This window comes from Lithobates pipiens, unplaced genomic scaffold, assembly GCF_037356315.1.
Source record: "Lithobates pipiens isolate NorthernLeopardFrog02 unplaced genomic scaffold, aLitPip1_a1.2 Scaffold_22, whole genome shotgun sequence".
NCBI classification, from domain to species: Eukaryota; Metazoa; Chordata; class Amphibia; order Anura; family Ranidae; genus Lithobates; species Lithobates pipiens.
This window is the reverse complement of record NW_027507784.1, coordinates 326,524,824-326,661,194: the sequence shown is the minus strand read 5'-3', so window position 1 is coordinate 326,661,194 and position 136,371 is coordinate 326,524,824. Positions and strand designations below refer to the sequence as shown.

The window sequence follows — 136,371 nt, the reverse complement described above, 5'->3', positions numbered from 1 at the left end:
GGTCCCCAGCCGGTGCTCCAGGCCCCTCTTCGGTGAGTGCCGCAGGGAAATTGCGCAAATAGCCGTGTTCCAAAAGATACAAAGGGAAGAGGGGGCTTTATCTTTTAAAATCATTTATTCAAACCAATAAAGCGTAAATAAATCTACTCACAGATGTCCTGATTAGCAAAGCATATCAAATGGTAGCAATCGATTTGTCCATTCCACTCGCTCCAGAGGGGTGGGAGGACATCGCTCAAAACCGGAAATACGCATATGTAATGTTTCAAGGTAACCTGACAAAAAAAAAAGAAACTTAATTTTCCTTTCATTCCCCCCCCCCCCTTTCATTTTTTTATTTTTATTTATATTTTTTTTTTTTAAGTCCTAAACATAACAACAAGAAAATGTACCTGTAGCACCTGGAGCAGATGCTGTGTATGGGGGTTTCCTGGTTCCTAAAAAAGTCAATACCCCTCCCACTGCCTCACCGAAAGTTGGAAGAAAATATGTTTATCTACCTGCAATGCAAATAATAAAATCCGACGCGTGGTATCTATACCAGATTTTCCCGGACCGCACTGCGCATGCGCCTGCCGGAAATCCGGCGCATGCGCACTAGATACCCGATTTCCCGGACCGCACTGCGCATGCGTCGGCTGGAAATCTGGCGCATGTGCACTAGATACCTGCATTTCCCGGACCGCACTGCGCATGCGCCGGCCGAAAAAATCCGGCGCATGCGCACTAGATGCCCAATTTTGCCGGACCGCACTGCACATGCGCCGGCCATAAATCCGGCGCATGTGCACTAGATGCCCAATTTTGCCAGACCGCACTGCGCATGCGCCGGCCGAAAATCCGGCGCATGCGCACTAGATGCCCAATTTTGCCGGACCGCACTGCGCAGGGCACCCATGGCAGAGCACGCAGCGCAGGGCACCCATGGCAGAGCACGCAGAGCAAGACATAATAATAAAGTGTCCGGTGAATATATTTATATATTGGATGGGATTAAACTTGTAAGAGTGCCTATATGTGTGGGGGGGGGGGGGGAATCATTCTTTCCCCTATAAGAAGTGTCGGCACACACACTGCTGAGCTCATGCTGCTTTATTGCACCTAGGGGCAGAAATAAAAAGAAAAACAAACCAGCAGAAGAATGGCGTGAAAAGATAATTTTTCTCCTTCAGCGTTGTCCTGATAACAAATTGGAATGTCTGATTTTGCCGTCACACTGGAGCCGGTGACAAGTTATAGAATGCTGTGTCACCATCACATCCTCACTAACTTCTATACTTGTATAGGCTCCCCCCTCATCACCCCCCCCCCCCCCTTCCTCTTGGCCAAAGAAAAAATTGAACTTTGCCGTCTGTCTTCATCTTTGGTTCACGCTGATGCGTTGCGCGATTCCTGTGCATTTCCCACACCGCATAGCAATCACATTGTGCTCATGCAATCTGCTGCAGGTGGTAATTATAAGTTAAGGACAGCCCAAAAGCAGGTTGCAAAATGCTGAATCTGATCGCATTGGGTCCAGAAAAAAAAGAAAGAAAAGCTGCCTTTTTCATTGGGATGTGGTATGATCAAAATAAATGGGCTCAAACTGCATGTGAATCGCATGTGATTTGCACAGGACTGCGGTGTTAATCACATGCGGTGTGCAATGTGAAACGGGGCTAAGTCACTTTGAATGTCATTTTCTCATTTCAGAACACAGCACACAAATGCAAAATGGAATTCTTCCTTTATCGAAATAGCCAGCAGGAACAAGCTCTGTACTAACACGGTTTGCGCATGCACAAAGAGAAAGAGATGTGCTTGGTGCAAAATGCGTTGGGCGGAACCTGTTCCTCCGGACTAGTTTAATTAAAAAAAAAAAAAAAAGTAGTGTTATTTGCAGCTCCAGGTCAGATTAGACATCACACTTCAAAGTAACATTCCAGGTGCTGGCTCAACATCACTCTTCTGTACTGACACTAGGCACAGAGCTCAAAGAGAAAGCACTATGCCTATGGTGAAATGTGCCAGTCCAGAACTTCTTATTGCTGGTTATTTTACTGAAAAGTATTCCTGCTGCTGGTGGTATAAATCACATCTCAGGTGCTGGTTCAGCCACCTAAAAAGAAATAACTATGGAGTGTGGACAGGTGAAAGTAAAGTTGGAGCTTCTGACCTGCATACTTGTCCCAATACAATGCAGAACGTACAGCATTATTGGATCAACCGAACAGCCAGGGAATGCTGAACATCGCATATGCTGCTTCAGGCAGATTAGACTCCACACTATGTAGTTACAACGCATGTTGGCTCGGCTCGTGTCTGACGCATTCGGTGCTAGCCATGTCACTTTCTGAAATAGAAAGCACTATACCTAGTGTGAAACGCGTCAGTACAGCACTTATTCTTGCTAGCTTTTAAATAAAGAATATAATTTTGCATCTTGGAGTCTGTTGTCAATATAATTGATTTTTTTCAGTGGAGATGAGGCAAGCCAGCTCCTGAGCTGTAACTGTGGTGTGTGGAAGAGTCAAGTTGGAGCCTCTGACCTGTATACTTGTCCCAAGGCAATGCAGAAACGACACAGTCACTGGATCAACATAACAGCCCGGAAATGCTGAACACGAGCCACGGCACATGTGGCTCCAGGTGAGATTAGACGCCACACTCCATAGTTACAGTGCCTTGCGAAAGTATTCGGCCCCCTTGAACTTTTCAACCTTTTGCCACATTTTAGGCTTCAAACATAAAGATATAAAATTTTAATTTTTTGTGAAGAATCACCAACAAGTGGGACACAATTGTGAAGTGGAACGAAATTTATTGGATATTTTAAACTTTTTTAGCAAATAAAAAACTGAAAAGTGGTGCGTGCAAAATTATTCGGCCCCTTTACTTTCAGTGCAGCAAACTCACTCCAGAAGTTCAGCGAGGATCTCTGAATGATCCAATGTTGTCCTAAATGACTGATGGTGATAAATAGAATCCACCTGTGTGTAATCAAGTCTCTGTATAAATGCACCTGCTCTGTGATAGTCTCAGGGTTCTGTTGAAAGCGCAGAGAGCATCATGAAGACCAAGGAACACACCAGGCAGGTCCGTAATACTGTTGTGGAGAAGTTAAAGCCGGATTTGGATACAAAAATATTTCCCAAGCTTTAAACATCCCAAGGAGCACTGTGCAAGCGATCATTTTGAAATGGAAGGAGTATCAGACCACTGCAAATCTACCAAGACCTGGCCGTCCCTCTAAACTTTCAGCTCAGACAAGGAGAAGACTGATCAGAGATGCAGCCAAGAGGCCCATGATCACTCTGGATGAACTGCAGAGAACTACAGCTGAGGTGGGAGAGTCTGTCCATAGGACAACAATCAGTCGTACACTGCACAAATTTGCCCTTTATGGAAGAGTGGCAAGAAGAAAGCCATTTCTCAAAGATATCCATAAAAAGTCTCGTCTAAAGTTTGCCACAAGGCACCTGGGAGACACACCAAACATGTGGAAGAAGGTGCTCTGGTCAGATGAAACCAAAATCGAACTTTTTGCCCACAATGCAAAACAATATGTTTGGCGTAAAAGCAACACAGCTCATCACCCTCAACACACCATCCCCACTGTCACACATGGTGGTGGCAGCATCATGGTTTGGGCCTGCTTTTCTTCAGCAGGGACAGGGAAGATGGTTAAAATTGAGGGGAAGATGGATGCAGCCAAATACAGGACCATTCTGGATGAAAACCCGTTGGAGTCTGCAAAAGACCTGAAACTGGGACGGAGATTTATCTTCCAACAAGACAATGATCCCAAACATACAGCAAAATCTACAAAGGAATGGTTCACAAATAAACGTATCCAGGTGTTAGAATGGCCAAGTCAAAGTCCAGACCTCAATCCAATCGAGAATCTGTGGAAAGAGCTGAAAACTGCTGTTCACAAACGCTCTCCATCCAACCTCACTGAGCTCGAGCTGTTTTGCAAGGAAGAATGGGCAAGAATTTCAGTCTCTCGATGTGCAAAACTGATAGAGACACCCCAAGCGACTTGCAGCTGTAATCGCAGCAAAAGGTGGCTCTACAAAGTATTAACGCAAGGGGGCCGAATAATTTTGCACGCCCCACTTTTCATTTTTTTATTAGTTAAAAAAGTTTCAAAAATCCAATAGATTTCGTTCCACTTCACAATTGTGTCCCACTTGTTGGTGATTCTTCACAAAAAATAAAAATTTTATATCTTTATGTTTGAAGCCTGAAATGTGGCAAAAGGTTGAAAAGTTCAAGGGGGCCGAATACTTTCGCAAGGCACTGTACATCTCCAGTGCTGATCAGAGAAGAGAAGAGCACAAAACACAAAGTAAGGCCCCTTTCACACTGGGGCGGGAGCGGCTACAGCGGTAAAGCGGCGTTATTTTTAGCGCCTCTTTACCGTTGTTTTAGCGGCGTTATTCGGCTGCTAGCGGGGGTTAAAACCCCCCGTTAGCGGCTGAATACCATCGCTAAAACGACAGTAAAGGTTCAATCCCTGACTCCAATCATGTCTTCTGAATTGCTACCATCACTACCCAATTCTTACCAATCTCTGCTTCAATCCTCAACTCTGATCCGAACTTCCATATTTTTTTACCAACCTCTGCTATAATTATTGGCTCTGATATGGTCGCTGCTCTGTGTGTTCATTCAGGCACGGAGCCGTGGTTCGGCCCCGTCCCCCTCTCCTCATTGGCTCTCTGACTTTGATTGACAGCAGCGGGAGCTAATGGCGCCTGCCGCTGTGTCTCTTGTGCAACATCGCTGGATCGAAATGGGGCTCAGGTATTAAGGGGGGCTACTGCACACAGAAAGTTTTATTATCTTAATACATAGAATGCATTATGATAAAAAAAACAAAAACATCTGCCTTTATTACCACTTTAACTCCAATCCTGTCTTCTGAATTGATACCTTCAGTACCCAACTGTTACCAACCTTGACTTCAGTCCTTGACTCCCAGCTGGTACCAACCTTGACTTCGGTCCTCGACCCCCAGCTGGTACCAACCTTGACTTCGGTCCTCGACCCCCAGCTGGTACCAACCTTGACTTCGGTCCTCGACCCCCAGCTGGTACCAACCTTGACTTCGGGCCTCGACCCCCAGCTGGTACCAACCTTGACTTCAGTCCTCGACTCCCAGCTGGTACCAACCTTGACTTCGGTCCTCGACTCCCAGCTGGTACCAACCTTGACTTCGGTCCTCGACTCCCAGCTGGTAACAACCTTGACTTCGGTCCTGACTCCCAGCTGGTACCAACCTTGACTTCGGTCCTCGACTCCCAGCTGGTAACAACCTTGACTTCGGTCCTCGACTCCCAGCTGGTACCAACCTTGACCTCAGTCCTCGACTCCCAGCTGGTAACAACCTTGACTTCAGTCCTCGACTCCCAGCTGGTACCAACCTTGACTTCGGTCCTCGACCCCCAGCTGGTACCAACCTTGACTTCGGTCCTCGACTCCCAGCTGGTACCAACCTTGACTTCGGTCCTCGACTCCCAGCTGGTAACAACCTTGACTTCGGTCCTCGACTCCCAGCTGGTACCAACCTTGACTTCAGTCCTCGACTCCCAGCTGGTAACAACCTTGACTTCAGTCCTCGACTCCCAGCTGGTACCAACCTTGACTTCTATCCTCGACCCCCAGCTGGTACCAACCTTGACTTCGGTCCTCGACCCCCAGCTGGTACCAACCTTGACTTCGGTCCTCGACCCCCAGCTGGTACCAACCTTGACTTCGGTCCTCGACCCCCAGCTGGTACCAACCTTGACTTCAGTCCTTGACTCCCAGCTGGTACCAACCTTGACTTCGGTCCTCGACTCCCAGCTGGTACCAACCTTGACTTCGGTCCTCGACTCCCAGCTGGTACCAACCTTGACTTCAGTCCTCGACTCCCAGCTGGTAACAACCTTGACTTCAGTCCTCGACTCCCAGCTGGTACCAACCTTGACTTCGATCCTCGACCCCCAGCTGGTACCAACCTTGACTTTGGTCCTTGACTCCCAGCTGGTACCAACCTTGACTTCAGTCCTCGACTCCCAGCTGGTACCAACCTTGACTTCAGTCCTCCACTCCCAGCTGGTAACAACCTTGACTTCAGTCCTCGACTCCCAGCTGGTAACAACCTTGACTTCAGTCCTCGACTCCCAGCTGGTACCAACCTTGACTTCGGTCCTCGACTCCCAGCTGGTAACAACCTTGACTTCGGTCCTCGACTCCCAGCTGGTACCAACCTTGACTTCGGACCTCATCTCCCAGCTGGTACCAACCTTGACTTCGATCCTCGACCCCCAGCTGGTACCAACCTTGACTTCGGTCCTCGACTCCCAGCTGGTACCATCCTTGACTTCGGTCCTCGACTCCCAGCTGGTACCAACCTTGACTTCAGTCCTCGACTCCCAGCTGGTACCAACCTTGACTTCAGTCCTCGACCCCCAGCTGGTACCAACCTTGACTTCGGTCCTCGACTCCCAGCTGGTACCATCCTTGACTTCGGTCCTCGACTCCCAGCTGGTAACAACCTTGACTTCGGTCCTCGACTCCGAACTGGTACCAACCTTGACTTCAGTCTTCGATCCCCAGCTGGTACCAACCTTGACTTCGGTCCTCGACTCCCAGCTGGTACCATCCTTGACTTCGGTCCTCGACTCCCAGCTGGTACCAACCTTGACTTCAGTCCTCGACCCCCAGCTGGTACCAACCTTGACTTCAGTCCTCGACTCCCAGCTGGTACCAACCTTAACTTCAGTCCTCGACTCCCAGCTGGTACCAACCTTGACTTCGGTCCTCGACCCCCAGCTGGTACCAACCTTGGCTTTGGTCCTCGACCCCCAGCTGGTACCAACCTTGACATCGGTCCTCGACTCCCAGCTGGTACCAACCTTGACTTCGGTCCTCGACTCCCAGCTGGTACCAACCTTGACTTCAGTCCTCGACCCCCAGCTGGTACCAACCTTGACTTCGGTCCTCGACTCCCAGCTGGTACCAACCTTGACTTCAGACCTTAACTCTGATTCTGTTTAATCGAATTGGTACTGTTAGGTGCGATTCTTAAGTTAATCGCTCTCCTCTTTTTACTGCTGATTTCAGATCTTATACTCTTATAGAAATGAGACACAGAAGACTTCTCTGTAGTTCAGTTCTGAGCATGTGCACCTCGTTACACTGCCGATGCTACAGAAAAACTTTATTCTTGCAAAAGCTTTTACACAATACGGAAAAGATGACGCAAAAGCTTCTGTGTTTAACAAATTACCAAAAAAAGATAAAACATCTTTCTGTCACGGGATGATTAAGAAATACATCTTTCAGTCACTGATAATTAAGAAATATAGGAAAGCTGAACCCATACAGTTTCTATTACAACATCTCCTAGTTTTTACTGAAACATGAAAACAAGTAAAGTGGAACTCTGACTCTGATCTTATCAGGTGCAACCCTAATATTATATATATATATATATATATATATATCTATATATATATATCTATATATATATATATATATATATAGATATATATATATATAATCTCATAATCTCATACAGAACATCTTTAATATTAGAGCTAAATAAATAAAGTTAACTAGTATTTACAGAGCTCAATATTTCACCACCCTGCTTCACAGTATGGGGGGAGATTTACTAAAACTGGTGCGCACAGAATCTGGTGCAGCTTCTAACTTCACCTTATTCAATTAAGCTTTGACAATAAAAACCTGGAAGCTGATTGGTTTCTATGCACAGCTGCACCAGATTCTGCGTTCACCAGTTTTAGTAAATCCCCCTCTATCAATCCTGAGAAATGACACTTAGGAGTGTATCTATAAAGCAATGAATCTGAAATTGGACAAACATTCTTTGCGTGTGTATCTTCAGGCTGCCTATGATTTAAATGACAGTGATTGGTTCTCCACCATAGAATTTTTGGTGAAAGTCACATTCACTGCTTGAGTCCTGGTTCACATTGGTGTGTTTTGACATGTGATTTGACATGTCACATCGGTGGAATTTGCCTGCAATGGCACCATCCTAATCGGTGTGACACTGCATTTGCGGTGCTGCACCGCATTTAAAAAGTGTTTTTTGTTTTACTTTTTACAATTTCGGGATGCGATTTCCATTGACATCTGTGCAGAATCCCATAGATGTCTGTGAAAACGCCACCGAAATCAGGACTGCCACACGGGAGTGAAATCGTGCGAGTTCAGCTTCATTCCCGCAGATCAGTGTGAACCTGGGCTTATAGATAGATCTAAAGCCCAACTAGATGACATTAGTTTACTAAAGCATTGTGTCTAATAACAATTGTCATTTTTTTTTTTTTACTGTTTTAACCTTTCTTCATCCTTTTTGCATACCTCCCAACTTTTGGAGATGGGAATGAGGGACACCTATCAGCAAAAGTATGCAGGCATAGGACACACCCCTTAACACGCCCCCTTAAAGGAGAATTGTATAAAAAAAAAAAAAACAAGATTGGTACCGACACATGCTTTTTTTTTTACTACTACTATTCCTCTATAGTACTTTTTATTTACCACTACTATTCTTTTATATTGGCTTCTGTAATATACAAATGCAGCAATTTAGAAATCAGATGAAAAGTTTAGCGCTGGAAAACACTTTTTGATAGATACAAAATGCGAGCAGCTTCCTAGTCCGTGCCTATGAGAGTGCGTGACAAGCTGACAACACAGGCGTACAATTGGGAGACGGGGACAGAGCGTTGTCACCCTGTAACAGGAAGTGCCTGAACAAGGAACCTCATGGCAGGTATTATTTTTAATAAAAGCTGCAGATATATATATAAAAAAAAAAAAAAATGCAAAATAACTTTTGAAATGAAGATAACATGAAGTTTTAGTGATTTGATTTTAGATCTGCATCATTCTTATAATATAAATACCTGTACAAGTCAGTTGAAGTTTGCATCCCCGAAAAACAGGATTGCAGTCACCCACAGCCACAGACTACCCTGTCGCTCTCCTCCGGTCCCTCTTTTTTTGTTGATGAACACAGCTCTTGGCGTTCATTAGTAATCTCTGAATCCGATCGCCTTTAACCCCCCCCGTTTGCTGGAGAGCCAGATCCCCCCCCTTAGATCTTCACGCTGCAGCTCCCAAACCTTTACCGCAGCTGGGCGCTTTTTTATTTTTTTAGCACAGGGACATGAAATTGAATTTCAGCATCTGATCCTTAGCAGGCAGAGGACTCTGAAAATTGTAGACCTGAGACATCCAGGCGCTGCTCCCGTCTACATCCTCTTCCTCCTCTATTGATGAAAGGACGCAGCAAAGTAAACTCAAGCTCAGAATTCAGCTTGTGTGCGGATGATGCTGCCTGCTCTTTGCCTGCTCTTTGAATGAATGTGGTGGTCCCTCCAATCACAGGAAGGACTGAGCACACCAGGGAGAATCTCAGTTATCCTGTGCGGTGGGAGAGCCAGGCAGCCAATGAGGGCGCACAGCCCTGCAGCCACTCGGGGGGGAAAAAAACGAAAAAGCTCCTCACACGCACTCCCCGCGTATCGCTACCGAGTGACGGACGTCGCTGATGCAGCAGTGTGCTGGTGGGTGCATGATATGATTGCCCAGCCGAGAAGAAAGGCATCGTTATTTAACCACCTCGATACCGGGCACTTTCTCCCCCTTCCTGCCCAAGGTAGTTTTCCAGCTTTCGGCGCTGTCACGCTTTGAATGACAATTGCGCGGTCGTGCAACACTGAACCCATGTGAAATTGTTATCATTTTCTTCACACAAATAGAGCTTTCTTTTGGTGGTATTTAATCATTTTTTCCCAAAAAAAGACCAAAATTTTTGAATAAAAAAAAAAGTTTTTCTTAGTTTCTGTCAGTAAATTTTGTAAATAAGTAATTTTTCTCCTTCACTGATGGGCGCTGATGAGGAGGCACGAATATGCTGCACTTGTGAGCACTGATATGTGGCACTGATGGGTGGCACTGGGCACAGATAGGCAGCACTGGTGGGCACAGATAGGCAGAACTGGTGGGCACTGATGAGGTGGCACTAATATGCCGCACTTATGGGCACTGATATGTGGCACTGATGGGTGGCACTGGGCACAGATAGGCAGCACTGGTGGGTACAGATAGGCAGCAGTGATGGGCACAGATAGCAGAACTGGTGGGCACTGATGAAGTGGCACTTATGGGACTGATTAGGTGGCACTAATATGCTGCACTTATGGGCACTGATATGTGGTACTGGTGAGCACTTATATGCGGCACTGGTGGGCACTGGGCATAGATAGGCAGCACTGGTGGGCACAGATAGGTGGCACTGGTGGGTGGCATTGATGGGCAGCACTGATGGGCACTGATGGGCAGCACTGATAGCCAACACTGACTGGCATCACTAATGGCCGCTGATTGCTGGCACTTGTGGGCACTAATTTCTGGCACTTGTGGGCACAGACTGGTGGCAATTGTGGGCACTGATTGGCACTGATTGTTGGCAGTGGTGGGTAATCATTGCTACGGTAGCTCTGGTGGGCACTTAATTGTAATCAGGGCACTGATGATCAGTGCCCTGATTACATTCCTAGCTGTTCCCTGTGAGAAAATGCCGCTGATCGGCTCTCCTCTCCTCACACTCTGTCAGTGTGAGGCGAGGAGCGCCGATTACCGGCATCTCCGTGTTTACATATGACCGGCTGTGATTGGACACAGCCGATCGAATGGTTAAAGAGCCGCGGTCGGGGCTCTTTGCACCGATCGGGGTCGTGCCATGTCCTAGCAACAGGGCACGGCCGCGATCTCCGTGTGAGAGCGGTCGTTCTGGGAAGCTGTCATATGACGTCCACCCAAAACAAGAGCCACACCGCCCAGCCATTATTTGACGGTGGGCGGGCGGCAAGTGCACCGCCCAGGCATTATTTGAAGGTGGGCGGGCGGCAAGTGGTTAAAGAGTATCTAAACCCAAGAACTGAATTGCAAGATATTACAGCTTACCAGTCCTTAGATAAGGTGTCTGCATTCGTTTTCTTTTTTCAGGCAATTTCACACTTTTTTCAGTTTCTTCACACTGGGTGCGTTAAGCTGCATTGATCAATGATAAGCATTGATCACTACAGGCTCAATGCAAGGGTACATAGAGAACAATTATTTTATATGGGCCCTGTGTTGAGCCTAACAGTGAATTTCTATTATTTGCCCTATTTTAGTCTGTTAAAGTGGTTGTAAACCCTCAGATACAAGTTAAAGCGGAGGTCCACCCTAAAGTGGACCTTCCGCTCATCGGAACCCTCCCCCCCTCCGACGCCACAATTGGCACCTTTCAGGGGGGAGGGGGGTGCAGATACCTGTACAGTAAAGGTGTCTGCATCCACTTGCGGGATAGCTCTCTGTGGAAAGGGACGTAGATTACGCCCCTTTCCGAAAGTCCCCCGCTGCCTGCTGGGAAACGCACAGATCCCAGAGGCAGCGGGTCCATCCTTATTGCACAGCGTGACTCGCGCATGCGCAGTAGGGAACCGGGAAATGAAGCCGAAAGGCTCCACTTCCTGATTCCCATACCCAAGATGGCGGCGGCAGCACCCGAGAGACGATCAAGAGATCGGCTTCGGGTGCCGACATCGCGGGCGCGCTGGACAGGTAAGTGTCACTATTTTAAAAGTCAGCAGCTGCAGTATTTGTTTTGTTTTGCTTTAAGCTTATCAGATACTACATAACACAGGCAGCTGATCGCTGCCTGTGAAAGTGCACTTACTTGTGTAGTTATGATATAAATCATCTTTTTAATGTTCATGACGTCATGCGCAATTGCGCAGTATGCACTTTCAACGGCGGCATTTATATAATGCCATTTGTTTCTTTCCTGCTTGCCTAGAATTTACTGTGCGTGAGATTCTCCTCTGAATGGCACAGAGGAGAAGTCTCGCGATGCTGTAATTATTCTGGTCTTCCTGATATTCCCCCTTGTGACTGAACAATGCTCTGTTGCTGTAGTAACGGCAATTGAGAACGAGGCTTGGTTACGATGCTACAGCGCATGCGCGAGATTTCGGCAGGGATATGAACTAAGGGCGGACGTGACGTCCGCATCGGCTTCTTAAAACAGCACAAAGAATGGCGCGGACGATACCCGGAAGATACAAAAAAATAAAACTACTAAAAAAGGTACTTCCAGCGCTCGTTTTGGAGTTATTAATATATCTTTTGCTTGGATATGTTAATAAACATAGAAATATTTTAAAAATAGCATTTTTTTGGTGGGGTTTACTTCCTCTTTAAATATACACTTGAAAGTGTTTTGTTATATCGGTTTGATAAGTGCAAAAAATATTAGTTGATCCTGTCTATGGTGAACAGGCGACATAGAATTTTTTTTTTTTTTTTTTACATACAGTACATGTGCATTGATTTGGGTTGCATACAAATGCAGCATATCTACATTTGTATGCAGCACAGTGCAAGTCACTGCATGAGTTGAATGAAATGTCATTATGTGACATTTCAATAAAGTAAAAAAAAAAAAAAAAAAGTAGAATATGATGCGTTGTAGCAATGGATCTCACCGCTAGGGTTGCCACCTTTTCTTCAAATCAAACCCGAACACTTTAGTGGCGCACAGCAATTTTTTTTTGGAGTATAAACTATACATATATTTTGCTATTAAATAACATTTCTAATCATATGAAATGAATAACAAGAGTCCCCCTTTACATCAGAGTCCCCCTTTACATCAGAGTCCCCCTTTACATCAGAGTCCCCCTTTACATCAGAGTCCACAGTGTCCCCCTTTACATCAGAGTCCACAGAGGGGTAGGGGCGGGAGGAAAGAGGTGCAGATCGAGCCCTCTCTCCTCTCCCATCTGTGTGTGTGTTTGGGGGAGGGTTGTTAGTGTTGGCTTTGGGAAGTGTGAAAGACAGTGTAACAGACACTCTCAGCTTAGACAACTGCAACCAGCAACCCTGCTGGGAAGCCATAGTCCAGTCTAAATAATGTGTCCGGGTTTCAGGCAGTCTGATACCCGGACGCATGATGTCAAAACCAAACTGTCTGGGTGAATCCCGGACAGGTGGCAACCCTACTCACTGCCCATACACAACACGCACCAGTGAGTGTTTGTTATTCAGTTAGTAACGCATGACCACTGAAGTGAATGTGCCCTCCTTGTTGTAGGGTGACAGCGCCCACTCAGTCTCTATTTTAGGGCAACAGAAAAAGATAGGACTAGGTAACCCCACACTTCTCTTAGACCCGGCACACCCTGTGCGCAAGCCTATGTATGTAGCCTACATACTGTAGATAGCCAAGACCAATGTAACCGATGAGGGGGGATTATGGTGTGGGGTTGTTGTTCAGGGGTTGGGCTTGGCCCCTTAGTTAAAATGAAGGGCACGCTTAAAGAGGAAGTAAACCCTGATGAGTTTACTTCCTCTTTCATTCCCTGCAAAGGCAAAGCATAATGGACTACTATGCATCACATAGTAGCCCATTATGTGTCACTTACCTGACACAGGAGCCAGCGAAGTTACCGCTGTCCCCTGTAGTCTGGCCCATCAATCTTCTCGGTGGGGTCTCGCTGCTCCGCCGCTGTCATTCGGCGAAGCCGCGATGACGTCACTCCCGCGCATGCGTATGGGAGCCGACACACGGGAGCCTGTGCGCCGCTGTCTACCTGTCCTGTTCCAACATGGCTGCACACCAGTACACAAAGCAAGGTGTATAGTGCACTAAAGGTCCAAGGTGCCCTGAAAAACAACCCCACACCATAATCCCCCCTCCACCAAATGATTTGGATGAGTGCACAAAGCAAGGTCCATAAAGACATGAATGAGCGAGTTTGGGGTGGAGGAACCAGACTGACCTGCACAGAGTCCTGAACTCAACCCGATAGAACACCTTTGGGATGAATTAGAGTGGAGACTGCGAGCCAGGCTTTCTCGTCCCTGTGCTCACACCTATGGTCATTAGTACAGTAACAGTGCATATTATTTATTGGTGTCACTGGTCCCCAAAAAAGTGCTACTTAGTGTCCAATTTGTCCACGGCAATGTCACAGTCCTGCTATAAGTCACTATTTACCGCTATTACTAGTAAGAATAATAAATAAATAAAAATTTGGTAAATTTATCCCATAGTTTGTAGACGCTATAACTTTTGTTTTGTTTTTTACCAAAAATATGTAGCAGAATACATATTGGCCTAAATTTTATGAGGAAATTCGATATTTTTCTTGGATATGTATTATAGCAGACAGTAAAAAAAAACAAAAAAAAAAACAAAAAACTTTTTTTTTCTAAATTGTCCTTTTTTGTTTATAGCGCAAAAACTAAAAATCACAGAGGTGATCAAATACCACCAAATACCACCAAAAGAAAACTCTATTTGTGGGAAAAAAGGGATATCAATTTTATTTGTGTACAGCGTTGCACGACCGCGCAATTGTCAGCTAAAACAACGCAGTGCCGTATCGCAAACAAAAAGGGCCTTGTCATGAAGGGGGGTAAACCTTCCTGGGGCTGAAGAGGTTAATTACATTGTTTAAATTGATTTCTGTTGCGTGCTGTGAAGGAAAACATCATGGCTGCGATATGTGTGCAACCCTGAACAGCTGCATGCCCAAGTTTAGGTAGGCAGTTGGGGGGGGGGGGGGGGGGGTAAAACCATGGCTCAACCAACTGCTTTTTTTCCACTGTATGAATGTTGTTGTGTATTTTTTGTACATTTTCATGCATCTCGCACAAGGCAGCCCTGCCTCTGACAAATGCGACAAAGAAGTTCCCGCACTTTTTCAGGTGTAGATTTTTTTTTCACTGTGTTTGTGGCATATTTGTTGCGTGTTGTGCTTCATACAAACATATGGATCCTAATGCCCTGTACACAAGGTCGGATTTTCCGAGGGAAAATGTGCGATCGGATCATGTTGTCGGAAAATCCGACCGTGTGTGGGCTCCATCTGACTTTTTCTGTCGGAATTTTCCCACACACAAAATTTGGGAGCAGGATCTAAAATTTATCCACAACAAAATCCGATCGCATAAATTCCGATTGTGTGTAGACACAGGGCCGGCGCTAGCAATAGGCGGGTCAGGCGGCTGCCTAGGGCACCAGGGTAAGGGGGGGGTGGCAAAATACGGATCCCCAGCCACTCGCTATGATTCGGATTATTAAAATATCTCCAGGATTGTAATTTTTTTAAAACATGCTGCCTCTTGGCGCCAGCCGCCAGGCTAGAGGGCAATTGCGCCTGTGAAGACATCCCGGACCGCTCTGTCCCCAGCCTGCAGTGCCGCCCTAGCAGCGGCAGTGAGAAGATGAGCCGGCCGGTCCGGAAGTGCAGCATGATCAGTGGAACTGGCTGGGGCGGACGAGATGGCATGTAACTCTGGGCTTGCCGATATCCGCTCCCCCTCCTCCTGGCCGCTCGGGCATCTATTATGGAAGAACAGGCAGGCAGCAGCGCCACTCTCCTGGAGTAAAGCCATCACCGCCGCTGGCTCAGGTATAGTGGAAGCTCAGGCAGCATGCTTAGTGCTGCAGCCTGCAATCACATGAAATAAAAAATGTACTCTGTCAAGTTTATAATGTATTTCACTGTGTGTGTGTGTGTGTGTGTGTGTGTAGGGGGTTAGGAACAGACGTGCAGGGGGGTACGTAGGGGGAACAGAGGTGTGTGTGGGGGGGTACATAGGGGGAACAGAGGTGTGTGTGTGTGGGGGGGGGGGTACGTAGGGGGAACAGGTGTGTGTTTGTGTATGTGGGGGGGGGTACAGAGGGGGAACAGATGTGTGTGTGTGTGTGTGTGTGTGTGGAGGGGGGGACAGACAGACGTGCGGGGGGGTACATAGGAGGAAGAGATGTGTGGGGGGGGAGAGGAACAGACGTGCAGGGAGGTACAGAGGGGGAACAGATGTGTGAGGACAGGGGACAGATGTGCAGGGGGGTACAGAGGGTTAACAGGTGTGTGGGGGGGGGAAACAGGCGTGCAGGGGGGGGTTACAGAGGGGTAACAGATTGTTTGTGTCTGGGGGGGGAGAGACGTGCAGGGGGCTACAGAGGGATAACAGGTGTGTGTGTGTGTGCGCGCGCGTGGGGGAGGAGGGGGGAGATAGACGTTAAGGGGGTACAGAGGGGTAACAGGTGTGTGTGTGGGTGGGGGGGAAGACATGCAGGGGGGTACAGAGGGGTAACAGGTGTGTGTGTGTGTGTGTGTGTGTGTGTGTGTGTGTGTGTGTGTGTGTGTGTGTGTGGGGGGGGGTTTGAGGGGAACAGAGATGCAGAGGAGGGGTGCAGAGGGGAACAAGCATTCAGGGTGATAAAGTGATAGAGTTATCTGACGTGTGAAGATGGAAGAATTGTGGTGATCTGAAATTTGAAAATAAAGAAATTGGGGTGATTTGAGGTGTGGAGGTTCAAGTCCACCTTTGTAAAAAAATTAAGAAATGAAGATCTTTTTGCATACAAAAAGGTACAAAAATGTGCAGTATACAGACAGTTAGCCTGTCTGTATACTGCCCTAGCTTGTGGACAACAGCTGGCTTGATTAAGCAAGCCGGTGCCATCCACTATTTGTTTTCGGGCCAGGTCCAGAGGCACAGGTACAGGCCTGTGGACCACGGCTGAAGAAATGGGTGAAGAGGCGCCGCAAAAGTCTCAGTGAGGGGCGGAGCCAATGGGGGCGGCAAAATTAGGTTTAGCCTAGGGTGCCAAAAATCCTTGCACCAGCCCTGTGTAGACAATTCCGACGAACAAAGTGCCATGCATGCTCAGAATGAACTAAAAGATGAAAGCTATTGGCCCGACGTACGTGTTTGACGTCACCTTGTTCAGAAGGATCGTAAATTCCGTCAACTTTGTGCGACCGTGTGGATGCAAGACAAGTTTGGGCCAAAATCCGTCGGAAAAAAATGCAACGGATTTTGTGGTAGGAATGTCCAACCGTGTGTACAGGGCATTATTTGTGGCGTGTCAAGTGCGTTTTTCACACGTATTTTGCGTGTTCTGGGCACCTTCAGGAAAAGCACGGTGTGAATGCAACTGAAAAGTCTTTTCTTTACATATACTTTTATTTTTATCTTCCATTTTATATTATTATCCACAAAACGTTCCCTCGTCTAGCGGGTTTTATTTATTCGTTTTCTCCTCCGGTTACTATATGTGAGTGTGTGGAGCTCGGGGGAGTCACTCTGAGTGGCGGGAAGTCCTGCCTGCCCCTCTTGATTGGCTGTCACTGCTGCCGATCTCGGCGCTCGGCTATCATTCCTGGGAGTACCGCGGACTCGGTGACCGGGATGAGGAGAGGACGGGCCGGTATAGAGGTGGGGAATCGGCATAAGTATAATACTGTGTACAAGTAGGAGTACGGGCCGCTGTGCTTTGCGCTCAGTAGGCCGCTGCAGGCCCCAGCGAATCCGCACCACAGAACGGGACACCATTGTGAGGTAAGACCCATCCCCCCCCCCCCCCCATAGAAATCCTCCCATTGACTATACTGGTTATGAGGGGGAAGCAATGTCGTCTATTCCTGAGACTCTGTACCCTACCCTGGGGAAGGGGGGTATTTATTAACGTTGTGGGGTATTTATACTAAGGGGGTGCACTGGGGAGGGGTAAATTTATTATTTTTTTGGGGAGAGGTCTGTACTAAGGGACCTGCTGGGGGTGGGAAGATCTTTGCTAAAGGAGGTGGGTGTCAGTGTTGAGGGAGGGGGGGGTGTCAGTGTTGAGGGAAGGGGGGTGTCAGTGTTGAGGGAAGGGGGGTGTCAGTGTTGGGGGAAGGGGGTGTCAGTGTTGAGGGAGGGGGGGTGTCAGTGTTGAGGGAGGGGGGGGTGTCAGTGTTGAGGGAGGGGGGGGAGTCAGTGTTGAGGGAGGGGGGGGGAGTCAGTGTTGAGGGAGGGGGGGGGAGTCAGTGTTGAGGGAGGGGGGGGGTGTCAGTGTTGAGGGAGGGGGGGGGTGTCAGTGTTGAGGGAGGGGGGGGGGGTGTCAGTGTTGAGGGAGGGGGGGGGGGTGTCAGTGTTGAGGGAGGGGGGGGTGTCAGTGTTGAGGGAGGGGGGGTGTCAGTGTTGAGGGAGGGGGGGTGTCAGTGTTGAGGGAGGGGGTGTCAGTGTTGAGGGAGGGGGGGGTGTCAGTGTTGAGGGAGGGGGGGGGTGTCAGTGTTGGGGGAGGGATTATGTACTAAGATTAGGGTCGCCACCTCATCCCTTTAACTTCAATACCGGGCACTTACACCCCCTTCCTGCCCAGGCCAATTTTCAGCTTTCAGCGCTGCCGCTGTTTACATGACAATTGCGCGATCATGCTACACTGTAGCCAAACAGAATTTTTATTTTGTTCCATTCCGCGAGCGGGCGCAGTTTTGAAGCGTGACATGTTGGGTATCGATTTACTCAGTGTAACATTATCTTTCACATTATAAAACAAATTGGTCTAATTTTACTGTTGTCTTATTTTTTTTTTTATGCAAAAAAGTGAATTTTTTTCCCCAAAAAAAAGTGCGCTTGTAAGACAATTAGCTGTGGTGTGAATATAAATATTGCAATGACATTGTATTGCCATTTTATTCTCTAGGGTTTTAGAACAAAAACAATATATGTTTGGGGGTTCTAAGTAATTTTCTAGCAAAAAAAAAAAAAACTGTTTTAAACATGTAAACACCAAAATATCCAAACGAGGCTGGTCTTTAACCACTTTCAGACCGGACCATTTTGCTGGTCAAAGACCAGACCACTTTTTGCGATTCGGCACTGCGTCGCTTTAACTGACAATTGCGCGGTCGTGCGACGTGACTCCCAAACAAAATTGACGTCCTTTTTTTCCCACAAATAGAGCTTTCTTTTGGTGGTATTTGATCACCCCTGCGGTTTTTATTTTTTGCGCTATAAACAAAAATAGAGCGACAATTTTGAAAAAAACGCATTATTTTTTTACTTTTTGTTATAATAAATATCCCCCAAAAATATATAAAAAAAATTTTTTTCCCTCAGTTTAGGCTGATACGTATTCTTCATATTTTTGGTAAGCGTCTACAAAATAGGGGATAGTTTTATGGCATTTTTATTAATAATTTTTTTTTTTTTTTTTTTTTTTACTAGTAATGGCGGCGATCAGCGTTTTTTTTTTTTTTTTTTTTTTTTTTATTGTGACTGCGACATTATGGCGGACACACCGGACATTTTTGGGACCATTGTCATTTATACAGTAATCACTGCTATATAAATGCAGTGATTCCTGTGTAAATGACACTGGCAGTGAAGGGGTTAACCAGTGGGTGGCAGTGTAGGGGTTAAGTGTTCCTAGGGGTGTGTTACTAACTGTGGGGGGGCTGGGCTTTCATTTAGTGAACACTGATCTCTGCTCCAATCACATGGAGCAGAGATCAGCGTCACTAGTTGCTAGGCAGAATGGAGAAATGTTGTTTACAACGGCACTTCTCCATTCGGCTGCTCCGTGAGACGATTGTGGGGATGCCCGCGGCGATCTAGTCTGCGGGTCCCGCTACCGGACTCGCGGAGGTCCCGACCAGCGCGGGAGCGCGGCGGCGCGCTCCCGATGGCAGGGAGGCAAATTTAAAGGGACGTACATGTACGCCCATTTGCCTGCCCGTGCCATTCTGTCGACGTACATCGTCATGCGCTGGTCGGCAAGTGGTTAAGAAACAAGTGTCAGAAAAAGATCTAGACATTAAGTGGTTAAACTTCCTGCATTTACAGGCTGACTGCCTGGATTTTTTTCTTTACACACAGAAGTTTATCCCTTTGATCTAAGAAGGAAGCGTGGTTACAATGTTTCATTTTAAAAACTTGGCAGACTGCAAGAATGTTTTCCTTTGACAGCTGAGTGAGCAGATGAGTCTCTTCAGTTGTTATATGAAAGAATCGGAAAATTCTGCAATAGAGATCCTCAGAGGGGTTTAATCGAGATCACGATTTTTTAACAATTTATTGTGCGGCACTGATATGTGGCACTGATATGTGGCACTGATATGTGGCACTGATATGTGGCACTGATATGTGGCACTGATATGTGGCACTGATATGTGGCACTGATAGCCATCACTGATGGCACTGGCAGGCATTGGGGATGGGCACTGATTGGCATTTCCCTGGTGGTCCAGTGTGGTAGCAATCCCTGGTGGTCCTCGGTGGACATCCGAGGGGGTGCTACACTGATAAACAATCAGCACAGACCCCCCACCCCCCCATCAAGAGAGCAGCTGATCGTCTCTCCTCTACTTGAGTCTGTCAGACGCGACTGAAGAAAAGCCGGTCACTGGCTTTTCCTGTTTACATCGCAATCAGCTGTAATTGGACACGGCTGATCACATGATAAAGAGCCTCCGTCAGAAGCACTTTACCGAGACCGGTGTAATCGGTGTGTCGGACTGACCCACCGATTGCCGCGATGTGCACCCCCACGTGCATGTGAGAGCGGTCGCTCGTGAGCAAGAGCCACACCAGCCAGCCGTCATTTGACAGTGGGCAGGCAGCAAGTGGTTAACCACTTCAGTCCCGGAAGGTTTTACCCCCTTAATGGCCAGAGCATTTTTTGCAGTCGTGCGATGTTGTACCCAAGCAAAATTTACGTCCTTTTTTCCCCCACAAATAGAGCTTTCTTTTGGTGGTATTTGAGCACCTCTGCGGTTTTTATTTTTTGCACTATAAACAGAAAAACAGCAACAATTTTGGAAACAAAAATAAAAAAAATATTTTTACTTTCTGCTATTATACATATCCCAAATAAATCTAAAAAAAAAATGTGTTCATCAGTTTAGGGCCGATATATATTCTTCTACATATTTTTTGTAATAGGCGTATATTGATTGGTTTGCGCAAAAGTTATTGCGTCTACAATCTATGGGATAGATTTAGGGACTTTTATTTATTTTTACTGGTAATGGTGGCAATCTGCAATTTTTAGCGGGACTGTGACATTGTGGCGGACAAATCCGAGCTCAAATTACAGTTTTTGGGGGCCAGTGACATTATTGCATTGATCAGTGCTATAAAAATGCACTGATCAATGTAAAAATGACACTGGCAGGGAAGGGGTTAACACTAGGGGGGCGATCAAGAACTAGCTATTATATACTGTGAATTGATCTAGGTTCTATGTACAGGGTCTAGGTTCTGTGACTTGTTCTGGGTTCTGTAGATTACAAAGGTTGGTTCTGATATTTTGCTCATATAAAAAGCCATAAGCAATTACAAGACCTACCCCCCAATTGTGTGGGATTTTACGGGCAAAAACACATCAATATAAATAGTATCAACAAAAGTTTTATTTATTCCAATGTATAAAAAAATAGGGGTGCACCGAATGGAAGTTTTGGTACCGAAAATGCTGGAAACACTTTGCCGAAAAACTAAAATTACAGTTTTTAAAAAATATTTATATTTTTATATATAATTGTATTTGATTTTTTTTTTTTTTTTAGATTAATATCATCAATTTAAATTAATATGAATTTATTGTTAGCCATTATTGGCATCTTTAGTACAAGAAAAGCTCAAGAAAAATGAAGTCTCTAACCATCTCTTGTATCATGTCTGCAATCTCTTAAAACTATTAGCAGTGTGTTTAAGTTTAACAAATTTTCCATTTGGTGTACCTCTAGCAGACATGATACAGGAGATGGTCAGAGACGGCAGACATGATACAGGAGATGGTCAGAGACGGCAGACATGATACAGGAGATGGTCAGAGACTGCAGACATGACACAGGAGATGGTCAGAGACTGCAGACATGACACAGGAGATGGTCAGAGACTGCAGACATGACACAGGAGATGGTCAGAGACTGCAGACATGACACAGGAGATGGTCAGAGACTGCAGACATGACACAGGAGATGGTCAGAGACTGCAGACATGACACAGGAGATGGTCAGAGACTGCAGACATGACACAGGAGATGGTCAGAGACTGCAGACATGACACAGGAGATGGTCAGAGACTGCAGACATGACACAGGAGATGGTCAGAGACTGCAGACATGACACAGGAGATGGTCAGAGACTGCAGACATGACACAGGAGATGGTCAGAGACTGCAGACATGACACAGGAGATGGTCAGAGACTGCAGACATGACACAGGAGATGGTCAGAGACTGCAGACATGACACAGGAGATGGTCAGAGACTGCAGACATGACACAGGAGATGGTCAGAGACTGCAGACATGACACAGGAGATGGTCAGAGACTGCAGACATGACACAGGAGATGGTCAGAGACTGCAGACATGACACAGGAGATGGTCAGAGACTGCAGACATGACACAGGAGATGGTCAGAGACTGCAGACATGACACAGGAGATGGTCAGAGACTGCAGACATGACACAGGAGATGGTCAGAGACTGCAGACATGACACAGGAGATGGTCAGAGACTGCAGACATGACACAGGAGATGGTCAGAGACTGCAGACATGACACAGGAGATGGTCAGAGACTGCAGACATGACACAGGAGATGGTCAGAGACTGCAGACATGACACAGGAGATGGTCAGAGACTGCAGACATGACACAGGAGATGGTCAGAGACTGCAGACATGACACAGGAGATGGTCAGAGACTGCAGACATGACACAGGAGATGGTCAGAGACTGCAGACATGACACAGGAGATGGTCAGAGACTGCAGACATGACACAGGAGATGGTCAGAGACGGCAGACATGACACAGGAGATGGTCAGAGACGGCAGACATGACACAGGAGATGGTCAGAGACGGCAGACATGACACAGGAGATGGTCAGAGACGGCAGACATGACACAGGAGATGGTCAGAGACGGCAGACATGACACAGGAGATGGTCAGAGACGGCAGACATGACACAGGAGATGGTCAGAGACGGCAGACATGACACAGGAGATGGTCAGAGACGGCAGACATGACACAGGAGATGGTCAGAGACGGCAGACATGACACAGGAGATGGTCAGAGACGGCAGACATGACACAGGAGATGGTCAGAGACGGCAGACATGATACAGGAGATGGTCAGAGAAGGCAGACATGCCACAGGAGATGGTCAGAGACGGCAGACATGATACAGGAGATGGTCAGAGACGGCAGACATGACACAGGAGATGGTCAGAGACGGCAGACAGGACACAAGTGATCAATCCAGCCTCACCAGTGTCCATCAAATTCAGCCTTGCAAGTAGAGATCAAACGATTATCGGTACGGCCGTTATTCACTTTTTTAAAAGTATACGTAAAAAACTGACCGATCTTACTGATGCTGCTTGAGGGGGTTTTACCTGCAGCTGCAGGCATCCCCCCAGTACTGTTCTTTAGATTGGACAGTCAGCTTTATTGTAATAACAACCAATGGGGCTCAGCAGCCACTCGGCTGTTATTGGAAGGGGGATGTCCCCTCCCGCCACTCGTCCGCTGGCTGGCTGAAGAACCCGAACAAAGCCAATGCTTCGCCCGGGTCCTGTATCTAGTAATCCAGAAGCAATGTCATGACTTCACTTCCCGGATTCCTACCATCCTTAACCACTTTCAGACCGGACCATTTTGCTGGTAAATGACCAGAGGTCTTTTTACAATTTGGCACTGCGCTGCTTTAACTGGTAATTGCGCGGTCATGCAATGTTGTACCCAAACAAAATTTGCGTCCTTTTCTTCCCACAAATAGAGCTTTCTTTTGATGGTATTTGATTGCCTCTGCGATTTTTATTTTTTGCGATATAAACGTAAAAAGACCGCAAATTTTGAAAAAAAAATATTTTCTAATTTTTGTTATTAGAAAAATCCAATAAACTCAATTTTAGTCATACATTTAGGCCAAAATGTATTCAGCCACATGTCTTTGGTAAAAAAAAGTCAATAACTGTATATTTATTGGTTTGCGCAAAAGTTGTCACATCTATAAACTAAGGTACGTTTTCTGGAATTTACGCAGCTTTTAGTTTACGACTGCCTATCTCATTTCTTGAGGTGCTAAAATGGCAGGGCAGTACAAAACCCCCCCAAATGACCCCATTTTGGAAAGTAGACCCCCTAAGGAAATTGATAAGTGGCATGTTGAGCCCATTGAATATTTTATTTTTTTGCCTCAAGCGATTGAATAATGACAAAAAAAAATTTTTTATTTTTTTTTTACACAAAGTTGTCACTAAATGATATATTGCTCACACATGCTATGGGCATATGTGAAATGACACCCCAAAATAAATTCTGCTGCTTCTCCTGAGTACGGGGATACCACATATGTGGGACTTTTTGGGAGCCTAGCCGCGTACGGGGCCCCGAAAACCAAGCACCGCCTTCAGGCTTTCTAAGGGCGTTACAGTTTTGAAGGCCATAAAATGCCAAGATGGCACAAACCCCCCCCCAAATGACCCCATTTTGGAAAGTAGACACCCCTAAATTTAGGGGTACACTAGTGAGACTAGGTAATAAATGGCGGGTGCCCTGAAACTATAAAAAAAATAACTATCCAACCAGCATCACCTGTAACAGTTATATGGTGATCACTGGTGAAAGGGTTAACTAGGGGGCAATCAGGGGGCTTTATGCGGTAGTATATGGGGGTCCCTGGCGCTATAAAAAGCTGCGGCGAACCTAAATACCTACCTGCCTAACTAGCGTCACCTGTGACACTAATACAGCGATCAGAAAAACGATCGCTTATTAGGCTGGGTTCACACTGGAGCGATGCGGGAACGCCACGAATCCGCGGCGGGTTCCCGCATTGCATGCCTCTCGGCGGCAGTTCACACTGCCCTATGCGAACTGCTGGGAGTGTCAGTGAAATGTTAATGACACCCCCAGATCAGTTCGCATATCGCAGTGCGATCTGCAAACTCGGATCGCATGGTGTGAACACCCATGCGATCCGATTCTGCTGCGGGCCAAAAAAAGGGTCCCGTGCGAATTTGCGGCGGGTGCGATGCGAATTCAGCCATACTATCTGTATGGCTGAACTCGTATCGCACAGAGATCGGATGTGATTTGCACTGCAGTGCGGTGCGAATCACATTCGTTCTCATAAACCGCTGCAATGTGAACCCAGCCTTAGTGACACTGGCGACGGGGGGTGATCACGGGGTTAAACCTTTATTGGGGGGGTTAGGGGGGTACATTAGAACTAAAGGGGGCTAACCCTAACTGCCCTAATAGTTATTACAGTCACAAATGACACCAATGCAATAAAAAATGACATTGGTGTCACTGTGACTGGGGGGCAGGGGTAATTGGGGGGGTGATCGGGGGGGTGTGAGTGTGCCTGGCATGTTCTACTGTGTAGTGTCGTGTTGGTGCAACTCACCGATCCTCTCTCCTCGGTGTCGGAACGAAAAATACCGACACGGAGGAGAGATTACATCACTTCCTCTCCTGTGTTTACATTACAGGAGAGGAAGTGATGTGACGAAGGATTTCTATTCGTCGGGAGCGATCGCGAGGGGGTGGCCATGAATGAATGGCCGCCACCTCATCCCGGATCGCTCCCGAACGAATACCGACCGCTGCAGGCACCGGGCGGGGGCCCGGTCGGGCACCCGACCCGCGGGAATGCAAGGACGTACATGTAAGCCCTTATGCCTGCCCGTGCCATTCTGTCGACGTACATCGTCGTGCGGCGGTCGGGAAGTGGTTAAAGGAACCCGTTTAAAAAAAATAAAGTATTCAAAAAGGCCAATCTTGACGTTTTGAATACTTTGAAGTACAGAGGAGGGGTTTGGGGTCTTGTGGACCCCTTTAATCTCTCCATAAGATTAAATGTCACATGCCTATTACTGTCACAAGGGATGTTTACATCCCTTGTGCCAGCAATAACAGTGATAAAATTTTTTCAAATTACAGTGTAAAAATACATTTTTTTAAAATGTACAAAATATCGGCAAAAAATATTGGCAGGTGAGGTGGCCGAAATATTAGTATCGTATCAGCACCAAAAAAACTATATGGGTCGATCCCTACTAGCCAGTGCCTGTCAGATGCAGCCTTGTCAGTGCCTGGATCAGATCGGTGATCTCCCGCTGTGTCACGGAGATGGATTTGACTTTCCCAACCGCAGTAACAATGTCCCACCTCCTGTGGTACGTCACACTGATTAAGTGCCCCGGCATTGGATCAATGTGCCGTTTCTCACAGGAGGCGGGACATTGTTACTACGGCCGCCCGGACAATTCAGCTCCGTGACACAGGGAGATCACCGCTCTGCAAGGAGAGGAGGGAGGAAAGGACAGGACCTTGGGCCTCCAGGATGACATCCTGCAATAGGTGGCACCCGGCGGGGTGGACCACGTCCCCTTTTCGGCGCCATTATTGCCACTTTTTTCTTCTTTCAGCCGATGCCGGAAACAGTTTTCGGCCGATATGTTTCGACAGCCGAATTTTCAGTGCACCACTATATAAAAGGTTTGCATATAAAAACACCATATCATACAGGCTGTTTGTTTATTCCCGCTGACATCCCATACTAAAGTTACAGGGTTTGTAGCCGAACACTGAACTGTTTCAGGATCGATTGACTCCTTCCTCAGGGATAGCTCTGCAAAAAAGCAGTGATGCAATCTACATGTGCATTTGTTTAGTAGAGCATGCAAAATACAATCAGAATAAAAACCATACATATTATGTGTATGAGTCCATAATACTCACTCTCAGTACAATGAAACAAAATGAACATCAAACGTGTGTTAAGGACATAGAACTTGCTGCCACTCCATGGCCACAAGTCTCATGGGTACCGGCCCACCAGGGCCCCTCGTGGAGACACTGAAGCCTCCCCTGGACAAAATATTTGAAAAATCTGTTTTTGATGCATGAGATATTATAGAGTGCATCCGGAAAGTATTCACAGCGCGTCACTTTTTCCACATTTTATGTTACAGCTTCATTCCAAAATGCATTAAATTCATTATTTTCCTCAAATTTCTACAAACAATACCCCATAATGACAGCGTGAAAGAAGTTTGTTTGAAATCTTTTGCAAATTTATTAAAAATAAAAAACAAAAAAAATCTTGTAGACATAAATATTCACAGCTTTTGCTTAAAGCGGAAGTCCACCCCAAAGTGGAACTTCCGCTCATTGGAACCCTCCCCCCCTCCGGCGCCACAATTGGCACCTTTCAGGGCAGAGGGGGGTGCAGATACCTGTACAGGTATTTGCACCCGCTTCCGGCATAGATATTCGCAGAATCTGCGGATATTTACACCACTTCCTGCGGGTCCCCCGCTGTCTGCTGGGAAACACACGGATCCCAGAGACAGCGGGGACCATTCTTATTGCGCAGCGCGACTCGCGCATGCGCAGTAGGGAACCGGGAAATTAAGCCGAAAGGCTCCACTTCCTGATTCCTATTCCTGATTTGATTGCGGCGGCATCCGAGAGAAGATGATCGAGAGATCGGCTTTGGGTGCCGACATCGCGGGCGCGCTGAGCAGGTGAGTGTCCTTATTTTAAGTCAGCAGCTGCAGTATTTGTAGCTGCTGACTTTTTTTTTTTTTTTTTAAACGGCGGAACTCCCGCTTTAATACATTGTTGAAGCAGCTTTGGCACCAATTTCAGCCTCAAGTCTTTGAGTATGATGCTACAAGGCTGGCACACCTATTTTTAGGCAGTCTCTCCCATTCTTCTTTGCAGGACCTCTCAAGCTCCATCAGGTTGGATGGGGTGCGCTGGTGCACAGCCATTTTCAGATCTCTCCAGAGACGGGGTGGTGTTTTGTAGAATTTTAAGGAAAATAATGAGTTTAATCCATTTTGGAATACAGCTGCAACATAACAAAATTTGGAAAAAGTGAAGCTTTTGGATGGTTTAGGTTACGTCCTCAAATCATTCAGCTCTCTCCACACAAAGTCAAGGACGTCATATGACGCCCTAAGGTATTGAAGTGGTTAAAGCGGCCGCCGTATAGCTACGGCGATTTTCGCAGGGGGGCCAACCTGCCACTGCATAACAATGCCGGCTGGTAGGCAAGTAGATAAATACCACCAAAAGAAAGCTCTATTTGTGTGAAAAAAAATATATAAAAATGTCATTTGGGTACAATGTTGCATGACCTCGCAATTGCCATTCAAAATGTGACAGCGCTGAAAGCTGAAAATTGGCCTGGTCAGGAAGGGGGTAAAAGTGCTGGGTAGGCAAGTGGTTAAATCTGTGCAGCCTGGCACCTCCTGATTCCTTAAAGAGCGTGGAAAACATAGATTGGGCACTCGGCCCCTGGAATGTCCATGGCACACATCCCTGAAGGCAGTTTTTCAGTGGGATGGTTTTGATCTCATGCATGCGCAGGCACACAGCAGACTACTGTATGGACATTGCACAGTGGCACTTCTATTGGCCTGTATTTTGATATGCATGTGTGGACTGGACTCTGGACAGTTCCACTTCTCTTGTCTTGTATGCTGGGTGTAATTCTCACTATCAGTTCTTATTCTGTATGTATGGACTGCACAGTACCACTTCTCTTTTCCTGTATGTTGAGTTTAATTCTCAGTATCTGTTCTTAGTAGGTATGCATGGACTATGCAAATTAGCCCTCCTCTTATCGTGTATGCGTGCATTAATTCTCCATATCTGAGTCTCTACACAGTCCCACTTCTCTTGTTCTCTATGCTGAAACTCGTTCCTTTTTGTTTTATCTGATCCTTAGAATTGGCATTGTACGTTCTGATATAGGAGTGTGCCTAGGCAGATCCGGAATGATATTTGGTGATGTCATTAGTGTGCAGTTTGAAGATAAATTTGCATTGCATGCATCTCCCTGACTCTGTTTCATTCATTATTTCTGCAGATCTGTGCTGCATCAACCTCTCCTGCTGCCTGTTGAATGTTCCCGTACCAGACATCAAATCTCCAGTCATCAATAGGGGCAGCTCTGACATGAGGAAGAAAAGACCTGCCTCTACCAAGATGGCCGCCTCCACGCAGAGACGGTGTAGAGCAAGGTATGGTGAGTACTTAATGGGGAAACTATGAGCTGCAGGGGGACCACAGGCAATACTGTTGCTTAGTTTTCTGTTCTCTTCCTAACTTTTTTGGGCACAGCTGCTAAAAATACATCTCTTAAGCTTATATGGAGGTATGAATTTTATTGCATAGTTACATTGGTCTGTCTTGGACCAATGTAAATATACGATTCTTGCCCTGGAACATTCCCTGTGGAAGCAGAGAATCGCTGTGGTGGTGCCAATTAGAAATTATGATGTAATGGCCCCACCTCTCCACCTCATCCAATAAGGGAAGGCTTTTTATGCCATGATAAAAACAAAACAAGGTGTTCTGTGAATGGAGACAGTTCCAAGTGAGACACCCCCATGGTTATGTCTCAGATGGGCCACTAGCTTATCAACACTGGACTGGGAAGACTGCTGCTATCACTGGAGTAATAATGACTTCTACTGTGATATTCAGCGTCCACACCTTACTGCATAGGCTAGGTATATATTGGGATGATTGTCACTTATTTGTACAAATCGTTGACTAGATTTTGCATGGGGCATATTAGATGCATTCAAATGCCATTTTGTGTTCTTGCTGGCCATCCATTGTGTCCCTGTGCCTTTAAGGAGGAGTGGGCTCCCTCCAGGCAAACCTGCCTTTAATTTATCCATTGCTCTATATGCTTGGAGACTCTCAAAACTATAGTTGGCCATAGGGGGGCCTGACAGGCTGCTGTACACTCACAGGCTTCTGCATGGGTTCTGTCACGATCGCCCTAACGTCTCGACTAGACATAGAAACCTTACCCGTCGGAACCTGTCGTGGAGAGTCCGTCGTTTCCCGTCAACGCGCGTCAAAGCTAACGAACGCACTCGCGTCGACACGAACGCGCACACGTAGGTCACGAACGGGTGCACGTCTACGTACGAGGGCGCGCTGACCCGTCGTACGTTCGCTTGGCGCCCTGAAGCCTTCTTTAGTCATTGGCTCCCTTCCATCTGTGCTGTCCAGTCTACAGCGTGTCCGTGATCCGTACTGTTTGTATCCGAACCTGTTATCTGATTCCTGACATCTGGCTTGTTCCTTGACTCTGATCGATTGCTGCCTGCCTACGACCTCTGCCTGTTTGACCACGTTTTCTGCCTCATCCCTTTGTACCTTGCTGATCGTCTCCTGCTGACCCGGCCTGTATCTACTCCGCTGTTCCTGCTACCTACCTGAGTTCCTGCATTACGGAACATCTGCTCACCAGCCAGTTCCCGCACTTGTGCCTGCCAGCGACAGTCAAGCACCATCCGCTACACCAGCCTGTTATCTGTGCCCAGCTGACCTCCCGGACCAATACCGTCTACCAGGCACTTGTGCCCTCTGGACTGTTGAATACCTGTCTCCACCTTCAGGGGTTCAATAGCCAGGGAATACGAGGGGCCGCTCCCTGCATTCCAGGCTCAACCACCAGGTACGTGACAGTACTGGACAGCCATGTCCGAGCCTGCGCAGGGAGCCTCCCCCATGGACGAACTCTGCCACCATCTGGCCGGCCTTACACAGGCAGTTAAGAACCTACAAGAGGGCTACGGCAGACTGGAGGAACAAATCCAGGCGCTATCCGCCTCTGCACCAGCGGCTCCTGGGGCCCATGCCCCGCCGTCAGTCGTGATGCTGCCACCTGAACCCAGGGTCCCAACCCCGGAACGGTTCACAGGGGACCGGGGCAAGTTCAGGGCATTCCGCAACTCCTGCGAACTCTACTTCGCCCTACAGCCCAGAACTTTCTCCCTTGAGGCAACGAAGGTGGGGTTCGTCATCTCCCTGTTAAGCAATGAACCCCAGGCCTGGGCACACCGACTGTTGGAACAGAAGGATCCGTCCCTAGACTCCATGGACACTTTCTTCCGGGCAATGTCCAGGCTTTATGAGGATCCCCAGCTAGCCGCCACTGCCGAAGCAGCCCTACATGCCCTACAACAAGGTCGCAGACCCGTAGAAGACTACGTCTCTGAATTCCGACGTTGGAGTGCAGACACGGACTGGAACAATGCGGCCCTGCGGTACCAGTTCCGCATGGGGCTTTCCGAGGCCCTGAAAGACGAGCTGGCACGAGTGGGTGTTCCTGAAACCCTGGAGGCCCTGATTGACATTGCTATCCAGATTGACAGGCGTTTGAGGGAGCGCCGCCAAGAACGATCCACCACAACTCCCCGTCCGGTTTGGATGTTACCACGGGTGCCTAGTCACCCACCTCCGCCTGTTCCAGTTGCATCCACATCGGACGCTCCGGAGCCTATGCAGCTGGGGCTACTACGCCCATCCCTGACCCCGGAAGAACGCCAGCGTCGTCGGGTTAATAACCTATGCCTATACTGCGGGGAACCAGGGCACTTTGTTCGTTCCTGCCCGGCGAAGATGCGTAAGTGCCTCCGTGTTCCACCTGTCTCGTCTCCTATGTTGCCAGATAACATCTCCCATCTAGCTGTTCCTGTTCTCTTGCAGCTCCCAGGAAGGACTATCTCAACCCACGCGGTAATTGATTCCGGGGCATGCAGTGGCTTTATTGACTCGTCTTTCGCCCGAATGAACAGGATTCCTCTTAGACCACGAGGGAAGGGGCTCTCGGTATACCTGGCGGATGGGTCTACCTTGGAATCAGGACCCGTAATTCAGGAGACCAGTCCTCTACCCGCCATCATTGCCGGGTCTCACCAAGAACTCCTTTGCCTAGATGTCATCCAGTCTCCCCTGTTCCCCATCATTCTGGGCATGCCTTGGCTGAAGGCACACAATCCACACATCAACTGGGCCACCGGAGTAATCAAGTTCCCCTCTGACTACTGCCACCAGCATTGTTGTCCGACTCCCAATGGGGACTCGTCAGTCCTTCTCTGTCTGGATGCGGATGAAGAAACCCGACAAGCTGTACCTGAGCAATACCATGCGTTTCTCGATGTTTTCAGCAAGAAGGGCGCAGAAACTCTCCCTCCTCATAGGCCTTATGATTGCCCTATTGAACTGCTCCCGGGGGCAGAAATTTAGTTCGGAAGGATCTTCCCACTGTCCGAATCCGAACTGAGTACTCTAAAGACCTACCTGGACGATAATCTTAAAAAAGGGTTCATCCGACCTTCCACCTCCCCAGCCGGCGCTGGGATCTTCTTTGTAGAGAAGAAGGACCAATCCTTACGTCCGTGTGTGGACTATCGGGCACTAAATAAAATCACAGTTAAAAATCGCTACCCTCTGCCATTAGTACCTGAACTTTTCCAGAGACTGGGTTCCGCTAAACTATTTACAAAGCTGGATCTTCGGGGGGCTTACAACCTCGTCCGTATCAGAAAAGGCGATGAGTGGAAAACAGCTTTTCGTACCCGCTTCGGACACTATGAATATTTAGTGATGCCTTTCGGGTTATGTAACGCCCCGGCTACGTTCCAGCATTTTGTGAACGACATTTTCAGAGACTATTTAGATTTGTTTGTTATCATTTATTTGGATGATATACTAATCTTTTCCTCCACTTTAGCCACCCACAGAGAACATGTCAAGAAGGTACTGACTCGCCTCCGCTCTCACGGCTTGTATGCCAAGCCTGAAAAATGCGTTTTCGAGAAGGAGAGTATCCAGTTCCTTGGTCTGATTATCTCGATTCGAGGGGTCGAGATGGATCCCCAGAAGATAACTGCAATCCAGGACTGGCCTGCCCCATCCGATAGAAAAGGAGTTCAGCGGTTTGTGGGCTTTGCGAATTTCTATCGCAAATTTATAAAGGGATTCTCCTCCATCATCGCCCCCATTACCGGGCTAACCAAGCTGGGCACCAAGTTCCGCTGGACACCTGAGGCACAAGAGGCCTTCGAAACCCTGAAAAAGCTATTCGTTTCAGCTTCAATTCTGAAACATCCTGATCCTACCCTGCCATACACTCTTGAGGTTGACGCTTCGGAGGTGGCAGTCGGAGCTGTGCTGTCCCAGAGGCAGGGACCTAAGTCCGTACTCCACCCAGTTGCGTTCTTCTCCCGCAAACTATCCGAAGCCGAGAGAAACTACGACGTGGGCGACCGTGAGCTACTGGCAATTAAGTCGGCACTGGAGGAGTGGCGCTATCTGCTAGAAGGGGCTATCCACCCAATCCTGATTTATACAGATCACAAAAACCTCGAATATCTGAAGACAGCTAAAAGGTTGAAGCCTCGTCAAGCCAGGTGGGCACTCTTTTTCTCAAGGTTCGTATTCCACATAACCTTCCGCCCCGGATCCAAGAACACGAAGCCAGATGCTTTATCTCGTATGTTTAGCCAGCCGGAAGATCCACCTCTCAGTGACACCATCCTTTCTGCTGGAAACTTCCTCTTACTCCAAGGAGATGTGGTCTCTCAAGTTAAACAGGCTTCCAGAGGCGCCTCACCTCCATCCGGTATCCCGCTGTCCTCCAGCGATGATCTTATGTGGCATGGGAACAGGATCTTCGTCCCCCAGACAGTTCGGACCTTGGTTCTGGCTTCCTGTCATGACCATCCCATGGCCGGCCACTTTGGAACATTCAAAACATTAGAATTACTCAGGCGTAACTTCTGGTGGCCGCGGATGAAGAACGACTGCAAGAGTTACGTACAGGCCTGCACGACCTGCATTCGGAATAAGGGCAACAAGTCCAGAGCCTGGGGCTTACTAAGACCTCTACCTGTTCCTGATAGACCATGGAGAATGATCTCCATGGATTTTATCGTCGAACTCCCCCCTTCGGAGAACCATACAGCGATCTTCGTCGTAGTCGACAGGCTCACGAAGATGGCTCATTTCTTGCCCATGAAGGGCACTCCCTCTGCCGCGGAGACAGCTAACGTCTTCATAAAGGAAGTTATAAGACTTCATGGCATCCCCGCCAATATCACGTCTGACAGGGGGGTGCAGTTCACATCTAGATTTTGGAAGGCACTCTGTGCAACTCTGAAGATCGACCTCTGCATGTCCTCAGCCTACCATCCGCAGACCAACGGTCAGACCGAGAGGACGAATCAGACCTTAGAGCAGTACCTGCGTTGCTTCTCGTCCTTCTCACAAGACGATTGGGTCTCCCTGCTACCTATGGCCGAGTTCGCCTACAATAATTCAGCCCATTCAGCCACCAAACAGTCCCCTTTTTATGCAAATTTCGGGTACCATCCGTTGTTCCTGTCTGGCGATCTTCCTGAATGTCCGGTACCAGCGCTTCAGAAGAGACTTGCTTTCTTTGAAGAGAATAATAAACTCTTACAGGAAACCTTGACTAAGTCGCAGGAACATAATAAGAAAGTCTTCGACAGAAGAAGAAGAGGAGAGCTGGATCTCAAGACCGGGGATAGGGTCTGGCTGTCCACCTTAAATCTCAAGTTATCCTGTCCCTCCAAGAAATTGGGTCCAAAATTCCTGGGTCCCTTCCCGATCAAAAGGAAACTAAATGACGTGGCATTTGAGTTGGAACTCCCTGAGTCTTTCCGAATTCACCCGGTGTTCCACGTATCGCTCCTCAAGCCTGCAGTTGAGGATCCTTTCTCTGACAGGACCTCCTGCCCTCCGGAACCTGTGTTGGTCGATGGAGAGATTGAGTTCGAAGTTGAGGCCATCCTGGACTGTAGGAAAAGAGGAAACCAGGTCCAATTCTTAGTTAAGTGGAAGGGCTACGGACCCGAGGAGAATTCCTGGGAGCCAGAGGCTAATATTCATGCCAAGAGACTTATCCGCGCCTTCAAGAATTCTCACCCGAACAAGTGGGCTCGGTTGGGCATCCGGGGGCTGCCCCTTGGGGGGGGGGGCAATGTCACGATCGCCCTAACGTCTCGACTAGACATAGAAACCTTACCCGTCGGAACCTGTCGTGGAGAGTCCGTCGTTTCCCGTCAACGCGCGTCAAAGCTAACGAACGCACTCGCGTCGACACGAACGCGCACACGTAGGTCACGAACGGGTGCACGTCTACGTACGAGGGCGCGCTGACCCGTCGTACGTTCGCTTGGCGCCCTGAAGCCTTCTTTAGTCATTGGCTCCCTTCCATCTGTGCTGTCCAGTCTACAGCGTGTCCGTGATCCGTACTGTTTGTATCCGAACCTGTTATCTGATTCCTGACATCCGGCTTGTTCCTTGACTCTGATCGATTACTGCCTGCCTACGACCTCTGCCTGTTTGACCACGTTTTCTGCCTCATCCCTTTGTACCTTGCTGATCGTCTCCTGCTGACCCGGCCTGTATCTACTCCGCTGTTCCTGCTACCTACCTGAGTTCCTGCATTACGGAACATCTGCTCACCAGCCAGTTCCCGCACTTGTGCCTGCCAGCGACAGTCAAGCACCATCCGCTACACCAGCCTGTTATCTGTGCCCAGCTGACCTCCCGGACCAATACCGTCTACCAGGCACTTGTGCCCTCTGGACTGTTGAATACCTGTCTCCACCTTCAGGGGTTCAATAGCCAGGGAATACGAGGGGCCGCTCCCTGCATTCCAGGCTCAACCACCAGGTACGTGACAGGTTCTCTGTGCTCTCGCAGCTGATCTGTGTGAGAGCAGAGCGTACCGATGTTTACATCCAATTCCCATTGCATACCATGTGGTTGCTGTGATTGGACACAGCAAATTACATGGTACAAGACCACATGATCACCCAAACACAGTGGTAATGTGATCTGCTGTGTCCGGGGAACACTTGGATAACTGGGTGCACGTTCCGTGAGCCGCGCAGGAGCACCCGATGTACAGGTATGGTAATCCGCATTGGTACTGCTGTCTGTCTGCGTTCTATAGGCTATGGGCGGACGAGAAGCAGTTAAAGTTGATCTAAGCTGAAAAACAGAACTGTAATACATTGGGAAGTTGCAATCTTTAGATGTGGGGGCTGCATTCCTTTCCTTTTTAAGCACATTATCACCAAATACAGAAAATAGATGTTGATCTTGTCATAAATCCAGTGTCTGTGTAATTATGTATGCACTGAACTCCAATTGTAAACAGTGTTACAAAACCAGGCTCCAGCTATGTTGTGTGGACTACAAAACATGTGCCCCCATCCTTTGTTAAGGAGGAGAGGGGAAGGTGTTTGTAGTTCTTTCCAAGGGTGGCAATGCTGCTCTTTAATAGATTTAGTACAAGGAGTGAATACTGTCACCTTAGGATAGGAAGTGTGTTACTGGCAGGGTCACCAGGTGAAAATGAAGAAAAAAAGAAAACAAATGCAGCGACCACATCGAAGTACTGGTGAGCTTCAATATATATAATCTCAGCTCTGTATACTGGGTTCCAGGTTCTTCGTCCTGGTCAAGATACTTTGTTCTGGGTTCTGTGTACTGAGTTCTGTCTCTCTGAATTGGGTTCTAGATGTACAAACCAATAACTGGTGATATGTGTATATATGGTGGACTATGCCACTGACTACACCACACAGGTAATCGCAAAGACTCATCCTTGCTTCTTGGCTCTCTGAACTAGATGGTGAATCTTAGTTCTAGGTGTGCAGATCCATAGCTGTGATCTTTAGTCTCAGTACACAGTTCCATCAACAGAACTGCGCAGGCAATGCAGGGGCCAGATGCCGGGTTTGTCAAGTTACAACCAAAAATATAAGTGTATTTTGGGGATTTTATGTGATAGACCAACACAAAGTGGCACATAATTGTGAAGCGAAAGGAAAATGATAAATGATTTTTAATTTTTTTTTTTTTTTTTACAAATAAATATGTGAAAAGTGTGGTGTGTATTTATATTCAGCCCTCCGGAGTCAATACTTTGTAGAACCGCCTTTCACTGCAATTACAGCTGCAAGTCTTTTTGGGGATGTCTCTACCAGCTTTGCACATCTAGAAAGTGACATTTTTGCCCATTCTTCTTTGCAAAAAAATAGCTCAAGCTCTGTCAGATTGGATGGAGAGCGTCTGTGAACAGCAATTTTCAAGTCTTGCCACAGATTCTCAATTGGATTTAGGTCTGGACTTTGGGCCATTCTAACACCTGATCATACATGAATATGCTTTGATCCAAACCATTCCATTGTAGCTTTGGCTGTATGTTTCGGGTTGTTGTCCTGCTGGAAGGTGAACCTCCGCCCCAGTCTAATGCTGCGTACACATGACCGGACAATCTGATGGACTTTGCAGCTGAGGTCTGCCGGACTTTCAATCGAACTGACTTGGCCACAGACGCTCACTCCAAAAATCAGACGGATTCGAATGTGATGACGTAGAATAAGGAAGTTCATAGCCAGTAGCCAATATCTGCCCTAGTGTCGGTTTTAGTCTGTCGGACTAGCACACAAACGGATTGTCTGCTAAAAGCCGAGTCCAGCGGACAAATTTAAAGCCAGTCTTATTTGTAGGTCTGCCGGACTTTTCGGAAGAAAAGGGAAGAAAAAGTCCGCTGGAGCCCACACACGATCGCATTGCCGCCGGAAAGTCCGATCATGTGTACGTGGCATAACAGGTTTTCTTCTAAGATTGCCCTGTATTTTGGGTCCATCCATCTTCCCATCAACTCCCATCAGCTTCCCTATCCCTGCTGAATAAAAGCATCCCCACAACATGATGCCGACACCACCATGTTTCACGGTGGGGATGGTGTGTTCAGGGTGATGTGCAGTGTTAGTTTTCTGCCACACAGCATTTTGCTTTTAGGCCAAAAAGTTCTATTTTGGTCTCATCTGACCAGAGCACCTTCTTCCACATGTTTGCTGTGTCCTCCACATGGCTTCTTGCAAACTGAAAATGGGACTTCATATGGCTTTCTTTCCACAATGTCTTTCTTTTTGCCACTCTTCCATAAACATCAGATTTGTGGAGAGCACGACTAATAGTTGTCCTGTGGACAGATTCTCCCACCTGAGCCGTGGATCTCTGCAGCTCCTCCAGAGTTACCATGGACCTCTTAGCTGCTTCTCTGAGTAATGTTCTCCTTGCCTGGCCTGTCGGTTTAGGTCAACAGCCATGTCTTGGTAGGTTTGCAGCTGTGCCGTACTCTTTCCATTGTCGGATGATGGATTGAACAGTGCTCCGTGAGATGTTCAAAGCAGTATGAGATAAATTACACATAGGTAAAATCTATTTACTAATTAGGTGATTTCTGAAGGAAATTGGTTCCACTAGATTTTAGTTAGGCTGCTTTCACACTGGGGTGGTATTCAGGCGTTACAGAGCTAAAAATAGCGCCTGTGTAGCGCCTGAAAAAAACTGGCCCCTTTCACTCCAGTGTGAAAGCCGGAGGGCTTTCACACTGGAGCGGTGCGGTGGCAAGACGGTGAAAAAAGTCCTGCTAGCCGCATCTTTGGAGCGGTGAAGGAGCGGTTTATTCACCGCTCCTACCCATTGAAATCAGTGGGACAGCGCGGCAATACCGCCGGCAAAGCGCCGCTGCAGCGGCGCTTTATGGGCGGGTTTAACCCTTTTTCGGCCGCTAGCGGGGGTTAAAACCACCCCGCTAGCGCCCGCAGACCACCGCTAAAACGACGGTAAAGCGCCGCTAAAAATAGCGGTGCTTTACCGCCGACGCCCGCACCGCCCCAGTGTGAAAGCAGCCTTAGGGATATCGGAGTAAAGCGGGCTGAATACGAATGTACGCCACACTTTTCACATTTATTTGTAAAATATTTTGAAAACTGTTTTTCATTTTTCTTCCACTTCACAATTATGTGACACTTTGTGTTGGTCGATCATATAAAATCCCCCAAAAAATACATTTACGTTTTTGGTTGCAACATGACAAAATGTGTGTGTGTGTGTGTGTGTGTGTATATAACACACACACACACAGTTTCCTTCTCAGCATCTTGACTCGGAGGCTTCAGTGATGTTTTTGGTATTCTGGAGAGGAATGAATCCTGCAGGGCAGTGTTTATCAATTTCAGTCCTCATGGCCCACTAACAGGTCATGTTTTCAGGCTTGCCATTATTTTGCACAGGTGATTTGATCAGTTTCACTGCCTTAGTAATTACCCCAGCTGTTTCATCTGAAGGAAATCCTGAAAACCTGACCTGTTAGTGGGCCATGAGGACTGGAATTGAGAAACACTGCTGCCGGGGAACAGAAGGGATTTTAGGAATGACGTGAGCAGCGCGGTGGTGACTCAGCCCCAGCATGAAATCCTCCTTTCCCATTATCATCGGCCCCCATTTTAAGAGGAGACCTAAAGTCATCCGTCGGCGCCTATTTTAAGGCAGCTATTAAGCTCTGTATGTTTGTCAAGTGACAAGTTCCAATGACGCCAGGGCTTCTATGTGCTGATTGGTGCCAGAATTCTTCAAGGACAATGTGTGTTCTGAAGTGTTACTAAAGACACAGCTCCAGTCTCTATCCAGGGAAGGGAAGGATCCTGGGGTCACCGCAGAGTTTGCTTCCCAAGAAGACTGTATTATGAGGCTGTAAGGAAATTGTTTTCTGGCCATTATATAACTCTATTCTTCAGAAACGACTGCAGGTCCATCTGTATTCATAGCCGTATTTATTTTTTTAATCTAAGCATTCAAGCAATTGACCTCCCCGGGAAGATTTACCCCCCCCCCCCCCACCAGGCCATTTTTCCCGATACGGCACTGCATTATTTTAAGTGACAATTCCACAGAAGTGCGACCCTGTACCAAAATAAAATGTATATATTTATTTTCCCCACAAACAGAGGGTTCTTTTGTTGCTATTTGATCAACACTGCGTGGTTTATTTGTTTCGCTATAAACAACAACAAAAAAGGCCGATAATTTTGAAAAATAAAATAAAATTGACTGCTATAAAACATCCAATAAAAAAAAAAAAAAAAAATCAAGAAATCAAATGTCTTCATCAATTTAGGCCAATATGTATTTTGCTACATATTTTTGCCAAAAAAATAAAAAATCCCAATAGGCGCCTATTGATTGGGTTGTGTAAAAGTTATAGCTAGTTGATATTTTTATTTATTTTACTAGTAATGGCGACAATCAGTGACTTATAGCATGACTGCGATATTGTGGTGGACATTAATTGACACTTTTGACTCTTTTTTTTGAGGACCAGTGACACTAATACAGTGATCAGTGCTAAGAAAAAATATGCACACTCCCTGTAAAAATGACACTGACTGGGAAGGGGCTAACTGTGTGCCTAGCCAGTGTTCCTGTGTACTATGTGAGGAGCTTTTACTAAGGGAAGACGCGCATCCTAGTCCCTGCTTTGCCTCCATGTCTTCCTTTCCGTCAGAATGGGTATTTGCCTTGTTTACATAGCCTGACAGCCTCTCTGCTCGATGATCGGTGGGTGCCGGGGGACATCGAGCCTATTGCTGGGCTCCTGCTGTGTGTGATCACTGGTGTAGAAAGCTGCTGGAGGTGTGCATGTGCACCCCCTAATCCAGAAGAGTTGGATGACATTTATATACGTAACCCGGCGCAGAGGTACCACCCTGTGGCAGTAAAACGGTTATACAGTGAACCTTAAAGCGGAGCTCCATCGAAAAGAGGAAGCTCTGCTTATCTGACACTTCCGGCTCACTTCTCAGTGGCTATTCAAGAGTCGTCTGGGGTGAGGACACCGCTGGAGGACTGGACAGGTAAGTGCCCTAGAGATGTAAAAGTTCACCACTCCAGGATAATTACCTCTCCCAAAATCAGCTGTCTCCACAGTTAAGCGAGGTGCTGGCTCTGTTTGCAACAGAAATGACGTGAAAAAAATAGCTGGATAGCCGCACTCCAAAAAAAATAAAAAATAAAATAAATGGTGGGGGCGGAGCTCCGCTTTAAGCGTTGATTACTTATCAGCCTCAACTTATGGGTCTATTTAGGTAAAAACAAAACAAACAAAAAACCAATCACATAGCTATTCATCTGGTGAAACTATTGTGTACATTATTTGGGTTGGTTCACACTTGTGTGATGTGGGAACCCTGCGAATCCACTGAGGGTTCGCGCATCGCATGTCTCCCAGCGGAAGTTCACACTGCCCTGTGCAAACTGCTGGGAGTGTCCGTTCAAAGTTAATGACACACCCAAATCAGTTTGCACATCGCAATGCGATCTGCAAACTCGGACAGGAAACAGATCGATGGGATCTGATTCTGCTGCGGACCAAAAAAAGGGTCCTGTGCGAGTTTGGTCCCAATGCGATGCGAATTCAGCCATACTATCTGTATGGCTGAGTTGGCCTCACACACACATCGCATGCGATTTCCACTGCAGTGCGGTGCGAATCACATGCGATCTCGCACCACGCAGCAGTGAGAACCGGCCCTTTTTGTGCAAAAGGTGCAAAATCAAATGCTCTTCGGTATTTCTTCTATGGCCTGGGTTCACGCTGATGCGAATTTACAGCAGGTTTGATGCGTTTAGGAACACGCGGGGCATGTAAAAAGCATAGTATTCCATGGCTTTGGATCACATATATGCGTTGCGAATTTGGTGCGAGGAAAAAAAAAAGGGGGGGGGGTCCTGTGGGTGTTGACTGCGGGTGCGATGCAAGTTCCTATGGTGCAGTGCAAATTTCATCTTCATAGCCTTCAATTGAACTTGCAAGCTGCGAATTGTTCACTGTCTGCCTTCTGAAATTCACTGTGAGGCTAGGTTCACACTGCTGCGATGTCCATGATCGGATGTGATTCGCACCTCACTGCAGTGCTAATCACATGCGATCTCTGTGCGATGCGATTTTAGCCATACAGATAGTATGGCTGAATTTGCGTCGCATCCGGCCCAAATTCGTACAGGAACCTTTTTTTGATCCGCAGCAGAATCGGATCGCATGGGTGTTCACACCATGCGATCCGATTCCTGTCCGATTTTGCAGATCGCACTGCGATATGCGAACTGATTTGGAGGTGTCATTAACTTTTAACTGACACTCCCAGCAGTTCGCATAGGGCTGTGTGAACTGCCACTGGGAGACATGCGATGCGGGAACCCGCAGTGGATTCGCAGCGTTCCCGCATCGCAGCAGTATGAAATTGAGATAAATTCGCTCCTGTCTACCTCAAAATGCAGGGAAAATTCGAACCTCACACAGGACAAAAAAAACGATCAAATTCGCAGTACATCAAACGGATCAAATTCGCAGTACATCGCATCGCAGTAGTGTGAACCTCGGCACAAGGTGAATTCTTCTCCTTCATAAAAAAAAATAAAATAATGCATTATGGCCACTAGATGGCGATGATAATATGACATAAGTGCTACCAGGCTTAGTACAGCGCTTTAATGAATCCCGACATGTAAATATGGTAAAGCATCTTTGAAACGTGCTGATTACATTTTAGGCAGGGATCCCACTGCTGCGATGTCCGAGATCGGGTGTGATTCACACCGCACTGCAGTGCAAATCACATGCGATTTCTGTGCGATGCATTTTCTGCCATACAGATAGTATGGCTGAATTCGCATTTGGAGCAAACTCGTACAAGACCCTTTTTTTTTTTTTTTTTTGGTCTGCAGCAGAACCGGATTGCATGGGTGTTCACACCATGCGATCCGATTCCTGTCGGAGTTTGCAGATTGCACTGCGATATGCAAACTGATTTGGGGGTGTCATTAACTTTTGCTGTCTAAATTTTCCCTAATATGTGTATGTACTGTATGCTTGTGAGAGAGAGAGAGATCCTAGATTGTGAGCTCTTGAGGACAGGGACTAAGCGCTGTGTAATATTGATGGCGTTTTATATATAAATAATAAAAAAAAAATGTATATATATTTTGCATAATTTCATCCTTTTCACTGTGCAGAAGGATGTCATTTTCATTAAATCTCTAATGCTAGTAAAATGTAAATTTTTAATTTTCCCATACAAAAAGTGACTGACATTGACAAGAATGTCTGTTGTAGTGATGTGTGTGGGAATGGGGGGGGGGGGGGGGGGTGGTGGTCTGAAGTGCCGGTCTCACCTGGCATCACACACAGCACACAGCCGTGGCGTTTTGGCTGGCTTGAGCTTACCCGATGAGTCTTTCAGTACCGTCTGACGGGATGAGTCATAGGGTTGCCACCTTTTCTTCAAGCCAAACCCGAACACTTTAGCGGCACAGGGCACATTTTTTCGTAGTATACACTATAGCAGTGATTGCGAACCTTGGCACTCCAGATGTTTTGGAACTACATTTCCCATGATGCTCCTGCACTCTGCAGTGTAGCTGAGCATCATGGGAAATGTAGTTTCAAAACATCTGGGGTGCCAAGGTTCGCCATCACTGCACTATAGGATTCTAAAAGACCTGAGACACCTTTGGGTGCCCCCCAAGGAGAGTGGTAATGCAGTGCACTGCGGCAAACAGTGGGTGTGGCCAAACTGCTCTTACTAACATCATGCCCCCCTACCCTCAGATAGTAACACAAAAATTAATTTTGCCATTCGGGATCTGTGGCCCGTTCTCTAAGCCACAGTCCAGTCTAAATAATGTGTCCGGGTTTCAGGCAGACTGAAACCCGGACACAGGATTCCAAACCCGAACTGTCCTGGGTGAATCATGGACAGGTGGCAACCCTAATGAGTCATCTGCAGATGAAAGCTTTTATACCCACCGGCTCGGGGAAGGGGAGCAAATCTGCAGAATTGGAACAATTCTGAATGTCTGATTTTGAGAATGGAAATAACCACAGACAGGCATACTCCACTTTTAAAATACACAATGTTTTATTTTCTTTTTTTTTTTTTACTAAAGCTGGAAAGTGCAAAATCAGACTCACTTGTGCATGTAAACCAATGAGCTTCCAGGTTTTATTACCAAAGATTAATTGAACAATCTGGGGTTAGAAGCTCATTGGTTTCTATACAGAAGTGAGTCTGATTTTGCACTTTCCAGCTTTACTAAATAAACCCCATTGTGTATTTAAAAGTGGGGTATGCCTGTAATACATTTGTTCTGTGGAATGCACAAAAGTACCGACACAGTGGGGGTTATTTATGAAAGGCAAATCCACTTTGCACTACAAGTGCAAATTACAAGTGCTCTTGAAATTGCACTAAAAGTGTACTTAAAAGTGCAGTCACTGTAGATCTGAGGGGGACATGCAAGGAAGATAAAAAAAAAAGAGCATTTTAGCTTGCACATGATTGGATGATAAAATCAGCAGAGCTTCCCCTCATTTCAGATATTCCTCTCAGATTTACAGCGACTGCACTTCCAAGTGCACTTTCAGTGCAATTTCAAGTGCACTTTGCATTTGTAGTTTGCACTTGTAGTGCAAAGTGGATTTGCCTTTCGTAAATAACCCATAATGTTTTTTATTCCAATTCTATTTTTATTTTCAATTATTATAAAGCATTACACATAATTAAACAATTTCAAACATATATATATATTACTTACATACATAATAATCACATTTATTATTTTATTTCCTCTTCCCTCCCTCCCAAAAAAACAAAAAAAAAACAAAAAAAAAAAAGGGACAGAAAGGAGGAGAGGGGGGAAAATGTACATCTGACTTCTCCCCCTCCCCCGCTTCTCTCTCCTCCGCGGATCCCTCCCTCCCCCTTCTTCCCTCCTAATTCCTCAGTCTTTTACCGATTTCCTATGCTGTCTCCAAGGAGTCCAAACCAAGAGACACTTTTCATACGTATCTAATTATTGTGCTAAAAGTATCTCCATTCTCTCTATGTTATCCATTTCTAAAGCCCATTCATTTATCGTAGGAGACTGGGATGATCGCCAGTGCCGCGATATCACAGTTCTTGCCGCAGTCAACCAGTATCCTAAAAGATTCTTTTTAACATTTTTATAAGTTCTTGGTAACCTAGAGAGAAGGGTGACTTGTGGTGTATTTGGAATTACCTCCCCAGTGACTGTTGTATATAATTGCATAAGCTTTTCCCAAAATCTAAAAATTAGGGGGCATTCCCACCAGATGTGGAGCAATGTGCCCTTGTCTCTATGGCACCGCCAACATATATCTGATTTTTCTGGGTATATACGATGGAGTGTCACTGGGCTCCAGTACCATCTTGAGAGCAATTTATAATTCGTCTCTTGTGCTTTAATCGACGGTGATAAACAGTGAGAGAAGTTAAATGCCTTCTCCCATTCCCCAACCTCAATTTGAGCGTGGATCTCATTAACCCATTTATTTATATATTCTGGGGGCTCCGGGTGATTTTTAATAATAAACATCTTAGGCCTCATGCACACGGACGTTTTTACAGCCACTTTTTTGAGCTTTTTTTGCAGCTTAAAAACGGCTGTCCATGTTAGTCTATGGCTTCATGCCCACCTAGGCGTTTTTGAGCTGCAAATGGCATAGGCGTTTTTAAGCTGTAAAAAAAACCCAGGACCAGTGCGTTCCGTGGCGTGGAGCTAGAGCTGTAAAAACGCGAATCGCGGGAAAACGCGCATAAACGCGCAACATATTTTCTTTGTTTTCTGAGTGCTATAGCCAAGAGATGTGTTTCTTAAAAAACGCTACTTAACGCTAACGCTAAAAAACGCGCACAAACGCGCAAAAACGCCAATGCAAAACGCGGTAAAAATCACGTTTTTAACAACGATTTTTCCAGGCATCGGAGCTAGCTTTGCAGCCAGTTTTTTAAAACGTCCGTGTGCATGAGCACTAATACAGTACTGATATAACATGATTTGGTTTCTGATCTTGTGTCAGAGTTTCAAGTTCTGTTAAATCTCTACCCAGAGACTTACTTGAATGAATTGTACACCAAAATGACCGCAACTGCCAAAACTCCAACATTTGCATAGGTGATGGTCGCTGTGTAGGGAATAGATTTAATAAAGACGGAATTGTCCCCTGGCATAGAATATTGCTCAGTCTATAATGGGATTCCCTATTCCATATAAGAAAACTTGTCCTATTTAATGCCGGTGGAAATAAAGGATTGCCAAATAAAGGTGTCATAGGTCCTTCATAAGAGGAAAGTTCCAATTTTATAGCTGTTTTGCCCCATATATTCAATACATGAGATGTGAGGGAAGGCATAGACTCTAACAACTCTTGATTTAAATTGCTACCAGACAGATCTAACCATGGCAACACCTTTAAATCCAATTGATTCAACCCTTGTTCTATTTTTACCCATTGTTTGGTTTCCGAGCAATAAAACCAGTCCACCAGTCTAGTCAAAACAGCCGAAACATAATAATAATATAGGTCAGGTGCATCCGCACCTCCTTTCGTTTTTGGTAATGATGATAATTTCTTTTGTAATCTTGGTTTTTTTTATGTCCCCAAATACATTTTGTAAAAGCCGATTGTAAAGTGGAGAAAAATGATCTAGGGACACCAATTGGGATAGTTTGAAAAAAAATACAAAAACCGCTGTATTATATCCATTTTCAGTATATTAATCCTCCCAAACCATGAGTATTGCTTAACATCATATTTTTTTTAGATCTTGTAGGGTACGTTGCAGAAGAGGAACATAGTTCATTGAGTACAAATGATTTGAGTCCAGGGTGATTTTAACACCTAAATATTTTACAGCTGCAGAGCAAATCCTAAACATAAAATTGGCTCTCAACTAGAGGTCGACCGATATGGGTTTTTCTCTGGCCGATGCCGATATTTAGAAATCATGGCGGCCGATAGCCGATATATGATGCCGATTTTTTTTTTTTGGGCCGATATGTTACGCCTATTTTATTTTATTTTTTTATTTTTATTTTTTTTAATCCCCCTTGATCTAACGCACCTTTCCCATTGGTGCGTTTTTCAGGCGCTTTTGGGCTAAAAATAGCGCCTGTAAAGTGCCTGCAAAATGGCTCCCCTGCAGTCTGTGTGAAAGAGAGTGCTTTCACACTGAGGCGATGCGCTGGCAGGATCTTAAAAAAAAAAAGTCCTGCAAGCAGCACATTTGGAGTGGTGTATACCGCTCCTCCACCACTCCTGCCCATTGATATGAATGGGCACCACTGCCGAAGCGCATGCAATGCGATTTGGCAGCAGTGCTTCATGGGTGCATTTAACCTCTTCCTTGGCCGCTAGCTGGGTTATATGTGCCCCACTAGCAGCCAAATAGCACCGCTAAAATGATGGTAAAGAGCCGCTAAAACTTGCGTTTTACCATCAACGCTCCAGTGTGAAAGCAGTCTTCATAAGTGATACAGAAAATTTCTTACATTTAAACATTTATTAAACAAAAAAAAAACTCCAATCAGTTTACTTGTATGTATGATTTAGGTTTTTTTTTTTTTTTTTTTTTTAATCCTATGTATTAAATAAAAACAGGTAGTCAAAACTTTTGGACGAAAAAAAAAAAATGGGCTAACTTTACTGTTTTTATTTTATTTTTTAATAGTGTATTTTTTTTCCCCAAAAAAATGCATTTGAAAGACCTCTGTGCAAATGCCGTGTGACATAAAATATTGCAACAACCGCTATTTTATTCCCTAGGATCTCTGCTAAAAAAATATATATATATATAATTTTTGGGGGGGTCTAAGTGATTTTCTAGCAGAAAATACAGGATTTTTACTTGTAAGCAACAAGTGTCAGAAAAGATTTAGTCTTTAAATGGTTAAACTGAGAACTTCTACACACAGAGATGACTTCATTCATTGAAGTGTAAACATTGTATCATTTAGTTCTTTTCTTAACAGGCTGCCCAGAGAGGAGGAAAGTGTTGCTATGATGACTCAGGCAACTTACACTAACTTCTATACAGAAGTCATTTCAAAGTCGCTGTAGTTCTAAATCGGCTTTTTATCAGCACAATCGGCTGATGCCGATTATTTAAAAAACGGCAAATATCGGCCGATATATCGGTCGACCTCTACTCTCAACTTTGCAACCTGTTCGGGTACGAGCGACACATTAAGGATTTCTGATTTTGATACATTTACTTTAAAATTGCTCAGTTTCCAAAACCGCTGGAATTCAGATAACACAGAGGGAATTGCAATGTGTGGATTAGTGATATAAAGTAATAAATCGTCAGCAAACAAAGCCATTTTTATTTCCCTCTGTTTTATCTGTATACCAGAAATAGAAGAGTTCCGTCTAATAGCCGTCGCTAAATATTCCATTACTATAACATAGAGTAAAGGGGATAACGGGCATCCCTGACGGGTACCATTTTGTATATTAAAACTTGTTGTCAATGAACCATTCATTTTTATTCTAGCTACCGGTTTAGTATATAGTGCCATGATCTTATGGAATATATTTGACCCCAATCTTATTTGCATTAAAGAATGTTTAAGGAAGGGCCATCCCACCCGATCAAATGCCTTTTCTGCATCAACTGAAAGAAGGCATACTGGAATTTTAGCCCTTTGTGCATAGTTCATCAACAAAAAAGTTTTAATCGTGTTATCGCATGCTTCTCTACTTTGAACAAATCCTACCTGATCCGTATGTATTAAGCTTGGAAGGAGTGGTTGAAGATGGAATGCAATCAGTTTAGCATAGATCTTTAAATCTATCCCAATCAACGATATGGGTCGATAACTAGAGCAACGTGTTAAATTCTTTTCTGGTTTGGGAATTAAAGTGATATGAGATTCCAAAGTCTGTATTGGAAATTGGTTCGTAGAAGAAATAGAATTAAACACTTGAAGCATAAACGGGGCTATATTTTCTTTAAACGTCTTATAAAATTTTGATGTAAACCCGTCAGGACCTGGACTCTTATTTGTTGGAGTATTGGCAATTACTTCTAGTAGTTCTTCAATCGAAAATGGAGAATCCAAAGATTCCCCAGTAACACTATCTATTGTCGGAATAGCGTTTTCCTGCACATATTCCCCAATAATATTGTCTCCAGCTCCCTTATCCTCCAATAATGGTGATGGGGTCAAATTATAGAGGGCTGAGAAGTATTCCCTAAAAGTTTGTTGAAGCTCACGTGGATCCGATGTCAGTTCTCCTGATGATTTTTTTATACTTGGTATAAAAGTCTGTGATTGACGTGGGTGTAACATATCAGCCAACATTTTCCCACACTTATTCTCAAATCTATATCTTCCCACTACACGTCTTTGTCGATATGAGCTCTGGGATGATTTGAATAATTGTAACAAAGATATCCTTGTAGAGAAAATATTGGCTTTTATATCTGGAGAACAATGGGCTTTATGTCGAGTTTCCAAAGAATGAAGTTTTAATAACGTATTTTCGATAATTTTAGTTTTTTCTTTTTTAACCACTTCAATACAGGGCACTTAAACACCTTCCTGCCCAGACCAATTTTGAGCTTTCAGCGCTGTCGCACTTTGAATGACAATTGCGCGGTCATGCTACACTGTACCCAAATGAAATTTTTATCATTTTTTCCCCACAAATAGAGCTTTCTTTTGGTTATATTTGATCACCTCTATGGTTTTTATTTTTTGCGCTACAAATAAAAAAAATACCGAAAATTTTGAAAAAAAAATGTTTTTTGTTTCAGTTTCAAAACTTTCTAAATAAGTATGTTTTCTCCTTCACTGACGGGCACTGATGGGGCTACACTGATGGGCACTGATAAGGCGGCACTGATGGGCACCAATGTGGCACCAATGAAGTGGCACTGATAGGCGGCACTGATGGGCGACACGGACGGACACTGATAGGTGGCACAAATTGGCATGGATGGGCACTCATAGGCGGCACAGGTGGGCACTCATAGGCGGCACAGGTGGGCACTCATAGGCGGCATCGGTGTTATACTATAGTAATGGATGCCAATCAGTGCCAAACAATAATGCATGCCAATCCGTGATGCCCATTGTGGGCACTGATTGGCATCCATTATGGGCACTAATTGGCACCCATTGTGCTGACTGGCATCCCTGGTGGTCTAGGGAGGATTATGACCTTTATTACCTTTTCCCTGGTGGTCTGGTGGCGTCCCTGGTGGTCCAGTGTGGGCATCCTCCGGGGGGCTGTGCTGATAATCGATCAGCACAGACCCCCCCCCTGTCAGAGGAGCAGCCGATCGGCTCTCCTCTACTCGCGTCTGACAGACGCGAGTGAGGGAAAGCCGATCACCGGCTCTTCCCATTTACACTGTGATCAGCCGTGATTAGACACGGCTGATCACATGGTAAAGAGTCTCCGTCGGAGATTCTTTACCGAGATCATAGTTGCCGGGTGTCAGACTGACACCCCGCAACAACGATCGCCGCGATGCGCGCCCCCGGGGGCGCGCAGCGGCTCATAATCCTGATCACGTCATATGACATCCGGTCAGGATTATGAAACCACTTTGCCGCCGTCAATTGCCTATAGGGCGGGCGGCAAGTGGTTAAGGCGAGAACCATGTTGAATAAACACCCCTCGTATTACTGCCTTTAAGGCCTCCCATTTCAAGGGTAAAGCAGTTTCATCCTGTTCATGGTCGGAGATAAAATTATCAATCGCCTCTGCAATTGCTTTATGACAGTTTTGATCTTGCATAAGTGTGTCGTTCAAACGCCACGACCAATTAGTACCCTGAATCTGGGGGGGGGGGGGCTATTGTTAAAAATACTGGTGAATGGTCGGACCAAATGAATGAACCGATTTCTATAGAAGGGTTCCATTCCAATATCTTTGGACCAGTTTAAAAAAAAATCTATTCTGCTATATGTTTTATGTGCTAAAGAAAAATATGTATAGTTACGATCTTTAGGGTTTAGGGTCTGCCAGAGATCCATCAACCTATGTTCATAAAGTTTGTTTTTAAGTGCCCTCAAACGAGAATATGAAATATTTGATCGTTGAGCTGACGTGTCTAGTGAAGGGTCCAAAGCTAGGTTAAAATCTCCTCCCACGATTACCGTACCTTCTGCAAAATCCGCTAAGAGGCCAAGATAACTCACGATTGTCTTAGTTTGATCATAATTTGGAATATAAAAGTTTGCAATTGTGAAGATTTTATCCCACAATCTGATTTTAAGAAACGGATATCTTCCATTTAAATCAGCTCTATATTCCAAATTCTGAACCGGTAAGTGCTTGTGAAAAGCAATAGAGACCCCTCTTGATTTTGAGCTCGACATGCTATGGAACCATTGCGAATAGTGTTTACGAGAACACACTGGAATATTATCACTTCGAAAGTGGGTCTCTTTAAAGAGTATAATATCTACCTTGGCTTTATGTAGACTATATAAAATCTGACCTCTTTTTGATTTATTATTAAGACCTTTAATATTGTAGGTACATAATTTCAGTGACACTGGTGAGGAGAAAATCGCTGCCATATCAAATTATGAGGGAACTTAAAGAAAACGAAAGAGAGAGGGGAAAAAGAAAGAGGAGAGAGAGACAAAAAAACAAAAAAAAAAAAAAAAACACCCCCGGCACAACAATTACCGAGTTGTGCTCTCTAAAATTGGAGAAGCTCCTTCTCCCCGAACCCCAAGTTACCCAGGGAAACGTTAACTAATTACCCAAAAGGGAAAAAAAAAAAGGGGGAACCCCCACCCAATATGGAATCTATCCCAAAAAAACCACCAAACCCTACCCGAGGGACGATGATTCCTATGAGGGGAAAGAGTTAAAGAGCACTGAGGGTGGCTCTATGCAGTGACAATGGGCATCCACAACAAACATAATAATAATAATATGAGAAAAAATAATTCTTAATTCATTATTAAATTCAATGCCTTGAATTACACTTGAGATCGCCAGCTGTTTTACTCTGCCTGATTAAATTTTAAGATTTTCTGATTGATTGTTTCTATTGTCCTCCCGAGGTTCCGATCTTCTAAACTGTGTATAAGTCTTGGGCCAAGTTATTAATGGAAGATCGTGTAAACTTAGGGTAGATTGTATTGCGGGAATATCAGAGGGATCACGTAAATTTAGCCACCTGCCATCTTTCTTAATTTGTAGCTGAAAAGGGAAATTCCACCTACCGTATATACTCGAGTATAAGCCGAGATTTTCAGCCTCTTTTTTGAGGCTGAAAGTGCCCCCCTCGGCTTATACTCGAGTCACCGCTGTCTGCCTACCCAATCAGCGTGTCAAGCAGACAGACGGCGGCCATTCTACTATTCAAAAGCCGCGCCTCCCTGTCTGTGATAGGCGGAACACTCAATTTCCCAGCAGTCAGTGGTCCGCCTATTACGGACATCCGCTCATCCTCATACTATGGACGAGGATGAGAGGATGTCTGTGATAGGCGGAACACAGACTGCTGGGAAATTGAGTGTTCCGCCTATCACAGACGGAGGCGCGGCTTTTGAACAGTGGAATGGGCGCCGACGCCGTCTGTCAGACGAGAAGAGCGGCGATCCTGGCATGGCAGAAGCACACAGGCTCGGGACACAGGTAGGCTGGACACACAGGGCTGCACGGACACACAGGGCTGCACGGACACACAGGGCTGGACAGGCATGTCTCACCCTCGGCTTATACACGAGTCAATAAGTTTCCCAGTTTTTTTGTGGTAAATTGGGGGGCCTCGGCTTATATTCGGGTCGGCCTATACTCGAGTATATACGGTATAAAAATTTTACGATCTTGCAACATTTTTAATAAAGGCCTTAACGCCTTCCTCTTCTCCAGAGTAAATTGGCATAGATCTTGTAACAATTGTATATTTGCTCCATTAACATTAATTCGTCCCCTCTCTCTTGCCCTTCTCATAATCTCCTCCTTATCCTTATAGAAATGTACTCGACATGTTATTATATCTCTTGGTTTATCTGGATCTAATTTACGTGGTCCCACTGTCTGATGTACTCTATCAAGTTCCAAATTTGATTCCTCAGGTTTCCCCAACAGTGAGGTACAAATTTGGTTAACTGTTATAACAAGCTCTTCATTTCTAACTGATTCTGGCAATCCCCTGATCCTAATATTATTTCTTCTATTACGGTTGTCTTGGTCCTCCCATAATTTAAATAGTGCATGAATATGAGGCTCTTGGGCATCTATACGCTGTTCCTGAGATTGTACACGATCCCCTAATATGTCTACAGAACGTTCAACTTCTGATATTTTCTTCCCAGTTGCCTGTAATTCTTTATGCACAGATTGGATCTCCTTGTGGAAACCATGTTCTAGACGCTGAATAAAAGCTTCCATTTCATGGCGAGTAGGCAGTGCTCTTAAATAAGTCCGTACATCCCCTACTTCTGGTCCCAACTCTTCACCCATTGAGTCACCTTTTGGATTCCCATCTATATTCTCGCTATCAATTATATTCACTGGATTATATCCCCCTAACAACGGGGGGGGATGGGGTTGAGTATTGAAGGCCACCCTCGAGTCCTCCCACATTCATATGCATATCTAGTGCACCTATATCTGAGGTATTAGGCACTTCGTTAATATCTACGGATTCTATAGATCCAATCGGTTCTTGTAACTCCAAAGCCGATTCCCACATGTTTTTTATGGCATCTGCACTATCCATTTTTGCTATCTGTGCGTCTTTTACTGCCCCAATGCCTAAAGAGCCCAACGGTATTACAGATGACACTGATGGTTTTATTATTGATACTACTGGTGTTAATATAGTTTTTTCTGCTTGTAATGATTGTATATGTGTATCCTGCATAGCAACAGAAGCTGATATTCCCCTGTTACTATCTATTGTTGTCTTCGATGTACGTGATCGTGTCCGGCCACCTACCGGAAAAAACTCTGCTATCCCTTGCTGAGCGTTAGAGGAGACTATTAATGGATGTTTAGATGTATTACCTAATGCACCCTTATTGCACAAAACCGGGCTCGCCGGTTTACATACTGTACTATACTCTCCTCTTCCTCCGTACCATGGGTATTCCCAGTGGTCACTGCTTTAGAGTCCTTTTAAAAGACAGCTTATCTCAGGGCTCGACAAAACCCGGGCGCCAGGTCGCATTAGCGACTGGCGCCTGGGGCAGCACAGCTGGGGGTATCCTGTCTCCGTGGACCCCCCCAGCGTGATTGCGTCGGGCCGCGCCGCCGGCGGCCGGTAATTGAGCCCCCGGCTTTGAGGCCTTCTGTGATGCTAGCTATTCCCTTCTGTGAGTGATCCTATTTCTTTTTTTTTTTTTTTTCTTATTTTAACTTTTATTTTTATTTTTTTTCACTGTTCTTTTAAAAAAAAAATGTGTGTCACTTTTATTCCTATTACAAGGAATGTAAAAATCCCTTGTAATAGAAAAAAGCATGACAGGTCCTCTTGTATATGAGATCTGGGGGGTCAGAGAGACCTCACATCTCCTATTTACACTAAAATGCAATTTAAAAAAAAAATCGTCATTTGAAAAAAATAAAACAAATAAAATGTCCCTCTAATAGCTATGGGCAATGACTTGGAGACAGGTGAGGGGCTGGGGGCGTTATCTTCCCCTCACTCGTCTCCATGTCAGGCCAGGGACAGGTCCAGATCGCCGTCACGGACCCGGCTCCTAACTTTTTTAGCTGGTTCCTAGATTCCAAGCAAATTTGTCAACCCCTGGCTTATCTGCGCAATCTACCTTCTAGTACAACTATTGTTATCAAGTACAATCCTCCCAATGTTAATAACTTATGATCACTTCTATTGTCAAAGCATGAATATCAATAGTTTCAGCATTAACGGCTGAATCTATGATATTCTTATTATCTGAAATATCAACAATATCAACAGTTTTAGCGATATTAGCAGTTTAGCACTAACAAAAAATTAGTAGTATCTGAATTTCAGCAATATCAGTAACCTGTCAATATCAACAATATCAGTAATTTTGCAGCATAAACTGTTTTTCATCCATAACACTTCAGCAGCATCACTAATTAAACAGCGTCTGCAGTTAGCAGCATCAACAATTTAGCATCATCAACGATTTAACGATAACCACTAGTGCTATCAATAGTTTAACAGTATCAATAGTTTAGCGATATCAACAATTAAGCAATAACAGCAATTAAACGATATCAACAGTTTGAGCGATGTCAGCAGCTGAGCGATGTCAGCGATTAAGCGATGTCTGCCGTTAAACGATTTCGGCAGTTGAACAACGTCAGCTGCTGAGCAACGTCAGCTGTTGAGCAAGGTTGGGCGCCGTCGGCAGTTGGGCACTGTCAGCAGTTGGACACTGTCAGCAGGCACTATCGGCAGTTGGACGCCGTCGGCAGCCGAGCAATTTCAATAGTTGAACGATGTCAGCCATAATGTCTTTTTATTTTTATTTTTTTATAATGCTGGTGACAACTTATTTTACTATTTTTACCCTTTTATTACCAACAACATATGTCAAAAGAGGCATTGTGGGGTTTTATACAAACTCCTGGTTGCTGTAGCAACCAAGACTTTGTGTATATATGACAAGCTGGCTGTTTCAGATTACACCAATTGGGTGCCTCTGTAGCTGCCCAATCGCTTTTGCAAACCACTGGAAGTGACCCCCCCTCCCCCATCATGTATCCTGGGCTATGCTGTCCAACCTGCATGGCAGGTGTTACCGGCAGGGGTAGCATTTATTCCCTTATCGCCTCTACCTAATAAGATCCTGGAAGAGATGTGTATAATATGTCACTTTACCCGGCTGCTGTAGCCAGAAAAGATGCTAATGAAGTGAGATCTGTGCTCCATTATCTTTAATGTAGGGTCTGTAAAACATGAGTAGTCTTAAGCCCTGTACACATGGGCCTATTGCAATGCAGTTTTCATTGAACCGGTCAACATTTGGCCTGTGTGTACGCCTGGGCTGGCTTTTGTCAGACGGGCATGCTGGAAAAAGAGCAGCCAATCGACTCGCGATCAGTGCTGTCACCCATTGGAGGAGAGTGAGGATTGGAGTGTTTTGGCGGGGGAGGGGGGTCAGAACACAACGGCTCAGCGGGGGGAGATCACTGTACTAACATCTGATTGTTGAGCCATCAGGTTTTGTTTTGTTTTGTTTTTTCAAATTGGCGGGTTGAACAAAACAAAAAAACACGAAACTAGTGGTGTGCATCAGACATTGAAGACCCCTGATGTCTCATTAAAAAGAACATGTCACAGCCGCATTATAGCAGATTTTGGTCCCTTATGTGTTCTAAATAAAGTTTTATTGAAAATAAAAAAAAAGGTAGAAAGCTTTTAATTTTCTAAAAAAAATTTTGTTTTTCAATAAAACTTTATTTTAGAACACATAAGGGACCAAAATCTGCTATAATGCGGTCAAACACATAAAAAAAATATATATATATTTTGAGCTTGTACGTGAACATACACATGTAAAGACACACAAAATTGTGTAATATATTGCCTTTGTGCCCTTCTTTTGCTGAAAATTTGCACTTGTTAAACCATTGCACTAATGTTGTGTGACATAAAAAATTGGAACTTCCACTATTTTATTCTCCAGAGCCTCTTTTCAGGCCTAAAATGATCTGACATCAAATCGGTTCAAAAGGAGATTCTTTTTTATTCTAGCGGAGCTTGTCATACATCCCAGGAGTCTTCAGGAGAAGAGGATCTCTGAGGGTCTTCTCAGTGAGGTACACCCTCCTGCTTGTGTAACAACATATTCGGCGACCCATCACAGTTTGCTACGCAAATGATGTTCTGTTGCCGCCACCTTGCTACACCCCACACTCATCCACAGTAAAGAGGGGGGGAAAGCGGACATGTTGTTACACCCACCGGAGTTTTGCATTTTATACACATTTATAACAGTAAAGTGAGTTTCTGTAGTAAAATACAGGACTTAGAACTCCGTCTGACTGCTTAGATGTTGAATTTTAAAAGCAGCCAACTTCTGTCAGATTAGCAAACCTGTGAAATGAGTAGGGTTGCCGCTGCTTTTAAGATTCAAGAAGTCCTGGATTTCACTATATAAATTGACTTTACTGTTATAAATACGTGTAAAATGCAAAACTCCGGTGGGTGTAACATGTCCAGTTTCCCCCTTCTTAGTGTATCCTTACTGTGGGTGAGTGTGGGGTGTAACAAGATGGCGGCGATGGAACGTCACTTCCGTAGCAAACTGTGATGGGTTGCCGAATATGTCATTACACCTGCATGCTTGAGCTAAGGGCAGACAGATTCCAGGAAGTAAATGCATTAATCGTCTGCCCTTACTAAAGATGGCCACGGCTAGGAATGCTAGGGAGGAGTTTTTCAAAGTGATTTCTGAGCAAAATATAGCATGGAGACATGGATGGATGTGGGAATTGGCTTTGAATATTTAAAAATGAATGAAATGGCGTTTTTGGTTTATGTCGCTCAAAAGGCGCTCTGGTTGACCATGCTTACTCCCAGTCCACTGGAGAAGGCAGGCAGGCTCCCCTCAGGCCATTTCTCCATTTTCCATGCTGTAATAGTTTTCCTTTTTTTTATTTATTTATTTTTTGTTTACTATCCAGTTTGGCTCTAGAGCAATTTCTTTTATTTTTTGCATACATTTAAAAATCTTAATTGTTGCCAATAATATTAATTAAACCTCCAGAACATTCTATATTTTCTGTAAGCAGAGGCCCTGTAGAATAAAAAGTTGATAGTTGCAAACTTGTTTCATGTGATATTTGTGCAACTGTTTATTAAACGCAAATTTTTAGGTGGAAAAAAAAACCAAGATCAGTGCAAAACCATATACCATATATACATTTAATGGGCCCAGTGACCACCCATGCCTTAAACGTTTATAAACGGAACTCCAAAAATGCACATCAACGCTTTTTATTTTTTTATTTTTTTTATTTTTTATTTTTTTTTCTTAGGAGAAGCATGGGTTTGGCGTTGTTTTTCTTTTCCAGATTTATGCTTGCCTAGGTGGATGCAGCATCGGACCAATGCTGCATCTGTCCCCCGCCGCCTCTGCACTGAGAACCCGAGCCATCAAATATCGCCCATGGCTCGGTTCTCTCACGTCCCCGAGTGGAGAGTTGCTGGCTGTCAATCAGAAGCTCTCCTGCTCTGCTCCTTCACGCTCATAGGAGCTCTGAGCTGTGGATGGGCGGGGAGCGGCTGTCTCAGTGGCTCACTGCCATTAGTCCAGGTACCTGGCAAATCCAGACTTGTGAAGTTGGGATGATGCGGTGCCTGGACTGATCTTTGTGACGTCAGCAGAGAGCCGACTTCACACCGCCCTCTGCTAAAAAAGGGTGACAGAAGTGCAAAACAATTTGCACTCCTGTGACCTATAGGAGAAGCCCAGCCAAATGAGCTCAGGCTGGACTTCTCCTTTAAGGCCATTGGTTAAAGTGTATGTGAAACCTCACCTTGTAAAACAACCCATTCCGTTTAAAAAGAAATGAAAGGCAAAACTTTTATGCATATCCTTTATCTCTGTTCATAGCTACATAAGGAGCTCAGAGCTTTGGGGAAGGAGGAACAGCATTGCACTGACCTTCCCAGTAAATGGGGGTGTGTGTGTGTGTGTGTGTGTGTGTGTGTGTGTGTGTGTGTGTGTGTGTGTGTGTGTGTGTGTGTGTGTGTGTGTGTGTGTGTGTGTGTGTGTGTGTGTGTGGGGGGGGGGGGGGTGTCAGCACAAGTCTGATCAGTAGAGGAGAGCAGGCTGTGTTCCCTGCATAGCTAGAGAACTGACCTCACTGCTTATGCCTAGTGTGGTCAATTTTTAATAGGAAACCAGATGAACTGACAAGCACACCAGGGATTTCACACAAAGGAAGCAATAAAAAGAGAACAGAAAACTTACATTTCAATACATTTTTATTAAAATTTTTGTATAAATATTCAAAGCGTAACAACGGCCAATTGGTATAATGAAAGAGAAAGGTACACACAGGCATTGTGTATGTAGTTTTGATATCCGTATACAATTTGCAAGGATGCTAAAAGGAAACTTCATACAAATAAATCCTTATGCCTTGTACACATGACCGGTTTTCCAGTCGGAATAAACTGAAAAAAGGCACAAGTCCATCAAGTCCAACCTATGTGTGTGATTATATGTCATGGTATGGTTGACATTCTTGTAATGACAACAGATGCAGCTAAGCAGGCTGTTATTACAAGGAGCGGGAGGTTACTAAACACCCCCCCCCCCCCCGACTCTCCACCCTTGCCGTCCGCGGCTTGCCCGGGCCCTCCTGATCCACAAAACCGGCTGTAACAGCCAAACTTGGCGTTTTGAATGCTTTTAAAGTACAAGCAAAGGCATATGTAAATCGCGCCCACAAATATAAAGTGTTCAAACCACACCTGTGAGGTATCACCGTGATTGTTGGAGTGAGAGACTTCCTCTAATGCGCCGTACACACGATCGGAAACCATGTGTATGCTCCGTCGGACTTTCGCTGGTGGAATTCCCGCCAGCAAAAGATTGAGAGCAGGTTCTCTATTTTTCTGTCGGAAAAGGTTCTGATCGTCTATTCCGATCGTCTGTGGCAATTCCGACGCGCAAAATTCTTACGCGTGCTCCGAAACAATTCGAATGCTTCTGAAGCATTGAACTTCATTTTCTCAGCTCGTCGTAGTGTTATACGCCACCATGTTCTTGACGGTGTGACCGTGTGTATGCAAGCCAAGCTGGAGCAGAATTCCATCGGAAATGTACGGGGCATAACTCTATACTGGTAACCTGTAGAAATATTTAACATGTTGCCTATGGAGATTTTTAAGTACCGTAGTTTGTTGCCATTCCACAAGTGTGCGCAATTTTAAATCATGACATGTTAGGCAGGTCCCCTGCTCCATTCACACCTTCACCGCATGGTAGTACTGCCAGTCCACCCGCTCTGTCAGGTAAAGGCGGCTGCCTGTTCCTCTCCCTAGCCCAGTCATCAACCCTATCCTCAGGGCCCACTAACAGGCCAGGTTTTATGTATTACCTTGGGGGAGATGCAGACTAGAATACTGCAATCACTGAGCAGCAAATGGTATCACCTGTGATGTATTTCTGTGGCCTGTTAGTGGGCCCTGAGGACAGGGTTGGTGACCACTGCCCAAGCCGACCCATCCTGCACAGTGTAGGTGAGCTCCGGGGGGAGCATTTCATTCTCAGACCATGCTCAAACATTGAGACAACGGCTCCCTGAGGAGAGGCGCCTACCCCCCGCCCCCCCAAAACATCAGACCTGCTACCGCTGAGACCAGCCGGGGGAGGGAAGGAACAGATCCCCGGAGCTGCATGTCCGGGTGTCGGTAAATGGTAATTGCAGAGAGTGAGCTGACAGAAGCCCAGGCGCCAGGATGCAGTTTCTGTTTGCAATGGCGACCTGGCGCCTAGGATTTGTCAAGCTACGGTGAGTACAAAAATCCTATTTTTTTTTTTTGGGAAAAAACACTTTTTTAAATTTTAATGCACTAAAACACAATATATTGCCAAATGTTTGATGAAATTAAAAAGATGATCTTAAGCCGAGTACATGAATACCAAACATGACATGCTTTAAAAATGCAGCGGTGACAAACTACATACATTTTCAAAAACCTTTACAGGTTACCACTTTAGATTTACAGAGAAGATCTACTGCTAAAATTACTGCCCTCGATTTTACCTATGCGGTGATGCCTTACATGCATGGTGCAATTGCTGTTTACATAAGACACCAGACCGACGCTTGCATTCGCCTTTGCGCGATTATTTTGCTATTTTATTTTTTAACTGTTCCTTTCATTTATTTTTATTTTTTTATCATTTTTATTATCTCAGGGAATGTAAATATCCCCTATGATAGCAATAGGTAGTAACAGGTAGCGCTTTACATATACATTATACATTCACATCAGTCCCTACCCTCAATGAGCTTACAATCTAAGGTTCTTAACTCACATTCATAGATAGTAGGGACAAGACAGGATCCAATTAACCTACCAGCATGTTTTTGGAGTGTGGGAGGAAACCGGAGTACCCGGAGGAAACCCACGCAGGCACAGGGAGAACATGCAAACTCCAGGCAGGTAGTGGTTTGGATTCGAACCAGTGACCCTTCTTACTGCTAGGCGAAAGTGCTACCCACTACACCACTGTGCCGCCCCAAAATGCTCATAGCTTCTGGTTTCTTAGGCCATAGAGATGATTGGACCCATTCTGGTCCTCTGATCTGCTCTATGGTCAGCTGGCGGAACCACCAGCTGCATTCTCAGGTTCCCTGTTGGGACAGGAGAGCCAGAGAAAACCATGGAAGACGGTGGGGGGGGGGGGGGGGAGGCATTCCCTCCCACTGCTTGTAAGAGCAGTCTAGAGGCTAATTAGCCACTAAGATTGCTTTTACATGAAAGCCGACTGCTGGCTGAAAAGAATGATGCCAAGATGATACCTAAACCCGCAGGCATCATTCTGGTATAACAAAGTCCAGCAACATACCAGTACGTTGCTGGTCCTTGTTGGGCATATATTGTAATCAGTTTTTTCCATGCAGCCTGAACGAAATTAAGAGATTGCACCATTTTGTTTTTAACTGGTGGTGAAATCACCTCCTACATCGCTGAAGCCACGGCTTTATGTATCTTGGGAGCAAATGCTGTTGCTGTCAAGATAAATAAATCCGCGCTGCAGCTGAATGGCGTACCTGCTAAACAAATGGTGGTTAACAAAAAAAGTAACATTACAGTGTAACAGTAAAGGCCCATACACACGATCAGACTTTTTGACAACAAACATGTAAATTAGCTGTTTTGGAGCAACATCCGACCGTGTGTACGCTCCATCGGACAAACTTTTTTGTTTTTCATCTGACTTTTGTTGGCTGTGCAAACGGACAATCTTTCTGGCAACAAAAGTCCGATGGAGCAAAGTCTGATCATATGTACAGAAAACCATAGGACTTTTGTACAAATTACAAACAGCATGCCTCAGAACCAATGCAAAAGATCAGACAACAATACAGAAGTTGACCAAAGGTGGCGGTAAAGAGCAGAAAAAAACACGTGATTTGGTGAAAGTTGGCTGAAAAAGTCCTGCTGTGTGTATGCATACAAGTTCAGGGCTGACGCCCTTTGTACAAAAATCCAAGGGAAATTTTGTACAAAGTCCTATCGTTTGTATGAGGCTTTAGACATACCATACCTGCAAAGCAAATGCAAAGAATTTTTTTTTTTAACACAACCCGTGCCTAATAAATATATATATCGAAGCATGGGGGCATCCACCCCAAAAGTTAGGAGCAAATCGCTCCCCCACCCCTGCTGCCCCCATGCTTCGGGATATATGATTTTTTTTTAAATTGTGGTGAAATCACCTCCTACATCGCTGGAGCCACGGCTTTATGTATTGTAGGAGCAAATGCTGTTGCTATCAAGATAAATAACTCCGCGCTGCAGCTGAATGGTGTACCTGCTAAACAAATGGTGGTTAACAATAAAAGTAACATTACAGTGCAGCACTAAGACATACCATACCTGCAAAGCAAATACAAAGAAAAAAACATTTTTTAACGCAACCTGACAGATACCTCTGGTAGAGAAACCTCTACCAGATTGGTTAGTGCTTCTTGGGTAGTGCTTCACCAAGCCTCCATGGCTCAGATCTCTAAGGCTGCAACTTTGTCTTCAGTGTATACATTCACAATACATTTTTTATCAGGTGGATGTAAGGAGGTATGAGGATATCGCATTTGGACGCACTGTACTGCAGGCAGCAGTATAAATCCTCAAGTCTGTGGGTACCCTGCGGGTTGTTTCTCCTTCCCCTCAAGTAGCATTGCTATGGGACGTCCCATTATTTACTTAAGGCTCTGTGTCCCAAGATGTACGATAAAGAAAATAGGATTTTTATTACAGCTTACCTGTAAAATCCATTTCTTGGTGTATATCATGGGACACAGGGAGTGAAATTCCTTGATTGGGTTTACCAGTGTCAACACCTGAAGGTGGCCCATAACCCAGTAAGTAATTACTTAAGGCTTCCTTTTTGTTTCCTTTCCTGCCCTTCTTCCCTTTTTCATTATATCCTTGCCCCCACCCCTCTCTTTTCTTTCCTTATTTTGTCCTCTCTTTTTCTTTTCTTCCTTCCCTTCACTTCACTTCCCTGTTTTTCCCTTCCCTTTTTTGTTCGCTTTTCTTTTCTGCCTTTTTTTTCTTCTCCCACCTAAACCTCCTTTCCTCTTTCTCCCCCCCCCTCCCCCTCCCCTTTTTCTCCCTCCCCCTCCCCTTTTTCTCCCCCTCCCCTTTTTCTCCACCTCCTCCCCCTCCCCCTTTCCTTTTTTCTACCTTCTTTCCTTTCACCTTTCCGCCCATCGCCGCAGGGGATGAAAATAAACTACTACGGATTACAAAAGGTAGATGAATCAAAAAAAAAAAACCAGGTGGCATTATCAAATATATGGTCTAGAGGCAACAGAATGGGCAAATGTTTTATTATGAGTGCAGAACTTTAATTGGGCTAGCTTGTAGTGCACTCATTGGAATTGGAAGTGAATCTTCTTCTTGCATTTTTCTATATCTGGTTCCTGTTCTTAATCCTCTATAGATCTTCATTACTTTTCAGATGATCGTTTCCTTCTAAATTTTCTTTTTACTTTTCCAGGCTTCTCCTTAAATTCTTTATATGGTAAGTTAATTGGAATCATGGCAAGTCTTTCTCTTTCATTGATCGCGGGTAACCAAACTGGCGGAGCTATTAGTGGTTCATCATCTGTTAGGTTAGTGTCCTCTGTTGTTTTTTCCTTCTCTTGTAATACCATCTGTCTATCTAGCTGTGGATGAGAAAGACCAATGCTGTGGTGTCTGGGCCTGCGGAAAATCCGTTTCCATTCTTTTCCATCCGTTTCAGCTTTCGGTTTGTGTCTGCCTGGGTATGGATGATAACGATATTTTTTAAATCTGAACCAGCCGAAAATCCGTTTCCATGACTTACGCATTTTAGATTGTGGTTCAGTTTTCAGAGGTAGAACTGTTTCATCCGTAGGTTGCTTCAGTTGTTTGCGTTTGTCCATGTCCCTAACTACATCTGCCTTTTCTGGTGACTTTATTGGCATGGACCCCTCCTTAGGCCTTACAGCTGTGGGTATAGGTAAAGCTGGTGCCTCAGTTAGGTTCATTGGTTGCATGCATTCATCTATGTTAATAGCTACATCTGACTTCTCTGGAGGTTGAGCTGGTGCCTCAGTTGGGTTCATCGTTATGTTGCATCCGTCCACGTCAATAGCTACATCTGGCTTCTCTTGTGGCTTCACGGACATGCTCCCCCCCTTAGGCGTTACAGCTGTGGATATAGTCTCTGGAGATAGAGCTGGTGCCTCAGTTGGGTTCATCGTTATGTTGCATCCGTCCACGTCAATAGCTACATCTGGCTTCTCTTGTGGCTTCACGGACATGCTCCCCCCCTTAGGCGTTACAGCTGTGGATATAGTCTCTGGAGGTTGAGCTGGTGCCTCAGTTGGGTTCATCGTTATGTTGCATCCGTCCACGTCAATAGCTACATCTGGCTTCTCTTGTGGCTTCACGGACATGCTCCCCCCCTTAGACGTTACAGCTGTGGATATAGTCTCTGGAGGTTGAGCTGGTGCCTCAGTTGGGTTCATCGTTATGTTGCATCCGTCCACGTCAATAGCTACATCTGACTTCTCTGGTGGCTTCACGGACATGCTCCCCCCCTTAGGCGTTACAGCTGTGGATATAGTCTCTGGAGATAGAGCTGGTGCATCAGTTGGGTTCATTGGTTGGTTGCATTCGCCGATGTTAATAGCTACATCTGAATTGTCTGGTGGCTTTTTGGACTTGTGCCCCTCTTTCTTCAGTTGTAATCTTTTCTGGCACATGCATCTGTGTTGATAAAATAAAGATACATTCAGTATTTTTGTCAAGTAAATAGAGTGAGGGATAGTGGGGACAATAATAAAACTCTCAGTAAGCGCAAAGATGAACCCTGCAAAGAGAGCTATAGAAAGTAACAAGTCAACTTACCCAAGCACAATTGCTGCCACAGGGCACAGTAGAGCGAAGAATAGCAGCACTCCGATGATCAGAAGGTATAACAGGTAGCCTTTGTTCTTCAAGACCTGAAATAACTCCTGTAGTCGAACCAAGTCAGGATCATTGTAGACTTCAGTCACTGGTTGGTTGGTATATTTGTATTTTGAATGAAGGTCTGCATGGAACACATCACATATACACACACAAAAAAAAAAAATTAGTTTACATGGTCCATTAGCATATCTAAAGTAACACCGACGTTTAAAAAAGTGATACCCCTAAGGCCTTGTGTACACTGCTGCTGGTAAACGCACATTTAAGAGCAGTTGGACACTTTTTTCAACTGCCCCTGAACTCTCCTCTGTTACCTTATCAGTACATGTACACAGGGTCTTTTAAAATGCTTTCTAGGCAGTTGAATTTAGAGGCTTTTTCTGGAATCCAACAAAATGCGTTTAGAAGCTGGCTGTGTTTAGAGGCATTTCAAGCGCCAAACGCAGCTAAAACGCGGTAACTCCAGTTTAGCAGCGTTTCATTTACAGACGTTTTTTCATTTTAACAAAAAATAAATTGTTTTTTCTTCAAACGATTCTAGACACAAACGCGGATAAACGGACGTTTTTAGACGCCGGTTTCTAGTCTTCTGAGCTAAAAACGTTCAGGATGGGAGGTCAGATGTAGAGAAGCCAGGGTCGCTTTGACATGCCCTGGAGCCTACACTTTTTAAATCTAGTTGATAATTTAATTCTCCCATAATTCTGTCCTCACAGATCAACTTTAAATCACCATATTAGATTTTTTTTTTTTTTTTTAAGAATTCCTAACCCCCCTTAGTGCAGCCACTATACTTCCCTTATTTACTGATCCAGTCATTTTTCCTCCTGCAAGGTCCCAGCTAGCTCCTCCTTATAGTGAGATAAGTGCCCTTCCTTCCCATGAGTAAGCCATACTCCTGTCGCCCTCCAGAGCTTTCACAGAATAAATGGGGAAGCAGAGTGTATTTATAAAGAGGAGTCTGCCAGGACCATGTCAGAAGTAAAATCACTATATTGAAGACTAAGGTAAGTATTATTACAGGTGGGCTGCCAATTCATAGAGGTGTGGGGTTCTGTACAGGTCTGGGAGTCTATTATATGCAATCTTTTTTTATTATTTTTTTTTTTGCATCCTTTCCACATAATACATGTAACGTACTATTTTTGTTTTAGGTGTAAAAGCTTTCAATATAAATTTTTCAGCAGCCCACACATATTCTGATATACAGATATACATTTTGGCAGATGACAGAATTGCCATGTTACCAGTCTGGCCTTGTCCATTACTAGGGATAAGCTGGATTTAGATCCAAACTCAGGCTGAACCCAGTTATCCCGAGCCCACGGGAAGCTGTCATGTGATCACATCCCAGCTGGTCCAATGAGCAATGTCATTGTCCTACTATGGCCATGTGGTCATATTAGGTCAGTAATGTCACAAGGATCCTCGCTGCACAGCTCGTCGGCAGCAATACAGCCAACTTACAAGTTTGGACAAAAACCCAACTCATTCCTGGTCTTTGGCAAGGCTAAAGGACACCCATAGAAATGGCAATACTATATAACAAATATATAAGATGCAATGTTAAATGAATAAAAAAAAAAAACTTACCATGCGTCCCAGGACTTTTCAGGACATGAATATTGACCTTTTCACTTCCGGTCTTTTCTACCCCATTCAGTGCCATTCGAACCCGATACGTTCCGCTGTCATCGACTTCGACAGGATCGATGACCAGGGAGCAGTGTCCTTTGTGCACTTGCATCGGGTTTATGAAAGCCCTTTCATTCGGCTCACTTACATGAAGATAGCCAGTATCATCCAGACGGATTATTGGTCTGAATGTATCAGCGCCACTGGGCTTCACGCTCCACTCCATTTCAAGCTGATAATCCCCACTGCGATCATCCACTTTAAAAGAACAGGGGATTAGCAGCCGTTGTCCCTCACTTGCATCCAGATTATGGTGTTCCAATAGGATGCTTGTTATTTCTGCACCTGCAGAAAGAGGTAAAAAAAAAAAAAGGTTATTACTCTTCATAAGTCTCAATTAAGACGGCAAATCACAAAGTTAAATATTGTCTGGGGCAGTGATCACTTTGGGAGATATTAAATACTTTGAACTATTTATAGTGACTGTTCTTGGCCTGCATACCCTTAAAATGATAAAATATCACATTCAACTCTATAGAATACATAAAGATTGCAGTTTAACTTCCTATAGCCCTGCTCACGCTATTGTGTTGTCGTAACAAGTGGACTACTTTAACACAATGCATGTGAATGAGGATGCGCTAATGCAGTGCAATAATGTAAATGGGGCCCATCAGCAGTACAGTGCAAAGTGGATTTGCCTTTTGTAAATAACCCCCATTGTCCTATATGACAATAAAGATTTGTCAAGTGTCAAAATTAAACATGCAGGGGGAAAAAAATAATAAAAAAAAAAAATTGCACTGGAACACATTGAAATCACACCAAAACTGCATCAAAAACATGTAAATGCGTATGCAAAAACCCATCTGTAAAGGAGAAATAGTGTTGTGAAGAAGCCCTAATGGAGTGACAATTATTTTTTATTCTGCAGTAAAATCACAGGGCAGTGTTGCCCCCTTGTGGTCTTAGATGGATGTGAACTTCTATATTATTGTAATTTCAATCCAAGCTTTTATAAACTGTTAAAGTCATATTTTTAATTAAATATAGGTATTTTTTTATTTATTTTTTGTCATGAAAAAAAGTGTTTAGTCATCTAAATAGTCAGAATCATGTGATATTAGCACTATATTGTGGGGGGGAGGGGAATCTGTGTTAATGTCCCAGCATGTCTATCACAGAACAAGCATTCTAACACCCTCAGTATAACATTTCACACTGATCTATAATACATACCTGTTGCAAGGTGCAGAAGGAGAAATAATAATAAAATTGTCAATTTGTTGATCATCTTTATATTGATCCTAGCGATTCGAATTTTCCCAATGAAAAAGTATTCAACGAGAAATTTAGACTGATAAATGATTCTCTCTGAGCAGCAGAAAATATGTCTTACCCCTAGAGCAGTCAAGTCTCAACTGACACAAGCTCTGGCTCAACTGACACAAGCTCTGGTTCCCTCACTATGAGTTCATCACCAGGCATGAGCAAACGATCTCGGATGTTGTTTACTCAAGGCAAAAGTAAACGCTCTCTCCTCCCCTCTGTCAGAGGAGCAGCCGATCGGCTCTCCTCTAGTCGTGTCTGACAGACGCCAGTGAGGAAAAGGCCGATCAACGGCTCTTCCCAGTCACACTGTGATCAGCCGCATGCGCAGTACGGCCCGGACACTATTTGATGGCCGGACTCTATACGGCAGAACACCGTCATTCAGCTATATGGCAGGCGGTAAAGTGGTTCGATGAGCTTGTAAAGCGCGGCTGGTGCTTTTATACAGTGATGACATTAAAGTGGTGCTCCGGCCAAAATTACACTTTTTAAATAAAAATATCCCTATAATACACAAGCTTAATGTATTCAGTAAAGTTAGTCTGTAAACAAAGGTCCGTTTTGTTAGGTTATTACAGCATTTTGAAAGTTTATATACTAGCAGCAGACCGCGGCCATCTTAAGTATGGGCATCTGAAGCCAGACTGTATTTCTTCCTGGATTTCAGCCTTGCAGATCTCGCTCATGCTCAATGCTGCACAAGCAGTGTAATAAGTTTCAGGTCAGGTTTCCATGGCAACGGCAGTGTCAGAGGAAGTTGCCACCCATATCTATGCAAACCCCTCCTCCCTCCAGGAACCAGTAAATATACTGCATGTACAAGGAATATTATTCAAGAAATATATACACACACACACACACACACACACACACACTAATATATATTAATATATATATATATATATATATATATATATATATATAATCTCTCGTGTTCTGTACATCTATACACACACATATCTACACTCAGCGGATACTTTTTTTCTGTACAGCTTTTCATTTAAAAAGAAAAAAATATTATTAAAAAAATAATAATAATCTCAGCAAGACAATTCATTTATGCATCTAGACGTATTGAAGACGACTTTATGAAGTTCATACTGTGCATATTAATATTGAAAAATTGTGCTTGTATTTTGGTGTTGGGCCCCTTTCACACGGGACGGATCAGTAATGATCCACCCGGTGATGATCCGCTTTCTAAGCGGGGATCGCTCCGTTGTGCCCGCTGAGCCGGCGGCGGACAGGGCGGTCTCCGCACACTGTGCAGGGACCGCCCTGTCGGCTCTCTGCTCTCCTCTATGGGGGATGGGATGAGCACGAACCGTCTGTCCGTGTTCATCCGATCCACTCTGCAGATGGATAGAAAAATAGTATTTTTCTCCGTCTGCAGAACCGGACAATTGCGGAGGCGGACGATATCGGGTGTCTGCGGATGTTCATCCCCAGACACCCGCTATCCCATAGGAATGCATGTATGTCCGTAAAAAACCTGGCGGTGAACCTAAAAAAAAACTAGCTGCCTAGCGACACTAATGCAGCGATCAGAAAAATGATTGCTTAGTGACACTGGCAAAAGGGGGTGAAAGGGTTAACTCTAGGGGCAATCAGGGGGTTAAACCTTTATTGGGGGTGGTAGGGGGCTACCCTGGACCGAACACCAACTGCCCTGACAGTTTTTACTTTTACAACTGACACTGAATGCAGTTATCAGTAAATAATCACTGCAATCAGTGACACTGTGACGGGGGGGGGGGGGGGTTTGTGTGCCTATGTGTACCTACATGTCAGTGTAGTGTTGATGCACACTTACTTTCTGTCTTCTCCTCGTAGTCCGGTCAAAAAAACCGCCCTGAGGAGAATGACATCACTTCCTCCTTCCTGTGTATACAATACACAGTGGGAGGAAGCTTCTCATTGGCCAGGAGCGATCGAGAGGGGGTGGCCAGAAACCAACGGCCATCCCCTCATCACGGATCGCTCCTGCAGCGAACCGAACCGCCGTATCTAGCGGGAGGGAGGTCTGATCGGACCCCCCACCCGCTGGAAGGCAGGCATGTACATGTACGTGCTTGTGCCTGCCTGTGCCATTGCGATGAAGTACAATGGCAATACGGCGGTCCTTAAGTGGTTAAGGCTGCTTTCACACTGAGGCGCATTACAGGCGCTGAAGCGCTAAAAATAGCACCTGCATAGCAACTGTAAAGAGCCTCTCCTCTCACTCCAGTGTGAAAGCCCGAGTGCTTTCACACTGGAGCGGTGCGCTGGCAGGATGCTAAAAAAGTCCTGCAAGCAACATCTTTGAGGCGCTGTAGGAGAGGTTTATACATCGCTCCCAAATCGCCCCTGCCCATTGAAAGCGGGCGCTTTTAACCCTTTCCCCCCCCCCCCCCCCCCGATAATGGGCGAAAAGCACCGCAAAAATGCTGGTAAAGGCTATAAACTGATAAGGCTTTATCGCTGACGCCCCAAACACCCCAGAGTGAAAATGGCCTAAAAGCGACCGAAAAGCGCTCAGTGTTTTACTGGCAGTTAAGTGTCAAAGGCGCTTTCTATAATGTTTATTACGTTGAAGACATCTGGTGGCTTTATTTGGTATTGCAGCATAGCGCTATGCTGTTCTCCATGGAGTTATTATTATTATACAGGATTTATATTATGCCAACAGTTTGCTCTTTACAACATGAGGGCAGATAGTATAGGTACAATTCAATACAGGAGGAATCTGAGGACCTTATGCAATAATTTCTTGTTTTATCATCCTAAAATATACTGTATGTAAACCCTAAGATTGAACTTCTGTTATATGTTCCAATTGGTCTGCCAAATTTACCAATGAAAGTTTGTTTTGATATATCTGTCTTATAAGTACAATTACCTGTAGATTTTGCCAGATATCTTGTGAGCTGATTGCACAGGGAGGTGTGTGTATAGAGATGAGGAGGAAGCTGCGGTAAGAGGACGGTTTTCTTCATAATTCATCAGAAATTATATAGGCAGAACGGACGACGTGCTTAGGAATTCAGAGCCAAAAATACACCGTGTTGTCATGTCAGAGAGGAAGGTGGGAGCATACTTTATTTTTTTCTAGAGGCCCTGTCACCAAATTGTAGGTCTGGGTACAGAAAACATTTGATATAGTTGCTAGGATCAAGAGAGAAGACAGAAATACATTAGAGCAGTGGTTCCCCTTGGCCGTCCATTTTCATAAATTGCCCCCCCCCCGACAGAGGACACAGCATGGTAAGTGGTAGGTCTAATAGTGTTAGCAGCAACATGGCACCCTCCTTACCCCTTTAGCACTCCCCTGCCTCCTGCACCTACTCTGCCACTTTTAGGTGGTATGATGGTATTCTGTGCACAGAGAACTTTTATAAACTCTGCAGGTGAGCAGCATACTCCTCTATTCCAAACGTCAGCATTAAAGATACTGAGCCTGTGTACAATACCTTTTGTGTCTGCACTACTGAATTCCTGCGTGTGCATTCTCAGCTGCAGTGGCACTGCATATCCACGGCAGGATGCCATGCAAGAATGAAGGGGGCACAGGGGAATCCACATGTCACCTCTGGTGAGTTTATCTGGAACCTGGTCTGGTACTCTGTCACTGAGCATCCCTGGCAACCCTCTACCAAGCTCACAAACCTGCAGCACCCTTTCACACCTCCTCCCCGTTGCTCCTGTGCCATCTTCCACTGCCGCCCTTCTACTCAGATCCCTCTGCTTGTCCTGTTCTACAGATCAGAGTTTTATACTACAGCTGCAACTCCCCTATATTCAGCCACTGTCAGAGACAGGAAGAGGAAGATTGAGGAGCTCCGAAAAGTGACACAGGTGCAAGAGGGCTACCAGCATCATACAAACCAATGGCACCATGCGACCTGGCTAACCTTGCAATGGTAAAGCATTATACCGTGCATCCCACCTGCATAGTACTGCAATTACTGATTAATAGTTCCTACCCTAAAAAAAAATCCTAGCTCGTACTCCAGGTTGGAAACCATGGTTTTAGAGTGTCCCTTGAGTGACCGCTCTGAATCCACTGCAGCTGCTGACCTCACATCCAAGATGGTGGCACTCAGCAGCAGTCTCGGGGCTTTTGGATATCTATGCAAGGGAGGCTTTTACAAGTAAACGACAAACATAAAATATGGTAAATGCAGATAGAATCAAATGGGGAAAAAATGTTTTTTAATAAATGGTCTTGCAACCATTCGGTTTTTTAGTTTTTTTGTTCTGTAGCACCACTAATATATATATATATATATATATATATATATATATATATATATATATATATATATATATATATAATGTGTGTGTGTGTAATTTCTTCTTTTTTTTTTTTTTTTTTTTTTTACATAAGTAAAGGCTGAGACAAAGTGATAAAAATATAGGTTTTATTTTACGTAAAGTATAGCTTTATAGACACAATTGTTTTTTATTTGATGGTGAGGAAAATCCAAAGTTATTTAAAATGGTTTGACTGCTCAGATCACATTTCATACAGCAGCTCAGCCATTTTGCCAGCAGCCTAATAGAGGCAGCCCAAGGATTCGCTGTATCACGTGACGTCACAGAGACACAAGGCAGTGAATAGATAGGCTGCATTCCTACAGATGACAACTCCCTTTGCAAATTGGCTGAAAAAAGGTTGGCGCAACCGTCCCTTTAAACTTTTGTCCGTTAGTGTGTTGTCACTTTTTGTTACATAAGAACTCCAACCCATTGCCAAGTGGGCGTGTTAAATCTAACAGTGTAAAACAACCGCGTTGCTTTTATTTATTTCGTCTTGTAGGCACACGATGCGTTCGCATGTCAATTGCGTTTCTCCACAGTTCCCCTATATAATGGGTCAACTCGTCAATTTGAAATACACCAACTGACCCAAGGTTAGTATCTCCTCACCGGCACAACTACTGCAAATCCACAAGTTTGAATTTTTATTTGACATAAGATCTGAGTGACACAAGTGAGCATCCTGGGAAAAGAGTGAGTGACGGAGACGGGGGTGACCGAGAGACGCTGAACCACGGGGAGCATGGTGATGAACCTAAGAAAAGGCAGGAGGACGAAAGCCTTGCTTTGGTGAGTGTCTCGTGTTGATTGGTTGTGAAACAGAATGCTACAGGCGTGTCCTTAGTATCTTGAAGTCGATTTAGACCTAGTCACCCTGCAGGACAGACCTAACAAATTATAAGGACACAGCAGCTGAGAGGTATAGCTCCATTCTGTAGTGTTATTTTGTACGTTGCCACGCCCGCAGGTACCTTCCGCTTTCATAGCAAGAATGGGTTGGTAGCATTCATGGCTTGGGTGTTCGAAGTGGGGATGGCAGTGCTGTGATGTGGCAAGGTGGCTGCCATGTTTATGCTCATCCCTGCTGGCGGTACCGCGGGTAGAGTTGACATGCCCAGTAAAGGGGGTGGGATGGAGGCCTCGTTAGCCATTGCTGGCATGTTGTTGAAGGACGGTGTGACTCCCATCATGGGACTGGAGCGCAGCTGGTTTAGGGTCAGAGCTTGAGGCTGGTTGACCTGGAAGGGGTTGATAGCAGGAGTAGATGCTGGAGCAGTTTGTCCTAGGAAGAGAAGAGACAGAATTTATTAGCGTGGCCGGAGCTAGAGCTGGACACAGTAAAAATAAACCTCAGCTTACAACTAAATAGATGAACAAAAACATATAGGGGAGCTGTTTTACCTGAAAAAGTATATGTACATCTATCGGTCCAGTCCTGACTGCTCTGACACACAGCATAGCCCTGTCTGGCAAGGCAATAAGACCTGTTTTTTTTTTTTTTTTTCTGCTACCCTTCATTTTCACTCCCAGGTATCGTCCCTTCCCTGCCTGTGACTGAACAGTGAAAGGAGAAGCAGCAAACGGATGAGCTCATCACTCTGTTCTCATCTCCTATCAGTACATGAGCACTACAGCACAAGTGATTGACTCTTTGAGCTCCCTCTACCAGTCTGGACTCTGCTGTACTATCGCTTCAAGAGATCGATGCACAACCAAATACAGTACAACCTTGGATTGCGAGCATAATTTGTTCTGGAAATGTGCTTGTAATCCAAAGCAGTCATATATCAAAGCAAACTTCCTCATAAGAAAAAAAATGGAAACTCAGACGGTTCGTTCCACAACTATTTATTTAGAAGTCCTTCAGTTTGTAGTCCGTATACAAAGATTATAGCAAATTAAGCGAACCTTCACTCATTTTTTTCATCTTTCCCTACAACATTTAGGTACAACATTTAGCAACTCACGTGGTTGATGAATACAAGAAGAACATCTAAGTATGCAGTGCATCCGGTGTAAAGCTGTCCACATAGACCATCCCCTACACCACCGGCTCTCACCGCTGTCAGTCTGCAATCGTTACGGGGAAGACTACCCTCCAGTAGAGCGATCTGAAAGCGAGGCCTGAAGCGCTCGCAGAAGGGATGATGTCGATGGCGGTGAGGAGGGCGGTCTATGTGGACAGCTTTACCCCGGATGCCTACATACTTAAATGTGCTTGTTTTAATCATCAACCATGTGAGTTGCTAAATGTTCTACCTTCAATAAATGGATGGGGAGGGGGTCCTGTGCAAGTTTACCTTACAGATTTTTCTGTAAAGGTGAACTTATCCGTTAAAAGTGTGCAGTTCGTTTTGTTGGCCGCCACCCCCCCCCCCCCCCCCCCCCCAACAGCCCAGCGTTCCAGTGAGCGAGGAGGGGACAGAGCAGAGAGCTGTGACTGACAGTCACCAGCTCTCTGCTCGGGGAGCTGTGAGAACCGAGTGATCGGTGGTGTTTGAACGCTTGGCTCTCAGTGTTAGCCCTTGTACACACGGTCGGATAATCTGTCGGATTGCGTTTTATCGGACCGTGTCGTCGGATAATCCGACTGTGTGTGGTATGCATCGGACTGATTCCGTCCGAATCTCCGTCCGACCCAATTTTCCAACATGTTGGAAATATTTCCAGACCAACTGGGCCGGACGGACCTAATCCGATCATGTGTAGAGCATTTTCATCGGACCAAGTGCCACACATGCTCAGATCAAATTCCTACATCAAAGCTATTGGCTACTAGCCTGAATGTAGTCCCATCGTAACGAAATTAAGCTGACAGAGGTTATAACCCTTACTTAAATTCCTGAAATATAAGTGCTTTGTTGTGGTTTGTGTCACCACTGGAGAGATTTCCCAGCACCTTCCGCCCCAACAGGAAGTAAAGCTGCCCATACATTATAGGGGACTGAACTAATAAAAACCCAGCTCATTTCCCCAGTCAACCAGGTGGATGGGGAAATCCTCCCTGCTGTTACTGTAGTCTGACAGAAGGACTCCCCCTGCCATCAGAATACACGTGTCAGCACTGCAGCCCCGATCATAAAAAACTCAATAGACTGACTCCTCGTGAACTAAAGGGCCATACATAGATTGAAATTCAAATGTCCGGCGGCACTGTGATGTAGTGGTTAGCACTCTCACCTAGCAGTAAGAAGGGTCGCTGGTTCAAATCCCAACCACGACACTACCTGCCTGGAGTTTGCATGTTCTCCCTGTGCCTGCGTGGATTTCCTCCGGGTACTCCGGTTTCCTCCCACAATCCAAAGACATGCGGGTAGGTAAATTGGCTTCTGTTCAAAATTGGCCATAGGATATGAATGGGGACCTTGGATTGTGGGCTCCTTGAGGGTAGGGACCAACATGAGTGTACAGGGATAGGGACAATTGTAGACACTCACTCAGGTTGAACTGGATGGACTGGTGTCTTTATTCAACCTAACTAACTATGAAACTATGTCAATCCATATATGGCCAACTTTTAGAGGAAGTCCCCCAAGTAGGGTTGCCACCTGTCCGGTATTCACCCGGACAGTTTGGGTTTGGAATCATGCGTCTGGGTTTCAGACAGCCTGAGACCCGGACACATTATTCAGACTGGACTATGGCCTCCCAGCAGGGTTGCTGGCTGCAGTTGTCTAAGCTGAAAATGTCTGTTACACTCTTTCACATTGCCCAAAGTCAGCACTAACAATCCCCCCCCACATACAGACAGGAAAGGAGAGAGGGCTCGATCTGCTCCTCTTCCTCCCGCCCCTACCCCTCTGTGTCTGCCCACACTCCAATCCCCGGAGCTGTGCCTCAGAAAAGGGAAGTGGGGGGCCGGAAATTTGAAGTCCAGCAGCCTCAGATACATCTGGATGAGAAGTGCTGACTGCCAAGGGGTGAGTGAGCTCACCATCCATCCATGTCTGTGACTGAAGTCTCCCCTCTTCCCTCTTCCCTCTCCTGCCTCTGAGTGTACACTAAGGTAAATCAGGGTTCTCAGAGCACCCCTTACATCATAGTTCCCCTTTACATCAGGGTTCCCAGAGCATCCCTTATGTTGGAGTCCCCAGAGTTCTCCCTTATATCAGAGTCTGCAGAGTCCTGCCTTACAGTGTAAGGGAACTCTGGGAGTTCAGAAGTAAAAGGGGGAACTCTGCGGATTCAGATGCAAGAGGGGAACTTTGTGCATTCTGATGTAAAGGGGGACTCTTGTGATTAACTTCATATGATTAGAGATGTTGTTTAATTGCAAAATATATGTATAGTTTATACTATAAAAAAAATTGATGTGCGTCGCTAAAGTGTTCGGGTTTGACTTGAAGAAAACGTGGCGACCCTACCCCCAAGGCGTTCTATCCCTTCCCCATTCAATTCAAAATGAGAAATAAAGACATCTTGTCTGGGAGTTTGTCTTTACATTTTAAAATAATCCATAAGACACATCAGCCAAATCTCTTTATATTGAGAGATCTCAAGCGCTTTTCCCCAACCCCCAGTCTCAATTACATGGCCTCTGGCTACCAAGCACGACTACACAGATTCTATTGTTGGCAGTGAGAAGATCATACAGGCTCCCACAGAGATAAATGCGGGAGTATACATCGCATGTAATACATTAGCACACTTTCATAAGACTACATTAAAAGGTAACCTGAAGTGACCTAAAATATTTCTAATCTGAGGGCCTTTACACACTGAGCTGCTTGCAAACTGCCACACTGAGCACTTCTGTAGAGCTTTTCATGCGCTTTTGAAGCGCTTTCCATTCATTTGAATTGAGAGGGGCGTTTTTTTACCGCCCTACCAGTGCACTTCCCCAGTGTGAAAGCATTCATTGATTTTAATGAAAAGGTTTTCGTGAGCGTTTCAGGTGCTTTTTTTTTTTTTTTTTTTTTTTTTTTTTTTTTTTTTTTTAGTGAAAGCGCCTCAGTATGAAAGGGGTGTTTTAAAGGAAAACGGTAAAACAAAGTGTACGTATCCTTTTCCTCTCCCCATTTCCTAACCTAACCCATCCTCGCCCTCCACAGATGCATACTTAGGCCCTTTTCACACTGGGTCGGTGCGGGCATCGGCGGTAAAGTGCTGCTATTTTTTGCGGCGCTTTACCGCCGTTTTAGTGGCGGTCTGCGGCCGTTGGCGGGGTGGTTTTAACCCCCATTAGCAGCCGAAAAAGGGTTAAAACCACCGCTGCAGCGGCGCTTTGCCGGTGGTATAGCCGCGCTGCCCCATTGATTTCAATGGGTAGGAGCGGTGAATACACCGCTCCAAAGATGTGGCTAGTAGGACTTTCTTCACCATCCTGCTAGCGCACCGCTCCAGTGTGAAAGCCCTCCGGCTTTAACACTGGAGTGAAAGGGGCTGTTTTTTTCAGGCACTACACAGGCGCTATTTTTAGCACTGTAGCGCCTGAAAACCGGCCCAGTGTGAAAGGGGCCTTACCAAAATCCAGTGGCTGCAGATTTGCTGTTTGTTTACATCCAGCCCTGCAAGTCCTCACTGTCCTGGCAGCACCTATTATTTTCAACCCTATAGAGCACTATTGTACCATCTCTGGTTATCGCTGTTCTCAGGGCAAAGCCCCATAGAAGTCTGCTTAAAGCCAGCCAAAGGCGGATCGTATCTCGAAAGGTTAAGCTGGGACTGGCTAAAATTCAATCCATCTGTGGACAGGCTGTTTGTACTGAAGTTGATCCATTGATACAATCAGTCTGTCAGATTTTTTTACATGCAGTTGCTGCTGGCCACTATAGCTGCTAGCAGCGATCATTGTGTTCTGCAGACAGGGAAGGCTCCCCTCCAGCAGAACACAATGGCTCGGCAGGAGGACTTCCACCATTAACACTGAATGTGTTGATGGGAGAATGGAGCATATTTCTTTCCTGCAACCCATGATGTAGGAAAGAAAATTGCTTGCTGTATGGCCTGTCTATGTCTGTAGGGCTCTAGTGGGCACTGTGTAGGTGCAGCCAGGGCACTGAAAACTTGTGGTGCTTGATGTAAAACATTAGAACCATGGCTGTGGATTTTGATAAGTATGCCCATCTGTGCGAGAATTGGGGGCGGGGGGGGGGAGGACGGTTAGGTTTAAAAAAAAAAGAAAAAAAAAAAAAAAAATATATATATATATATATATATATATATATATATATATATATATATATATATATATATATATATATATATATATATATATATATATATATATATATATATATATATATATATATATAAATATAAATAAATATAATATATATATATATATATATATATATATATATATATAAATAAATATAATATATATATATACATACATATTTTTTTTTATTATACAGGATTTATATAGCGCCAACAGTTTACGCAGTGCTTTACAACATTTGGGTTGTTAGATGGAGGGAGGATAGGCTTCTCTGAAGAGGAAAGTTTTCAGGGATTGCCTAAAAGTGGATAAATTTGGAGACAGTCTGACAGATTGGGGTAGTGAATTCCAGAGGATGGGCGAGGCTCAGGAGAAGTCCTGGAGGCAGATATGGGAGGAGGTGATGAGGGAGCTGGAGAGCAGGAGGTCTTGGGAGAAATGAAGAGGGCGATTAGGTTGGTATTTTGAGACTAGGCTAGTGATGTAGCTGGGGGCAGAGTTGTGGATGGCTTTGTAAGTAAATGTTAGTATTTTGAATTTAATTAGTTGGGCAAGTGGCAGCCAATGGAGGAATTGACAGAGAGGGGTAGCAGACACTGTGCGGTTTGTAAGGTGGATGAGTCTGGCAGCAGCATTCATGATGGACTGAAGGGGGGATAGTCTATTTAAAGGTAAGCCAATGAGGAGGGAGTTGCAGTAGTCGAGGCGAGAGATAACCAGGGAGTGAATCGAGAGCTTTGTGGTTTTATTGGTTAGGAAGGGACGTAGTTTAGAAATGTTTCGGAGGTTGAGGCGGCAAGCTTTGGAAAGTGATTGTATGTGGGGCCGGAAGGAGAGTCCAGGATAACACCTAGCACCCTGACGTGTGGGGATGGGTGGATGGTTGTGCCATTGCTCTTGACAGAGAAGTCAAGGGAAGAGGCGCGTGGTCTCTAAATGATCCAATGTTGTCCTAAATGACTGATGGTGATAAATAGAATCCACCTGTGTGTAATCAAGTCTCTCTATAAATGCACCTTCTCTGTGATAGTCTTTGCCCTTGTACACATGGTTGGAGAATCCGCTGGAATGTGTCCTATCGGACCGTGTCATCGGATAATCCGACTGTGTGTGGTATGCATCGGACTGATTCCGTCGGAATATCCGTCGGACCCAATTTTCCAACATGTTGGAAATATTTCCCGACCAACTGGGCCGATCGAACATACTCCGATCATGTGTAGAGAATTTTGATCGGACCAAGTGCCACGCATGCTCAGATCAAATTCCTACATCAAAGCTATTGGCTACTAGCCTGAATGTAGTCCCATCGTAACGAAATTACGTCATCACGTTCTGAAAGATTGGATTTTTCCTCCAACTTTCTCAGACCGTGTGTATGCAACAGTTTCGGACAAAATCCGACGGATTTGGTTGTGGAAATCTCCAACCGTGTGTACAGGGGCTTAGGGTTCTGTTGAAAGCGCAGAGAGCATCATGAAGACCAAGGAACACACCAGGCAGGTCCATAATACTGTTGTGGAGAAGTTTAAAGCCGGATTTGGATACAAAAAGATTTCCCAAGCTTTAAACATCCCAAGGAGCACTGTGCAAGCGATCATTTTGAAATGGAAGGAGTATCAGACCACTGCAAATCTACCAAGACCTGGCCGCCCCTCTAAACTTTCAGCTCAGACAAGGAGAAGACTGATCAGAGATGCAGCCAAGAGGCCCATGATCACTCTAGATGAACTGCAGAGAACTACAGCTGAGGTGGGAGAGTCTGTCCATAGGACAACAATCAGTCGTACACTGCACAAATCTGGCCTTTATGGAAGAGTGGCAAGAAGAAAGCCATTTCTCAAAGATATCCATAAAAAGTCTCGTCTAAAGTTTGCCACAAGCCACCTGGGAGACACACCAAACATGTGGAAGAAGGTGCTCTGGTCAGATGAAACCAAAATCAAACTTTTTGCCCACAATGCAAAACGATATGTTTGGCGTAAAAGCAACACAACTCATCACCCTCAACACACCATCCCCACTGTCAAACATGGTGGTGGCAGCATCATGGTTTGGGCCTGCTTTTCTTCAGCAGGGACAGGGAAGATGGTTAAAATTGAGGGGAAGATGGATGCAGCCAAATACAGGACCATTCTGGATGAAAACCTGTTGTAGTCTGCAAAAGACCTGAAACTGGGACGGAGATTTATCTTCCAACAAGACAATGATCCCAAACATACAGCAAAATCTACAAAGGAATGGTTCACAAATAAACGTATCCAGGTGTTAGAATGGCCAAGTCAAAGTCCAGACCTCAATCCAATCGAGAATCTGTGGAAAGAGCTGAAAACTGCTGTTCACAAACGCTCTCCATCCAACCTCACTGAGCTCCAGCTTTTTTGCAAGGAAGAATGGGCAAGAATTTCAGTCTCTCGATGTGCAAAACGGATAGAGACATACCCCAAGCGACTTGCAGCTGTAATCGCAGCAAAAGGTGGCTCTACAAAGTATTAACGCAAGGGGGCCGAATAATTTTGCACGCCCCACTTTTCATATTTTTATTAGTTAAAAAAGTTTCAAAAATCCAATAGATTTCATTCCACTTCACAATTGTGTCCCACTTGTTTGTGATTCTTCACAAAAAACAATTTTTTTATATCTTTGTTTGAAGCCTGAAATGTGGCAAAAGGTTGAAAAGTTCAAGGGGGCCGAATACTTTCGCAAGGCACTGTATAAAATCTTTATATTGGTATTAAAAATATTTGTACTAAAGTACAGTAAGGGCAGCACAGTGGTGTAGTGGTTAGCACTCTCACCTAGCAGTAAGAAGGGTCGCTGGTTCAAATCCCAACCACAACTCTACCTGCCTGGAGTTTGCATGTTCTCCCTGTGCCTGCGTGGGTTTCCGCCGGGTACTCCGGTTTCCTCCCACAAACCAAAGACATGCAGGTAGGTTATTTGGCTTCTGTCCAAAAATTGGCCCTAGTATAAATGGGGACCGTGGATTGTGGGCTCCTTGAGGGTAGGGACCAATGTGAGTGTGTAATGTACAGGGATAGGGACAATTGTAGAGACTCAGGTTGAACTGGATGGACTGGTGTCTTTATTCAACCTTACTAACTATGAAACTATGAAACAGTAAAACCTTGGTTGGAGAGCATCTTGCAAGACAAGCAACATTTTTAAATACATTTTGACTTTATATGGAAGCAATGTGTTGATATACAAGTAGCCTCACGTCACAACTGAGCATAAGAGAAGAGAGGCGCCTCTAAGTGTGGCAATATGGTTATTATTATTATACAGGATTTATATAGCACCAACAGTTTGCGCAGCGCTTTACAATATGAGGGCAGACAGTACACTTACAATACAAGACCCATAGCTGCAGAGTGCACAGAGCTGAACACCCGACAGTGGAACAACAGATGCTAGCCAACCCACTGCAGTAAAGGGATACTCTGGGAGCCCACATCGCTGTGATATATAAAGAAGCTCTATACCACGGAATTACAAGCTGCAGTGTTGTATTCAAGTATTGAAAATGGCCCTCTAGTGGCAGAAGGATGTACTACAGGCTTCATCTACAATTCCTTGGTTATTATATAGAGAAATATTAAGGAGAATCCTCTGGGGTTATTTTACTTTGCCTGATTATTCCATCTTTGAGGTGAGAGTTCTGAGAGCCTGGATTTATCTATTTTGGAACAGCTGGTCCCGCCTTTTCTCCTATTTTTCACTGTTTTCACACATCGGTGTGTTCACCTTGATTTATTGACTTTTTATATTATATTTTTTTATACATATATATTTCTTTATATATTTATTTTTTAGTGGCACCATTAGCGCAGGACTTTTTACTTTGTTTATTCTTATGTGATAGTTGGTGTTAACTATTTTGTCCCGCTGCATTTTTTAGCAACACTTGCACTTTTGTATCACTTTCACTGTGGATTTTGCATTGCTATAATTTTTACTTTTCCATTTTGACACACATTTAGTCATTTCTGCACGTTTGAGCACTTAATAGCGCGAGGGTCCATTTTTCACACTTACAATACAAATCAATACAGGAGGGATCAGACGGCCCTGCTCGTTAGAGCTTACAATCTAGAAGGGAGGGTCAAGTATATTGTATTTATTGGCGTATAACACGCACTTTTTTCCCCCTTAAAATCAGGGGAAAATTGCGGGTGCATGTTATACGCCGATCCTCCGCGATTTCTGCAGAATTTTTGGGCCTTTGGCCGACGCGGCGGCTTTCAGCCGCTCTCGGACCTTCTTGGCGGCTTTCGGCCCTTCTCGACGGCCGAAAACCGCCGAGAAGGGCACGAGAGCGGCCGAAAGCCGCCGAGAAGGTCCAAGAGCGACCGAAAGCCGCCAAGAACTTCCGGGTGCCACCGAGATACACAGGCGCCATTTTTTAAAACATTAGCTGACATCAATGACAGACAAGGCTGCATGACAAGGCTGCAAATGACGCTGACAAGGCTGCAGATGGACAATGATAAGGCTGCATTGATTGGCATTTAGATGTAAGTTTTTTTTTTTTTTTTTCCTTAAATTTCCCTCCTAAACTTGAGGTGCGTGTTATACGCCAATAAATACGGTGTATATGTGTGTGTGTGTGTGTGTGTATATGTGTGTGTGTATATATATATATATATATATATATATATATATATATATATATATATATATATATATATATATATATATATATAAAAATAAATAAGTGCAAAATATTATATATATATATATATATATAATATTTTGCACTTATTTATTTTTTTAACCAAAGACATGTAGCAGAATACATTTTGGCATACATTCATGATGAAGTTTGCTTTTCATTGCATATGTTTTATAACAGGAAGTAGAAAATATTGTTGTTTTTTTTTTCAAAACCTTTTTATATCACAAAAAATAAAAAAGCCAGTGGTGATTTTATACCACAAACGGAAAGCTCGAAAAAATGTGCGAAAAAATTATATACACTTTATTTCTGTACAGTGTTGCATGACCGCGCAATTGTCAGTTAAAGTAGCGCAGTGCTGAATAGCAAAAAAATGGCCTGCTCATGAAGTGGGGGTAAAACCTTCCGGAGGGCAAATGGGTAAAAATAATTACCGTATATACTCGAGTATAAGCCGAGATTTTCAGCCCCTTTTTGTAGGCTGAAAATGCCCCCCTCGGCTTATACTCGAGTCACCGCCGTCTGCCTACCCGATCAGCGTGTCGTGCAGACAGACGGCCATTCCACTATTCAAAAGCCGCGCCTCCCTGTCTGTGATAGGCGGAACACTCAATTTCCCAGCAGTCAGTGTTCCGCCTATCACGGACATCCGCTCATTCTCATACTACGGACGAGGATGAGAGGATGTCCGTGATAGGCGGAACACTGACTGCTGGGAAATTGAGTGTTCCGCCTATCACAGACGGAGGCGCGGCTTTTGAACAGAGGAATGGCCGCCGTCTGTCAGACGAGGAGGAGAGGTGCGGCATGGCACACAGAGGCTGCAGATTGGCACAGGTAGGCACGGACGGGACACGGGGACGGACGGGACACGGGGACGGACGGGACACGGGGACGGACGGGACACGGGGACGGACGGGACACGGGGACGGACGGGACACGGGGACGGACGGGACACGGGGACGGACGGGACACGGGGACGGACGGGACACGGGGACGGACACAGGGATGTCTCACCCTCGGCTTATACACGAGTCAATAAGTTTTCCCAGTTTTTTTGTGGTAAATTAGGGGCCTCGGCTTATATTCGTATCGACCTATACTCGAGTATATACGGTACTGCTTGTATTGGTAAAAATATTGTTCATTTTACCTCCTTAGACATTTTAGAATAGGATGCATTTTTTAATGGATCAGCCGTACGATGGTTTGACCATTTTCCACTATTTTTCTTTAGCAATGGACTGAACCAAACCCCCCCCCCCCCCCCCCCCCGTTCGGTTTTCACCAGAACTCCAGAACAGAAAAAATTTCTGACCCAAACAGCAAACCCTATTAAAGTCTATGGGAGAACTCAAAAATGCCCATTTTAAAGGCTGATATTTATTTCAGGTACTTGTATAGTGCTGTCAATACTCAGCGCTTTACATATACATTTTACATTCACATCAGTCCCTGCCCTCAAGGAGCTTACACTCTAAGGTCCCTAACTCACTTTCATACACACACATAATAGGGCCAATTTAGACAGGATCCAATTAGGCTACCAGAATGTCTTTGGACTATGGGAGGAAACCAGAGTACCCAGAGAAAGCCCATGCAGGCACAGGGAGAACATGCAAACTCCAGGCTGGTAGTGTCGTGGTTTAAAATTCCTTAAAATAGTGTCTGAGGGGTTCCCTTAGGCCGCGTACACACGGGCGGACTGTTCGCCCAACTTTGTCCGCTGAACAGTGTTTCAGCGGACAGTCCGCTCGTGTGTGGGCTTCAGCGGACAGTTTCAGCGGACAGTCTGACGAACAAAGTTTTTCGGAATTCCCGTAAGACAGTCCGTTGAAACTTGGTTTGAGCGGACAGTCCGCTCGTGTGTGGGCTTCAGCGGACAGTTTCAGCGGACAGTCTGACGAACAAAGTTTTTCGGAATTCCCGTAAGACAGTCCGTTGAAACTTGGTTTGAGCGGACAGTCCGCTCGTGTGTAGGCTTGTTCGACAAGTTTCGCGCATGCTCAGAAAGGATTTACACGCCGAAGGTTGCATTGCAGTGTATTGGACGTCGTATTTTTCGTCCCGTCGTACGTGCCGTTCACGTCATTGCGCACGCTTTCAGCAGACTGTTCGTTCATCGTGTGTGGTCAAGTCCGTTCATGCAAATTTTGAGCGGACTGTTTGTCGGATTGTTTGACGAACAAAGTTGGGCGAACAGTCCGCCCGTGTGTACGCGGCCTTAGTCTGCCCGTAAAGTGACACATCTGTACAGTGTATAGAAGCTGCTACAGAAAAAATGAAGTTTCTAAAGAGAAAAAAATGCATGAAATGACATTTAAATTGCTGGTAATACAATACCATTGCCGGCAATACAAAAACTGAAAATAAAAAAAACAAAAAAAAAACAGCGTGGGGGTCCCCCCCAGTCCATGGCAGGGCCTTCGGGTTTGGTATTGGTTTTAAGGGGAACCTCACGCCAATTTTTTTTTTTTTTTAAATGGCGTGGGGAGGGGGGGGGGACCCTAAATCCATACCAGGCCCTTATCATCCCTTTAAACCCAACCACATAGGAATTACACAAGTTCTAAAGTTAATGTAATGCAGATAAGGCTCTGAGTGGGTTTAATTATCACCTTAATCAGCCACAGAACCTGTGAAATTTATATGTGTTCGGCTTTAAAGGGATGCGGGGGCAACCCTACCTCCCCCCATGTGAATGAGTATGGGGTACATGGTACCCTCCTTAAAAGGTACAGAGACACACTGGACACCCAGCAATAGCATAATGGGAGCAAAGGTATCCAGTGTGTCCCCCTCACTGATTCATCAACACTACAAAACAAATGGCAACCACTCCAACCTATGTCCGGCCTTCGCAGCAAGGAGCACATGGAAGGAAAAGTTCAGAAGGTGATTGCATTCTCAATTTGGTGGGTGAAACATTTAACCATTTCAAATCCTTAGACCATTTTAAAACTTACTGGACTTGAAGTGGTTAATATGTGCTCATGGCTGCAAAATTATCTGGGCAGCTGTAGTTTAGCTTTATGGTTGTAAAAAAGGGTAGTGCCTAGGGTTTTAACCTGTCCGGTTTTGACCCAGACAGTCGCGTCACACTGACGGTCACACTGCACTCTATCTGTGCAGTTTCGCTTTCCCACCCAGCCCCCGGCGCCAATGCCACCAGAGACAGCGAATGGAGCGCCACTGGACTGGTGTCCTAGTAACCAGGGACAGGAGAAAGCATGGTATTACAGACTCCGCCCCCTAGGTTCACACACATCTTTGCAGTGGCTCATGGAAGGTAAGGTTTTTTTTTGTCTCGCTGTAATGGAGGCATCTATTGAGAGGGCACTGGATTGCTTTGCATTTTTTTGGCTTTTTTTGTAATTAAAAAGGTGCTTGAAAGGGTTGTAGAATGCACAGTGCCACTTTTGTGAACAGTTTATATGGGGTTGGGTTCAGTAGAGCTGATTCAGGTTTTTGGATGGAGGTACACTGCCCTACTGGCACCGTCCACTTCTCATATTACTACTCCTATTTTAACTGACATTTCTTTTATTAATCAAATCATATTTTATGAGTACATGAATGCTTTTGTTTTATTTAACCATGTCCCTTTAATTCCTCCACATCACTATTAATGCAATTTGCCTACAGCCACTGTTTACCATAGCAGACCTCATTTCTACTCTCTTTGGGTAACCCAAAAGGTGTCCCAGGTATTTTACAATCCTGTAGCGTGTACTACAAGAAAATTGCCATGCACTGCAAAAGTGTTCGGGTTTGGCTTGACGAAAAGGTGGCAACCCTAGTAGTGCCGATCCCCCCCCAACCCCCACCCACTTTGCTATGCGCATCCGCCCATGGTGGATCCTGGGCTCTCCCATTACTCTTTAAACACTTGCCGTCCCTTTAAATTTGCTGCTGTGTGTCGCTCGCGCTGCACTTGCCGCCGGTGGTGCACACGCGACCCCGCTGCAAGCTCTGTGAGTGTGATCGCGGGTCCGCAGACTATGTCCACGAAAAAACCCGCGATCATCTCACAGAGAGGAAGAACGGGGAAATGCTGATGTAAACAAGCATTTCCCCATTCTTCCTAGTGACAGGACACTGATCACAGCTCCCTGTGATCGGGAGCGGTGATCAGTGTTGTGTCACACGTAGCCCAAACCCCCCCCACAGTTAGAATCACTCCCTAGGACACACTTAACCCCTGCAGCGCCCCCTCCTGCTTAACCCCTTCCCTGTCCCAGTCACAGTTACACAGTAAATCAGTGTATTCTTTTTATCACACTGATCGCTGTACAAATGTGAATGGTCCCAAAATAACGGCAAAAGTGTCCGATGTGTCCACCATAATGTCTCAGTCATGATAAAAATCGCTGATCACCGCCATTACTAGTATAAAAAAAAAAAAAAAAAAATTATCAATAAAAATTACATAAAACAATCCCCTATTTTGTAGACGCTATAACTTTTGCACAAACCGAATAAATGCTTATTGCAATTTTTTTTTTACTAAAAATCTGTAGAAGAATACTTATCGGCCTAAACTGAGGAAAACCATTTTTTTTTTATATATTTTTTTTTTTTATATTCTAGGGGCAAAATTGATTAACTCCAAGATGATAACCTATAAAGGCTTTTAAAGCATTTCTTCTGAATACATTTAAGTAACATAGATTCCTCGCCATTTCATGGGCATGCGCAATTCGGAGTACTGACATGTTTGGTATCTACTTAATGCATTTTTTGCTATCTTTTATATGATAGCAAAAAATGGGTATTATATTGTGTTTGTGTAGTCAAAATGTATTTTTTGTATTTTTTCATGAAAATATGTATTTAAAAGAGAAGTTTGGGATTGTAAAAAACAAACAAACAAAAAAAAAAAAACCATTTATAATCACCTAGGTGGATGTAACATCGATCTGATGCTGCATCTGTCTTCTGCCGATTCTAAGACTGAGAACTGACCGATAAAAGACTGCTGATTGCTCAGTCTCAGTGAGCATAGAGCCGGTGGCTGTCAGCGCCCGGCTCTGTACTGTGCCCCTCCAGCACTCACTGGAGCACCGGATGGGGAGGGGGCAGTTGGCTCAGGCTCTCAGCAGTGTGCTAAGAGGCTGGGCCAGCTGCTGATCATGCCTCTGGGCGGGTCCCGACAATATGGCCAGGATCCACCCAGAACCTGGTTCAGCTATGTGATGTCCGGCTCTGTGATATCAGCTGACAGCAGGCTTTAGCCCACTGACAGGTGAAAATGGGTCACAGGAGCGCAGAAAGTGTACTTGTGTGTGTACGGGGGGCTGCTTTTACTAAGGGATGTAAAAGTTTTTATTCCCTGCTTTGCAGGGAAACAAAAACTGCCAAATCCCCACTGAACAGGACAGAGCTCTGTATTGTTTACATGGGCAGAGCTCTGTCCTGTCTCCCTCCTTGCTGATCAGCGGGTGCCGGTGGCCATCCATTAGCCGGCACCCACTGATTGACTTGTGCTGTGTGATTGGCACACTCTAGGTACATTGTCTGGCACAGGACAGACACTTTGCCGCTGCATAACAGTGCTATTGCTGTTGGCAAGTGGATATATAGTATATTAACAATATATAAATAGTATTTAAACATACTTATATGCAGTGCATAGTATATAAACAGTACATCTATTTAGCTGTAAAATATCATTAGCTAAATGTACAATATAAATTGTGGGTTTTTTTGTTTTGCTTTTTATGATACTATGTAAAGTTTTTATATCAGTGATAAAAATCTTTGTCTTTCTGTATAAATAAAAGTTTTAATGTTTTCACCTAAAAATCAACTTGTAGTCAATTTTTAACTGTACTCTACTATAAGTCATTGGGTCTACCCAAGAACAGCAAGAATAAAGTTCAGGAGGCAGTATTTTCAATTCTTGGGGAAACACCTCAAACCACCCAGGAAAGTTCGAAACTATTCTTGGAAAATATTTTTACAGGTAATCAATAATGAATTAGTCAACATTATGTGAATTTAAACAAGCTCAAGGTAAACATAGAACTATACTCAGAAATAAAGGATAAAAAAAAAAAAAAAAAAAAGCAAAAGGGGGAAAAAAAAAAAAAATCAAACTTGCAGTCTTTTTCTGCTGTCACTCTTATATGTTTCTATGTTTTAAAGCCCAACTCCGGGCAAATAAAAATGATCCCTTGTAGCGGGGCTCTGGTCTTCAGGACACTGCGAGGACCAGTCTAGCTGCAGGATGAAGTGGAGGATCGGGTAAGTAAACCTACTTTTATTATACCTCTTCAAGGTATTTTTTTATTTACCCGGAATTGGGCTTTAAATAAAAATAAATCACCTGAAGTAATCCTGTTTACATTCTGAATCTACAGTAAGAAACAAAGCAAATGTATCCCTTTTTTTTACGATAAATGAAACTGAATTTCTCTTCACTAATTTGCAGGAATAGGAAACAAAAGTAACTCCTACTTTAGGTATAGGTATAAAAAACAAAACAAATATTTCCTCTCTCTTATATAATTGCTATGAAACGAGACAAGTCTCTTCGTTTTCTAAAAAAATAAATTGGAATTAAATTCTCTCTATTACATATCTACACTATATTGTCAAAAGTATTGGGACACTTGCCTTTACACACACATGAACTTTAAAGCGGGAGTCCGCGTTTTTTTTTTTTTTTTAAAGCCAGCAGCTACAAATACTGCAGCTGCTGACTTTTAAAATAGTGACACTAAAGCCGCGTACACACGGGCGGACTGTGTGGCCAACTAAGTCCGTCAGACAATCCGACAGACAGTCCGTCCTACTTTCGAATGAACGGACTTGACCACACACGATGAACAGACAGTCTGTTGAAAGCTTGTGCAATGACGTGTACAGCACGTACGACGGGACTAGAAATAGGACGTCCAATACACAGCAATGCAACCTTTCGCCGTGTAAATCCTTTCTGAGCATGCGCCATACTTAGTCCGTCCAACTTGCCTACTAAAGAGCGGACTGTCCGCTGAAACCAAAGTTGGACGGACAATATTACGGAAATTCCGAAAGACTTAGTCCGCCAGACTGTCCGCTGAAAAAGTCCGCTGAAGCCCACACACGAGCGGACTGTCCGCTGAAATGTGTTTCAGCGGACTAAGTTGGACAGACAGTCCGCCCGTGTGTACGCGGCTTTACCTGTCCAGCGCGCCCGCGATGTCGGCACCCGAAGCCGATCTCTCGATCGTCTCTCGGGTGCTGCCACCGCCATCTTGGGTATGGGAATCAGGAAGTGGAGCCTTTCGGCTTCATTTCCCGGTTCCCTACTGCGCATGCGCGAGTCGCGCTGCGCAGTAAGGATGGACCCGCTGCCTCTGGGATCTGTGTGTTTCCCAGCAGGCAGCAGGGGACTTTCGGAAAGGGGCATAATCTACGCCCCTTTCCGCAGAGAGCTATCCCGGAAGTGGGTGCAGATACCTGTACTGCACAGGTACCTGCACCCCCCTCCCACCTGAAAGGTGCCAATTGTGGCACCGGAGGGGGGAGGATTCCAATGAGCGGAATGTCCACTTTAGGGTGGCCCTCCGCTTTAATGGCATACAAGTCTTAGTGCGTAGGGTTCTATATTGAGTTGGCCCACCCTTTGCAGCTATAACAGCTTCAACTCTTCTGGGAAGGCCGTCCACAAGGTTTAGGAGTGTGTCTATGGGACGGTTTGATCATTCTTCCAGAAGTGCATTTGTGAAGTCAGGCAATGATGTTGGACGAGAAGGCCTGGCTCGCAGTCTCCGCTCTAATTTAATCAAAGGTGTTCTATCGGGTTGAAGTCAGTACTCTGTGCAGGCCAGTCAAGTTCCTCCACCTCAAACTCGCTCATCCATGTCTTTATGGACCTTGCTTTGAGCACTGGTGCGCAGTCATGTTGGAATAGGAAGGGGCCATCTCCAAACTGTTCCCTGGGTGCATGAAATTGTACAAAATGTCTTGGTATGCTGACGCCTTAATGCCGCATACACACCATCGGAATTTCAGCCAGCAAAAGACCGATGAGAGTTTTTCAGCGGAAAATGCGACCGTGTGTATGCTCAATCGGAATTTAGCTGGCCGAATTCCAGCAAAAATTTGAGAGCATGTTCTCAATTTTCCCGACGGAAAAACTTTGTATCGGAAATTCCAATCGTGTGTATGCAATTCCAACGTGCAAAAACTCACACGTGCTCAGATCCAACTACGAGATGGAAGCTATTGGCTACTGGCTATTGAACTTCCTTTTTCTAATCCCGCCGTACGTGTTGTACGTCACCGCATTCTTGACGGTCGGAATTTGGTGTGACCGTGTGTAGGCAAGACAGCTTGAGCGGAATTCCATTGGAATTCCATTAGAAAAATCATCAGAGCTTTTTCCAACCATAATTCCAATTGTGTGTACGCGGCATAAGAGTTCACTTCACTGGAACTAAGGGGCAAAGTCCAACCCCTGATAAAACAACCCCACACCATAACCCCCCCCCACCAAACTTTACACTTGGCACAACGCATTCAGACAAGTATTGTTCTCCTGGCAACAGCCAAACCCAGACACATCCATTGGATTTCCATACAGAGAAACATGATTCATCACTCCAGGGAACACGTCTCCACTGATCTAGAGTCCAGTGGCGGCATGCTTTACACCACTTCATCCGACACTTCCCATTGCACTTGCTGATGTAAGGCTTGGATGGAGCTGCTCGGCCATGGAAACCCATTCCATGAAACTCTATGCATTGTTGTTGTGCTAATCTGAAGGCCAGACAAAGTTTGGAGGTCTGTAGCTATTGACTCTGCAGACAGTTGGCGACTTCTGCGCACTGTGAGCTTCAGCATGCGCTGACCCGTTATATCATTTTATGTGGCCTACAACTTTGTGGCTGAGTTGCTGTTGTTTCCAGTTGCTTGAACGCATGTGATTGGAGCAAGAGTCTCTAACTGGCTTCAAAAAAAGTGTTGGCTCAGGGAGCAAATCACTGCACCCTGAGCCCACCCAGTTGTATGACAATAACGAATGAATATCTGCTATTCTCACACCGATCCTCCTCCCGGCCAATCAGGAAGCGGGTTGTGAGACCCATCACCCGATTTACAGAATAGAGATCTGATGGGTTTGGCTGCCAGGAGGAGGGAGGAAACGCAGGGGAAGCGAGGAAACAGCCAGAGAGAACAGCTCGGAAAGAAGCTGATGCCACCTGGAGCTCTGCCCGTAAGATGGGGTAAGTGTGGGGCCCTGACCTACTGACTGACCAACCCGGGGGGTGCTGCCCATGACCCCCCATGACCCGTGTTACCCCAACATTTCATATTCATGATATGTGCCTGCAATACCATGTACTTGTATGCAGGGGAGGGCTGGCAGCCTTAGGCCTGGGGGGCAAGTCTAGTCAAGTGGCCCATTAATCCACGAATCAGCTCACCATCACCAGTGCCCATCAATGCAGCCTCACTAGTGTCTATCAATGCAGCCTCACTAGTGTCTATCAATGCAGCCTCACTAGTGTCTATCAATGCAGCCTCATCAGTGCCCATCAATACAGCCTCACCAGTGCCCATCAGCTCAGTCTTGTCAGTGCCCATCAATGCAGCCTGTTCAGTGCATGGGGATTAGAGCGAGAAAAGCCGCTGGACAACACAGAGCGGAGATCTCCAGCTTACCCAGTGCGGCTGCTGTCATACGAAGTCCTGCCTCCTAGACCAGGTTCTATGATAGATGTCATCAGTGTGCTCTTTATCATAGGACATCTTTGGCTTCCTGGCGGTACAGAGGTACACGTCACCGAGGAGCCGATGCACGTACCCGGTTGCTGCAATGTCTGCCGGGCACCCGCAATCGCTCATGACAGAGCAGGAATGTGGATCTGTGTGTGTAAATACACAGATCCACATCCTGTCAGGGGAGAGGAGACAGATTTTGTGTTCCTAGTATATAGGATCGGTCTCCTCCCTAGTCAGTCCCATCTCCCTCACAGTTAGAATCACTCCCTAGGTAACACATTTAACCCCTTGATTGCCCCCTAGTGTTAACCCCTTCCCTGCCAGTGATATTTATACAGTAATCCGTGCATTTTTATAGCACTGATCGCTGTATAAAAGTCACTGGTCCCAAAATAGTGTCAAAATTGTCCGATCTGTCCACCGCAACATCAGTCACAATAAAAATCGCAGCATTACTAGTAAAAATAAAAATTCCATAAACCCCTGTTAACGCATACTGTTAGACAGGTTAATTTGGTTGTCTGCGAGCTGGTGGTAAGTAGGCTTTGTTTTTTTTCCCTGGGCATTCCCCAGACCTTGTTGTTACCTGTTGTTTAGCCTTCCAAAGCCACTTACTGCGATAGCCAGCTATAGATGAGGGCGGTGGGCAAGTTCTTGATAACACGGTAGTGTTTGCATTGGTCTAGCAGTGCACCAACACCTTTGCTGCCATTGTGCTCTTGCTGGGTGTTTGGTGTGTTCCTGTACCTTTAAGGAGGGGTGGCTCCCCTTCAGTCCACCTGCCCTCATCTAACCATCAGAATGCATGTGCCTCCACTGCGGGGACACCATGTTAGTGTTAGGACCACAGATACCAGGGTGCCTTGACGTGGCTCTGTGGCTCACGCATGCGTTTGCAAATGTGTGCGGACTAAACCCCTGTTTTTAACGCATACTGTTAGACAGGTTAATTTGGTTGTCTGCGAGCGGGTGGTAAGTAGGCTTTGGTTTTTTTCCCTGGGCATTCCCCAGACCTTGTTGTTACCTTCCATAAATCAATAACCTATTTTGTAGACGCTATAACTTATTACTGCTTATCGCAATTTTTTTACCAAAAATATGTAGAAAATTACACATCGGCCTAAACTGAGTAAACATTTTTTTTTTTTTTTTTTAAGCTGGCATATTATAGCAAAAAGTAAAAAATATTGTGTTTTTTTTTTAACCAGTTCCCGACCAGCGCACGCCGAGGCATATTGGCGTGCAGGTATGTCCAATCTTTAATGCCGCCCTGCCATCGCGAGCGGGACCCCCGTGAGCTCGATCGCCATGGGCATATCCACGATCGTCTCACGGCGCGGCTGAACGGAGAGATGCCGTTGTAAACAGCATCTCCCCGTTCTGCCTAGCAACAAGTGACGCTGATCTCTCCTCCATGTGATTGGAGCAGAGATCAGTGTTTACTAAATGAAAGCCCAGCCCCCCACAGTTAGTAACACACCCCTAGGAACACTTAACCCCTACACTGCCCACTGGTTAACCCCTTCACTGCCAGTGTCATTTACACAGGAATCACTGCATTTGTATAGCACTGATTACTGTATAAATGACAATGGTCCCAAAAATGTCCGATGTGTCCGCCATAATGTTGGAGTCACAATAAAAATCGCTGATTGCCGCCATTACTAGTAAAAAAAAAATATTAATAAAAATGCCATAAAACTATCCCCTATTTTGTAAACGCTATAACTTTTGCGCAAACCAATCACTTATTGCGATTTTTTTTTTTTTTTTTTTTTTTTTTTTTTTACCAAAAATATGTAGAAGAATACGTATCGGCCTAAACTGAGGGGGAAAAAAAAGAAGGTTTTTTTGTATATTTTTGGGGGATATTTATTATAACAAAAAGTAAAAAAATAATGCATTTTTTTCAAAATTGTCGCTCTATTTATGTTTATAGCGCGAAAAATAAACACCGCAGGGTTAATCAAATACCACCAAAAGAAAGCTCTATTTGTGCTAAAAAAAGGATGTCAATTTTGTTTGGGAGCCACGTCGCATTACCGCGCAATTGTCAGTTAAATCAACGCAGTACTGAATCACAAAAAGTGGTCTGGTCTTTGGCCAGTAAAATGGTCCGGGGCTGAAGTGGTTAAAGTTGGCACTCTTTTTTTGTTTAAAGCGCAAATAATAAAAAACGCAGAGGTGATCAAATACCACCAAAAGAAAGCTCTATTTGTGGGAAAAAATTAATTTGGGTACAACGTTGCATGACTACACAATGAAAATTGACCTGGGCAGGAAGGGATGAAAGTGCCCGGTATTGAAGTGGTAAATTAATGAAAGTGTATTTCTACCAAAAAAATTTTATTTGAAAAACAGCTACATAAATCCAGTGTGACATAAAATATTGCCATTTTGCCCAAAATTTTTTATATATATATATATATATATATATATATATATACACAATATATATATATATATATATATGTTTGGGGGTTCTAAGTAATTTTCTAACAAAAGATTTGTTACCTGTAAACAAGTGTCATAAAAGGTTTAGACATGAAGGGGTTAATAATATCAGCGCCCAGCTTGAAACAATGGGAAAGAAGTGAGAAATCTTCATAGTGTAAGACCTTTCTTTTTAATAAAAAATAAAAAAAAAACATTCACCAAAAAAAAAAAAAACTTACATTATCTCTGCTCTGTCCTCAGGATCAGCCTCATGGGGTGACAGTCTGCTCCCCCACAGCCTCTCGTTTGTCCTCTTCCTGTGGCCAGGCTAGGGAATTTTTTGCGCCCAGGAATTGCTATTGGGCCACCTGCAATAGGGACTACATGTCCCACGATGCTTTGCAGCTGCTAGAGGCTTGGCTGATGGGCTCCCTCCCTCTACCAATGAGGAAGCAGGGGAGGGAACAGAGTGGGCGGCCGCTCACACATGCTGCAGTGTACGGAGGAGAGGAGGGGGTGGAATTCCCCACACCAGCTGATAGGTTGGCTCTCACTCCACTGTCAGTGGATTAGTGTGAGCGCGACCGATGGGAGGTGCGGGAACAGAGCGGCCTCCACTACATAAGTGAGTGTGAGTGCCTCTTGAGTTTTCGCGCCCCTCCCTCTGCCTCAGCTTGCAGCCCCTGCCCCGAAAATAAAAAAAATAAATAAAAAGAAATCGTGAGCGGCGGCCGCCGGCCATTTTGCTTATATTGTTAGGGCAGCCTAGGGGGAAATTGCCACCCTGCCCCCCGGCCCAGCCCGCCCATGCTTGTATGAGAAAGTATCCTGTTATCTTTGTATTGCTTCCTTTGTGTGAAATCCCTGGTGTTCCTGCCAGTCTCTGTGCTTTACTATTAAAAACTGACCACACTGAGCAGAAGAGCACACTGTAGTTTTTTCTCTAGCTGTGCTGGGAACTCGGCCTGCTCTCCTCCAATGATCAAACTTGTCCTGACATCCCCCTGCTGCGCAGCCATTCACTGGGAAGCTCAGTGTCCATTTGCTTCTCCTCCTCCCAGCTTTTATGCAGCTGAGTACAGAGGGAATGTGATCACTTATTAAAAAAAGGGGAAAAAATTGATTAATGCTTTTTTATATATATGCACAAATGTTTTGCCTTTGTATTTTAAACTGAATGGGTTGTTTTACAAAATGATCATTTACAATCACTAATACCTGGTTGACTCAAGGAACTACTTAAAGTATATTAAAATGTATATTAAAGGTATTAAAGGCAAAACTAGAACACACAGCATAGTGGGGCATGGCGCAATAGGGAGCGCACAGCACAGTATATAGAGTGGAACAGGGTGCAGTACAAATACACAAGCACAGTGTCCAGAGTGGAGCAGGGTGGAGTATAGAGCACACAGCACAGTGTACAGAGTGGAGCAGGGTGGAGTATAGAGCACACAGCACAGTGTACAGAGTGGAGCAGGGTGGAGTATAGAGCACACAGAACAGTATACAGAGTGGAGCAATGTGGATTATAGAGCACACAGCACAGTGTATAGAGTGGAGCAGTGTGGAGTATAGAGCTCACAGCACAGTGTACAGAAGGGAGCAGTGTGGAGTATCGATCTCACAGCACAGTGTAGAGTGGAGCAGTGTGGAGTATAGAGCACACAGCACAGTGTACAGAGTGTAGCAGTGTGGAGTATAGAGCTCACAGCACAGTGTACAGAGTGTAGCAGTGTGGAGTATAGAGCTCACAGCACAGTGTACAGAGTGTAGCAGTGTGGAGTATAGAGCTCACAGCACAGTGTACAGAGTGTAGCAGTGTGGAGTATAGAGCTCACAGCACAGTGTACAGAGTGTAGCAGTGTGGAGTATAGAGCTCACAGCACAGTGTAGAGTGGAGCAGTGTGTGCATGAAGCATACAGCATACATTTACAGACAAGACAAGAGCAGTTTGGCTAACCCTGTTTGAACCAAACCCAAGCATAATTGGCTCAATACTAATTGTGTACATCACAGCCCTGCATACTGTGCTATTAGGGTGACCACATTTCCACACTGCCATTCAGGGACACCCCCCCCCCCCAAAAAAAAAAAATGATTTCAAAACCCTTGCCGAGATGGAATCTGTCACTCATTTCCCTAATGTGTGGCTATCTCTATCATAAAATGCTAAGAGGAAGTGATGTCGCTTTAGAACAGCGGTCCCCAACCTTTTTTGCATGGGAGACCGGTTTCATGGAAGGGGGGAGGAATGTAGTCTCTGGGTTGAAAGGGAATTGGGTGGGGGTAATTTGACGGGTGAATGGCTGATGTTAGCACTTAAATCATCCCGACACCATGCTTGATATGGTGTCAGGATGATCAAAATCACATTGTTTCTATTACTACATTGTAATATATAATGAAATAGTTCAACTCGCCATAATGCAGAATCAGTGGGAACCCTAAGCTTGTCACTTGCCACCAGACACAGCATGAAACCATTGCCTGCCCCCCTGATGCAGCTTGTCACTTGCCACCGTCGTCTGCTGCCAGATGCAGTGTGTCACTTGCCATCCAATGCGGTTTGTCACTTGCCATCCGTAGCCTGCCACCGGATGCAGTGTGCCACTTGCCACCTATAGCCTGCCACCAGATGCAGTGTGCCACTTGCCACCCACAGCCTGCCACCAGATGCAGTGTCACTTGCCAGCCAATAGTGAGGGTGTACAGTGAAGGGTGAAGTGTTCTGTAGAGGGTTACAGGGTACTATGGGTTGGGGGCAAGGTGTATAGTGAGGGCTGCAGGGTTCTATAGAGGAGTGCAGGGTACTATGGGTTGGGGGCAAGGTGTATAGTGAGGGCTGCAGGGTTCGGTAGAGGGGTGCAGGGTACCATGGGTTGGGGGCAGGGTGTATAGTGAGGGCTGCAGGGTTCTGTAGAGGGGTCCAGGGTAATATGGGTTGGGTGCAGGGTGTATAGTGAGGGCTGCAGGGTTATGTAGAGGGATGCAGGGTACTATGGGTTGGGGTCAGGGTGTATAGTGAGGGCTGCAGGGTTCTGTAGAGGGGTCTTATCCTCCTGCTGTCTGTTTTACAGCTCAGATTTGTAAACAAGTAAATCAGTTGCTATGACAACAAGGTTGTTTAGATTTAGAAGGAAATATAGGGGACCTCTACATGAGAGATCAACTAGAAAGGTAAACAACACTGTTGTCATAGCAACCGGTTTGTTTATAAACCTGAGCTGCCCCATTAAAATTGCCCCCATCATACTGCCCCCAACAAAATTGACCACCAGCATATGTAGTTCACACGGGAACTCCACCAGCATGTGTAGTTCACACGGATACTCCACCAGCATGTGACGTTCACACGGATACTCCACCAGCATGTGACGTTCACACGGATACTCCACCAGCATGTGACGTTCACACGGATACTCCACCAGCATGTGACGTTCACACGGATACTCCACCAGCATGTGACGTTCACACGGATACTCCACCAGCATGTGACGTTCACACGGATACTCCACCAGCATGTGACGTTCACACGGATACTCCACCAGCATGTGACGTTCACACGGATACTCCACCAGCATGTGACGTTCACACGGATACTCCACCAGCATGTGACGTTCACACGGATACTCCACCAGCATGTGACGTTCACACGGATACTCCACCAGCATGTGTAGTTCACACGGAGACTTCACCAGCATGTGACACGGATACTCCACCAACATGTGATGTTCACACGGAGACTCCACCAGCATGTGACATTCACATTGAGACACCACCTGAATGTCACATTCATGTTGAGACTGCAGCACAATGTGACATTCGTGTTGAGAACCCATCAAAATACCAGGGCAGCCATTTGAATATATCCTCCCATGAAGATGAGGGCAAGCTTAGAAAAGGATAGGCAGATCCTGGTGGTAGGGGATTCTGTTAATAGAGGCACAGAGAGGGCAATCTGTCAAAATGACCATGACCGGCGAACAGTATATTGTTTCCCAGTCGCACGAGTTCGGGACATTGCAGATCGGATGGATGGATTGTTGAATGGAGCTGCGGAGGACGCAGCTGTCATGGTACATATTGGAACCAACGACAACATTAGAAGAAAATGGAACGCCCTGCAAAATGATTTCAGGGACTTGGGGGCTATAGAGAAGAAAAGGACCTCCAAGGCAGCATTTTCAGAAATACTGCCTTTACCTCGAACCACACCAGGGAGGCAGCAGGAGCTTAGGGAGCTTAACAAGTGGCTGTAGAACTGGTGCAGGAAGGAGGTGTTTGGCTTCATGGAGACCTGGACTGACTTTTCAATAGGTTACTTGCTCTACAGCAGGGATGGATTGCACTTAAATGAGCAGGGTGTAGCTCTGTTGGGAAAGAAAATAACCAAAAAGTTATCAGCAGAGCAGGGGGCGGGAGAAGCTGTTATAAAAAGACTCTGCCAATCCTATTGTGTGTGCAGATCTCCAGCTCCCCCTGCCCCCTTTCTCTGTGCTGATAGGATGAAATCATCGGTGTGGGGTGAGAGCCGGAAGAGGAGACAAACATGGCCACAGAATCGTGAAAGGCTGCATCGGCAATCCGGGACACTGTATTGTCTCAGAATGAAGGTGCCCCGGACCCGGGACAGACCTCCAAGATGCAGGACGTTCCCGGGCTATCTGGGACATGTGATCACCCTATGTGCTATATGTTGTATACTCCACACTGTACTGTACTAACAGTATATTCTGTACTCCCCATCACTTCAGTCTAGACCAAGGGTCTCCAAGCTTTTCAAACAAAGGGCCTGTTCACAGTCCCTCAGGCTTTAGGGGGGCCTGATTGTGGCCAGTGGAGGTAGAAAATGTTCCGAGCCCAGCATCAGTGAGAATAACATGGCCACAGGGTTGGTGGTCAATAGGGATGGGCTTGAACATCGGGTGTTCATTTGTTTTTAGAACAAAAAAACATATGGAGCACTCGTAGCCAGCTCAAGATCGCAGTGGATTGATGGCTGCTGATTGGCCAAAGCATGCACCTGACCTGTATGCTTTGGATAATCACAGCACGATGTGCTGTGAGAGACATAATTAAAAATTTATCAAAAGCAGGATGCCTTTGGCCAAACATGACTCAGGTGCTAAGTCCACACCCCACACTATATGAGGCTGCTTACTCAGCTGCCGTATGTAGTGTGTTGGAGGGGAGATAGCGTATGCAGGTTAGTTAGTGGATAGAGCATATAGTCAGTGTAGTGTTATGTATAGAGTGCATGCAGTGTAGAATATATATTACAGTACAGTCAATGTAGAATATATATTACAGAGTGTATATATATATATATATATATGTATATATATATATATATATATATATATATATATATATATATATATATATATTACAGTGCAGGCAGTGTAGAGTTTATAACGCAGTGCATAGTAGACACTACAGTGCAGAGTATATTATACTGCAGTGATTCTGTACTGTAGGGGGGTCTGCGCTGTAGGGTGGAGGGGTCTGTACTGTAAGGGAGGATTCTGTACTGTAGGAGGGTCTGCACTGTAGGGGGGGTCTTTACTGTAGGAGGGTCTGCACTGTAAGGGAGGATTCTGTACTGTAGGGGGGTCTACACTGTAGATGGGGGGTCTGTACGGTAGGGAGGGGGGTCTGCACTGTAGGGGGTCTGTGTAACATGCAGGGGGTCCAGAGCTGTGAGGGGCTGTGTAATGTAAAGGGGTGCAGAGGTGCAGGGTGCTGTGTAATGTAAAGGGGTCCAGAGGTACAAGAGCTGTGTAATGTAAATGGGTCCAGAGGTGCAGGGTGCTGTGTAATGTAAAGAGGTCCTTAGGCGCAAGGTCCTGTGTAATGTAAGGGGGTCCAGAGGTGCAGGGCGCTGTGTAATTTAAAGGGGTCCAGAGGTGCAGTTATGGAGAGGGGGGGTACACAGTAGTGACAAAAAGATATTGAAGGATGCAGAGATAGGCAGGGGGCACAGTGGGGTGTTTTTACATTTTATGGTGGGGGGGGGGTGCCAGATATAGGATCCGCCCGGGTGCCAAATGCTCTAGGTACGCCCCTGATGAGGAGTGTACTTGGGTGCCTGAGAGAACAGAGCAGAAAAGTGAAGAGGAGGAGGAACAACTCCAAGGAGGCAGGATGTTCTCCAGGGCCCAGCTTAAGGGCAGTCACCCTATTGCATCACATAGCAGAGCTCCACAGGTGGAGGATGCTGTTGATTTCCAAAAGTTCATTGTTGTAGGCTTTTTTCAACACATGTGCAGTTGATTGCAGTGTTGCTGTTTGCAATATCTGTCTGAAGTGGATCAAGTGTGGCCATTCAGAACACCGGCCGTTTGGGCACCACATGCTTGACAAAACATATGATGACCTGTCATGCAGTCCGTTAGCAACAGCACCTGAAAGACCCACATCATAAAAATTGCAGGCTACTCCTTGCTCCTCATCTGGGATCTCTACCCCTACTATAGCTCAAGGCTTCTCAAAAACCTGCACCGAGAGGAATGATGGTATAGCAATGGGGACCACAAGTACTTGCAACCAATCTGCTAGCAGGGATGTTACATTTCCTTCACGGCGCACTGGATAACTCTGCTGGCAGCTGGGGAGGATGCAGCACAGGGCTCAGTGCTGGCGCTTGTTCCGCCACCACGCCTCTAAAAAGCTGGTGGTGATTCTGCCACATCTGTCTGTCTGCTCCACCCCCTCTTCTTCTTACTCTATTACCTCTTCTGCTGAATTGTCCTCTGAACCTAAGTGTTCAAAGGGCTACACAAACAGTCAGGCTAAAAGATGCCATGCAGTGCTTCAATTGGTCTGTCTAGGGGACAGGTGCCACACTGGAGCAGAGATTCTGTCAGCTCTGCAGGGGCAGGCTCAGGGGTTGATGCCACGGCAGCTTGAGCCAGGCATGGTTTTATGCGACAATGGCACCAACCTTCTCTCTGCCCTCTGACAGGGACACTTGACACATGTTCCATGCTTGGCACACGTCCTGAATTTGGTGCACCGTTTCTTGAACAGGTACCCAGGCTTACAAGATCTTCTGAGGCAGGCCAGAAATGTCTGCGGCCATTTCCGACGGTCATGCAATGCCAGTGCTCGGCTGGCTGACATTCAACGGGAATTCAGCCTGCCCACCAACCGCCTCATTTGTGACATGCCCACCAGGTGGAACTCAACATTGGCAATGCTGCAGCAGCTGCACACGCAGCAAAGGGCCATCAATGAGTCCCTGTGTGAGTATGGCACAAGGACAGGCTCAGGGGAGCTTGGCTTCTTTTCGCCACACCAGTGGCTACTGATAAAGAATGCATGCACTGTCCTGTCACCATTTTAGGAGGACACAAGGATGGTGAGTGGCGACAATTATGCATCAGGGACACTGTCCCTCTAGTCTTCCTGCTGGAGCACACGCTTCATGGCATCATGGACAGGGCACTTAAGGCAGAACAGCGGGAGGAAGAGGAGGACTTGCTTTCCTCTCAATGCCCCCTTTATGAAGATACCATTCCTGCAGGACCGTCAAACACACAGAAGGAAGAGGAAGAGGATTGTATCAGCATGGATGTGGAGGATAACATACAGCAGTCTTCAAGGGATGGTTTTCAGTCCCCAGAAACCCAAGGAGTTGTACGTGACTGGGAGGAGGTAATTCCTGTCAATGTCATCTTTACTGACCCAGAGGACTCAGAATCTCATGCCTCTTCAAACTTATGCTGCATGGGCTCCCTGATTCTGCAAAGCCTGTGGAAGGAGGATTTGTGGTATCAAGGAGAGGGATCATTACTGGCTGGCAACCCTTCTTAATCCACGTTACAAGGGTAAAGTTGCAGAGCTCATCCTACCTTCGCAGAGGGAGCAGAGGATGAAACATCTTCAGGACACCTTGAAGAAAAATGTGTGTAACGCCTTTTCAGAACCTGGGAGGTTACTATTTCCTGGACAATGTGTTTCTGAGGCTTCGTTCGGTCAGAGGTAGAGCGCTGGAGAAGGCGGCTGGCTGCCCAATGCCTTTAAACAATTCCTAAGTCCTCAGCACCCAGGGCTGTTAGGTTTAAGCAACCATTGGCGCCTGCATTATATGGTGCAGGAATATCTAGGGGCAAGAGCAGACTTGGAGACCTTTCTAACAGAGTATCCACTGGGTACTGGGTCTTGAGGATGGACCACTGGCCAGAATTTAAGGTTGAACATATTTTTTATTATAAGCTCAGTGCAAATCAGGAATACAAGGTGGTAATACAGTTCCAAAAATACAGAATTGCCGAGGTGTGTGTGTGTGTATGTATGTATGTATATATGTATATGTATATGTATGTGTGTGTGTGTATATATATATATATATATATATATATATATATATATATATATATATAAGAACTTCGCGTAGAACAGAACTGGATAAAATCAGTTTCTAAACATAAACAAGTGAGGGAATAAGTTGATAGGGAGGGGGGGGGGTGCAAGGGGGGGGGGGGGAAGGGAGCAGGGGAAAAGCAAGGGAGACAGGAACCCCAAAACGAGGAGCGCTCGGATAAATTGTACAGCCTCCGGGGTAGCCCCGGGGCAAGGACCTAACTTCTAACATAGATCGCCACAGGGGAGGGGAGGGAAGGTGAGAAGGAGCTAGTTAGTAATGGGCGCATAAAAACAAACAGGAAATCAGCTATTCGAACCGTGCAACCCCCTGGATGGTGTCCCAGGTAAATATTAAAAATTCAGAACGGAACACTGTCCTAGCGGAGACCATCCAGGAAGCCCAGTGAGGCCGAATGATGGCGCCAGATAGACCATAGGGCGGTGAACTTGTCACACCTGTCATCAACCCTCGCCTGTAGCTCCTCCATGACCATCATATCATTAACAATGTCAACCCAGCCAACCACCGATGGGGCCCGATCCTTTTTCCAATAAAGAGTGATGTTATGGCGGGCAGCAGAGAGAAGGAATCTAAGGAGGCAATTTTTGTGCGTTTTGGTGGAGCCCGGTATAATGGACAATAGAGCAACCAAGGGCGAGGGGGACACGGCAGACTGATACATAGCATTATACGTTTCAAAAACCTTATCCCAGAACGGACGGACCTTAATACAGTCCCACCACATATGAAGAAATGTACCTGTCGCTCCGTGACACCGCCAGCACACATCCGTTGAGCCGGGGAACATCCTGTGTACCGAGACTGGAACTCTATACCACCGTGACAGTAATTTATAATTCTTTTCCTGAGTGAATCCCGATCTGGAGGATTGATGGGTAAGGATAAAGGATGTATGCCATTGCGAAGGGGTGATTTCCATGTCAACGTCAGTGGACCACTTATCAGTGTATGTAGGAAGAGAGGTGTAAGTGAGTGATTGGATCTCTTTATAGAGAAGAGATGGCGTGTGTTTCGGAGTGTGGGGGAGGGTGCAAAATTCCTCAAACAGGGTGAGCGGTCTGTGTATATTACCGGATAGATGGAGCAAGTTACAAAATTGGCTAAGGGATCGCTCGGAGAGCCAGTCCAAGCTGGGCAAGGATGACAATGCCGCCGGGACCTTTAGGTGGCCTGTGGAAGGGTGAACAAATTGATTAGCCGTGGGCCAGTCCTCCCTGCGGTATGCCCCTACATGGGTGGCCGAGAGGAGAGTGGGAAGGAGTGGGTTATCAAACAGGGGGGAGAGAGGGCTGGGATCCGTGGACAGGCAAGTTCTATTAGATACTTCATACCATTTGGTCAGGACTGCAACCGTCAGAGGGGAAACCCGTCGAAGCGAGCGGAATGTAGCGTGTTGTCCCCATAGAAGGGCCCTAAGATCACTGGGAGTCATGTCTTGTTCGATAATCACGGAGGGTTTAGTTAGGGGTCTCGGGAACCATTCCAATAGCCTGGATAATAAGGACGCTGTGTGGTATAATTGAAAGTCAGGCAAGCCAGTACCGCCTCTAAGCTTAGGGGCACAGAGGACCTTATGTTTCAGTCTGGGAGGGCGGTGTAGCCATATGAATTTGATGATCGCAGAGCGGAGGGAGAGGAAGAACGCCCTAGGGAGGAGTATGGGGAGGGTTTGGAACAGATACAAAACCTTAGGCAGTATATCCATTTTAATGGCGTTCATCCGCCCCCACCAAGTAAGTTTCAGTTTGTGCCAAGAATCAAGGGAGCGCTTGAGGTTGGTCAACAGGGGGCTATAGTTCAAGGAGTAAATGTCCTGCAGGTCCTTCGGGATCGCGGTTCCTAGGTATTTAACTGTATTTAACTGTATTTAACTATTGCCACCGGAACGGGTATTTGCCTTGTAGGGCCGCCAGGTCCCGCTGGGGTAGAAAAATGTTCAGGGCTTCAGTTTTTGCGATGTTAAGTTTGAAGTTACTGTAGCTACCGAAGCGGTCCAATTCCGCAAGAATATGCGGTATGCTAATATGGGGCTTCGTGACATACAAAAGTAAATCGTCAGCATAAAGTGACAGCTTGCGGGGAGCCGAGGGGGTAGGAATACCATAAATAGAGGCATTGCTACGTATAGCCTGCGCCAGGTGTTCCACCGTGATTGCGAACAGCAAGGGCGAAAGAGGACAGCCTTGTCTGGTACCATTACTGATTTGGAATGGTGCGGACGATTCCCCATTAGCTGAGACTCGAGCAGTAGGATGGGAGTAGAGGGCCATGATCTTTGACAGTAACTTGGGGCCTAAGCCTATTTGTTGCAGGGATGCTCTGAGGAACTGCCAGCTCACCCTGTCAAACGCCTTCTCAGCATCACAGGCCAAGAGGCAAGTGGGAATATTATGGGCTTTAGCGTAAGAGATCAGGTGTAGTGTTTTCGTGGTGTTGTCCCTGGCCCCCCACTTGGTCCCCGTGTATCAAAGAGGGAAGGAGGGGGACTAAGCGCGTGGCAAGAATTTTAGCGTAAAGTTTTTCAGGTCGACATTCAATAAGGAGATAGGGCGATAGTTACCGCACAGCGCAGGGTCTCTCCCAGGTTTGGGGATCACAATTATTTGGGCTTGCAGAAGTGCGACAGACAGCGGGTGGTCATCGCCAACCTCCTCAAATGCCTGCGCCATCAGTGGAGCCAGTTGTTGGGTGTATTGTTTGAAAAACAGGGGTGTATAGCCATCAGGACCCGGACTTTTGCCTTGCTTGAGCCCCTTTATGGCGTTCAAAAAGTCTGAGGTGGACAGCGGGCTTTCCAGGTCTGACACTGCATCTGGGGGTAATTGAGGCAAGGAAGTGTCACGTACATATTGTAAGAGGTCCGGATGCGAGGAGGTGGTGGGCGTGTGAGCTATCGGTAGGTTATATAGGGAAGAGTAGAAGTCCCGGAAGTCAGAAACTATTTCCGAGTTTTTGGAGCGTTTGACGTGGTTAGGGGACAAAAGGTGGGAGATATTTTGTCTACGTTGTTGGGGGTGGAGTGTGCGGGCCAGATGTCTCCCGCATTTGTTCGCGTGGGCATAGTAGATATGTCTGCCTCTAGTACAGGCAATCACCGAACGTTCGGTGAAAATGCGTTGGAGATCCCTACGTGCGTTAGAAAGTTCTGCCAGTGTCCCAGGGTCAGGAGAACGTTTGTGGGAATCTTCAAGGGTAGAGATCAGCGTAAACAGCCTATGAATTTCGGCAGTACGGGCTTTCTTCAACCTAGAACCATGTTGAATCAGAATGCCTCGGAGAACACATTTAAGAGCTTCCCATTTGGTTAGGCTAGAGGTGTCGTCATGAGCATGGGTCAGGTTAAACTCTGTGATCGCCGCAACAATCGCTGCGTTGCATACAGAGTCCCACAGGAGGTTATCGTTCAGTCTCCAGGATTTGTGTCCGCGGAGGTGTGGGGGTCTCCCCAGTGTCAAATGCACCGGGGCGTGATCAGACCAGATTTTCAGTCCGATCTCGCATGTAGGGTCACAGTCCAACAATGATTGGGAGACTAGAATGTAGTAGAGTCAGCTGTAGGAGTTATGTGCAGGGGAGTAGTAAGTATAATCTCGTGCAGATGGGTGAAGTACCCGCCATGGGTCTACTAGGGAGAGGTCCTGCAGAACGGAGCGTATATTAGTCAGTGTGGATGGTGGTATGTTTGACTTACCAGTGGATGAGTCCAGTCTCGGCACTAACGGTACATTCAGGTCACCACCCAGGATCAAGTTATGAGTTCCAAAAACGCGGAGACGGGATGTCACGGAGGAGAGAAATCTGTATTGATTCTGGTTAGGGAAATAAACATTAACAATGGTTAAAACCGTTTGTTGAACCTGCAGTTTCAGAAACACATATCTACCATTGAGGTCTATCTCCTGGTCAAGGACGGTTGGGTTAAAGGAGGCATGGAAAGCCACAGAGGCCCCCCGCGTGCTAGCGTCAGGGTTGGTGCTGTGAAACCAGGTTGGATATCGTTTGTCAGAAATGGTAGGGAGTTTGTCCGACCTGAAATGAGTTTCCTGTAACAGTAGAATGTGCGTTTTAGCTTTGTGGAAGTGGTGCAGGAGCTGTCTACGTTTCTCTGGGGTATTGAACCCTCTACAGTTGAGAGAGGAGATTTTAATGCCTAGGGCGGACATACCAAACGGGGGGGACAGGGGGTGTGTGTCAGGGTTCCTGTCATGGGAGCCAGAGGGAGTAGCCTCCAGCTGAGGTAGTAAACGGTCAGTAAATGGATCGTAGGGGTAGGGGAGGAGAGGACGTCAGGTAAAGCAACCAGTTATCCCCCGGAGCAGAGGGGTCTGATAATGCCGGTCGGGAAATTACACAGGGGACAACGGCAACTCCGGGAGGGCCCAAATGAGCCCGTATGGGTGCGTCAAAATACGGTGCCCTCAGGAAGGGCGGGTAGGGCGCAGTCAAGCCCCACCCACTGGTGTTCAGGGGGGAAAGGGGATGTGAACACTACACAGGTTTCCTAAAAAGTATCAAAAAACAGAGGCAGTAAAGACTCTGCACGCCCTAACGTGGGGAACGTGGAAGGGCAAATCTCAGGGGCTCCGCCCCAACAGAACAAAACAAACAATCCGAAAGAAAAAGTGCTTATCTAAAGTGCACAGCACAGCGCGTGTAGAGCAGTCAAACAGCATTAAACAGTGCAAAGTCAGTAACATAGTGACAAAAATACAGTTCAAGCCTCTGAGCAAAGCCAACAACCACCTATGACTTGAGCGGCCCGCAGGAGGGCCTATGTTGAGCTGAGCTAAAAAAAAAGGATTGGCAAAAATAGGTAGTGCCAGTAGAGAGTCCCGTAGAAGAGGCAAAACTTCACAGGCTGGAACTTGTCACCAGTGCTTTATAGCCAGGGCAGTGGCCTCTCAAAGGGGGAGAAGAAAATATTGCATAACGGAGGGTCAGGCCTGCAAACCAACAGGTGCAATGGAAAAAATTAAGAAACGCATGGGGGGGAGAACCCCCATAAAGAGGGGGGGGGGCAGAAAAATCATCCAGGTGGGGACTTAGAAGTGCGGGATCTGGATCTCTTCTTCCTGGATTGCTTCTCCCATCTAGGTGCTTTAGGGAACCCGGGAGTAGCTGCTTCCAATGGCCAGTCTGGAATCCGGATCTGTGGCAGTTCAAACACACCTAGGAAGTTAGGTAGATCTCCCAGAGTGCGAAACGTGGCTGATTTACCCTCATGGGATGCAAACAAGTGGAAAGGGAAGCCCCATCTGTATTTAATTTGCTTGGAGTGGAGCTGATGTAGGCCTCAATATCCCCTTTAGTGGGGAGGGCCTTGATGTAACTTTCCATGTCCCATGCCCCAGACTGAGTGTGTGGCTGGGGCGGAGGGCTCCCGGGACAGGTAGGGCTGCGGGGGCTCCGGGTCCCTGATCCGGGGGATTGTGGTGAGGGAGGGGAGGGCGCAGGGAGCGGTGCGGGTACCTGAGAGGCAGTGAGGGTCGCCTGTGCTGCCGCCGCGCGGGTCGCCGCCATCTTGGAAGCCGGCGTGGTCCGGCCTGCAGGGCCTTTCGCGGCGAAATAACTGCCTATTTCCTTCGATTTGAGGTCCCCCGAGGCTCGGGGGTGTCTCCGGTCCCTCTCCTGCTCATGGGGAGAGGTTGCGAGGTGTTAGCTGGCTGTGCTGTGCGCCGTTCTGTTGAGTGGAGCGGGAGCTGAGGTCTCAGGCAGCCGTCTCCTTCATGCGCCAAGCCACGCCTCCCTGGCCAGAATTTAGCTACTGGCCTGTTCTGCATCCAGCATGCAATCTGTTCTGTGGTATACAAACTCCATAGCTCCCAACTTTACCTGATTTCAAGGGACTTTCCCTGATTTGGAACAAAGTCCCTCTTTCTTCCTCATTTGTCCCTCATTTTGGTCTGATCTATATATTGTATATAAAATGCACTTTTTATCTTTCAAGAGCCAATTTAAAGGAATTGTAGTGGTAAAAAAGCATTTGTGGGTTTAACCACTTGTCGACTCGGCCATAGCCGAATGACAGCTACAGCGCGGTTGGCTAGTTTTGAGAGGGCATACAATGACATCCTCCCGAACATGCGCTTCCTGCATGCCCCCTGGAGCGCACACTCGGAGGTGTCCATGAACACCGGGTCCTCCAGTCCCAGCGCATCATGTATCGGAGTAAAGGGCCAATGTCATTGGCCCTTGACCACGTCATTGCTCCGTCCAATGACGTAGTGATCGCTTGTCAACAAACCAGCGCATGTCCAGGTCAGCTCTCTCCTCATACCGATCGGTACAGGGTGAGGAGAGCCAGTGCAGCAGCACGAGTGGGCTAGATCTGGAGCGCCCACAGCACTGATCCGTGCCAATTCATGCCTCATCAGTGCTCATCCATGCCTCATTCAACCCCATTCATGCCCATCCATGCCTCATCAGTGCTCATCCATGCCCATACATGCCTCATTTGTGCTCATCCATGCCTCACCTGTGTTCATCCATATCTCATCCGTGCTCATCTATGCCTCATTTGCGCCCATCCATGCTTCATCCGTGCCTCATTCGTGCCTCATCCATGCCTCATCCATGCCTCATCCCTACAGAAAGTACCCACAAAAGAAAAAAAAAAGTAGGCGCGCTGATCAGTTTAGTATACCTCTCCAGCTGGCTATTGGTGATAATTAGACAAGTCAAAGGGTGGTGCTGCTCTCTCTGGATCCTCTGGGTGGCATCTAGAGAAAAAAAAGAGGAAGGAGGCCATGCCTCTGAAACGCATTATCATGGCAACTGTGTGACATCCACACTCTTCCCCCCTGTATCCTGCTTGTGTGGGTTCGTGTGTCCTCGGAGAGCAGCGCCGGCTGGACCGGGCACATGCGCATTAGGATCTGCATGTCGGGCCTGGTGGTGGATAGCCTCAGATGTGCTGCAAGCATCTGAGCAGCTAGGTTGAACACCCACGGCTCCCCCCTCCCCTGTCGGGATCTTGAGGTGGTTTTAGGAGTGCGGCCACAGTGGAATCCTTATGCTGTATCTATCTTCACAAAATGTAAGTTCGACCATTGCAGTGTTTTTAACTTTACATATTAAAGCAGAGTTACACTAGGGTGGCTTTGCGCTTTTTTTTGTGTTCATGCCTCATCCGTGCCTCCTTCATTCCCAACCATGCCTCATCCATACCACCTCAGTACTCAGTGTCAAACCAGTGCTCAACTGTGCCTCATCCGTGCCACATCAGTGCTCATCCATGCCACATCCGTGCCATCACAGTGCCCATCAGTGCCCTACAATGCCTCATAAAAGTGTAATAGGTAGTCAAGAAGATAGATATGTGGTTTATGTCCATAGAACACCTGCCGGTGCTCCCTACATGTTGGGCTTCTGTATGTGGCCAGGCTGTTTAAAAGTCTCATGCATGTGGTATCGCCATAATCAGGAGTAGTAGAATGTCTTTTAGGGTGCAATTTTTGCTATGTTTGGAGCAATGTCCTTCTGTCTTCCTCAATTGTCCCTCGTTTTGGTCTGATCTATATAGTTGTATATAAAATGCACTTTTTATATTTTAAAAATTGTTTCCCAGTGCTAAACCTTTCATCAAAATTCTAAATGGCTGCAATTGTAAAAGCCAATATAAAGGAATAGTAGTGGTAAAAAAAGCCCTTGTGGATTTAGTTATTTTTTTGGGGGTTAATTCTCCTTTTAAAAGGGGGTAGGGCAGGGAGCGTGTCCTATGCCTACATACGTTTGTTAGTAGGTGTCCCTCATTCCCATCTCAGAATGTTGGGAGGTATGCTTCACCCCAGGGGCAGCCCATCCATTAAGGGCGCATGGACACCGCCCCACTGTCTATCGCCACCTCCCCTATCCATGCGTCCGGCCCCTTTCAGGATACTGGCACATGGATTCCAATGTGGAGGGGCCGTTTTTGGAACCACCAATTACAACCAGAGGCTCCAATAGGCTTCAATATAGGGTGAGCTCGGGTCGCAGAGAGTGCGCTGCGAGCCCAACCAGGTGGGTTACAACAGCGAATCAATATGTCACTGTTGTAACACTGATCCTCCTCCAATCAATATGTGGGTTTTGACACCGGTTGCCCAATTGGCTGAAAGGACAGGCGATCCTATTGGACGCCGAGGAGGAGGGAGGAGCTGCACGGGGGAAGCCGCTGTGATGCAGAGAGGACACAGGAGTCACTGCATGCTGCCCATAGGTGCCCGCAACTCGCCGCTCGTAGGAGCCTGCAACCAGGCCGCTGCCCACCACCTGTAGTAGCCCGTCCACCTGCAAACAATGGGGTAAGTGCCGGGGTGGGGGGGGGGTGGTTGTTTGCTGTTCCCCCCCCAAAAAAAAAAAAAAAAACACCAGCTGCCACTGCTTCACCCTCCTCCACTATGCATAAGGTGATGTGTGCTCTGTACACTATATTACAGTACATACCCTTTTAATATCTCTCTTCTTCAAACTTGTCAGACACCCTTTTGCACCGACCGTTTTGCTACTTAAAAACAAAACAAAACGTTTATTTGTTTGAAATTTGTAAAATGCCCGAAAGGAAGTGCTGTAATTTGTTTGGACCGGAGGAACCTGTTTACAACTATTTATTTTCTCTTCCTTGATTGGCGGATGACTTGCTACTCGTGTATTTAACTGGTTGACTTCCGGAATGACTCAATCTTGCTTGCAGCGTATGTGGTTGTGGTTTTCCACCCCTGTACATTGGGTACATTCAGTGCATTTCTGTCTATTCTGTATTCTCGGAATGAAATGGATGAAAATCTGAGCTGCTACATTTGCCTGAACCCCTATACAGACCCGGTGTAGTTGCAGTGTGGGCACAGCTTCTGCAGAGACTGTATTGCACATGAACTGGATACACAGGGAGGGTCCAGAGTTTATACCTGTCCAAACTGTGGAGAAGAATTATTGGAACGTCCTCCGATGCTCCATATGAAGAGGCAGCTGCATACGATGGAGACAGTCCCTTGTACATACTGCGATGGTCCTGTTCCTGCAGAGAAGACATGTCTCCTTTGTGATGCTTCACTTTGTGCTAAACACCTAACAAAGCACAGTACTGGACCTGAACATGTTCTGATAGAGCCTACTGCATCCCCGGAGGACAGAAAATGTCCCATGCATCGGAAAGTCCTGGATCATTACTGCACAGAGCACAACGTCTTCATCTGTTCCCTTTGCTACCTTGGCGGAGACCACCGCAATGATGAGGTTCTGCTTCTGAACATTCACTCTGCTGAGAATGAGAACAAAAACATAAATCTGTTTATAGAAAATCTGAGAAAGGAAAGACAGAAGATCCAGGCTCAGATTGAGAGTCTGCAGGACTATGAGGAAGAACAGGCAAAAGAAATAGATGCCGTCAGCGAACGAGTCACAGCCCAAATCCAAAATGTCCAGCGAGAGCTGGAAGTTCTTCATAATAAGGTCCTGAATGAGGTCCAAGTAGAGAAAATAAAAAGTTCAGAATTAGTCCTTGATTGGAAAAAGAAGCTGGAGGAGCAGAGGCAAGAGCTCACCGGAAAGATTTGTGATATGCAGGAGTTATGTAATGTAAGCGATCCATTGACTTTTCTCAAGAAAGTAATGGAAACTGATTTAATCGAGATCTTCAATGATGAAAATAGCAAAGTAAGCATTAATCAGTTTGACGAAACACTAATTTCAGAGATGCTTTACAAGGAACTCTTACAATTCTCTGATGGTCTGAATAAACGGATGCTGAAGGATGCTTTTCCAAAGATAAAGAAATCAGAAATCACCCTGGACATGAAGACGGCGCACTGTAAAATTATAATAAGAAATACAAAAACGGCCTCTTATAGCGCAAATCGTCAAGTTAGACGTGATTGTCCTGAGAGGTTCCGATCCCAACATGTTTTGAGTAAGTGCAAATTCTCATCAGGGAATCACTACTGGGAGGTGGCGGTGAGGGGAATGCAATGTAGCATTGGAGTCGCCTATGATAAAATAGAGAGACAACAAGAATTGACTCACGCATTGGTTACAACAAGAGATCCTGGGGACTCGGTATAGATAACAATCTTAGTGTGTGGCACAACAATGCTAAAACAAAAATCCCCACGGATTCTCCTGTGAGGTCATTTGGGATATTCCTGGAATATGAAGCCGGACGTCTGTCCTTCTACCAACTGTGTGACCCCATCAGACACCTCCACACCTTCACCACCACCTTCACCAGACCCCTGCATGCTGCCTTCTATCTTGGTGACGGTTCCAGGATTACAATCCTAAAATAATACTGCAACAAATACACTCTATGGGCCAAATGTTTGTGGACACCTGACCATCACACCTTCTTGAAAACAATATTATTGCCCCAAGTTTTTTAATATGGCAATTTTATGGGCAATAATACTGAGATACTGAGCTGCCTCCCTCCTCACTCCCTCTACTGTTCTGGGAAGACTTTCCATGTGATTTTTTTTTTTTGTTTATGGGAATTTTTGCCTGTTCAGCCAGAAGAACATTTGTGTGGTCAGCTATTGATGTTGAATGTAAGGTTAAGGGCAGGACTCTGTGCAGGCCACTCACGTTCCTCCACATTAAACCCTTCAATGTCTTTATGGAGCTGGCTTTGATGCTGTAACACAGAAAAGCATTACCTAAACTGTTATCACAAGTTTGGAGGAGTGGAATAGTGTAAAATGTTTTTGTATGCCTTAGCATTAACAGTGCTCTTCATTGGAAACAGTTGAACTCAGTCATCTGGGGGGATAGCCATAGGCTTTTGGCCGTAATGGTAGGTGTGATAAGAGATAGAGCTCTCCGAAAGGCAAAGCTAATGCTCCTTGTTGATTGCACAGCTCCGAATCCACAATGAGCGTGACTGACTTCTCTTGAGAGACTGCTTTCTTGCAGGGAGTGAAGGTCCTTCTCTGCAGCATGCTGGCAGGGGACAGGCTTTTCTACTCAGGCTGTGGTTGCTTTTTAAAGAAAATTAACTGTATACCTTTTTGTTTTGATGACCTAGAAATATGTTTAATTAAACTGAAAGTTAAAATGGGCTTTACCAGTTCCTGCCTGCCCAAAGTACATTTATGGGCATCACATAATCGTGCATCACTAGCTTATGGGTGCGCAGCATGCCCCCCTGGGAAGTGCAACATGTTGCTCCAGAGACCACTGTGTGCACCAGACACAGCAGATGGCAGATCCTGTTATCTGGCGCTTTGAGTGGCTGGGTTATTACATGATCGCTATGCGTTTATATGATGTAAACACAACAACTGTTATGAATGGGTTTCATTCATAACAGCTGTGCTTCGCTGTGATCGCTTCAAATGGTACCTGGGCCAAACACAGCACCCTGTACCATGTGATAGCTGTGGACCTATCACAGCACACTATAGTAATCACAGCTGTTCTGAATGTAAACCATTTGTGACAGTTCAAAACATTGCTGTTACAGTAATCAGCACTGTAACAATCAAAGTGTAAAGAAACAAAACTACTCTGGGGAGGGGGGGGGGGATCAGGTATTTTTTTTACTATGGTGATATTGATTTACTCTGATGAAAGTACGTAAAAGTATGCAAAAAAAAAGAAGGAAAAAAAAGTTAATAAATGTTAAATATAATTATTATTATTCTTTTAACATAATGTCACCAGTCAGTATCCCTGATCACCACTATACCAATCAAAATGATGAATGAATCATAAATCAGGTATTTTTTTTACTAAGTATGTAAAAGTGTGCAAAAAAAAAAAAAAAAAGAGAAAAAAGTTAATACATGTTAAAAAATGTATTATTCTTTTAACATAATATCACCAGTCGGTATCCATGATCACCACCACGCCAATCATATGATGCTGTACTGCACTGGTGACAGTATGTAAAAAAAAAATTGTGAAAAAAATCTAATTTTATTTAATTTCTTAATTTTACAAAGAAATGTGACAAAAAAATTACAACTTCAAAAAACTCACCATGCCTTTTACTAAATACTACACACTGTCTACTTTCCAAAAGAGGGTCGTTGGGGGTATTTTTTTTTACTATGGTGACACTGATCTACTACGATGAAAGTATGTAAAAGTATGCAAAGAAAAGTTAAGAAATGTTAAAAAATTTAATAATAAATTATTCTTTTAACACACTGTCACCAGTCAGTATCCCTGATCACCACCACGCCAATCATACGATGATGCTTTACTGCACTGGTGACAGTATGCAAAAATAATTGTGAAAAAAAAAATATCACATTTTTTTATTTAATTTCTTCATTTTACAAAGAAATGTGACACAAAAAAACAACTTAAAAACTCACCATGCCTTTTACTAAATACTTCACACTGTCTACTTTCCAAAAAGGGGTCATTGGGGGGGTATTTGTACTGTCCTGGCATTTTAAGGGCCTCACGAAATGGGTCAGTACATCAGGATTGATCAATTTTCAAATATATACACTATAGTTTGTAGATACTGAAAATTTTACACAAACCATTTCTTTTACACTTATTGGAATTTTTTTTTTTTTTTAACCAAAGCCATGTTGCAGAATACATTTTGACCTAACTTTATAAAGAAATTTGATTTTATTGGAAATTCTCTAACGGAAAGTAGAAAATATTTTTTTTTCTGGATGTTCGCCCTTTTTTCAGTTATATTTAAAAAAAAAATTAAAATTGAGTGGTGATTAAATACCATCAGAAGCAAGCTCTATTTTTGTGTGAGAAAATGATATAAATTTAATTTGAGTACAGTGCTGCATGACCGCGCAATTTCCATTAAAGTAGCGCAGTGCTTAATAGCAAAAAACAGCCTGGTCATGAAGGGGGGTAAAAGCTTCACGAGGGCACATGGTTAAAAAGAATTACTGCTTGTATTGGTAAAAACGTTTGCAAATTTGACCTCCTAAGACATTTTAGAAGAGGATGCATTTTATACTGGATCAGCCATATAATGGTCTGACCACTTTGCACAATTTTTCTTTTATATACAGATATTCATATATAGTATAATTAATTGAACGCTGAACACATGCTTCTCTGTATGTAATTTGGTTAACAATTTCTAACTTGAGGGACAATTTCACTAACCGTGAGCTTTTCCTTTCAATATCCACCTCCTTAACTGACAGCCCCCTACCAAAATACTTACCTTCAGCACCCCTCATTAATGCCAGTCCTATGTAGCTTTCACTGTACATATCTGCCATTTAGTGTAATCAGTCCTGTGGCTAGAGCTGTACTACTCTGGATGGATGGGGAGGTGAGCATGTGGACTAGGAGCTGGATGTGGCCAGCACTGTTGGTTCTGAGGGACGGAGCTAAAAGGAAATATAAAAAAAAAACAAATGAAAATTCCCAGCTCCCCTGCCAGCCAGCCTGCCACCAACCAAATTGTCATCTGCAATCTGCAGCTGCCAACAGTGGTTCCCAGGCTCTCCCATTCCTCCAGGAGGAAGCCCAGGACCACAGTAAACTGGGCAGACAGTGGGAGAAGGAAGATCCATTTTCTGATCTCCTTTGTGACTAAATGAACCCTGAAGCGATGAGCACTTTATCTCTTCCTGTTTCAGAGTTGGCATTCCCTGACTACTGTAGCCTGGGAAACAGCTAATCAAGCACAATCTGTGGGCTCCCTTATTATCCATACCAGACCTGAAGGGCCTAGTATGGATTTGGGGGGGGGGGGGGGGGAAGAGACGACTCCCATGCCATTTTTTGTTATATTTTTTGCCCGGGGTTCCGCTTAATATTCGTACCAGACCTGAAGGGCCTGGTAATGGACGGGGGGGGGGGACCCCATGTTTTATTCCAATGATTTTTATCTATATTGCCAGGATCCAACAATTCATTACAGCCACGAGCAGTTTTAAAGGACATTTTTTTCCTTTTAGAAATGTAATTTTGCTGCGGTACTTTTATAAACATGGCAAAGATGCGCCAATTTACAGGCAGACTAAGGAAACCCCCAGGCATGATGTTTAAAGGAAAATTTCATTTTAATTGTTTTACTTTAAGCATTATAAAACTTTTTTGCATTGATATATTTCCCCTGGGGCAGGACCCAGGTCCTCAAACACTTTTTATGGCAATAACTTGCCTATAAGCCTTTAACCACTTGCTTACTGGGCACTTAAACCCCCCTCCTGCCCAGACCAATTTTCAGCTTTCAGCACTGATGCACTTTGAATGACAATTGCACGGCCATATAACACTGTACCCAAATGAAATTTTTATCATTTTTTTTTCCTACAAATAGAGCTTTCTTTTGGTGGTATTTAATTGCAGCTGGGAGTTTTATTTTTTGCTAAACAAACAAAATAAGATGCAAAAAAAAAAAAAAAAAACATGTTTAACCACTTGTCGACCGCCGCACGACGATGTACGTCCTATTTTTGAAGAGGGATATCTCGGTAACGGCAGCAGCTGCTGCCACAACCGAGATATCCATCTCTTCAGGCGGCGGTCGGCTGTACAATAACGGTGGTCTCCGCGGCACCTTCCGCCGCTTACCGGAGCCGTCGGTAGCGGCGGAGGCGATCGGGTCCTCTTCCTAGCTGGTCATAGAGACAAGTGAGGCTAAGATGGCCCCCACTCGTCTATACCATAGGAGGGCAGAAGCGACGTCAAAACGTCACTTCCGCCCATACCTCTTAAAGGTATATTTTTTTTTAAATGTCAGATTTTCTTTTTTTTTTTTGTTGCATTTTAGCCCAAATATGAGATCTGAGGACTTTTTGACCCCAGATCTCATATTTAAGAGGACCTGTCATGCTTTTTTCTATTACAAGGGATGTTTACATTCCTTGTAATAGGAATAAAAGTGATCCATTTTTTTTTTTTTTTTAAAACAGTGTAAAAATAAATAAAATCAATTAAAATAAATAAGAAAAAAAATATATTTTTTTTAAAAACACCCCGTCACGACGAGCTTGCGCACAGAAGCGGGCGCATACGTGAGTAGCGCCCGCATATGAAAACTGTGGTCAAACCACACATGTGATGTATCACCGCGATCGGTAGAGCGAGAGCAATAATTCTAGCCCTAGACTTCCTCTATAACGCAAAAAATGCAACCTGTAGAATTTTTTAAATGTCGCTTATGGAGATTTTTGAGGCTAAAAGTTTGACGCCATTCCACGAGCGGGCGCAATTTTGAAGCGTGACATGTTGGGTATCAATTTACTTGGCGTACCATTTATCTTTCACAATATAAAAAAAAAATTGGGCTAATTTTACTGTTGTCTTATTTTTTTTATTCAAAAAAGTGCATTTTTTCAAAAAAAAGTGCACTTGTAAGACCACTGCGCAAATACGGTGTAAAAAAAAGTATTTCAATGACCACCATTTTATTCTCTAGGGTGTTAGAAAAAAAACAATATAAAATGTTTGGGGGTTCTAAGTAATTTTCTAGCAAAAAAAAAACAGTTTTAAACATGAAAACACCAAGTCTGAAAAAGAGGCCTGGTCCTTAAGTGGTTAATAGTTTGTTATAAAATTTTGCAAACAGGTAATTTTTCTCCTTCATTGAAGTGCGCTGATGCAGCGGCACTGATAGGCTGCACTGGTGGGCACTGATAGGCATAGTTAAGGCGGCACTAATAGGCACAGATAAGGTGGCACCGATAGGCACAGATAAGGCAGTACTGATGGGCACAGATAAGATGGCACGGATGGGTGGCACTAAGGGGCACTGATAGGTACCACTGATAGATGGGACTGATGGGCACTGATAGGTGGCTCTGATAGGTGGCACTGCTGGGCACTGATGGGCGGCACTGATGGGCACTGGTAGATGACACTGATGGGCACGGATATATGGCACTGGGGTGCAGCACCGTTGTTGAGGCAGATTGTGGGCACTGATGGGTGGCACTGTGGGCACTGCTAGGTGGCACTGACCGGGGGCACTTATTTATTAATGAGGTGGCACTGGCAGGGGGCAGGTGGGCACTGGCAGGGCTGGCCGTGATCGGGACTGATGTCCCGATCACGGCCGCTGGTAATCGGCTCTTTTTTTTTTCTCCTCGTGCTGTCAGCGCGAGGAGGAATAGCCGATTACCGGCTCCGTTGTATCACATGATCAGCTGTCATTGGCTGACAGCTGATCGCGTGGTAAGGGGTCGGGATCGACCCCTTGCTCGGATCCGTGATCAGGCGAGTCTCATAGACTCGCCGATCACAGAGCGCGCTGCACCCGCCCCTCAGGGGGCGCGCAGGCCGCTCGGGCAAAGGAGGTCCGCGCTATAGCCGTCATTTGGCTATAGCGCTGATCTCTAGTGGTTAAAATGAGTTTTCACGTTCATGTCCCATAGACTTAGCGGTTTTCGCACAATTTTTGGCCTGTTCGCGTGATCTGCTGGGTGGGTTTTCGGCTCATCCCTAGTCCCATACACAAAGTGCAATACCCATTTTTCCACTTTCCACACATCAACTTCAGGAACAACATGTCTATTTGCTGCCTAATATATCCCACCGACTTTCAGATGCCATTGTTACAAAATAATCAATGTTATTCACTTTATCCGACAGTGGTCATAATATTATGGCTGATCAGAGTATAAGCGTATAAACAGTAAATCCATGCCTTCCCGGAAACTGTCATTAAATGTATGATATTATAAACTGTATATTTAATATGGGAAACAGGTACTACGTAAGTTTTATGCCAGAATTGAATCTTTTCTTTTTTGGGTGTGGTTATGCTTTTTAGTCTTTTGTATCAATAAAATTTGAAGATGTTCTCACCTAAAAAACAACTTGTAGTCAATATTATTATTATACGCGATTTATATAGCGCCAACAGTTTACACAGTGCTTTACAATGTAGAGGGGGGACAGCACAATTACAGTACAGTTCCATACAGAAGGGACAGGAGGGCCCCGCCTGTAGAGCTTACAATCTAAATGGAGGGGGTGGTGGTACAAAAGGTAATAGCTGTGTGGAATGATTTGATAGGGTGGCTCGGGGATAGTTGTTAGGTGGGTGTGGGATAGGCTTCCCTGAATAAAGAGTTTTCAGGGATCTCCTAAAGGTGGACAGGGTAGGGGCTGATCGGATATATACCGGGGCAGGGAGTTCCAGAGGATGGGAGAGGCTCTGGAGAAGTCCTGAAGGCGAGCATGAGAGGAGGTAACAAGGGAGCTAGAGAGCAGGAGGTCCTGGGAGGAGCGGAGGGGACGAATATTTAACTGTATCAGTCAGTGGTTCTGCCCATGAATGGGGCGAATAAGGTTCAGGAGGGCAGTATTTTTTAATATGAAGCCATGATGAACAACAAGGGGACATGACCTTAAACTAGGAGGAGGAAAGTTCAGAACTCTTTAAAGTATTTTTTACTGAAAGAGTATTTGACACTTGGAACAGACTTCCAGCAGAGGTGGTGCATTGGTCAACTGTAAATGAGCTTAACTACTTGCCGCCTGCGCCATAGCCAAAAGTCGGCTGCAGCGTGGGCCTTATTTGCATGGAGGGCGTCCATGGACATCCTCCTGAGCAAGCGCTCTGTAATCACCGAGTCTGAGACTCCGCTGATCACAGATCAGAGTAAAGGGTTGATCCCAGCCCCTTACGTGATCAGCTGTCAACCAATGACATATGATAATGTGATGTAAACAGAAGCTCAGTAAATCTGTAGTTTTTTTCCCTCAAGCCATGAGGGGAATAAAAAGCCAATCATCGGCTTCTGTCAGAGGGACAGCGGCCCCTCACACAGAAAGCTGCATTTTCTGTGCCACCAGTGTAAGCTGCCAGTGCCCCCTGTGCCACCTACCAGTGCTCATAGTGCCACTCAGTGCCCACCAGTGCTGCCAATCAATGCCCATCAGTGTCTTATAATCAGTGCTGCCTATCAGTGTCACCTATCAGTGCCAACCATCAGTGCCACCTCATCAGGGATTAGTGCCACCTATCGGTGCCTATCAGTGCCCATCAGCACAGCCTATCAGTGCCAATCAGTGCAGATCAGTGAAGGAGAAAAATTACCTGTTTTCAAAATTTTAGAACAAACTGTTTCATTTTTGTTTTTTTTCTTTTGTTTCATTTAGCAAAAAAAAGTTCAAAAACCCAGCAGCAATTATATACCACCAAAATAAAACTCCATTTGTGTGAAAAAAAAAAAAGATCAAAATTTAATTTGGGTAAACTGAAGCATGACCGCACAATTGTCATTCAAATAGTGACAGCGCATAAAGCTGGTCTGGGCAGGAAGGAGGTTTAAGTGCCCGGTAAGCAAGTGGTTAATAAAGCTTATGGTAAACATGGATCTTTACTCAGACCAAAAGGTTAAAAAATAAATAAATAAAAACTAAAAGGAAAAAAAAAAATCAAGACGTGCCAGATTTGATGGAACACTTGTTTTTTTTCTGCCGTCACTCTTCTATGTTTCTAAATAAAAAGGATCTGCTTCTAGAAAAGACCCCTCAAGCAATGCCCTGATCATTAATCACATGATTATTCCGAAATGAGAAGAAAAAAAAAATTCCTCCTTTTATAGCAAAGGTGGAGGAAACGAAACTAAATTCTCCGTCCTCTTAGTGAGGGGGGGGGGGAGGGGAACGAAACTAAATTCTACGTCCTCGTAGTGACAGGGGGGAGGAAACGAAACTAAATTCTCCGTCCTCGTAGTGACAGGGGGAGGAAACGAAACTAAATTCTCCGTCCTCGCAGTGACGGGGAGGAAACTAAACTGATCGCTCTCCTCGGGCAGGGTTGGGATTCCTTCCTAGCCTAGAGCATGACACAGAATACAGAACTGGAAGATGCTGCAGCTCTGCCTTGGAGTGCAAAAGTGAGCAAGGGTGGGGAGTAGAGGTGAATGGGGGGGTAGCTACCATTTAGGGTTAAAATGTAAGAAAAAAGGGGGGTGCAGAGGTATACAGAGATAGGGGTTACCATTTGGGGTTCAAAGGTGAGTGTGTGGGGGGGTTGTTGGGGTGCAAAGAGAGCAAGGACAGGTGTGCAGAGGTATAGTAAGTGTGTGTGTGTGTGTGTGTGTATGGGGGTGGGGGTGTGTGTGGGGGGGAGGGGGGTGGGGTGTAAAGGGAAGCCAAGGGGGGCATTTAAAAGCGAGCAGAAAAGGCATTTTTGGGGCAGAGATTAGCGGGGGAGTTATGATGCAAAGGTGATCAGAGAGGCAGTGGATAAGGATGCAGAGTTTAGCAGGTCACTATAAAACCCATGTTACATTGCTGGTCAGAATGTGTCTCAGTTATATTGATGATTAGTGGCAATAGCCCTGTTATAGTGGGTGTCTGTGTAAACCCCTCCTTACAGTGGTGGTCAGTGTAAATCCCTCCTTACACTGGTGGTCAGTGTAAATCCCTCCTTACACTGGTGGTCAGTGTAAATCCCTCCTTACATTGGTGGCCAGTGTAAATGTTCCTGTAAGTGTAGAATTCCCCTTACATTGGTGCCCAGTGTACAAATCTCCACTTATACATTGGCGGTCAGTGTAGAAATTCCCTAACACTTTGATGGTCAGTGTAAATCCCTCCTTGCATTGGTGTTTAGTATACAAGTCTCCCTGTTACATTGTTGGTCAGTGTATAATCCCCATTACATTGGTGGTCAGTGTATAATCCCCATTACATTGGTGGTCAGTGTATAATCCCCATTACATTGGTGGTCAGTGTATAATCCCCATTACATTGGTGGTCAGTGAAGTATCCCCTCTTGCATTGGTAGTCAGGTTAGAGTTCCTACACTGCATACAATGGGGAAAATAATTATTTAATCCCCTGAAGATATTGTAAGTTTGCACACTTACAAAGAAATGAAGGGTCTATACCTTTTTATCATAGGTGCATCTTAAATGAGAGAGACAGAATATCAACCAAAAATCCAGAAAGCACGCACGCACGCACGCACGCACGCACACACACACACTACAAATGTTATAAACTGAGTTGCAGTTCAGTGAGTAAACTTTACACACACGTGTGTTTAAAGGCAGGTGTCCCAATACTCTTGCTAATCTAAATAAAATAAATACATTTATAGTACAGTGGACTTTTGAAACTGACTTATTTTTGGTGTTTTTGTTGATTATTTACTTATTATAGCACTGTATTTTTAGTGCTGCAATTTGCTTACACATTTATCACAGGTATTTCATAGTATATCAACCCTTATTGCATGCAGCTTTCACTATTTTAAAACACTTTCTTTTGATATGTTTGATTAGGATTTGTTTTACCCTCCTTCAAGGTAATCGTCCATATTCCCATCACACACATTCCTGGAACTGCCTCTAAAACAATGAGTGCCGCAGCAACCACCAGCTGAAGACTGGAGCATACATAGTGCAGGGTAAATATTTGTCAGCACACCCCGGATCTTCAGTGTGATTCCAAAAAACGATAACATCACAAAACAGAAGAGCGAAATGTTTCGGAGCCACGCTGAACCCCTTCGTCAGGACATGTGAGCAGGTTAATCTGACTAACACAGGTTCGTTTATTATTTCAGACGTAAGAGATGTAAAATAACAAATGTTAGTTGGTGACATTGCAAAGGGCAGTGCAGAGTATAGAGCACACAGCACAGTGTACAGAGTGGAGCAGCGTGGAGTATAGAGCTCATAGCACAGTGTACAGAGTGGAGCAGCATGGAGTATAGAGCTCACAGCACAGTGTACAGAGTGGAGCAGCATGGAGTATAGAGCTCACAGCACAGTGTACAGAGTGGAGCAGCGTGGAGTATAGAGCACACAGCACAGTGTACAGAGTGGAGCAGCGTGGAGTATAGAGCTCACAGCACAGTGTACAGAGTGGAGCAGCGTGGAGTATAGAGCTCACAGCACAGTGTACAGAGTGGAGCAGCGTGGAGTATATAGAGCTCATAGCACAGTATACAGAGTGAAGCAGCGTGGAGTATAGAGCTCACAGCACAGTGTACAGAGTGGAGCAGCGTGGAGTATAGAGCTCACAGCACAGTGTACAGAGTGGAGCAGCATGGAGTATAGAGCTCACAGCACAGTGTACAGAGTGGAGCAGCGTGGAGTATATAGAGCTCATAGCACAGTATACAGAGTGAAGCAGCGTGGAGTATAGAGCTCATAGCACAGTGTACAGAGTGGAGCAGCGTGGAGTATAGAGCTCATAGCACAGTGTACAGAGTGGAGCAGCGTGGAGTATAGAGCTCACAGCACAGTGTACAGAGTGGAGCAGCGTGGAGTATATAGAGCTCATAGCACAGTATACAGAGTGAAGCAGCGTGGAGTATAGAGCTCATAGCACAGTGTACAGAGTGGAGCAGCGTGGAGTATAGAGCTCATAGCACAGTGTACAGAGTGGAGCAGCGTGGAGTATAGAGCTCACAGCACAGTGTACAGAGTGGAGCAGCGTGGAGTATAGAGCTCATAGCACAGTGTACAGAATGGAGCAGCGTGGAGTATAGCGCTCATAGCACAGTGTACAGAATGGAGCAGCGTGGAGTATAGCGCTCATAGCACAGTGTACAGAATGGAGCAGCGTGGAGTATAGCGCTCATAGCACAGTGTAGAGTGGAGCAGCGTGGAGTATAGAGCTCATAGCACAGTGTACAGAATGGAGCAGCGTGGAGTATAGAGCTCATAGCACAGTGTACAGAGAGTGGAGCAGCGTGGAATATAGAGATATGTGAGATATAGCGCTCATAGCACAATAAAGAGCAGTGAACTGTAGCACCCTCCTAGGCAGACTGCTAGGTAAGTCTAGTGTTTTGCTTGATCTGTAGTTTGAGAATCTGATTTGATTGCTTGGTTCTGACTCTTGTTCCCCATTTGGTGAATGAGAAACTTCCAGAGTTTAGGGAAGGAAAAATGAAAATATCTGTTGAATCCATAAAAATTGACCATTTATAAACAAAGAGTAATCTGAGTTTGTCATATTTCCCATCATGTCACATTGTACACCTCTTTCCCTTACTAAACTAGGGGATATTCCCAAAGGCCTTAAAGAGGGATTTCACTGGAAAAAAAAAATTTATTAAAAGCCAGCAGCTATAAATACTACAGTTGACTTTTAATAAATGGACACTGAGCTGTCCCAGGGTCCAGCGATGTCGGCAGCCGAGGCCGATCGATCAATCAGCTCTCGGTTGCTGCCGCCGCCATTCTGAGTGAGGGTATCAGGAATTGAAGCGAATCGGCTTCACTTCCCGGTTCCCTACTGCTGCGCATGTGAGAGTCGCGCAGCGCAATAGGAATGCTCCGCGCTGTCTCTGGGCCCCGTGTGTGTCCCAGCAGACAGCGTGCCGGGACAGGAAGAGACAGACTCCCGTGGGAGTCTATGCCCAGAAGTGGGTGCAAATACCCCCCCCCCCCCCCCGAAAGGTGCCAACTGCGACAGACACCAGGGGGAGGGGGGAGGGTTCTGATGAGCGGAAGTTCCACTTTAGGGTGGAACCCCGCTTTAAGTTTTATTGAACATAAAATGTATTTTCACAATGATAGAACATTTGTGGTATTTCTAGACATACTGGTATTTTGGGCAGCTTTGTATGGCTTAAACTCAAAATGAAAGTAAATGGGTACCAAGGTGTGTGCCTTTTTTTGAACTGTCTGGCCTATGAGAACATATCTAGCAATTACTGAAAATTACTGCTTATGCCCGTTAGCATGTGTAATTTGTACAGGTGATTTTCCTCTATAGCCTTAACTGCTTAGATCCCGCAAAGGCATAACAGTAGTTTACTCATCTTTTGAAATTAGCTGTACTTTCTTACAATGGCTGGTGTATATCCACATCACTTTACAGCTGTAGCAGTTGTCAGGAGCAGTTGGAAGGGTCCTTCAAACTTGGGTCCCAGAGATACTTTCACATCAATCACCTGGCTCTAAATCATGTGTTCCAGTTACTTGATCTGGAATTGAATCAAAAACAAACTTGTATGTCGCAGTTAGTTGCTTGTATTAGACAATTACATCACAAAACATAATCATTATACATTACAGCAGTCTGATGTGGAAAATACAACGTTTTCTTAGATGGGCCCCCAACAAAATGTCATAAGGGCTCTGACCTGTAAGTAGGGGTAGTCCTGGTGCTGTAAAGAACCAGAGGCAACAGTTCTGGCCACGGTTTCTTTACTGACCCTTCCTCCTGTTCCTGCATTCATTTAGCTAGCCTTTCTTTAATGAATCCACTATATTTTTATACCTTCCCTGAACTCTGAGGATTATAGAGGCCTGGAGGGCCTGCTCAATTGCCAAGTCTTTGCATACAATTTGCATGTTCTGTCCAGTGAAATGTATTCCTCTGTCATTCTATATGGGTTCAGGGACTCCAAAGCAGCATAATACTTCGGAAAGGAGCTTCTTTGTTGTTGTCTTGGTGTTTGCTTTAGCCACCGGTCAGGTTTCTATTCAGCTTGAAAACATGTCTACGCACAAAAAAACCCCATCGATATTGGCCTGATATGGGCAATTGGATGTAATCAATCTGAAGTCTTTGGAAAGGGAATAGTGGCTTGGCCAAATGTCTTTGTGTTACTCTGGTGGGTTTTCCTGGGTTGTTTTTAGCACAGATTATGCATTCCTCAACAATCTTGACATGCATTTCTGAAGTATCGTATAAACCATCCAGCCTTACTTATGTTTCTCTCCATTGCCTTAAAGTGGTTGTAAACCCTTACAAACCACTTTGACCTACAGGTAAGCCTAGATTAAGGCTTACCTGTAGGTCCAAGCAATATCTCCTAAACCTATATGGTTTAGGAGATATTTGCCCGAAAACGGGCACCGCTGTCTACGGCGCATGCGCCGTAGACAGCGGCGCGCAGGCGCACTGAGCGCGGCAGTTCCAATAATGGAGCTGCCGCATTTGTCAACTCCCGTGCGCATGCGCGGGAGTGACGTCATCGCGGCTTCGCCGAATGACAGCGGCGGAGCTGCGAGACGCCACCAGCAAGATGGATGCGGCGGACTACAGGGGACAGTGCGACTTCGCTGGCTCCTGTGTCAGGTAAGTGACACATAATGGGCTACTATGCGATGCATAGTAGTCCATTATGCTTTTACCTTTGCAGGGAAAAAAAAGAGGAAGTAAACTCATCAGGGTTTACTTCCTCTTTAAGGCCTACATGACTCGGGTCATGGGCTAGTTGCATGATCATCTTCTACGTTTGAGGTGGGACACATATTCTATTTTCCTTGCACGAGAGACCTTCTTGGTTCTTCTTTGCTCTGTCTCTTTCCATGATTTTATTCCAATCATTGGATGGAATAGAAATTTTGAGAGTCTGGTCTCCAACCAGAGCCTACAAAAAGAGGGGGAGCATGTGTACTCTCTCGGTACAGGTAGAGTGTGTAAACAAATATATACACAACACATATACAAAGAAAACAACAAAGTTTATTAATACAAAAACAATATCTAAAATTTCAGATGGTATAGTATTTCAACTAGTTTCACTGTGAACAGCTTCATCAGAAAATACAGTAAATACATCTGAAAAGATAAATATTACATGATAAGACAAAAACAGCTTGATCTATTTAACCACTTCAATACAGGGCACTTAAACACCTTCCTGCCCACACCAATTTTGAGCTTTCAGCGCTGTTGCACTTTGAATGACAATTGCGGTCATAGTCATGCTACACTGTACCCAAATGAAATTTTAACCTTTTTTTTCCCACAAATAGAGCTTTCTTTTGGTGGTATTTGATCACCTCTACGGTTTTCATTTTTTGCTAAACAAAAAAAATACCGAAAATTTTTAAAAAAAATTTTTTTTTTTGTTTCAGTTTTAAAACTTTATAAATAAGTACGTTTTCTCCTTCACTGATGGGCACTGATGGGCACCAATGAAGTGGCACTGATGAGGTGGCATTGATGGACACTGACATGTGGCACCGATGGGTGGCACGGATGGGCACTGATAGGTGGCACAAATTGGCACTAATAGCTGGCACGGATGGGCGGCACAGACGAGCATGGATAGGTGGCACAGATGGGCATGGATGGGCACTGATAGGCGGTACAGGTGGGCACTGATAGGTGGCATTGTATAAAGGTATACTGTACTAATGGATGCCAATCAGTGCCAAACAATGCATGCCAATCAATGATGCCCATTGTGGGCACTGATTGGCATCCATTATGGGCACTAACTGGCATCCCTGGTGGTCTAGGGAGGATTACCTTGTGCTGGGCATTCCTGGTGGTCTGGTGGCGTCCCTGGCGGTCCAGTGTGGGCATCCTCTGGGGGGCTGCGCTGATAATCGATCAGCACAGACCCGTCAGAGGAGCAGCCGATCGGCTCTCCTCTACTCGTGTCTGACAGACGCCAGTGAGGAAAAGTCGATCACCGGCTTTTCCTATTTACACTGTGATCAGCCGTGATTGGACACGGCTGATCACGTGGTAAAGAGTCTCCGTCGGAGACTCTTTACCCAGATCGTAGTTGCCGGGTGTCAGACTGACACCCCGCAACAACGATCGCTGCGATGCGCGCCCCCGGGGGCGCGCAGCGGCTCAAAATCCCGATCACGTCAATTGACGTCCGGTCAGGATTTTGAAACCACTTTGCAGCCGTCAATTGCCTATAGGGCAGGCGGCAAGTGGTTAAGTAACAATGTGAATGGGGAACAAAGTGACAAAATATTTTTACCGCAGTAGGCCGCTTCCCCCCCAGTCCAGCATAAGGGCCCAAATCATTGGGTGCAGATTCTTGCAATTTCTTAATCGGTTCTTTTACTTTGAGTATTTTTCCTCTTCCTTTTCTTCAATTTGTTACTGGCTTCTTCGTATTCCTTTGGAAAATCAGTGATTAGTATCATGATTGCTTCCATTGGTGTTTCAGCAGTGTTCCTGGCAGTAGGATCAGCCAATTAGTTTCATTTTTCTTCCATGGGTTGTCCTGCAGTATGCGCTTTGACCTTCAGGATGGCCACTTCCTTTGGGAAGGTGACTGCTTCAAAAAGTTCTTGAACATGTTTCCAGTTTTGAATTAGTTCTTCTGCAGCAATTGCAAAATTTTCTGTTCTTCCTTATGGGTCCACAATCATGGACTACTTTGAGAGCCTACTTGCGATCAGTGTAGACTTTGGCTGTTTGATCCTTTGTGGTCTTCACAGGCTCTTGTGAGTGCTACCAGTTTGGCAATGTGCGTTGAAAGTGATGAAAGGAGTAGTTGGGTCTCAAACACTTCCTCCAACGTTATCACCGCATATGCCATTCTTGGGCACTCCATCTTTGTACAAGCGGGAACCTTCTGCAAACAGAATTAGATCAGAACTTTCAAGAAGAGTGTCCTTTACTGGGGAGATTTGCTGCACTTCTTCTTCCATAAGTCTTAAAGCGGAGGTCCACCCTAAAGTGGACCTTCCGCTCATCGGAACCCTCCCCCCCTCCGGTGCCACAATCGGCACCTTTCAGGGGGGAGGGGGGTGCAGTTACCTGGATAATCCAGGTAACTGCACCCACTTCCGGGATAGCTCTCTGCGGAAAGGGGCGTAACTTACGCCCCTTTCTGCAAGTGCCCGCCCCTTCCCGCAAGTGCCCAGCTGCCTGCTGGGAAACACACAGCTCCCAGAGGCAGCGGGGAGCGTCCTTATTGCGCAGCGCGATTCGCGCATGCGCAGTAGGGAACCGGGAAATGAAGCCGAAAGGCTCCATTTCCTGATTCCCATACCCAAGATGGCGGCGGCAGGACCCGACAGACGACCTAGAGATCGGCTTCGGGTGCCGACATCGCAGGCGCGCTGGACAGGTAAGTGTCACTATTTTAAAAGTCAGCAGCTGCAGTATTTGTAGCTGCTGGCTTTAAAAAAAAAAAAAAAAACGCGGAGTCCCGGTGGACTCCCGCTTTAAGCAGATGTGGTCACCCTCCTCTTTGAGGTCTTCTCTCTTTATAAAAGCTGGCAGGATGATTGTAGTACATCTTTTCACTTCTATTTCTCCCAATTCAAGCAGGATTGCTTCATACTCGTTCAGCCTTGCTGATGACAAATGTTTTTTCATTTGCATATTTCTTCATAACATCCGTTCTAAAGCATATCTTTTGTACAGCACCACTGGCAAAGGTTGCAGCTGCAGTTCTCTTGTTATGTTCTTGCCACGACATGGATCTTGGTGCTTCCACCAACCGGATCTATTTCATAGACAGTTTGAAAAGGTTTGCGGTCAACAGGGCAGGATGAGAAGGTTTCATACCATTTAAAAATGCAGGATATACAGAAAACGTGACAACATACTTCTGGAAAGCCAGCCTCCAGGGAAAGACTGTTCAGACAAATTGGACACCTCTCACTTGAACTTAGTGCTAAAGTACTGGCACCAGTCTCATCTTTGCCACCATCGTTTTCTTTATGTTGCTAGTCTCTAGCATCAGATGAGCATAAACATTTGCTCCTTCAAGCCGGAAAGCAAAGAGTTCTTGGCTCTCTTCATCCAAGGTGACACTGAAGCAAGCATTTGCCAGTTCCATTACGGTGTACACCCGAGTTCCTGTAGGTATGTCATTGAGCAAAGTACTGGTATATGGGACAGCAGGAGTGCCTTCCTCGATTTGATTCATGGCCCTTAAATCATGTACCATTTGATATACTGGCTTTTCTCCCTTTTTGTTTACAGGAAACAATGGCGTCTGTGCTCTACTCTGTTTTCTTTATGACACCTGCTTCAAGTAATTCTTTTATTTGTACTCGTACACCAGCGAGTTGATCTGGTGACAATGGATACTGTGGTAGGAGTAGATCAGTGAGGAGTAGATCAGTGAGGAGTATGGAGGATACAGCACAATGCACAGAGTGGAATAGTGTGAAGTAAAGCTCCATTCTATACACTGTGCTGTGTGCTCTCTACTGCACCCTACTCCATGCTATATACTGTGCTGTGTGCTCTATACTGTACCCTGCTCCATGCTATATACTGTGCTGCATGCTCTATACTGCACCCTACTCCATTCTATATACTGTGCTGTGTGCGCTATACTGCACCTTGCTCCATTCTATGTAGTACATAGCTTCCAACTGTACCTGATTTCGAGGGACTATCCCTGATTTGGCATAAAGTCCCTCTTTCCTCCTCATTTGGCCCTCATTTTGGTTTGATCTATGTAGCTGTATATAAAATGCACTATCAAAAAGTGTTTCCCAGTGCTAAACCTTTCATTCAATTTCTAAAATGTTGTATTTGTAAATTCCAAAAGCCAGTATAAAAAAGGTAGAATTAGTGGTAAAAAAAAAAAAAAAAAAAAACACTTGTGGGATTAAAGCGGAGTTTCACCCTAAAGTGGAACTTCCATTCATTGGATTCCTCCCCTCCTCCGGTGTCACAATTGGCACTTTTCGGGGGGGGGGAGGGGGGACAAGATACTTTGACAGGTACCCTTTCCCACTTCCGGGAGTCCGGCCATGGCCGTGGTGTGGCCATGACGTCACAGCAGGGCTCCTCCTTCCCCTCCCTTGGCTGCTGGGCCAATAGGAGAGAGGTGCGGGGCCTCGCGCATGAGCAGTAGGGTTCCTGGCGTGAAGCCGAAAGGCTACACTGCCGGGTTCCTTTACCCGCAATGGCGATGGCAGCACCCGACAGTTGATGGAAACATCAGCTGCGGTGCCGACATCTAGGGACTGCAGGACAGGTAAGTGTCCATTTAATAAAAGCCAGTAGCTGCAGTATGTGTAGCTTCTGGCTTTTATTTTTTTGTTTTTGTTTGCCGAAACGCCACTTTAACCAATCATCTTTTATTGTACAATTTTCCTTTAAGAGGGGCGTGATAGGGGGTGTGCCCTATGCCTTCATACTTTTGCTAATAGGTGTCCCTCATTTCCATCTCAGAAAGTTGGGAGGTATGATACTATGCTGTGTGCTCCAAACTCTACCCTGATCCATTCTATATACTGTGCTGTGTGCTCTATACGGCACCCTGCTTCATTCTATACACTGTGCTGTGTGCTCTATACTGCACCCTGCACCACTAGCTACTGGACCAATTTACAAGTAGCTGCCTCTTTATTTTCCTCTATTGCTGAACATGTTGCTACATGTTGTGTTTGACTTTTGGCTGTCTTGTGGGAATACGTAACATTGTTTGCAGTGAAGGTAATTTTCCCACCCCGGTACACTGTGTACTCATTTCATTCTATTGTGTATTTACAGAATGGCAACTGTGACAGAAGATCTGAGTTGCTCCATCTGCGGTAACCCTTGTACAGACCCGGTGTCGCTGCCATGTTTACACAGATTCTGCAGAGACTGTATTTTGCATGAGTTGGACACCCAAACAAGTTCTGAAGGTTATTTCTGTCCACAATGTAGGATGCAATTCGAGAAACGCCCTCTGATGCTCCATAAGAAAAGGCGGCTGTATGTGAAAGAGACAGTCCCTTGTACATACTGTGATGACGCTGCCCCTGCAGAGAAGACGTGTCTACATTGTGAAGATTCACTTTGTGCCAAACACCTAACTAAACACAGTACTGCACCCGAACATGTTCTGATGGAGCCTACTGCATCCCTGGAGGATATAAAATGTACCGAGCACCGACAGCTCCTGGACCATTACTGCATAGAGGATAAAGTCTTCATCTGTATGTTCTGCTACATAGCTGGAGACCACAAGGAACATGAGGTGATGTCTCTGAATATAGATTCTGCTGTGAAGGGGAAGGAATATCTAATTCCTCTTATAAAGAATCTGAGAAGGGAATGTAAGAACATTAAGACTCAGATCAATAGCTTGGAGGCTCAAGAGGCAGCAAAGGCAAGAAAACCAGATGATGTCAGCAAAAAAGTCATTGACCAAATCCAAAACATCAAAAAAGACCTTGAGGCTGTCCAGGAGAAGGTTCTGAATGAGGTTGACACACAGAAAAGAAAAGCTGCAGAATCAGTCCTTGATTGCAAAAAGAAGCTGGAGGAGCAGGGGCAAGAGCTATGCAGAAAGATAAGTGAAATACAGAAGCTACACGATATAAGGGATCCACTGACTTTTCTCAATAAAGTAATGGGAACTGATTTAATCGGGATTTTCAATGTAGAGCAAATCAAAGTAAGTGGCGATCAGCTCTGTGAAACACCAATTACCAAGATGCTTCACAAGGAACTTTTACAATTCACTGAGGGTCTTAATAAACAGTTGCCTACGGATGCCTTTCCAAAGATGCAGGAGCTCCGTAATATTAGCGATCCATTGACTTTTCTCAAGATAGTGATGGGAAATGATCGGTTTGCTGAAACACCATTTTCAGAGATGCAGCACAAGGAGCTCTTACAATTTGCTGACCGTCTGATTAACCTTTTGCTGAAGGATGCCTTTCCAAAAATGAAGAAATCAAAGATCACCTTGGACATGAAGACAGCTCATTGTAAAATTATTATAAGAAGAAATCCCATTAGTACTGCCTATTATACTGCAAATCGTCAAGCTAGACGCAGTGGTCCAAAGAGGTTCAGATCCCAACATGTTTTGAGTAAGTGCAAATTCTCATCAGGGAATCACTACTGGGAAGTGGAGGTTAATCGAATACAATGTAGCATTGGGGTTGCCTATAATAATATAGCGAGAAAGACAACAAAAGATAACTCACGCATTGGTTACAACAGGAAATCCTGGGGTCTCAACATAGATGACAATCTTAGTGCGCGGCACAACTATACTAAAACAAAAATTACCACGGATTCCCCTGTGAGGTCATTTGGGATATTCCTGGAATATGAAGCTGGGCGTCTGTCCTTCTACCAGCTGAGTGACCCCATCAGACACCTCCACACCTTCACCACCACCTTCGCCAGACCCTTGCATGCTGCCTTCTATCTTGGTGATGGTTCCAAAATTACAATCCTAAATTAATACTTTAATACACTCTGACCATCACACCTTCTTAGAGTAATATTAATGTCCACAGTTTTTGGAGTATGATCTTCAACAAGACTATAATATGGGCATTAATACCGAGTCGTCCCCCCCTACCCATTTCTGTCTCTAACAGCCTCAACTCTTCTGGGAAGGCTTTCTATGAGGTTTTTGGAGTGGGTCTATGGGAATTTGTACCAATTCAGCCAAAAGAAGGTTCGTGAGGTCAGGTAGTGATGTTGGACATGAAGATCTGTTATGTCATCGGTGCTCCAATTCATTACAATGGTGATCAGTAGAGTTAGGGTCAGGGTCCTGGACAGGTGTATTACCTTCTCCCACATCCCTCTTCCACTCTTCTGGGAAAGCTATGAGATTTTCAAAGCGGGTCTATGGGAATCTGTGTCAGTTCAGCCAAAAGAACATTTGTGAACTGATCTTGGATCTAAAGATCTGTCTCCAATTCGTCACAAAGGTGTTTGTAATAATATGCCCAAAACCATTGTGACCGATATGCTTTGATATGCTCTGCCATTTCAGTATACAAGATGGCTTAAATCTGCAACTATAAAAGAATGCTTAGAAAAACGCTTGCACATGCTTTGGTTTATTCTTTCCTATGGCCGGAGCTGCACTCCTCTGGATGGCTGGGGGCCTCCGTGAGTACGGATCAGCCAATGGAATCAATGGGGAAAGCAGCACACATGTACCGTAAGAGCTGGATGTGGCAAGGACTTTTGGGCTGTGTGGTGCCAGCAGACATTTGGGGCAGGGCACAGGAATGGATTTAGGCAGGCGGCTACCAATTAGGCTGGTGGGTAGCATATTTAAAGGACAAATGTGTACTCATTCTTTACCTTTTTCTCTTCTTGTATTATTTAATGAATATCAATATTATGTTTACCTAACAATGCTGTCATATGGTTTAATTCATTAAAATTAATAGATTTAGGTACTCATGCATGAGGTGATTTTTGTCCACCATGAATTGAAGATGAATGACTTTGCTTGCTTGCTTTGGCGATTGCAATGTGAACCATCACCAACCATAAGAAATGGGCTCTTACCAGAGTGCAAAGGCTCCACTACAGAATAGTGAATACAAATACTACTCACATGGTTTCTATAGCACACATGCACATATATGTAGTTTATATGTTATATTTCACATTTTCTGACTCACTTTGTTTATACAGATTATCACATTAAGCACAGCAATTTACATATTAACAATGGTAACACATATCCTGTATTAGAGTGCCCCCACTCTGAATGACACGGGGGCGCCTTTGGATAGAAGCATTGTCAATTAAGGGGGGGGTGGAGTGTTAGATGTACTGACAGATTTAGATACACTAACAAATTGAAGCCAAACTCCAGTTCATGCTGCATTTAGGCCCCTTAGACAGATCCCCCGCTAAGCAGGTGGATCCATGTGAGACAGGTCTGTGTCCGCTCCGCTTGTGCAGAACAGACATGGACACAGCCCGCAGTTCTCTATGGGGCGGTTGGATGTAAATGCAACCACCTGTCCATTTACATCCAACGGTCATCCGATCCACTAGACGGATGGGGAACAGATCCCCATCTCTCTGTTTTTTGTGGATCGGATGCAGGCAGGTATAAATGGACACATGCTCGTTTACATCCCCCTCCTCATGGGTGGTCCTGAAAAATGGAAAGACACCCCCGATTGGTCCGCTTGTGTGAAAGGGGACTTACCTCAGATTTTTTTCTTTAAAGAGGAAGTGTGGTCTTATCACATAATTTGTAATAAAAACATCTTTACCACCATTTTTACTGTGGGCAGCTGAAGCCGCTGCCTGTTCACTTCCTGGATTTACACAGACACACAGAGGCACACTTCCAGTTGTACAGCCCTGCAACTCTCATTGGCCCTCTTATGACTCACCCCCTCCCTTCCTTGTAAACTCACAAGAGTTAGAGAGAGCTGTCCATGATGTCATAAGCCTAGGCTTTGAAAAGGGAAAGTGGTCAGCGGGAGTTTAAATAAGGCCAATCACTATATGAAGTAAACATGTAGGATATAAAAAAAAGTGTTGCTTTTATGGGTTCCAACAAAAATGGGCAGTTTTTGAATGAGAGATGTATACCAAAAAGCAGTCTTGACAAAGAACATTTTATTAGGCCGTGTAAGATCATGTATAACATACTGAAGAACACAGAAATGCATACACAGAATCGCATACATGCAGGGCATGCTGAAAACCGCATATAAATATTGACGCCATGGTACTTGACATATCATAAAGTAAAAGCAAGTCTTGTACATCATGGGCCACTGGAAGGGCTGAATGATGTTGGAAAGTCTAGAGTAAAACAAAATAATAGACATAAAATCATCTGTATGGACATCATGCATCTATGTAAACCCTACGCATTTCGTTGGAGTATAACAACTCTTCAGGGGCGAATG

At 45.3% G+C, this 136,371-nt stretch overlaps 1 protein-coding gene, 1 long non-coding RNA gene and 1 pseudogene across 8 annotated transcripts; 2 read left to right on the top strand and 1 right to left on the bottom strand.

Annotated features, from left to right (window-relative positions):
• The first annotated feature begins 17,280 nt into the window (after positions 1-17,280).
• Positions 17,281-134,889, top strand: LOC143925011 (E3 ubiquitin/ISG15 ligase TRIM25-like). Of its 7 annotated transcripts, none has more exons than XM_077449581.1 (4): positions 17,281-17,412; positions 28,728-28,881; positions 123,360-123,602; positions 132,239-134,889. In XM_077449581.1, the coding sequence occupies exon 4, from the start codon at positions 132,240-132,242 to the stop codon at positions 133,929-133,931; it is 1,692 nt and encodes a 563-aa protein (XP_077305707.1). In that variant the 5' UTR covers positions 17,281-17,412; positions 28,728-28,881; positions 123,360-123,602; position 132,239; the 3' UTR covers positions 133,932-134,889. The 7 variants fall into 7 exon arrangements, with proteins under 7 accessions (XP_077305707.1, XP_077305706.1, XP_077305703.1 ...); XM_077449580.1 differs by having other exon boundaries at positions 28,728-28,886; XM_077449578.1 differs by lacking the exons at positions 17,281-17,412; positions 28,728-28,881 and adding an exon at positions 121,773-121,941.
• LOC143925014 (uncharacterized) lies at positions 71,875-126,725 on the bottom strand. Its single transcript, XR_013261927.1, has 2 exons — positions 125,859-126,725; positions 71,875-73,072 (listed from the first exon to the last, which is right to left on the bottom strand). It is a non-coding gene; the product is annotated as an uncharacterized LOC143925014 (long non-coding RNA).
• LOC143925013 (E3 ubiquitin/ISG15 ligase TRIM25-like) lies at positions 111,823-114,203 on the top strand (annotated as a pseudogene).
• Positions 134,890-136,371: the final 1,482 nt, after the last annotated feature.

What these genes read in the sequence shown, in the direction of transcription:
- LOC143925011 (XM_077449576.1), top strand. Translation starts at nt 130,470, where the DNA reads ATGAGCATAAACATTTGCTCCTTCAAGCCGGAAAGCAAAGAGTTCTTG. An exon ending in GTACACCCGAGTTCCTGTAG is followed by an intron (nt 130,592 to 132,238) that starts GTATGTCATTGA and finishes GTGTATTTACAG; the next exon opens with AATGGCAACTGTGACAGAAG.